The sequence below is a fragment of the Eschscholzia californica genome, unplaced genomic scaffold (genome assembly GCF_041429995.1).
Source record: "Eschscholzia californica isolate CP2 unplaced genomic scaffold, dmEscCali1.0.p SCAF_4, whole genome shotgun sequence".
In the NCBI taxonomy this organism is placed as follows: Eukaryota; Viridiplantae; Streptophyta; class Magnoliopsida; order Ranunculales; family Papaveraceae; genus Eschscholzia; species Eschscholzia californica.
Genome location: NW_028238461.1, coordinates 21,989,517 through 22,133,695, shown reverse-complemented (window position 1 = coordinate 22,133,695; position 144,179 = coordinate 21,989,517). Strand labels below are relative to the sequence as shown.

At 36.7% G+C, this 144,179-nt stretch overlaps 7 protein-coding genes, 1 long non-coding RNA gene, 1 other non-coding gene and 2 pseudogenes across 31 annotated transcripts; 8 read left to right on the top strand and 3 right to left on the bottom strand.

Moving 5' to 3' along the window:
* The first annotated feature begins 44,795 nt into the window (after positions 1-44,795).
* OEP80 (outer envelope protein of 80 kDa) lies at positions 44,796-52,185 on the top strand. Of its 3 annotated transcripts, none has more exons than XM_086635159.1 (18): positions 44,796-44,833; positions 44,936-45,068; positions 45,576-46,256; positions 47,253-47,346; positions 47,489-47,571; positions 47,698-47,795; positions 47,896-47,965; positions 48,620-48,713; positions 49,249-49,330; positions 49,479-49,514; positions 49,703-49,856; positions 49,937-50,077; positions 50,678-50,748; positions 50,861-50,939; positions 51,029-51,144; positions 51,307-51,454; positions 51,618-51,687; positions 51,837-52,185. In XM_086635159.1, the coding sequence occupies exons 3-18, from the start codon at positions 45,678-45,680 to the stop codon at positions 51,986-51,988; spliced, it is 2,067 nt and encodes a 688-aa protein (XP_086491285.1). In that variant the 5' UTR covers positions 44,796-44,833; positions 44,936-45,068; positions 45,576-45,677; the 3' UTR covers positions 51,989-52,185. The 3 variants fall into 3 exon arrangements, with proteins under 3 accessions (XP_086491285.1, XP_086491284.1, XP_086491283.1); XM_086635158.1 differs by having other exon boundaries at positions 49,243-49,330; XM_086635157.1 differs by having other exon boundaries at positions 44,797-45,068; positions 47,462-47,571.
* Positions 52,186-52,442: 257 nt separating this feature from the next.
* On the top strand, positions 52,443-73,113 carry LOC147543662 (tRNA (5-methylaminomethyl-2-thiouridylate)-methyltransferase). The gene is made up of 12 exons (XM_086635160.1): positions 52,443-53,075; positions 60,309-60,390; positions 66,070-66,557; positions 67,305-67,379; positions 67,889-67,942; positions 68,098-68,176; positions 68,294-68,418; positions 68,807-68,890; positions 70,141-70,224; positions 71,336-71,487; positions 71,727-71,877; positions 72,597-73,113. The coding sequence occupies exons 3-12, from the start codon at positions 66,213-66,215 to the stop codon at positions 73,056-73,058; spliced, it is 1,611 nt and encodes a 536-aa protein (XP_086491286.1). The 5' UTR covers positions 52,443-53,075; positions 60,309-60,390; positions 66,070-66,212; the 3' UTR covers positions 73,059-73,113.
* LOC147543663 (uncharacterized) lies at positions 53,480-55,335 on the top strand. The gene is made up of 3 exons (XR_015223042.1): positions 53,480-53,823; positions 53,908-54,023; positions 55,216-55,335. It is a non-coding gene; the product is annotated as an uncharacterized LOC147543663 (long non-coding RNA).
* Positions 73,114-74,955: 1,842 nt separating the features above from the next.
* LOC147543661 (uncharacterized) lies at positions 74,956-76,432 on the top strand. The gene is made up of 3 exons (XM_086635028.1): positions 74,956-75,113; positions 75,364-76,131; positions 76,358-76,432. The coding sequence occupies exons 1-2, from the start codon at positions 74,961-74,963 to the stop codon at positions 76,087-76,089; spliced, it is 879 nt and encodes a 292-aa protein (XP_086491154.1). The 5' UTR covers positions 74,956-74,960; the 3' UTR covers positions 76,090-76,131; positions 76,358-76,432.
* A 392-nt stretch (positions 76,433-76,824) lies between these two features.
* On the top strand, positions 76,825-79,748 carry LOC147543660 (uncharacterized). Its single transcript, XM_086636560.1, has 4 exons — positions 76,825-78,313; positions 78,471-78,642; positions 78,725-79,088; positions 79,325-79,748. Exons 1-3 carry the CDS (start codon positions 78,036-78,038, stop codon positions 78,881-78,883), a joined length of 609 nt encoding a protein of 202 aa, XP_086492686.1. The 5' UTR covers positions 76,825-78,035; the 3' UTR covers positions 78,884-79,088; positions 79,325-79,748.
* A 10,872-nt stretch (positions 79,749-90,620) lies between these two features.
* Positions 90,621-115,926, bottom strand: LOC147543657 (SEC12-like protein 2). 18 transcript variants are annotated; one of them, XR_015223475.1, is made up of 14 exons: positions 102,210-102,427; positions 101,192-101,243; positions 100,687-100,811; positions 100,065-100,473; positions 99,366-99,460; positions 98,873-99,023; positions 98,440-98,531; positions 98,253-98,352; positions 97,737-97,812; positions 97,537-97,657; positions 97,298-97,414; positions 97,112-97,179; positions 96,412-96,651; positions 90,621-90,712 (listed from the first exon to the last, which is right to left on the bottom strand). XR_015223475.1 is itself a non-coding variant. In XM_086635015.1 (13 exons), exons 4-13 carry the CDS (start codon positions 100,365-100,367, stop codon positions 96,551-96,553), a joined length of 1,224 nt encoding a protein of 407 aa, XP_086491141.1. In that variant the 5' UTR covers positions 100,368-100,485; positions 100,691-100,811; positions 101,212-101,354; positions 115,715-115,781; the 3' UTR covers positions 96,388-96,550. The 18 variants fall into 18 exon arrangements, 15 of the variants coding, with proteins under 15 accessions (XP_086491141.1, XP_086491147.1, XP_086491150.1 ...); XR_015223473.1 differs by having other exon boundaries at positions 100,065-100,485; positions 100,691-100,811; XR_015223474.1 differs by having other exon boundaries at positions 100,691-100,811.
* LOC147543659 (putative serine/threonine-protein kinase SIS8) lies at positions 102,992-112,286 on the top strand (annotated as a pseudogene). The gene is made up of 11 exons (XR_015223539.1): positions 102,992-103,034; positions 103,280-103,737; positions 105,028-105,131; positions 105,560-106,925; positions 107,059-107,084; positions 109,692-109,760; positions 109,914-110,014; positions 111,057-111,127; positions 111,221-111,399; positions 111,953-112,002; positions 112,106-112,286. The product of XR_015223539.1 is annotated as a putative serine/threonine-protein kinase SIS8 (transcript).
* LOC147543658 (peptidyl-prolyl cis-trans isomerase FKBP17-2, chloroplastic-like) lies at positions 113,184-114,937 on the top strand (annotated as a pseudogene). Its single transcript, XR_015223476.1, has 3 exons — positions 113,184-114,218; positions 114,331-114,375; positions 114,480-114,937. The product of XR_015223476.1 is annotated as a peptidyl-prolyl cis-trans isomerase FKBP17-2, chloroplastic-like (transcript).
* A 5,158-nt stretch (positions 115,927-121,084) lies between the features above and the next one.
* LOC147543656 (protein FAR1-RELATED SEQUENCE 5-like) lies at positions 121,085-123,134 on the bottom strand. The gene is made up of 3 exons (XM_086635487.1): positions 121,611-123,134; positions 121,224-121,514; positions 121,085-121,126 (listed from the first exon to the last, which is right to left on the bottom strand). Exons 1-3 carry the CDS (start codon positions 122,589-122,591, stop codon positions 121,085-121,087), a joined length of 1,314 nt encoding a protein of 437 aa, XP_086491613.1. The 5' UTR covers positions 122,592-123,134.
* An 8,930-nt stretch (positions 123,135-132,064) lies between these two features.
* Positions 132,065-138,500, top strand: LOC147543655 (putative phospholipid-transporting ATPase 4). 2 transcript variants are annotated; one of them, XM_086635010.1, is made up of 11 exons: positions 132,065-132,565; positions 133,132-134,985; positions 135,078-135,188; positions 135,456-135,732; positions 135,827-135,915; positions 136,004-136,091; positions 136,238-136,447; positions 136,546-136,671; positions 136,942-137,040; positions 137,137-137,328; positions 137,576-138,500. In XM_086635010.1, the coding sequence occupies exons 2-11, from the start codon at positions 133,184-133,186 to the stop codon at positions 138,224-138,226; spliced, it is 3,645 nt and encodes a 1,214-aa protein (XP_086491136.1). In that variant the 5' UTR covers positions 132,065-132,565; positions 133,132-133,183; the 3' UTR covers positions 138,227-138,500. The 2 variants fall into 2 exon arrangements, with proteins under 2 accessions (XP_086491136.1, XP_086491137.1); XM_086635011.1 differs by having other exon boundaries at positions 132,090-132,565; positions 132,840-134,985.
* A 3,937-nt stretch (positions 138,501-142,437) lies between these two features.
* Positions 142,438-142,550, bottom strand: LOC147543654 (small nucleolar RNA Z103). Its single transcript, XR_015224484.1, has one exon. It is a non-coding gene; the product is annotated as a small nucleolar RNA Z103 (small nucleolar RNA).
* Positions 142,551-144,179: the final 1,629 nt, after the last annotated feature.

The following is a 144,179-nucleotide window of genomic DNA, read 5'->3' as shown; positions in this document are numbered from 1 at the left end:
ATGTGCTTGCTTGTAGAGAACGTCACCCTGTGTGCCTTCCCGAACACACAATGCTCACAAAACTCCATGCAAGGCTTCTTCATGTCCTTCAACAAGCCTTTCCCGCACATCAGAGATAGACCCTTTTCTGACATATGCCCAAGGCGCATATGCCAAAGCCTCTTACTAGCCGTTGGATCACTTCCACTGATTCCTACTGCTACATCTCCAGTAATTGTTGTCCCCAAAAGTTTGTATAAATTACCGTAACGAGTACCTATCATTACCACCAAAGAACCCTTAACGACTTTTATGGAGCCATTCTCTATAATTATCTTACAGCCGTTCCGCTCCAACACACCAAGGGAAATTAGATTTTTCCGCAAATCGGGTATGTGTCTTACGTTTGTCAATGTTCTCACCACTCCATCGTGCATCTTGATACGTATTGTTCCGAGTCCCACAGTTTTACATATACTATCATCACCCAGTATAACTGTACCACCATCTATACTCCTATAGGTAGTAAACCACTCCCTATTTGGACACATATGGTGTGACGCCCCTGAATCAAGCATCCACTTATCGGAGATCTTCTCAGACACCTCTGTTACCGAGAAACATTCGTCAGGGTCTTCTGACACATATCCCGCCTCTTGCATCTCTTGTTTTCCCTTGTAGTCTTCGTTCTTTTGCTTCAACTTTCTCTTTGGACAAGCCGCTTTAAAGTGGTCAAGCTCACCACAACTAAAGCACGTTTTCTTGAAAGAGCCTCTAGATTTGGATCTAGATTTCCCGCCCTTTCCCTTTCCCCTTTCATTACTCCTCCCCCTCGTTACAAACAACCCTTGTGCTTGATCCTTGTCTACTCCACCCGACGCCATACTGCTAGTAGCAACCTTACGAAGGTCATCCGCTAATAGCGAAATTCTCGTCTCTTCCATGCTTAGACTATCACCAACAAGCATCAAAGTTTGAACAAGGTTCTCATAGGATTTAGGTAATGAAAGTAACAATATGAGGGCTTGGTCCTCATCCTCAACCTTAACATCAATATCCTTCAAATCTGAGATAATCCTGTCAAACCTATTCACATATTCCTGAATAGAAGAACCCTCTTCCATTCTACATGTGAATAATTTGGATTTTAAGTAGACCCGATTCGTTAAAGTTTTCGTCATGAATTTTCTTTCTAGCTTTAACCACACACCCGCCGCCGTTGTTTCTTCGTCTACTAGGAACGCCACGTCCCTCTCAAGACACAACATAATGGTAGCCCGTGCTTCGAGATCTAACTCTTCCCAATCCTCATCTGACATATCTCCTGGTTTCTTTCCCGTCAACGTCTTGTGTAATTTCTGCGAGATTAGCAGATTCTTCATCTGCATCCGCCAATAAGAAAAATCGTTTTTCCCATTGAACTTCTCTATCTCATATTTCCCTGCTTTGACCGTACCACTTCTCGATCCCATCTTCTTCTTCGTTCAATCTCAACAAGGCTCTGATACCAATTGTTATAATTAAAAGTCGCGGAAGCTATCGAACCTATCCTAGAAATTGATCCGATTATGAAGATTAATTGAAAAGCTAAGCCAAAATCAAATATGCGAGCAGAATTTAACGAGGTTCGGCTTTAAAGCCTACGTCCTCGGGCGAACAAGAAATCTTTATTGAAGGATAGATGAAGACGACTGACACAACCCGCAAGTTCGCCCCAAGATGGTACCGTATAGAAATTAACCTCTATACTAAATCTTCGACGACCGAGAAATTTAACACCGCTCAAAACTACGAACAAAAATTTCTCTCTCACTTGCTCTCTCTCTTTAGCTCTCTCTAAAGAAGAGTTGTTGTTGCTTGTGTTGGTTGTGATGTTGATATGGCACTTAACCCCCCTATATATAGTTTATTCACCAACTTACTTTTGGAAACTCACAACCGACTATAATAGGGGAATTGGTTTCTAAAAAAATTTGGAAACCAAATTGCAAACCGCCTACAACCATTCAAAACCGCCTCTCACAGTTTTTTCTAATGATTATCACAATTGAAAATTTTATATATTTGTTTCGGGCATTACTGATGAGGCAAATTTAATTATGTTGTGATCAACAAACAACGAAGAATATGCATCACTTTAATATTATTATCTTATTTGTTTTATTTTTCTCTTCTTGTGTACTTCATTGTTTGTTGAAGACGTTTGTGAAAAATAGTCATTTATTATTCTTTTCTTATAACATTGTCCTTGGGATAAATTATACTTGAACCGAGGAGAATTGCCAACTTGTTAGACTTTGTGTGGCTCTCTAGAGATAAAGGAGTACGCAAGTTGAGAAATTATAGTTTGATTGTGTGCTTTAACAACATTGTAACTGGGTTTTCTCATAAGTTTGGAATTTGCGGTCTTCCCTTATCTATGTTACTCATTGAACTCTTTGAAACAGTATCAGTTGTTACTTAATTTCTTGGGTATTTTCTTATCTGTTATCCACATGATTGTTCAACGTAACTACTAAATTTAAGTTTTTTCGCTAGAAGAGAGATGAACAATTAAGGGTGATGCTCCACTGCATGAAGGATTATATGTTTTGAGTGCAAAAATTACATATATTGTGTATAGTGGAAATTTTTTTAACTTGTAACATAGAAAAAAAAGTTTAAGATATGTTTTTTTGCCAATAACACGTGTTTGTTGTTATTGAGTTTTGTGGTACTTGATGGTGACAGTGGATCATAAATTGTACATTAACGGGTTATAAAGCAGTACGAAACATATTACTAAGTGAGAAATTTCAATTTCTGCACAAACAAAAATGATGTTCGGAGTTAATTCATATTTGTTGTATGATATTTATATTTACACGAATATTTAGACAGTCTTTGGCTCCCTTTATTTGTTGTACTTGGATAAATTCTCTTTTTTTCCTTTTTGTTTATAACAACTTAGATGCATTTCTATAGTCTCTTACTTTAATCAACATATTTTTGTCAAAGTTCTTTGATTTTGACAAAGTTAATTAGACGACACATGCACTTTTTTAAAAGAAGTATCTATTCGCTCATACTTAATAAAGTTTATTTACCAATTAGTATTCATGAAGAATACTATCAAAATATATTCTACCCGCACGGAAATTCATGTAGGTTACATGTTCAATGGATTTCGTCGTGCCGAAGGCACGGGCTATACCTAGTACTTACATAAAACCAAACATTTGAGGGATTGTTTATAACACATCTCAATGTGTTCCGGAAAAGATGACTTAAAGTTTTATCTTCCTTCAATTTTGATGATCCATCTTTTTTTGGAGGGTTGTTAACTGGTGTTTTTCCCATCTTTGTTAAGCTTCTGCATAAAACCAAATGTTAAAAACACTCAAGAAAACAACATGCACAAACCCATATATCCAAATAAATCTCAAATTGTTTATAACACATCTCAATGTGCTCTAGAAAAGATGACTTTTCTACATATAAATAACTTAAATGTTTACACATATAAACTTGTTTACATATGTATTGTGGTTTTGAAAAACAAACCCTCAAGTTTTGAAAACAAAGAATAGGAAATAAATCTCACATAAAGTTACACAAAAACTAAAAATATTTACAACACATGAATATTTTATGTAGATCTGAAGAACAAACCATACAAAATAAACAAAATTTGTTAAAACATATCAAAATGTGTTCTAGGAAGACCTAAATGTTTCTATATATAAATTTTCGATGAAGAACAAAATCGTAATTTTTGAAAACAACGAATACAAATCAAAGATACATCTCTGATAAGTTTACTATAAAACACATCCAAAAAGAAAGAACACAAAATCTAAGATACCTCTTTGATATGTTAACAAAAAAAAAACAGAAATGTTTTCAATAGACACATCAAAACAAAGAACACAAAATCAAAGACACATCAAAACGTGGTGAAGATCTAAAAAACCACCCAACAATGTATTCAACAACAAAACTATTTTTTTCTCCTAAAAATCGACTAACAAAACCCTAACTATTTAATTACTTACATGAATCGAAACATTTGGGGATTTAAAAGCAAACAAAAATCTCTTTATTTTGAACATAAACAACTCTTTTATACCTTTCACAGGTGTGTTTCTCAATCAGTGGCAATAAAATAGGTGTTTCTCACTGAGCCGACACAACCTTAGGTTTTCAAGATTCAACCGATGAATCGAAGCAGAACCCTAACACAAGATCTTAGATGCACTACTTATTCTTTCGATTTCACTAGCAATTTTGAGATAGAAGAAGGAGATTTAACCTAGCAGAGAGAGAAAAGGAAGGGTTATTTTTAGAGAGAGAAAATGACGATATGAAGTAAAGAGAGAATGAGATTTATTTTTATAATGGTTTATTAGGCTATCTGACTTGATGGGATGGGAAAAGTAAGGGGCAGAAAAATTTGGGCGGGAAATTTGGGAGGAAAAATTTGCCCAGGACTCTATAGTCTTTTCTTTTTATAAATGAGAGTAGTGAGGTAATTTGACTATGTGGGTTTTTTTCTCATTATTATTTCAGACTGGGCTCGATTCTCTCTCGAGTCCCACATTTTAGGCCTTACAATTACCGCCCCTTTTTTTTACTGCAGATTACTGATGTAATGTGATAAACACCACAAGTTTCTAGGGTTATTCTTTGGAGAGAGAACTATAAAATATGGAAAAATATGGGGATCTATACTTGGCCAAAATTCATAGAGAGGATTAATAGTTTACACACCTGTGTAGGGGAAGCTAGCTAGTGAGGGTTCAGGAGAAGAGACCGTGTTATCAAGGTGATGAACCCAATGTTGACTTTTCAATAAAGGTTAACCCTGGGGACGTCATAACAAAAAAAATCTGCATCAAGTTTCAAGTTGATTATAGCGCTAAGGTGCGGTTAGCATATTATAGTTGGTGTTGAAAGAGATAAAGTAACACTTGAAATGGAAGAAACCAGTGAAAATATCCATAGCATACCAACACAATAATAAACCTCAATGTTAAATCGGATAAAGAAAGAGCTCCAAACACCCAAAAAAGAAAACCTCAGTGAAGATAAACTGGCATGGGCAAAGTAGTAATGAACTCTGTTAGAGTATAGCACCAGGCCCACTCGATAATCCCGACCGACCATAAGCAAGGGGCAAACCGACTAGGATTAATATTATAGGAAGTTGTTATATTATGTAATATTTTATGTATAAGTAAGTTTCCAATATTCCTAGATTACTTCTATATGTAAATCACTTGTAAACCTATAAATACCCATGTAAACCAATGAATACAACACACAGAGAATTCTTTCTCACATCTCTCTCTCTCTCACGATTTCTCTCCCTTTCTCTCTCTGTGTTCAGTTAACTGTTATCTCAATTATTCGAGAGGTGATTTACCTCTTCACATGGTATAAGAGCCAATTCAATTTTTTTTAATAATCAATTTTCTCTATCATGACTACTACTGAAGTCGATTCTGGAGATTATACTCCTAATTCTCCACCTAATCCGGTGTTTGATGTTCATCATTCTGATTCACCAACTACAATTCTCATCACTCCATTGTTAACCGGAGATAACTATGCCTCCTGGTCAAGAGCCATGAAGATGGCTCTTCGGGCAAAAGATAAATTCGGGTTTGTAGATGGTTCTATTCCCACTCACTTCTCCAACTCAATTACACTCATGGGGAAGGTGTAATGATCTTGTTAGTAGTTGGATTATCAACTCCATTGCTCCGGATATTCGGTCTTCCGTTTTATACGATGAAAGTGCCGCCGATATTTGGCGTAATCTTTATGAAAGGTTTTTTCAAACCAATGCCCCAAAAATTTATCAATTGAAACGGGCAATTTCTTCCTTCAAACAAGAAGGACATGATGTATCCTCCTATTTTACTCAACTCAAATCTCTACAAGATGAGTTACAATCCCTTATGGTAATCGATCCATGTATTTGTGGTCAAGGGAAATCGTTACTTGATCGTACTAATCAAGAACGTGCTATGGAATTTCTTCAAGGGCTTCATGACCGTTTTTCGGCAATTCAAAGTCAAGTTTTGTTAATGGACCCTTTTCCTTCGATCCTAAAGATTCATTCTCTTGTCAAACAAGAAGAAATCCAACAAAACATCATGGCCGCTACTTCCAATCCACCGGAAGCCGCCACCCTTGCAACATACAACAATGATCAACGACCTTTTCGAATGGAGAAACCAAACGCTCAACGTCCTAAACGAGCTCGTCCCTTTTGTGACTATTGTCAACAACATGGCCACGTCCGGGCTTCATGTTATCAACTACACGGTTATCCAAACCGATCCAACTCGGGTGCTCGGCCAAATCGCCCACCACGACCGACCGTTCCTATTGCCGCCACCATAACCGAATCGGTTACTCCTCCCACGGGAACACCTTTAGCCACCTCATTAACTCAAGAGGAATATCAAGGTCTTCTTTCACTATTTGATCACCAACGCTAGTCTAACGGCGCTTCCAACCCTACTCAAGGTTCTACCGACGCAGGTATTAACTTTACAGGTATTAAATTCCTCTCTTCTCCTTGGGTTATTGATTCCGGTGCCGCCAAACATATATGTAGTTCTTTATCTCGTTTTTCACATTATGTTGATGCTCCACTTCATTGTTTGGTCCGTTTACCATTCAAGTACGTCACATTGGAACGATTGTTTTCAATTCAAACTTAATTCTCAAAAACGTTTTACATGTTCCGGAATTTAAAATCAATTTAATTTCTGTCTCCCAACTCACCAATTCTCTTCGATGTTTAGTAACATTCTATTTTTGCTCATGTGTCTTTCAGGACCCATTGACGAAAGCGAGGATTGGACTTGGTGATCTCCATGAAGGACTATACTTTCTCCGCACGAATATTAGGATTTGCTCTTTTTCAATTTCTAGTAATAGTCTATATAATAAAGATGTTTCCGATATTTGGCATTGGCGCCTCGGACATCCTTCTTCTTCTATTTTTAAGTCTTTAATTTCAAAGAATCAATGTATGAAATTAGTTTCATTCAATAAAAATCCGTGCGAAATTTGTCCCTTGTCCAAATTTACACGATTATCTTTTTCGTTAAGTACTTCTACTTCTTCTCGTCCCTTTGAATTAATTCATGCGGATTTATGGGGACCTTTCTCCGTTCCCTCAAACTCTGGTTGTCGTTACTTCTTAACCTTAGTGGACGATTTTACTCGTTGCACTTGGATTTTTTTAATGTAACATAAATCCGACACTACTCAATTTCTCAAAAATTTTTCTAATTATATATCAACTCAATTTGATTCTTCAATCTCAAATTTACAATCCGGACAAGGAACGATTCCTATTCCGAAAATTCAATCAATCCGATCCGATAATGGTACGGAATTTATGAACCATGAACTTCAATCATGGTTCCGTAAGAAGGGCATTATTCATCAAACTTGTTGCCCTCATACTCCTCAACAGAATGACATCGTCGAAAGAAAACATCGACACATTCTAGAAGTAGCACGCTCCTTACGACTTCAAGCTCATCTCCCGATTTCCTTTTGGGGTGAATGTGTTCTAACGGCAGTATATCTCATCAACAAATTGCCAACACCAACATTACAAGGCCTTTCTCCTCATGAAAAACTCTTGGTTCTCCTCCCAAATTTGACCATCTTCGGGTCTTTGGATGTCTATGTTATACTAGACGCCCTTTGGTACAAACAAAGTTAGATTCCCGAGCATCTCCGGGTATTTTCGTCGGCTATCCCCACAATCAAAAAGGATATCGCGTATTCGACTTGAATTCTCGTAAAATAATCACATCTCGTGATGTTCTTTTTTACGAAGATAAATTTCCGATGTTATCTAAACATCCGATCCCTTCTCCTCCTCCCTACCGACCGATGGTCTCCATCCACGATGATGGCACTTTTACTTTTCCGAGGACATCACATCCACAATCGGCTACTCGACAAGCCTCTCATACCGCCATTGATGTGCCTATAGGCACTCCCTCACGGCCTTTCAGCTATGTCCCTTCCGCTTCGGATCAACCCGACAGTGACTTCCCTTCGGGCACCCCTGAGCACCTCACGGATCAAAGCTGGAGCCCAGCTCCCTCCTCTATCGATCACGCGCCCACTTCACTAGAGGCGCCTCCTCCCGTTGATCCGATTCATCCTCCACGGCCATCACGCAACCGCCGCCCGCCCACTCATCTCAATGACTACGTCTGTCACTCTTACCCGGATTCTAACGTGGTATACCCTCTTACTCAATATCTGAATTTTGAACAATTCTCGGGTTCTCATCAAGTCTTTCTCAATTCGGTAATCACAACCGTTGAACCCACTTCTTTTTCTCAAGCCGTCAAATCACCTCATTGGCGTGAGGCAATGTCTAAAGAAATTGCCGCTTTAGAATCAAATAACACATGGACCATTACAGACCTCCCTTCTGGAAAAAGGGCAATTGGATGTAAATGGGTCTACAAAATCAAATTCAAGGCCGATGGTTCCATTGAACGCTACAAAGCCCGTCTAGTAGCGAAAGGATACACACAAATCGAGGGTCTCGATTTTCATGACACCTTTGCCCCCGTCGCAAAATTAGTTACTGTACGCGTTCTTCTATCAATCGCGTCTATTAAAGGTTGGTCTCTACACCAACTAGATGTAAATAATGCCTTTCTCCAAGGCGACCTCGATGAAGAGGTCTTCATGAAATTACCCCCTGGTTTCTCCAAACAGGGGGAGTCCAAAGTCTGTCGACTTCGGAAATCTCTCTATGGCCTCAAACAGGCATCTCGTCAATGGTTTTCCAAATTTTCTTCCGTCCTTATCAAAAAGGGTTTCACACAGTCCCTTTCTGATTATTCGTTATTTTATCTCTGCACATCTTCCGTGCAACTTTACGTTCTAGTTTATGTAGATGATATTGTCATCACTGGAAATGATGAATCCACCATTTCCAAACTCAAATCCTTTCTCCACACCACTTTCTATCTCAAGGATTTGGGTCGTCTTCAATATTTTTTAGGGATCGAAGTCTCCCGATCCTCCAAAGGCATCTTCCTTTGCCAACGCAAATATGCCCTTGACATCATTAAAGACTCTGGTCTTTCGGCATGCCGTCCTTCTCCCTTCCCAATGGAACAAAAGCTTCGTCTCAGTCCTTTCGATGGTGATCCTCTTCCAGATCCCACCGTTTACAGACGGCTGATTGGTCGTCTTCTCTATCTTACCGTAACACGTCCTGATATCTGTTACGCGGTCAATAATCTTAGTCAATTTCTACAAAAACCCAGCACTACTCACCTTGATGCTGCTCATCGGGTCCTTCGTTATCTCAAAGGATCCATTGGCCATGGCCTTCTTCTCTCTTCTTCCAGTTCTCTTTACATTACTGGATATTGTGACTCTGACTGGGCTGGATGCCCTTCCACTCGTCGTTCTACCACAGGTTACTTCACTATGTTGGGTTCTAGCCCTCTCTCTTGGAAATCCAAGAAACAACCAACGATTGCTAAATCTTCTGCTGAAGCAGAATACCGTGCGCTAGCACATCTCACTAGTGAGCTTCAATGGCTGAAGTATCTTCTCAAAGATCTTGGCATAACACATTCTTCACCCATGACGGTTCACTGTGATAACAAAGCTGCTCTCCATATCGCCGATAATCCAGTTTTCCATTAACGAACAAAGCATATTGAGATTGATTGTCACTTCGTTCAGGAAAAGATCAAAGCAAATGTCATCGATCCTCGTTTCACACCAACTTCTGAACAACTTGCGGATATCTATGCCAAACCACTAGGAGCTGATGCATTCAAGACGATTATTGGCAAGTTGGGCCTCACGTCCCTTTCTGCTCCAACTTGAGGGGGAGTGTTAGAGTATAGCACCAGGCCCACTCGACAAGCCCGACCGACCATAAGCAAGGGGCAAACCGACTAGGGTTAATATTATAGGATGTTGCTATATTATGTAATATTTTATGTATAAGTAAGTTTCCAATATTCCTAGATTACTTCTATATGTAAATCACTTGTAAACCTATAAATACCCCAGGAAATTGGGCAGGAGGCCCAATTTCTTGTATTTTTTTGTTAAAAAGACAACCCATCTTTTTAACTAGCTAGACCCCAAGTAAGTTATAAAAATAGGTTTGAAGGACATTTTTAAAGGCACCAACTTTTTAAGAGTCAAAAATACCCTTCATTCCATTAGAAATACCTAGTAATAATCTAACTAATAAATCAGGAACTTGAGTTTTTTTCATGAACGAACCGAGTTGGATTGTCGACGCCGATTAAAATTTCTGGGGTTTGAATCGATTTTGGCTATAAGATAGGTTAATGTTTTTAGGTTTTGGTGATTTAATCTATTTGCTTGTTGTTTGAAGAGGCTTTTAAGGGGTTTGATTTAGTTTTTGGTTCTAAATTCTAGAGAGATAAAGTTTTATATACTTTGAATGGAAGGAGAATTTAATAGTGTTTCAAGGTATAATCCAACTTCTTCATTGCTTTATTTTCATTGAGTTATGAATGATGGATGACAATTTGTTAGTTTTGATGTTTATGTTCAAACTTATTTGTTGGATTTATATGGAAGTTGTGAAAGTATAGTTAATGCAAGCAATGTGTTTGATAAAATGCTTGAAAGAGATGGTGTTGCTTGGAATGCAACGTTAGTTGGTTATAGAAGACGTAGGTTGGTTGAAATAGCTATAAAGTTGTTAGATGAAATGCTTGTGAGAAATATTTTTTTCTTGGACAATCATGATTGGTATTTATGTTCAAATTGAGAATTTCATGAAAGCTTTGGAAGTTTTTCGAAGAAAAGTAAAATGATGGTGCTAGAGCTTATAAAATGACTATTATGAATTTGTAGGGGTTTTAGCTAGTTTTTCGATACAACATTCTATTAGACAAAATATAATAATTTGTAACAAATTTCATGTTAAATCAATTCAAAACTAATTTGCAAACTATTTGCATGGCATTGCAAGGTGTTTGCAAGGCTCTGCAAGGTGTTTGCAAAGCTTTGCAAGGTGTTCGCAAGGTTGTGCAAGGTGTTCGCAAGGTTGTGGAAGGTATTTGCAAAAGTCATGCAAGGTGTTCGCAAGGCTCTGCAAAGTTTTTGCTAGGCTGTGTAAGGTGTTCGCAAGGCTCTGCAATTTGTTTGCAAGACTATCCAAGGTGTTTGCAAAAACCATGCAAGGTGTTTGCAAGGCACTGCAAAGTGTTTGCAAGGCAGTGCAAGGTGTTTGCAAGGTATTTTCTTAGACTAGGGTTAGGTTGGTCTTTTTACTGAAATTGAAAATTACATAATTGCCATCAGGGAGGTGAAGCCTAAAAAACTTTGATGAATCCTTTTTAACCAAAATCATAATTTCTTAGGGAGTTTTGGCCAAATTCCCCTAAATACCCATGTAAAACCAATGAATACAACACACAGAGAATTCTTTCTCACATCTCTCTCTCTCTCTCACGATTTCTCTCCCTCTCTCTCTCTGTGTTCAGTTAACTGTTATCTCAATTATTCAAGAGGTGATTTACCTCTTCACAGACCGGTGACAGTAAAAAAATCAGCAAGGATCGAACTCGTTAGAGAACTGTTGTGGATACTGTAAGAGATTAAATAGGTTTTGTGCATGAGGAAGCCCATGAACCTCCCTTATATATTTAAATACGTACTATTTGAAATAGATAGATATTCATAAGAGATGAAGGAAAATATACAAAGTATGAAAGAAGATATAGTATATATACAATATCACGTGAAAATACCAAATTGAATCTTATTACAATCCTTCGCCACTATTTTCCTGAAATTAACCGTTATTACTAGATAACGTGTCTTTCTATTTGCAATAGATGACAATAATAAAGTATACATTCGTCTCTGCTAGAAAACCAGAAGATCAGAGTAATTGTATATCGCAACCCCCAAACATTCTTAAAGTAAAATTTTCATTGCAGAAGGATGAACTTCCTTCTATTAACTCAAGTCTCAATCTTCCATCACTAGATAAAACTCAACTCATATAAGAATACAAACCCTACTTCCCTGGACAAGTTTCCCTTTTCGTGATTTATATCAAGTTGTCAAAAAACAAAATCATCACCAATTTCTCAAATCTACACCTAAATCAGTGGTGAAAGCATTGGTAAAAAAAAACATTCCGAACCCAACCACCATTAGTCACAAACATGTTTTACTAATTCGGCAACGATATTCGAGTAACGACCGTTGCTAATAAAATCAGGAATATCTGAAACCGTAATGGAAAGTTGTAAATTAATTTGGTTATAAGTCACTTAATTATGAATTTTAATTGTTTGAATAGTGAAGGAGAGAGAAGATTAGGTTTTCTCTAGTGGGTATGTAAACTTGTTTCACGTGAGTTCTTGGGAATGTTGTCGTTTGAGACAAAAGATTGATTTTTTGTCTATTATATTTGTTTGTTTACCATTATGAATCTTTTCACGTGAAACTCGTGTTGTTGTATAGGCGCCCATTTTTTTCTTGGCTCTTGGCCCCTATTACCTCAAACTCTCAAAGTAACACATTTGTACTGTGTTTTATATATACTTGTAAAATTTCTCTCAAATTTGGTGTATACTTGTGAAAGTGGGTTAAGTATAAATCTCTATTGGTTGATTTATTATAAGAAATTAGTAGCTAGCCTAGTAGCACTTGTTTGTGAGAATTTAAGAAAGTCTACTTTAGTTGGGGACCAAGTAAAAAACCAAATACCATCTGGATAATGAGAATATAAATCTGTGCAGAACACAAATGAATTATAGGTCTACAAGTCGGTTTCCTAACAGTAAACAAATAGAAGTTACAACTGTGAGTGTATTTTACGTGATTTTTTTCTTTCTCGAAACTAGAATATTTTCTCTCTAAAATAATTTTCTGATTTTTTTTCTCTCCTGTTCTTACTTTCTCTCCAAATCCGGTTTTTCTTTCTAAGTTTACTCTTTTTTCTTTCACACATATTTTCTCTCTCCAATCTCAACAAATTTCTTTTTCTCATTTAATTTTTTCTCTTCAAATTTTGTGTTTTTTTAATTTATACTTTCTTTCTCTAAATATTCTCATTTCATACACTTTTCAAATTGGGGCCATGGGTTGGAAGTCGAAAAATTATGTCCAAGGTCCACCCATAAAAATCTATAGGTTTTTGGTCCTCTGTCAAAAATGTCCAAACTACCCTCGGTCAAAAGATTTTATACATCTGGTAGTTTCTATAAATGCATCTGGTAGTTTGTATATTGCATCTGGTAGTTTGTACAATACATTTTCAAATGTATAAATCATTTTAGTCAGTTAATTAAAGTTCTTAGCATCTGAAAAATTAGGTTACAAACTATGCATAAATGACTTTGTATTAAATCTCAGATGTAATACATTTCTAATTCAATGTTTGTATGTTGTATTTGGTAGTTTGTGTTGTGTATTTTTAAGTGTGTAATTCATACTACAATTATTGGGCTCATGACCCAAAAATCTACCCCTAATAACACATTTAATCCACTCTAATCTTCAAATGGTTTTATAAACCAAAATATTAAAACAAATAGATATCTAGTGTTACATAAATGACAGAAATATAAGGGTGGCCAAAAAGGCTACTTCGCTTTCGGGACGATATAATAAGAGTGTATCCTAACTATGAATCAACCATCTATCAGGAGTGAAAAAATCTATCAACAGAAAAAGAGGTGACTCTAAAATGAAGATTATTGATTTTGTGGACGTCTGGAGTAAGCTTTGACTTGTAGTCTCTTCTAACATGACTCAAATAAATATGGAAGATGTCAATCTAAGTACATTCAGATGCTACAACACCATCCTCTACCTTTTGAAAGTTGATGTTTGTTTAGGCCCCATGAGCCTATTATTCAATAAAAATAGAATTAATTCTATGTTGGACTTCAATTTGTGACTAACTGGCCATTTTTGCCCCCGTAAGGGTGTGGTGTTCAATTTGGTTCCCAAGCCCAAACTATTTCATCTCTTTCCTAAATACCATTACGGGCACAAGTGAAATGAATCTCAAAAATGTTAAAACAGTAACAAGTATTGGTCGTACAACCAATTCTACAAATAGAAAAACAATGTATCGAGTTTGGAACCATTTTGAAGAGTGTCTTGCTAATGGAGAAATTGGTAATGTACTCCATACCATTCCAATTCAAAAATAATAATTCTGCTATATTCAGAGAAATCATTTCTCTTGGACTTTTACAATAACAATGTTGGTGGTATTTTATGTTTTGATGTTTTTGTCCCTAATTATTCTCCAACCTAAATGACATAAAACTTCATCCACATTTAAAGTGAGATGCTTTATATAAAAATTGTGTTAGATTTTGCTGTTTTTTTACAAATAAATATTTTAATTAGCTAATAAATAAATTAGTATAATGGTAAACACCAATACAAAAATATAATTGGAAAATGTAAGAGTTTAATGATAAAAAAGAATGAGATTTTTAATTTGAGACCCACCGAAAAAAAGGATATTGGACTCTTAACGTGGGAGAGGAAGAATATTTAAAATATGTAAAGATTATAAAAATGACATTTATACAATCATTACAACCCTAGAACCTGTAAATAGATTTACATAAGATAAAAAAGAAGGAAAAGACATTTCTTTATTGTAAGTAGATCAAGTTCACGTTTTTCAGTATTTTGAGACTAGCCTTTTTGGTTAGCCTTTTTAGCTAGTCAATTTGAACCCATATTAGGCGTCATGTTTAAAAAGAATGAAATATAATGTTACAACTGTTCAAAAAACTAACACTCCACGACTTATTGTGATTTGAGAATTTCATATCCAAGTGATAGTCATGCAACGAAGTTGGAGACTCAATTTGTGACTAACTGGTTGTTTTAGTTTTCAACTAGGTTTTTAATACCCAAATATTACTCAAAACTTTTAAACAATTTCTTTTAAATTTCCCCGTATAGTATTTATATAAATAATGTTTTTTTGTCTTCTTTTTACCTTTCCTTCTACTTGAGAGTTCTTTTCTCTTTCTTTTTATTTCTACCAAGTCTTTTTCTCCCTCCATCTTTAAATCCACAGGTGGAAGATGGAGTTATGCATAGAAAATACTGATCCTAAATTATTTTATTTATATATAAGTGGTCAAATTTAACAAATTCCAGATCTTTTACTTCTGTGAGATCGAACTCGAGACTTATGTGTTGCGGAATGCATGTCCAATCACTAAACAAAAAAATGGTGGGCGCATTATTGGGTGATTAAAAAGAGATCACTCAAAATTCGTATTTCCATTTAAAACATGAAGATTGTGTATATCTAAGGTTTGTCCTCATCTATCAACTACTAGTCTATTATTGAATCTCACTGTACTCTCATCAACCAAACTATAGCGACCCTTTAAGTCATAATTTAGTGACAGTAATCTATATTATGGCTCCTCCTTCAAGTCACTTATATTTTCTATCTTTAGTAATGTCAACTAGTAGAAAAAATCAAGACACAATCTCTTTCTCTATCTAGATATTTTCAAAAGTATTGGATTCCACCAAAGTGTATTTATTTCCATGAATTTCACGAGAGTAAGAGACTAATTGGGGAGGCGAAAAAAGGTTTTTTTTGAATTATTTTAACAACCACCGCCATCTTGAAATAGTGAGTCTACTCTCCTAATAATGAAATGAAACCAAACGATGGAAACGAGCTCATTTCTTAGAATCCACCTACCTTGTGGAATAAAAGGAGGCCCTAGTGCTTTGGACTTCCATTCTATGATTGGCATACATAACCACCAATTTGTATTATATATTAATTAAAGGTGGATTAGGATGTATGTCACCAAATAAACAAGCAAGAGATCTAAACAGATGAGATCTAAACAAACATTGATTGACAAAAATGGAGTAACGTATATTCAATGTCAGGGACGGATTCCAGGCCGCACCCCTGCCTCTGGATCTCCCAAAAAATTTAAGTACATAAGTGAAGGGTGTTTGTTACGGCCATATTTGTAGCAAATGAACACAAATGAACTTTAGCTATGGCAAATAGCCCATAACTAATGAAGACGTCGCAAATAGCTTTAGCTGCAAATTTTCAGCTATGGGGTAGTTCGTAACTGAAAAAGAACTCTTTGATAAAGGCTTTGATCGTAGCAAAAGGTCATAATCGATTTCACTAAAATTATCAAAATAACTATGTTAGATATACAACTTCGCCGATTGCAACTACCTCAGTTGAAAGAGTCTTTCCAGCTATTAGATTAGTCAAGACACACTTAAGAAACAAGATGATTGATTCGTCGTTGAATCATAGTTTAGTAGTCTTTATTGAAAAAAAAATATGTTTTTAGTGAAATTGATAATAAGTCGATTATGCGAACATTTCGAAACATGAACTCTCATAAAGGTCAATTGCGTTTGTAATCCTATTCTTTTTTTGTTGAGCAGCGTTTGTAATCCTTGATTATTATATAGTTAATGAATATAAATTGTTTGTTAATTTTTGTGTTTGAAAAAAGAAATCAATCTAAGTATATAAATTCTCCGTAAGACGAAATCTTGGATCCTTCCCTATTAACTGTGCTATAATTTCTCCCCTAATTAACAACCAGGGTTTGTCCCATAAATTATGTAGTATTTATATTACAACTTACATTCTAAACTTGGGTTTGTTACCAATCATTATAGGTACGTGCAATAGTGTGGACGGATGGCGCAAGAAAAAATCCTAGAAAATATGGATGTAACCATGTAGGATCGAAAGTTAACATAAAATTTTGTAACAGAGTCTTCCAAGTTAATATATTAGTCGGCAAAATGGCATTTGTATTCAAAGCTAGTAATGCTTTCTAGAGGTTGTTTCCATGAACAAAAGAATGAATTTTGACATAATAATGCTCTTTAAAAAGGAGGTTGCTTTTCCCGAAAACTCGAACCAAACAAGTTTGCTTCGCCACAAGAGAAGCCTAATCTTCTCTCTCTTACCTTCAAGATTTAGACAAGGTCCATAATTTAGTAACTTCGGGTTATGGTTCAGGATATCCCTTAATTTATTAGCAACGGCGGGTGAACAAGTAGAACATGTCTCTAAGTATTTATTGGGGGCAAAGGTTTTGGAGCATAAAGAAAAATCTCCAAGACTTTGGTGAACAAGTAGAACATGTTTCTAAGTAGTTATTGGGGGGCCAACGTTTCGGGGGAGACAAATCATTGACAAAAACATCATCAGTTAGGAACTTTCCCACTATTTCAAAACCAAACGAGGTGCAATAAGCTATTTTGGGCTCAAGCTTGACATGTCCAAAGCTTTTGACCGAGTTGAATGACCCTTCTTGGAGAAAATTATGTCCAATCTGGGCTTTGCGGATCACTAGATAAATCTGATCCATACTTGTATTTCCACCTCCTCTATGGTTGTCCTGATTAACGGACGACCGGGCCCTTCCTTCATTGTTTCCAGAGGCATCATGCAAGGGGATCCTCTTTCCCCCTTACTTTTTACCTTAGCGATGGAAGGTCTGAGCAGGTTGCTCGACTCCTATAACAGCCCCCACCACTTCATCGGTTATGTTGTTCTTAACTCTAATTTTTCCATCAATCATCTCCTCTTTGCAGATGACTGTATCATCTTTGATCAAAACTCTTTTGATAGCATTAGCAACCTTAAGAAGATCCTCACCACTTTCAGTGCAGCCTCAGGGAAAATAATTAACTACACCAAATCTACCATCTTCTTCTCCAAGAACACCCATCCTAAATTCAAGCGTATGATCATTCGAAATCTCAACAAAGTTCACCAATCCTCCTCCCTCGATAAATATCTCGGTACTCATCTCTTCATCGAGGCCAACAAAAAACAGGCGTTCTCCACCCTCCTTGATCAAATCCAAAACAAACTCTCAAAATGGCACATGAATATTCTCTCCCAAGCTGACCGCTCTATCGTTATCTCTACGATTACAGCGGCTGTTCCCCGATACCAAATGCAATGCTTTGTCATTCCCAAAGGCATGAGTAATCGCATTGAGACCATCCAGCGGTCTTTCTGGTGGGGAAAATCGATGTCCATCCACACCATTAACTGGTCCACCATTTGTCGCCCTCGTAAACTTGGAGGCCTTGGTTTCAGACTACCAGCCATCGACAACGAAGCTCTACTCAGCAAACTTATTTGGCGCATTCTTAAGAACCCAGATGCTCCTTGGGCCAAGATTCTCAAAGCCTAATATTATCCAAAGGCTAACAAACCCACTCCTGCTAAAGCAACTCACTCTTGGCTTTGGAAGTCCTTAGCAAAACGCTATGAGCAGGTAAACGATCTGATTTTTTGGGACGTGAACAAAGGTACGAACATCAACATTTGGCACGATTATTGGATTCCTAACCATAAAGCTCCCATCGCCAATGTTAACAATTGCCCCTGGATAGGGTGACTCAATTAATTTTGAATAATGAATGGAATATGGCCTTGATAACTCTTTATTTTAATAATGATATATGCAGGGCTATCAGCAGTATTCATCTGCAAGCACAAAAGGACGATTCCATGAAATGGACTCTGACAAAATCAGGTAACTTCACTACCAAATCCATGTATAATCATTTGAGGACCAATAACTTTGGTTACGAAACTACGGAATGGAACTTTATATGGCTAATCCCAACGATCCCGAGAATTAAACTATTCCTAGGGAAATGTTGTACAAACAGCCTACCGGTGCGTGAAAAAATCGGTAAATATATTGGTAATTTCTACAATTGTTCTTATAGTGATAATGTTGAAACCATTACTCACGTTTTACTTAATTGTTGCTTCACTCGACCTATATGGTTCCATTTTAATATCATCACAGAGAATATCACCAACATTTAGGACTGGATCCTGAAATGGAAAAACTTCGATACGGATCAGGTAACTTTATATGCCAAAATCCTATGGTTCATATGGAAAGCTAAATGTGATCAATGTTTCTCTTCGAAAGACCAATCTCCCATGCAGATCATCACCAATATCCAGGGAGCAGTTACCAGTCCAACTTGTAAACAAAGCAAGATTATCAACGACACTCCGACCCGATGGACTCCACCTGAAACGCCATTTCTCAAAATTAATGTGGGCGCCTCGTTCTCATCTCTCTCAGATCCGGCCGGCTTTGGATGCCTCATTCACGATGAGAATGCAGACTTTATTGTAGCTATGGCCGACACTATCAGAGATCAAACGGCAGAAGAATGTGAATGTCAAGCCATTTTACAAGCAATTCAATTGGCGGTAAACCTAAAGATCACTCACCTACATATTGAAAGCGACAACCAAAACCTCATCCGCTACTTGAGCAACCACAGTTCGACAATTGACTGGCAATCGGAGAAATTCATGGATGACATCGGTAATCTCAAATGCCTATTTGAGGCCATTAAATTCTCCCATATCCTGAGGACTCGTAACAAGTTGGCAGACAATCTCGCGAAGTGGGGCAAGAAAAATCTCTATAGGCGTTCGTGGCACTCCCTTCATGAGTTTCAAGAGATTTCGGCTTTTAGTGTCTTTCCTGTATGTTCTTTTCAACAAAAAAAAAAGTAGTTATTGGGGGGCAAAGGCTTTGGAGCATAAAGAAAAATCTCCAAGACTTTGGTCAATAAGATTTGACCTAGGGAGCATCTCCATTTTGGGTCCAAAAATTGATTTTTTATTTATTGCCCCCAATCTTCGTGTCATCATCTTTATCTATCCTGCTCTCGTTTTCTCTCTATCTCTCTCTCCCTGATGGGCCTAAAAGGTTACCCTAAAAGGTCTATACCGCCAGCAAGTATACGGGCGTCAAGTAGTAATAACCCGGTAAGACCGGGGTCTATCCGCAGAGACTAGTCAACACATGTTCCTAAACTCAAAATTAGTACGGTTTTTGGTTTTGATTTGGTTTTGGTGATAAAATATTAAAATAAAATAACAGAAAATCAAAATGAACTCAAATGGGGGAGAAAGCTTAGGGTTTTGGAATCCACCGTATAACTCACTTTCAAACACACTAAATTAACTGACTAACTCTCTCTTTTTATAATTCAGAATTTCAGATAATGAACTATCCTGATTCCGAGAGATGTTTTCGATAAAATCGGTTTTTTTACTCATGCAATTGTAATTGTCTCATTTTGAAAAATAAATCTCTAAACTACAATCTATCAATTAATAAGTATGCACCGTCAAATGATTTAACCTAAGCACGATGCATCAAATCTAAAAGCATAGATGGTGAAAAGAAAATCGATTTAACAAAAGAACTTAAGTATTGAAGCACAGTGAGAGAATTAAACAATTCAAAATATGTTCTAAAAGATCGAATATTTGGTTTCATCATCAACCCTAGATAGAATATTAGCTAATCATAATCAAGATTAAGAAAACAAACATGACAAATAAGAGAGGAGAAGGGAAGAATAACTAAACTTTTTGTTCTGGAAATTGTTTCTTGCTGATTTTCCCGTCTGGCAACCAAACAGGGCCTTAGGGAAGTATTTTCCTCCTGTTTTTACTGTTTTCCAGACAAACAGACCAAACAGACCCTAAAAGAACACGATTTTCTCATCTTCTCGAAAATTATTTCTCTGTGGGAAAGTAATTTTCCAACCAGTTTTCTCGTCTTCCTCAACTGACTTTTCTCTCTCCACTGTTTGTTTTTCTCTCTTTCTAACTCTCAGTTTCTTTATTTCTCTCACAAAAATAAACAGAATCAGAAGAAAACAAAAAAGATGAATAAATCAATGAGATAATTTTGTTTTGATTTCTGTTCAACCTGAAAACTTATAGCTCTCTGTTTTTACTCTTCCTCTCACTACAAGTCACTCTTTCTCTCTACTCTATTTGTTAACTTTCTCTCACAAAAATAACAACATAGAAAATACAAAAAAGAAGATGAAAAACAGACTCTCTCTCTCTTTCTCTTTCTAAATGTTTAATGAAGCTCTGAGAGGAAGAAAATGATTTAAGGAGAAAGCTCCCTGTTTTACTGCCCAAAGATGAGATACCTCCTGTCAGTTCATGAAGCTCTGTCTTATACCCCATGGCCGACCCTCTCTCTGAAAAATCACTTAAAATATCTTTGTTCCAAATCTTCTCTGTTTAGAGAAACAGTAGAAGATAAATCCCAATCGAATCCTCTGTGAATCTCCAGCTTATCTTTAGTGTAACATTCCCATTAAAAGAGAGAGAGAACATCTCTGTTTCCATCTTTATTTTAAAACTTCCTCAATCAATCTTTCTCTTTAAACCTTCAGCCGAATCTCTCTTGCAATACTCTCTTGGAATATTTGTTTCTCTCTTCTTTTGATTTAAGAGAAAGAAAATCTCTCTCTAAAAATCTTCTAATACTTCTCTTTTCTTCAAACTAGAATCATTCTTCTTCTCTGTTTATAGCTCAACAGAATCCAAACAAATATCTGTCTCTCTCGGTCTCATCTCCTTCTCTATCTATTTTTATTAAGTTATCCTTAATTTGGGAGCTAATCAAGTGGGAGCCAATCACGGTTTTGGTTTACTGGATAAAGGTTTGGTGAATGCTAATCCTTTGATGTGGTACAACTTTGCTGTAGCTAGGTGCATCAAATAAAGTTGAGGAGGCCATCTAATCCTTGTTGATCCGCACGCCCGAAATTGTGTCTGTTACATCGACTCGGGAGCATTGAAGCTTCAATAAGTCTATAAAGACCGTCCAAATCAAACCGTATAGAAACCGTCTTCCACCTTGTACAAAAGGACAAAAATTTATAAAGGGTCCCACACTTTTCAAATGCTTATTAAACTAATGAGTGGTTGTTTTAATTTAACGGAAGTAGGAGCATGCCGTTATTGAAAATCAATCTTGACCATTGGTTTTCAATGGTTAAGATTTAAATTTCAAAAAGCACTTTTATCTCTCTACAGCCTAAACACACCCCTTCCTTTTAACTTTACTCATTCACTCTCATTCAGTAAGAAATTTTTCTTCTCCAAAGTTAGTAACAAACCCTAGTGGAGAGATTAACCAACTATTCTGGGAGTAACACTTACTTGCATCAATTTCTCAAAGTTAGTAACAGTACTTGAAATTATTGAAGTATATTTTTAGATTTAATGTCTGAAATAATTTAGGGTTCCTTAAATTACAAAATCATATATCTTTCTAGATTCAGGGTTTGAAATCATTTTGAGTTTATGAAATTACTAAGAATTATGTATCTTTTAGCTTTAGGTCTGAAATAATTTTGGGTTATGAAATTACTAATAATGATGTATCTTTCCAGATCTAGGTTTGAAATAATTTTGGGTTTATGAAATTACTAAGAATTATGTATCTTTCTAGATTTAGTTTTGAAATAATTTTGGGTTTATGAAAATACTAATTGAAGTTTGCACCAAAGGTAATTTATGTTATAAAAAATTTAGACTAATTTCATTTCTGCTTAACAAATTATAAAGTGGAAGATACAACTGATTAATATAGAGTGGAAGATGAGTATAGAATTCTAAACCTTTTATTTTGTTATGACCATAGCCCCTTAAATTACCAAGAATTATAGTTTTCTTCAAGTTTATAGGCATGGAGATTAAGACTCATATATAACTAATGTATCTAAATATTTGCAGGTTGCACAAAAAAGTGGAACATGAGTGGATTCAATCATGGTTTATGCTATAGTTGTAGAGATCCCGGACATGATTTGGTTTCGTGTCCGAGAAAGAAAATGAGTCCGCAATGTGGAAAAGGTATAGTTCAATGGTTTAAGGTGAATAAACATTCTAAAAATCATGGTAGGTATTTCTTCAATTGCTCACGACATTGCAAATATTTCGAGTGGGATGAGAGCGAGGCATCTGGAACTAAAAACAATGATGAAAAGATATCAGTTGAAACAGAAGCGAAAGATGACGAAACTACTCAGCTGGAGCGTATGTTTGAAAATCTAGCTCAAATAGCTGAAAAGAAAGATTTGAAGATAACAACAACCGTCACAAAGATTGTTGTGTCAATGAAAAAATAGTAACTCGTAAAGCTTGAATGTGTATTAGTTACCTCTAATGTGTTTGAAAGTAGTTTCAATGTAGTCTGAATGGTGGTGTGACATCAATTTAAATGTAATCTCTGTATTTTTTGTTATTAAATTCATGAAATCTCATTGCATTTTGTTTGTTATTAAATTCATGAAATCTCTGTAGTTTTTCTCTACTAACAAAACCCATGAAACAAAGTTCATGAAGTCACTGTATTCATGAAGTTCATGGAACAAAAGCTCATGAAATTTTGAAAGTTCATGAAGCCAATGTATTTTGTTTGTTAACAATTATTCATGAAGTCACTGTATTCATGAAGTTCATGGAACAAAAGTCTTAAACGAAGTTTATGGAAAGAGCGGAAAAATTCATGAAACAAAATTCATGCTAAAACGTCTTACAACAAAATTCATAAACAATTCTTAAAACAAAATTCATGAAATCTTGAAAGTTCACTGGTCATTGTCATGAATTAAAATATAAATGTTTCAAAATATGCCAAACACATAGATTTGGAATTCTCTACCACCAATCTCTTCCTTCCTGGGACACTACCATAATCATAGATTTTGGAATTCTGTACCACCTGAAATTAAAAAAACAAAGTTCGGATTAAAACCAAGACCATGGCATATATTTTACATGAGTATATCTCTAAAACTGCTTTTATTTCAAACATATCACCAAGACAAAGCTCAATTATCGATTAAATGCACGACAAAAGATCGTGGCGCGAAATAATTTTCCCACCTTGAGTAATTTGAATAACACTTGTAATGATCTATAAGCAGAGAACCATTCTCCTAGTATTAGGGTTTTGGGTGCATAGCAACATAAGTAAAGCTTTCCTCTCCTATCTGGTGGATTAAATAACATTAAAATTAAAAATTCTTTCTACTCCAATTGATAAAAATAAGAGTATGAAACTTGGTCATCATTAAATAAAATCATTACATAGTTGGTTTAAGAGGATAATGAAGACTCAAGAGAAGCTTAAGAAAAAAGAGAGAAGCTGACTCAACTTCAACTCTAACACAACATCCAAATTAAAACCCTAAAAAATAAAATTCAAATTGTTGAACAGTAAGAACTTTTCTCAACTGACACTATTTCAAACATATGTTTGCATAGCAACATATGTTTGAAATAGATTTTGGAATTCTGTACCACCTGAAATTAAAGTGATGTGTTTAGGCTGTAGAAAAAGAAAAGTTATTTTTGGAATTTAAATCTTAACCATTGAAAACCAATGGTTGAGATTGATTTTCAATAACGACATGCTCATTGTTCCGTTAAATTGAAACAACAACTTATTAATTTAATAAGCATTTGAAAAGTGTGGGACCCTTTTTAAATTTTTGTCTTTTTGTACAAGGTGGAAAGACGGTTGCAATGCGGTTTGATTTGGACGGTCTTTATAGACTTATTGTTGAAGCTTTAACGTGTGAAGTACCAAATCAAGTGTCAAAACAAATCCCGAGCGCCATCTAATGCGTCTCAACAGTGTACCACACGTTCATCCGTACCATTGATCTACTTACATCTTGCGCGCCACGTGTCACTAATAATATATGTTGACTTTTAGTCAACTGATTTGACTCGGACTTTGATCCGCTCTAGCTTCCTCATCTGGACTCCGATTTGACTTCCATTTTCACCCACGAATTCATCTTGGGCTCTACTTTTCAACCGAGAACCAATGTTGACAAAAATTCCCAGAATCACAAATGACCAAAATACCCCTAACACGTCTTACTCTTGATTTTATCCGTTTTACGCATTGAACTCCATAAAATACACCTGGAAAAGAGAAACACACAATTCATCATAATAACTGCTCGAACCGGACTAACTATCCTGAGTTAAGAGATTCAGATGAGACATTTTCATGTCTCATCACTCCCTCCTAATCTCTCTAGCACTGTTTCTTTTTCTCTCGTCTCTCTAGCTAATAGATGTCGTGGATCCAATTTTTTGACCCAAAATAGACTCCCCTCGGGCAAAGTTTGTTAACCAAATTCTTTTTGCCCCAAAGACTTTTTTATATGCCCCAAGGTTGTGGCCTTATAAAGGTTGCAAATGTTGTAAAGGAATCCCACATTGGTGGTCAGACGGAGTGTGGTGCTGCTCTTAAGAGGTTAAGCAACCTTTTCTAGTCAGGCCTTTTAAAACCGTGAGGCCCATGTGTGCCAAAGCGGACAATATCACTAGCATCCCAGAAGGTTGGTCCGCACCATCCTATAACAACAAATGGTTTTAGTATTTTTAGTCTTAGGTTTCAAAAAAAAAAAAGTATTTTTAGTGTTATGGTCTGTTTGGTTCGTATGATAATATTCGGTGTGAAAATCATCATCTTTTAACGAAAACGATCATTTTGACATTTAAAAGACAAATTTAAACTGTTTGGTAAGTGGTAAGAAAATTTTGGGTGTTTTAAAAAACAAATTGACTTATTGAACTTTGTGGGTGGTCTTTAGAGAATTCAGATATGTTCTTCAAATCGATTTAGGGGAGTGAGGATAGCTCTCTGTAAATGGAGGGGACGAAGTCCATCTGGATTTCAGTATTGATGAAAGTAATGAAGATCCACTGAATGTTGATGAACCAGAAAAGTAAGAGAGGTTTCAGTGCTTTTATAGATGGAATTTCTTAGATTTCATCTTAGGTGTTTTTTTTAATGGAGTCTGAATATGAAAATCTGAATCTGAAAGGCTGGATCTGAAAATACTGAAATAACGTGTTTCTTTTTTCCATCTGAATTCATAGGTCTGAGTTTCAAATTTGAGTTTTATACCCTTACCCATAATACTAAAGATTATATATGCCCTTACCCTAGACAACCATTAGTTGTCTTCTCTCAAACCAAACCCTAGCATCCTCTCTCCCAAACTCAAACCCTAACAGCCATATCATTTCTTTCTGAAACCCTAGCAGCCAACATTTTTATGTAACCCCAACAGAAGAGCCAAGCACAAAATACACTTTCTCAAACCCTAACAACACTCATTCCGTTCTCAAAACCCTTGCAGGAGATCTCAAACTTGCAGCTGCCCCTTCATCAGAATAGAGTTGCCAAAGCAGAGAGAGTGAAGAACCGAGACGGAGGAGCTTCGGAAGTCACCATCCCAACCTTCTCGATCTGATCTTGAAAATGAGATTATTCTTTCATTTCATTAAAGATCGTATTTGTTTTCCCCTCTTTGTGCACTACACTGAAATTTTCGAGTTGAAGAGAGTGGTCGTTGGTGGTCGTTGGTGGTAGTGATGGTTGGTGGTGGTCGTTGGTGGTTGTTGGTGGTTGTGGTGGTGATGAGGTAACAGAGACGAACACATGATAGGGAAGTATTTTCCTAAAATTCGTAAGGGCGTATATTTCATTCGGATGTTTTCAGATGGTGGGAGTCCATTTCAGACTTGTTTTGAAGTCTGAAATGTGTGGGTTCTTTTTCAGTCAATTCAGACCTTGGCTCAACTCAGCCAAATTCTCAGCTTTTTTAAAATTCAAAACAAACATCTGAAAAAACAAACAGCACCTTACAGTTTCCACGAACCGTAAATTAGACCCAAATTCTTTGACTTCCATTGAAATTGAAATTTAGAGACTTTATTATTCAAGAAAATAAAAAAGCACTTATGAAATTGATGAGTTTTTTTTCCTGAAATCAGTCATTATATATTTAAACTCATCTTAATAATCTTCATCAACAACTTGAATTAATCTTCCTTGCTTCAAAACAAATCATTATCATCTAAAACTAAACATAATAGGGAAATAAATACTCGTACGAGTCTCCTAGATTTGCATATCTCCTCAATAATTAATTTCCCTTCTTTACCACCTATAACTAATTATACAAAGAAGAATAATACAGTAAGAAACCTAACTCTTCTTACTTTTCTCTCCTAAGACTCTTTTTCTCTCTCTAAAATATTTATGGAGAGGTGCAGATTATAGGTGGGGTTTAATGGAAGCAAAAGGAAATAGTGAGAGAAAGATTTGCTTGAGATTGTTTTGATTGAGTCCAAATTGAGATCGTGAGAGAATTTAGGTAGAAATTTAGGAAAACATGTGTGGGAGAGAAGTTGAGTATTGTTGAGAGAGAGAGAGAAAACATTACGGAGAGTTCTCCCGAGAGTGAGTGCGAAAATGTCTTTCCCACCTTTTGGGTGGTAAAATTTATCAAGCCTTTTTCCCACGTTTTTTTTACTATGCCAAATTGGTTCTCATATTTTTGGTGCAACCAAACAATAGAAAATCAATTTCTGGTAATGGATTGATGGCGAGATGTTGTCTGGTTGTCGCCAGCAACCCTTCTCTGATGACAGTGGAAAAAAAAGACAAATAGGATGTGATATTTGAAAGGAGGGATAAACAGAAAAGAAATTAGTCAAATGCTAAAGTTGACTAACAGAAAAACTCAACAAGGGGGCTATACTAAAAGCTGGTCACCTTTAGGAGGCCATTTTTGTGAGTTGGTCATCTTTATAAATAGTGAATCACAATTCAAGTTATAATATGAATGGGATCATTTATAATGATAGAGAAATGAACAATCCCACATGATTTTGAGCTTATAGTCTTTATTGGTTTATGAGTGGATATATGGTCAATTACTCCACTATTTTTGGATCTTAGATCCAAAATTCAATTTATAGTACGTTATTATTTCAGAATGGCATTTCGTAATCTGGCGAGGGTCAATTGTCGACCTTTAATTGAATTAATTTTTTGCGTGGCTCATCCTCCCATTTCGTAAGCCGAAATTGATTTTTGGCCCATGCTTCGCTGTAAACAATAACTATATGATACATGCTGTAAAAGTTACAAGTTGTTGTTTGTATAACAACTATTACGCACTAACAGACTACTGCAGTCTATAAATGGCATAACTTATTGTGCAACAAGTCTCAGGGAACAAAGGTTCTCGTCCCAAACTACTTAGTTGTACGTTAGAGTGAGATCTTGGGTACCCGATGTGGTCATCAACTACTTAGGTCTAAATTGAAATTGGAAGACTATATTAAACTGTCTCTTGTAATACTTCATAAAGATGAAACACATTATGCCTTTGTTATGTAGCAATAGAACACCATTAGCAGAGATAACATTTCAATTGTTTTTGTATTTTTTTTGTTATGTAGCAATAGAATACGATTACCATAAATAACTTTTCAAATTTCTTTTTTAGTGTATTAGGATGTGCCCTGAATTGCATTCGTAATACCAACAAACTAATCTCTGCACACGGTAAGAATTACATCAACCTTTCAATTTATACTAAAACTTTCAACATATATATTTTGCTTATTGTATAGTATACAAAAATTTGATAGTGAAAGAGATAACAGAATGGCAAAGTATAAACACTTTATAACCAAAGTAGCATATAAGATTTATATTTCCTCTCTAACCTTCAAACACAAATACAAGGGGTGAGAACCTATTCATAATAAACTGAGGGGAGATGCCTTATAAAGGAAGGAAAAGAAATTTAGGAAGTGCCTTCAGGGGTAAGAAATTTTACGCCAAAACAACCCACAATCTTAAATTTCTATTGGACCCTTTTGTGGTCAAGTAGTAAAGGGGCATCTCATGTAGTTTGATAATTAATATAGACACACATATAATCTTGTGGGCAACCACTATATTATATCATTCTCTCTTGGACGACCATTACCTGAAATAATTGTCTCATTAAAATCTTGTCAGAAAAACTATGTGGGAAAAAGTCTGATGGAAAAAAAGTACAATAGTAGATATCCTGAGTGGCGATGGATACGCAAAATGTTGTCTTGTTAAAACCTTTCCAGAAAAACTCATTAAGTAAAAAAGAACTGAACGAAGAAAAAAGAGTACAGAGCGTAGATATCCAATACTAGTGACGTGGAAATCTTCGCATGATAATGTTCTCCTGATGGATATCATATAGTGGACCGATGTAGTCGTACAACATCAAATTATTCAAACTTCGCATTCTGATGTCATGTACTAGTTTTCTGAACGTTGTAGTAAACAAATACTTGGTAAACAAGTTAGCACATTACTCATATGATTGTATCTTCTGAATCAATTTCACCATTCTTATGTAGATAGTGCAAGAAAAATAACTTAGGCGAAATGTGTTTCGTTTTGTCACCTTTAATATATTCTTCCTTCATTTGAGCAATACAAGCCGCATTGTCTTCATAAATAACGGTAGGTGATTTTGTAATTCAAGGAAGATCACATGAAATTTTAATACGACTGATAATAGACCTAAGCCATACACAATCTCTAGTAGCTTCGTGAAGCAATATCTAAGTGATTATAAGATGTAGCGGTCATACTTTCCTTACTTGATCACCAAGAGAAAGCTATACCGCCACTAGTAAAAACATAACATGTTTGTGAAACTTCTTTATGTGGGTCAGAGAAATATTGTGACGCCCTGTGTCCCAAAATAGACACGCATGCACCGGCAATTCACAGACGAGACAAAAATTCGACAGAGTCTCCTCTGTAAATCGAACCGGTCGCACCTATAAACCTTTAAGTGTTACATATATACATATTCGAGTTTGGTTCTGCAATACTACATTACTTTGAAATAACAAAAAGCCAATAAGCAAAAAAACCAAAGAAAATGACTTAACAACTCTAGCCTCGTCAGACAAGGTCACCGGCTGGAATACACACTCCGCCTCGAGGCTACGACAAAGCACCTACACACTAACATCTGGTAAGGGGTCAGAATACTCACCCACACGAGTTATTCTGTTAGAAGACCAATCCAAAATCCATCACATTTTCAAAAGTTCACTTAATAAGTTCTAAACATCATGACAAAACGATTTATCAAACCAGTTACTATATATACTATTTACAAAACTATTTTCCTTACATCTAGCAAGCAATAGCAATGATTAGCTGCCCACCCATGGTGCGCTCCCAATTAAGAGAGAGTTCCTCAGGTGAATCTATAGTACGTTAGATACTACCGTCCCATTTCGGCATTAGCATCTCCTCGAGAAAGAGACTTACCCCTAGCCAATAAGTCCCTCTCCCTCCAAGGGACTCAACAATCTTTGAAAGAGTTTAGCTCATGATACATATATAGCTTAAGTACCTAAATACGTTTTTGATCACCGAGTTTGAATAATAGAGTCGTCCCCCCAATACCCATGGAAGGACTTGAACCTTATTTTATTCGGTACCCTGTCAGTCATCTAATGCGATCTTTCAAAATCGGTTACATTCACATATCAAAACCAGTATTCTTATTCAATTCATTATCTTATCAAACACGGAAAGATTATGTGTCTGATGCCCCTAAATCTCAGCACCAACAACTATAGTCAGTAAAAGATAAGAATCTCACTAAGATGACTCTCTCTCAACCAAATCATACCTTATCTATAATCGAACTGAAAAATATAGGCTCAAAACAAACCGATCAATGTCAACCTCAACCCTCTCTATGATCTGATCGAAACTCATAAATGAAGGAATATATATACAACTATCACGAGGTCCACCATACAAGGTCTGACTCATCTTCTCATCTAGTGAATCCTTCGTAGGGTTGTGGTCGCACCATTATGATCACAATACTCTTAAGTGGTTCAATTTGTAGCTTCTTCATTACTCGATGGCATTTCTCATATTACCGATTCGCCTAGGTTAGCTACTCCTGACAATGTCTTCATATGAGAATCATCTTCTCAAGTGACTTAGGCTCACAAAATTGTACCACAAGTCCATCCATATTGAACAAGTGGACCACGCATATCAATCCTTGATTTTGCTGCCTTAAGTTATTATCGATGTACACATAGTCGTTAGCACCATTTGTTGCTTCGCTCTGAGTCGTTGTCTGACTTGTCTTTCTATGGAGATTAGGTTACTAGTTTCACTATCTTTGTCCTTAATGGACCTATACATCCATATCTATCTTGTAAATTGCTTAACATTTCCCAGTTATCGATCTTTGCAAACTTGTATACTGTCAAAGGTCAACTACACTTAACCTCCACATACACTTTTGTCTTCGGTACTTTCACAACATCAATATGTCATCCTAGCCAAAATTTTGTACTAAAACCTCTTATCAATCCTTGACCGCCCTCGTATACCATCTTGCTCAACAATCAAGGAAAGAAACAACCAACGTCAATCGGTCACCAAGTGTTCCCTTTTCCTAGTAACTCGAAGTCACAAAGTCCATCCACAACCAACGAATGATATGAATCTAAGCCTAATATGGATGCAATTCGTACCTTAATAATGCTCGGTTGATCGGCATCACTATCTTCTGCAAGCAATGTGCTCGCATAGCAAAATCACAATGTAAGTGACCTACCGGTAAAGGAACCATACTCACATTTTGATATTTGAGTGGTCCTTCACACAAGCCTGACTCAGATGTGCTGAGCACATAAAATTCGGCAAAGATAAAATCAAAATCTTAAAATCGCAAACAAGATAAAAGAAAATCAACAAAGTTATTATCTTTCATATTTGGTCTTGAAGCTTTTACGAATTTAACAAGCCTTGGTATTTTTAGTTACCACCCCCATTATTGCACAGAAGTATATTTTGATGCCAGCCAGCCCAATGCACGTACTCATGCTCTGATACCAATTGTGACGCCCCGTGTTCTGAATCACGGTTTGCCAGGCAGTTTATAAAAGAAACTCGGTCTAATACTAACTCAAACTAGTATCAAATATAAACCTAAGCCAAAACTCTCATCACGGGTTACAAATCAAGAACAAACGCAGCGGAAAATCAAATATAGTATAAACCTTTTGAAAACATGCTCGGAAAACGTGTAACCCAAAATGGTTTTCATAAAGTGAAATATAGGAAATTTTAACGGAGTCTCCTCTGTAAATTGAACCCATCAAACCTGAAAAACCTGTCAAACATTCATATATGTTTTCATAAACTCCAACATATCGATCACATCAAATTCAAAGTGAAAGTGTGCATACTACTTACATGTGTACAATCATAAACAAGTGAGAGAACGATCCTAACTATTCTAAATGATACATATATAATATTAACGTCGTGATAAAATTGTAAATTGAAAATATAATAGAAATTATATTCTTACATAATGTGAGCCATCGAAGTAAATTGTGTCACTCCGGGTCACCAATACCTGCAACTGAACAAAAACAAATAGGAATGAGATAACCCGAAGGTCAGCTCAGTAGGATACTTAGACATCCTACCCGCACCACACACATCAACAGTGTAATATGTCAATAGTTATAAGTGTTACATATATATAGAGATATCAATATGCAAACCAACCAAGACAATATAGCAAGATAATTTTCTAGCTTACCAAGATCATGACTGAATACACCCTCAGTCAGACTAACCTACTATTCGGCTAGGAAGAATTGTTCGGCCTTTGTCAGTATGTAGGCAGGCGGTGCCTTATCGAACGTTTGACTACTGTAGTGTACACATGGATCCACGTAATACTCTGGTAAGAGCTTCCGTAACTCTTCCTTCGTCATCATCGCCCATCGGATTAGCTTGTGATCTCAATAGCATCGAATAGTAAATCTCACACAAACAATGATACGCTTAGAATATGTCATGACTTACCCAGACGACTATAAGAGCAACGTCGTGTAGCAGAGTCATATACCTATGGCGATACAACTATCTCATCTTGAGACGCGTCTTACCTCGGGCCAGATCTGACGCTTTCTCGCAAGGTAATTCATTAACCATTCGAAGAATACCGAAACATATGCATGAACCTATAATAATATTAAATGATCTGATAGGCTCCCAAAGCTACAAAAATAGAGCCCTCCTAAAGATCCCATCCACCCAAAGGAGAAGAGCGTTATTGTGTCTCAAGGTAGGGTAAACCCTCTTTAAAGCCAAGCTTTTACAAGTTTCCACTTTCAGGGATTAAGTATTTTCTTATTAAGAAAACTCGGGTAAACACCCTCTTTCAGTTCGGTGAAAACATTGTAACTATCAATTACAACAGAATTTAAACCACACACACTAGTAGCTTAGCAGAATAAATAACCGAGCATGGCATTGGGTCGATCCCCTAATCACTTCAAGAGTCGGAATACCCCAACTTCCATATACTGCGGATCCCATTCTGGGTAAACTGGAATGGTCGTTACCAAATGGCTGGTCATGCACTAGTGTAACCCTTGACATAATTCATGGCTAATCCATAACATAAAAATAAACAAGGGGACCAACCAATTCCCGTCGGAAAACAATCATTACACGTAACACAGATCAAGAGCGATTCCGCCTCCATGTTATACAGGCAGCTCAAGCGATTCCGCCACCACGTGTTTACGAATCACACAAAACGATCACACAGCTCAAGCGATTCCGCCACCATGTGATTATTTTTCAGAAAAACCAATTTGTCACTACAAAAAATATGCCTATTTGGGACAGCCAAAAACCGTCCCCTATGAACAATAATCTGTCCTCAATAGTAATTTGGGACAGTTTCATATCCGTCCCTGTTACTGGCGTCCCAAATACTATTAGGGACAGATATAACGACGGATGGAGCCTGTCACAAGTTGTTTTTGGCGACAACTATTATCCGTCCCTAATAATTTCTTGGGACATTTTTTAACCGTCCCAATTTGTTATTTTTTGTCAAAAAAAAATTACTAAATTCTATTTTCGAGTTTATCTGCAATCATACAAATTTCACATTCCCAATGCACATGGATTATCAATAGTAGAATTTTATTACATAATAATATAACCAATTAAGTTTCAAGTCGAGATTCTCTTTGTACATTGAACAATGTCAGCTGAATATAGTTTATAACACAAGAAAAAAATATTAACAATCATGTAAATTTCTTCAACATCTCTTGCAAACATCATCCATAGTTTTAGCATAGCAAGGTTCTACACTCACTGAAAAAATAAAATGAACCTCATCATATCACAAATATATATAAAATGAATTCATCTAGATGAATTTCGAAAATAAAGGGACTCAAAAAACTTAACAATATGTAGGTGTAATTCAAATGGAAACAAGAAAAGGACCTCACCATACGCTAGTTGTTTTAACAAAAAGTATCACGAGTCCTCATCTGTGACCGCTACTAAACAATTTTACACAAAAACATTAATGAACAAACAAAGTTATGATGATTTAAAGAAAAGTTTAAAATTTGGATCTCAAATAAAAACAGGCAAAGACTAACAGAATCACATGAAGAGATTACAAAGTGCATTTATTGGGCATTTTGGATGGTCAGACCACTGACTTTTGTTATCGAACTCGAATCAATTGTTACTGCCTGCAGACATTATGAATGATAAATTTTTCACCATCGTATAACAAGATTGTGACAAAATATCTTGCTACTAAACAAGTCTAATTATGCTTACCGTTGGTGCTTGTCTTTATTGTTGTCAAAAGAAGTGAAAGAGACCAGGTTGAACAATCAGTATATGAATGGGAAGGTCATTTGAAGAATTTTTGGTTAGAGTTAGAAAAGAATCAGTGAAGAAGATTTACATTTCATATTTTTGTTTTGCAAAAATATCATAAAAGCTGGAAAAGGCAATAAGCAAAACACACAAGAAAAATAGTTTTTTTTTCAGGAAATAAACTTCACCTTGCCATTTTCTCCAAAAGAACAGTCCCTAAATAATACTTGTTCAACAATTTTCTGGAGTAGACGTAAGCCTGCAAATTTCCAGCATCGTAGTGGTTTTATGAACTCATAAAAACAAAACAAAATGAGGTACTTACACAAATACACCAGTTGAAGTCGGCTCAAGATCATCTTCCTCCTGAATCTAAATTATGAACAAGTCAAGAAACAAAAATAGAGTAAATATATGATTCCAACAACAAAATACTCTCCAAGAGAATAAATAAACACAATCTTACCCTTGTAAAAGTCTACTAATGTCTTCATGTCATACTCACATTTTCTTTTCTCCAAATACTACATAATTAATCAGAAATGGGTATCATTATAGAATGAATACAATTTAGTTTGAACTTAGAAAAGAGAAACGATATAAATTATACCGGCTTTAAGTAAAAATGTACAAAATGAGTACCTATGTTGCCAATCATTCCTTTTCGGGACCTTCTCTTAACTACTACGCTGAATTAACCTCTTAAGATAAATCATTTGGCGTTTTTGAACAAGACCGAGAACTGGAGCATTAAAAGTGTGCATATTTAAATGCCAAAATCCTACAGTTCGTTGCTTCTTCACTCTAAAGTTATCTGAGGGGATCCATAAAGGCCCAATGAAATGAATTTTGTTCAAGAAACCACCATGTATATATGGAGAAGAACCCCAACAAACTCATGAAATCAGTTTATCAGTGATGGTAAGAGTACCTAAAGTCTGTTAAATACTATAAGACACTTATTCTTTTCGCCAACGTTTGTGTAACTATCCATCATAGTATGATATATCTCAATGGGAGCATCAATCTCTTCTTCTTCTTCCATCTCTCTGACTAAATCTCCAGCTCGGGTCGTTTTAGATGTTTGTTTCGCTACATTTTAACATTTTTAAGAAGATAGGCTAACTATTATGTTTCAGTTATGCAAGTATTGTAGGATAAGATCAATAAAAATATAAGTTCAAGTTTAAGGATTGTAAAGGAATTCTTTTCCAAGCCTTTTTTTAAAGCTTAAAAGTTCAGGTTGTGCAAGGCATATTGTTAAGAAGGCATGGAGGCAGCAAGACCTTTGCAAAGATGAACTTGTCAAAGAGCTAAAGAGCAGCTCTGGGACATACACCAATACATAGATAAGAACTATGAGAAGCTATATGACATAAACTAATATATTGATGATAGTCTTAACCCTCTTATAATTTCTATAATTTCTTACCTTCCTCATCTCTACGGGGCTTGCAAAGGTACTACACCAGATTTAGGACAACAACAAATAGTTAAACATAAGTAGACCTCAACAAATATAACACACAGGAAAAAAAATCTTTCAGTCAAATTAACGAACATGTCAAGATCAAAAATTATAACTAGAGATAATGTAACAAAACCATCTGTTTCTTCATGGTAGAGGATTAAGAAAGTGCAAAATAGAAAAGTAATAATGGAATTGATTGAAACTAACTTGTTACCGTTCGATTGAATAGAAAAAATCCGAAATGTAATTGATGGAGCTTCAATTTGGATGGAAAAAAAACGATTTCTTGTAGCCGGTAGTAGTGGCCCCTTTGGTTTTGTAGTAGTAGAAGAAGTCAACCCTAATCTCTGATTGATCTAGTAGAAGAAGAAGAAGAAGAAGCAAACCGTAGTGGTGAAACCGAAAAGAGAAAAGATTTGGCTAGATGGAGAAGAAAGAAACTAGAGAGAGAAAAAATGGGAGTTCTTTTAGGGTTTTTTTAGTTACTGAGCTACACGTCCTTAGCAAGTTTATTAGGGACAAACATTAATTAATTGTCCCTATTCTAAATGTGTTGGGGACTGACGAAAAATGTGTGTCCCTATTGGACCTTTTTTTTGTAGTGTGTTTTGAAAAGATAAACATCCATAACAGAGAACACGCCACATACATTCACATCATATCATATCATGCCATAATTTGAACTAGAGAACAATAAAAAAGAATATAATAAATATATATATATATAAAGTGGCGAAATGGAGAATACCCGTTCTCAAAGTAAGATTCATAGGATCCTACCTCTTCTTGCGCCTCCAATAGTGCTCTTGACTAAGCTCCATCTCTCCTCGAACTCCTTATTGCAGTGCATTAGTCCTACTGAAATATAAAAGGGCAAAACAGTCATTTGACAGTTACATAACTGTCAAGAGTCCTCTTGCAGAGCAAAAATGCATAAAATGAATGAAACTATACTAGGAATGACCTATTGACACTATAAAGTTCATTGATCCACTAAATACCTGAAAGGCGTACAAACTAATCAACCAACTTCTCACAAACTCTATTTTACATTTCAGAGTCTTCATAAGCTGACAAATCATGTAATAAATCCGATAATATGAATCTATAACTCAAACTGTACATTCATATGAAATATGACAAAGTTCGGGTAACTATCTCTATTTCAATTCATTCCCAAAACTAGTCAAAATATGAAATTCGAACTATAAAATAATTCGGCAACAACCCGTGTATATATGGACACCCCAAAATAGTCCATAACATCCTAAACATGATCTTGAACATAAATTATTCGAAGAAACTAAAGAATAACTACTCCAAATTATGAGTCTAAAAGAGATTAAACCCAACTATACGGTTATCGATATAACTATCAAATAACCATCAAATTCGAACGAAATAGAAATTTCTGAACTGCTAGATATGTAGAAAAAATCGAATGGGATTACGTGAAACAAGTTTCATTAAATACCGACGAAAACTCGCGAAGAAATCGACGACGAAATTTTTGGAACCCTTCACGGCTAAAAACTCATTTTATTCTCTTCGTATTGTTGCTTAGGATTTAGGTTTGAATACAAAAGGGAAAGTGGGATTTAGGGTGGCAACGTGTGTAGGGGAGGTGGGTTTGCGTTTTGAGTTTAAAAGAAAGGTTTGATTGTCATTTGTCTTCATCTAAAGTGGCCACATTATATAATTATTTAAGTCCTTCACTTATATACACTTCATAAACAAATCCCACCATATATATAACCCACTATTTTAGCCTCCATTAATTGCATTATGACCCCCAATTTAACCTCCTGACCCTTGGTCTAACCATTTCTTTTCTTTTTCATCCCACAGTCCTTATTAATTCGATAAAGAAGAAAATTACTGAATACGAAACGATAGCCAAACCATGTACGATCTTTCCACGTGACCAATCAAAATTCATAATTTCTCAAGATTTATCCAATGAGCTGTCTGTATCAACCAAAATAAGTGTTCAACCCCAAAACCCAAAATAAAATACTAACTCGGTTCGACGCTCCAACTCGTCCGATTTTTCGACTCAAAGGTCTGGGCGCTTTAAACATGATAATATTACATTATTTAAAGAAAAAAATAATGTTTACAAATATAACACTATTCTGAAAAACGTTAGATTTGGCCAAACACTTTATCAGATTCTTCATCAAGTAGTATATCAAATTCAGCGGAAGATATGTGAGCAAATCGACCGTCGTATATATCTCACTCACCTTCCAAGACACAATCCTTTGGAATGTCAATTTCAGGATTATTGTCGTAATCAATGGGAAATAATTCGGTCTCTGATTCAGTATGATGTATTTACACTTCCTTAACTAGATAATCAGACACATCCAATCTAGTGTTATTGGAGGGGTCAACTATCTCCTGGTTCATTTCTATATTGGTCGTTGATTTCTTTAACGAGGTTTGGTAAATGTCTACAACATGTTTTGCAGTTTCACAAGTCCTTTGCCAATGACATGTTGTGGGGATAAGAAATCGTGGGCCAAGAAGTCAGCTGGACCGGGTCGTTGACCGGACGTCGAACCTCCACCTGTTAATATTTTTGCGGGCACCGACGACGTCTTTGGGCTTAACCTGTGACAAATAAGACAAGAACACACGTGACCGTGAGGTCTTAGGGGACACCGGGATGGTGCTGGCCTAAGGGGACTCCGACGGTCAAGTCAGTAAGCTTGCAAGAGAAGTGAAGGGTACGTGAAAGATTAAGCTTGGAATGTTACCGTTGGTTGGTGTCGGAGTTTAGGCACGGCTCGTAGAGTGGCCGGAGCTCGCTCTCTACGGATTGATTGACTTATTGGAGAGAGGGTGTTCACAATACTCGTGGATGAGACAACCCTGTTGAGATAAAGTGGTTCGCTTACCTTGTCAGGAGAGAGAAAGACGGGTCGTACTCCGATGAGTAGTCGTAGGAGAGATAACGATAGGTCGTCCTCCTTTGATTGTAAGTCGACCTCCTTTGATGAGCAACCGTGAGGAGTGAGAAATATGTGTCGACTTCCTTTTGATCACTCGTATGCGGTTCAATGGATATTAGATTAGTCGATCACAGAGAAAGGACAAGACAATAGTAATAGTGGGGGTGTCGTAGACGACTGATTGGTCCCTCTGTATGAGAGAGAAAATGATGGGTGTACTCGATGATCGGTGATCGAGTGTGAAGTTGGATGATAATATTGAGTTACTCGATGAGTTTGCCTCAGATCAGATGATCTTGGAGTGCTTGAGAGCGATGTCAAGTGGAATATGGGGTATCTTCAGCGATGACCAGATGGTCGAGTGTATTTGTCGAGAATTGGATGATAATGTTAAGTACTACATGATGTGTTTGGCGATAACCAGATGATCTGTATCATCTTCTTCTTGGTCCTTTTATAGAGTCTTCGATCGACTGCTACTCGGTGATGAGTTGTCATCTTTAATGGTGGTAACGCATGAGTTGTCACCATTAATATGGATTCCGTAACCCCCTGACGGATATATCCGGGATATTGTCATCTTGAATGACTGTAACGTCTCTCCAACGGATATACGGTAGGAAGTCCGTTGAGGATTTGAGGCGGACCTCTTTATCCAGAGCTGGATGTGCTTTCGTACTTAGGTTGATGAGGAGGCGAGGGTGGACCTCTTACTCCAGGGCTGAAGTGTTTCAATATTTCAGCCTGGTAAGGGGGCGAGGGCAGACCTCTTCCTCCAGGGCTGGAATTGCTTCTTTACATTGGCGTTGCTTAGGAGCACCCGAAGGTAAATGGGTCGGGCCCATTAGCCCTTAGTTCATGGGCTTGATCACCAAGTAAGCCCATTAATCATGAATTTCTCGGGGCACTCCTGGTGACGTATTTTGGTCCATACACCTGTCATATCACATCTATAACATGACTATAGTTTGCATTTCACGTGGTTCATTTAATGCCCTTTCTCCTTTATCTTGTCGATTAGATGGATGAGGTCTAGTACTCGATTTATTATAACGTCCACGTCGACCACGAGCACACCCACCAGAGTGGTAGCCACCACTTCCATTATTCCAATTTTGATTGTTACCACGACCACGTTCTCCAAAATGGTAACCACCACATGTAGTAATTTGTAATTGTTACCACGACTGTGTCGTTTAGAGTGGTGCCCACCACCTCTATCACTTCTGTTGTGATCGTGATTGCCACAGCCACCTCGCCCATTTCTTATATTAGAGAAAGATGCTACATAAATTTTTAGATATCCCTGAATAACCATTGGACGAGTCTCTTAATTTTTCATTATAACCTCATGATTTTGTTCAGCAACAAGAAGACATGAAATTAAATCAGAATGACATTTAAATTTCATACTACTATATTGTTCCTGCAAGTTCCAATTAGAAGCATTCAAAGTAGAAAACGTTTTCTCCAACATCTGTTGTTAACTAACAGATAAACCACAATGTGTCAATTTTGTGGGTTTCATAACATAATAGTACTATATTCTGAAGCAGTTCCATAATCATGTGGTCTGAGGTGTGGCGAGTCATTTAGAGACTTAGAAAGAATAACCCTTTTTAAATGGTCAAAACGTTTCTTTAGACCGATCCACCACAAATATAGGGTCTCTCGTATTTAAATATTCTGACTTTAGATCTTCGCGTAGATGGTGTCTAATAAAATTCAGTGCAACTGTACGATTTTGAGAAGTTTCATTATTACCTTCTACTGTGGTCCTCTTTAGATTTTTTCCTCCAAATATGATTCAATATTAAGTGTCCAATTAATATATTTCTTTTTTTTTTTGAAAAATAATTAATATAGTTCTTTTTTTCTTGAAAAATAATTAATATAGTTCTTTCCTCCTAAATCGGGAGCTGCAAAATTGATATTAGTTTTTTTTTTGTTGAAGGCAAAATTGATATTAGTTAGATTCGACATTTGAAAGACAATAACGAAACTTACCTTGATCTTCGGATAACCTTCAAGACAATTCATCATCTATAACTAAATCTCTTTACACGCTTGTGGAAACTATCGTGTTGATAACGTATTGTATAGTAAACTAAAATTTGATAGTGAAAGAGATAAAATGATGTCAAAGTATAAAAACTTTATAACTAAAGTAGCATATAACCTTTATATGTCCTCTCTGACCATCAAGTACTAAAGGGACATCTCATATAGCTTGTGTATTAATATAGGCATACATATAATTTTGTCAGCAACCACTAGATTAATCATTGCTCAATTTTTTAAGATTCCTCCTACGTAGATTTTTCTAGTAACGTTATTAAGTTTTGTAAGGTTAATTTTGTGCTTAATTTCTGGCCAGACCCATGGGCAGGGATGGGATTTTGGCTAGTGGCCTGGTACCTGCCAAAATGCGCCACATCCGAAGGATCCGTGGACGCTCGGTGACCGAGTCGGTCAAAACTCGCCCAACCGATATATGTTTAGTAAATGTACGCGGACAAGGGGGCCTAATCGGGATAGCGCCCGAGTCTGCCTGTTTAGGTTGTCCGCTTACCCGTCTGTGATACTCGCTCACAATAAATATGAACCATTAAATATTTAAAGTAAGATGGTAGTTGTGTTTACCAAAAACTACACCAGGGCCCTCGGCGATAAAGTGTCCATTGAGACGACCCGACGTAACACACTTGTTCCCGTTGGCCCCAACTCAGAAGTCTCTCAATGGGCTCTTGTCGACTGAACCCCTTAAACTCGTGTCAAAGCCCAACACGTGCAAAGAGTTCTCACATGCACAAAACTCCACGTGTTTGAATCTCTACACATCCAGAGCTCGAGACGTCTAAATGTCCACGCACCACGTGGAGTAGGTCACTTAATGAAGAGATCCTCTACGTGTCCAATACACTCGAGATGACAGAGATCTCAAACTTGGTCAACAAGCCTCCAAAGGCAAACATTTCCCTCATTGATGACACTTATAGCGTGGCAACATCTCACCCGTTGGTGAGATCGTATACACGCACACTCAGATCAGTTATCAGATGACATCACCCCCATCCCAGGTATCATGCTATGCATTCACTCCGTAACAGTCAGCCATTACTCCATCTAACGGATCACTAGTCATGCCTATATAAAGAGGATCATCTCCATTTCTCAAATCATCAAAAGCAGATAAAGCAACTCTTACTTTTTCTTCTCCACTCGCTCACTGTTGTTTGATTGTTCTTGAGACGTTTGCATACGAGTTCGCCTGGTTCTGGTTGTTGACACTACTAGACGTCCTCAAAGGTATTAAAGTTTTCTCCTTGCTCGACGCTTCCTGAGATCTTTAAGGAGACCAGAGCTTTCTCGACCCTGTGGTAACATCTAAAGCTCACACCTCTGATCATCTTCTCCCGTAGACTTTAGCTCCGACCATTCTACCAGCCTAGTCATTCTCCGACTACACGTCAACGGTGACATCTCTAGCATTTCATTTATTATCTCTTATTACAGTTTGCTAACTTGACCGTCGGAGGCCCCTGGGCAGGCACCATCTTGGTGTCTTCCAAGCCTTCACAGGTTTGTTCGTGTTTGTTCACCTTCTTTTGCAGGTTTTTTCTAGACGTTGCTGGTGCCCATCAATCAAGATCTTGACGTTTGGAATTCCAGAAGACGTTCACGCTTCCAACCTTCTGACTTCCGACCTGTAGACTTCCTACCGTCTACAGTAGTGTTGAATTAGATTAAGCTAGCTATGGCATATAACCTTCGAAATCAGAAGAAGTCCAACCGTTTTATTTTCTCTTCTATGCGGCTCTCTTTTAGTCATGTCTCTTTTAGGTGGCGAAATCCTACCCTTAATTATAATCGATGTTCCACTCTTTTTTGATTTATCTCTGAGAACTCTGAGAAGCTTATTACTAATTGACGATCCTTTTATCTCGGTTTTTTTAATTTTGTTATTATTGTAAACTAAATTAATGAATTTGGTGACTTTTTTTTCGACAAATTACGGTGTATACCTGGTGCCCACCAGATCGGTGTCCGGCTAAAAAAACGTACACAGACAGACATTTTTACAGAGAAAAACTGAAATGGCCGCCTGTATTGTCCGGTTGCCAGAGTGGACAAGTTTGAGTTGCTTCTGTGCCCGAACCTGATGGGTAGTTGTTCATGGACTACCCCCCGTCCGGACCGTTTCCCATCCCTAGGGGTGTACTCTAGTCGAGCCGAGCCGAGTAATAAGATGTTCAAGCTCGGTTCGTGTATGTGACGCCCCAAGCCCAGCAGTTCCGATATTGTCCTCCCTTTCGCCATTACCCTCGCACGGATGGTAGGAGGTTTTGTTCGTGGCGAAAGCACTCCCAGCTCCCCCAAAAGGCCTCGGCACTTACCAAGCTTGAGCATACACCTATAGCCCAGACTCCGAACACTCTCGTGAGCGATGTGGGACTATCACAATCTTGTGACGCCCCAAGCCCAGCAGTTACCGATATTGTCCTCCTTTTCACCACCACCCTCGCACGGATGGTAGGAGGTTTTATTCGTGGCTAGAGCACTCCCAGCTCCCCCAAAAGGCCTCGGCACTTACCAAGCTTGAGCATACACCTATAGCCCAGGCTCCGGACACTCTCGTGAGCGATGTGGGACTATCACAATTCCCCACCCTCAGCGAAGATCCGTCCTCGGCTCTGATACCACTTGTGACGCCCCAAGCCTAGCAGTTACCGATATTGTCCTCCCTTTCGCCACCACCCTCGCACGGATGGTAGGAGGTTTTGTTCGTGGCGAGAGCACTCCCAACTCCCCCAAAAGGCCTCGGCACTTACCAAGCTTGAGCATACACCTATAGCCCAGGCTCCGGACACTCTCGTGAGCGATGTGGGACTATCACAGGCACTTACCAAGCTTGAGCATACACCTATAGCCCAGGCTCCGGACACTCTCGTGAGCGATGTGGGACTATCACAATATAGTAGGCTGGGAGTGCTCTCGCCACGAACAAAACCTCCTACCATCCGTGCGAGGGTGGTGGCGAAAGGGAGGACAATATCGGTAACTGCTGGGCTTGGGGCGTCACAAGTGGTATCACAGCCGAGGACGGCTCTTCGTTGAGGGTGGGGAATTGTGATAATCCCACATCGCTCACGAGAGTGTCCGGAGCCTGGGCTATAGGTGTATGCTCAAGCTTGGTAAGTGCCGAGGCCTTTTGGGGAAGCTGGGAGTGCTCTCGCCACGAACAAAACCTCCTACCATCCGTGCGAGGGTGGTGGCGAAAGGGAGGACAATATCGGTAACTGCTGGGCTTGGGGCGTCACAGTGTATTTGACTGTTTGCTCGAGCTCGTTCGAGTAATTGTCCACTTGTTCAAGCTCGACTCGTATAAGTTTGAAAGAGCTCGAGCTCTCATTGTTTTAAGCTGTTTATCAAAATACTTCAAATTAAAAGAACTTCCTAAATTATGAAAATACTTCAATGATCATTTGTCACATACAATAATAATGATTAATGAATCATATTCCAATAATCTTTTAATGGTTGATATTTCATGTACAAGTTTCAATACCAATGCGTAATTATGTACTACACTATTATAATAGTATATTAAACGAGTTGTTCACGTGTAGCTCGGGATACATTAAAGAATGATCAAGTTCAGCTCGTTTACATAACTGAGTATGATTTTGGGCTCGTGTTAAGATCGTACTCATTAATCTCCGAGTCGAGCACGAGCAATAGTCGAGCCAAGCTTGAGCAACTCGTTAAAAGCTCGGTTTGTTTACACCTCCCTCGCGGAGCCGTGTGAAGCAACCTTGGTAATTCTCTTTTAAGAGTAGGGGCAATTTTGGTATTGCATCTGCTGTATTCTTTTTTTTTTTTCCTTTAATCGAAGCCACACCAGCAAGGAGGAGCTGAGAGCAACTGTTCTGGTAGGGTTTATCTTTAATCTTCACTTTATCTCTCTCAAGGATTTCCGGTGATTTCTGGTGAGGGTTTCAAGTTGCATTTTCTCTCAAATCTTTCTCAAACAGAAAAGTAGACGACAACAAGGAGCCCAGCTGCCGAGCAACTAGGGTTTTATCTTAAATCTTCACTTTCTCTCTCAAGGATTCGGTTGAACTTTCAATTTTGGAATCCTCCAACGTTGGGATACTCACATTTCTGGTGAGTACTCAGATACTTGATTTGATTCTGACCACTTTGATGTGTAAAATTGATGAGTCTCTCTGAGAATTGTGGAGATGATTTAAATTGTTTCGTAGCCCAACTGTTTGATGAAATTCCTCTTTTAAGTTCTTGTTTGCAGACACTTGAAGGTTTGAAATTTCAAATTGATGAGTCTCCTCTTAAGAATCATGATTCCTACTTTCTTTTAAGCGTATATAAGTTCAAATTTTGTAAATAGTCAAAATGTTCATTCGTTGATTGATGGTTATGATTTATGAATCATGATTCTTACTTTCTTATAAGTTATAAATCTTAGATAGGTTCAATATTTGTTAATTAGTCGAATGTTGGTTTGTCAATTGATGGTTATGATTTATGATTCTTAATTTCTTATAAGTTATGAATCTTAGATATGTTCGAGTTTACGAGTTGATGTTCATTTGTCGATCGATGGTTATGATTTATGAATTATGATTCTTAAGTTGTTTCCTCTCACTACCCCAGGTCTTCACTAATCGGAAATGGCAGAAAACTAGGGTTTTAGCTCGACTTTAAACCTTCCAAAACCTTGAAATTGGTTTTGACCGAGAAATCAATTACTCAAAAATGGGAAAAGATGAGGATATTCGATTCATCTCTTCTTCGATCAAGCTACAATCTATGCTCCTACAAAATTCCCGTCCAATCATCTCCAACTTACCATTTTGCTCCCAGACTCTATCCACAAATCTCAGTAAAACCAAAGAAATTATCGATGATTTCTTCACATCGATACGAACTCGTAAAAAACCTCAAAGATTCCTTTCCAAATCTTCTCTCCTTTGTTCATCTTCTTTAGCTTTAACCCAACCAGAAGAATCATCGAATCAAAGGGGTGTACCATCGGAAGTTAAAGAGCAACCCCAATTGAAGGGAAGTAATGTAGCTCAAAGTCGACATGGAAGAGAAGCTGAAGAGAGGGTTTTGATTAGTGAGGTTTTGATTAGAAATAAAGATGGTGAGGAGCTTGAAAGGAAGGATCTTGAAGCTGAGGCAGCAGATGCTTTGAAGGCTTGTCGACCGAATTCTGCCCTAACTGTGCGTGAGGTCCAAGAGGATGTTCATAGGATAATGGAACGTGGGTATTTCAGCTCTTGTATGCCTGTTGCCGTTGACACCCGAGATGGAATACGATTGATTTTTCAGGTACATTTCGTTCAATTTAATGGATTTTTCTTGTTTCTTAATACTTTTGACAGTGAATTAGACAATTAGTCGAACAAAGTAGTATTACGGGGTTGTTCTAAACTATGTCATGAAACTACCTACAGATCACGGTTGTTGTGCCCTTCTTACAATTTTTTTTTTTGCATCCACATGGTTATTTGACATGATTATGAACATATGGATGAATAGTTCCAAACTTATGTCATTAAAAGCTATGTCTATGCTAGGCGATCAGGGTTGCAAAGGCATTGAATTGCTTGAAAATTCCCCAGATATACAATTGCATCCATGCCATGGTTGCCTAGGCAATTACCTAGTTTCAACCCTGAGAAGGTCCTATGCGAGTCCGACTTAGGATCTGGGCTGATAGGTGAAGAATTTCTTTAGGGTTTGTGTAATATACTAATCTATGTGATGCGTTGAATGATTTTAAAATATGCATAGTAGTTAAAAAGGAATATTTCATACAAGGAAAACATGTGATACTGATCGCACATGTGGAAAAGTTAGAGAAGGTCTATTTCCTAGACAATTTTGGTGAGGTACCTGCAATCCCTGAATCAACATGTTTAAACTTTTTCCGTAGTATCTTATGTAAAATCTAATGTGATACCATATATTTTTATGTTGATGATGCAAAAAGTTTGCTTACTTTTAAGTTTGTTAAGACTTGATTAGTTTTCTCCTCCTTTAGCCGACTACAGTTGGGTTTCGTTCTTTCACGCTTGTGTTTTTGGAATTCAAATTCGTCTGGAGAACCCAATATATCAGGGATATTTATTTAGTACTTTAACTGTATTTAGAGATTGTACAATTTTTCTAGGTCGGCTGAAAGTACTCGATGTTACTTTACATTTCTTAGATGGTTAAATTATTTTGTATTCCTTTCTATTCATTTGAAAATGGAAACAGAGAAAAGTCTTAAAACTTTGCTGTTTAATGAGTTTGTTATGGTATGGATTCCATGCTCGTAAGGTAGAAACAAATCAAGAATTCCAAGGGCTGATATGTGAAGGAGCAAATGTTCTTCCAGCAAAGTTTTTAGAGGATGCATTCCATGACGGATATGGTAAGCTTCTCAAGGAGTTTACAAGTTTCACCAAATTGATAGAAATGATGTTTCTGCTATTCTTTTTCTTCTTTAGCTCGAAAATAAAAAGAATGGTTGGAAGTTCCTCAGTTAGTTAAACTTTCGGTATCAAGTTGTGCAGGAAAAGTTGTGAATATTCGGCGTCTGAACGAAGTGATAAACTCCATTGACGGGTGGTATAGGGAGCGTGGCCTATTTGGTTTGGTTTGTTCCTCATTTTTCGCACAATAAGTTCCGGAAATTTGTATTGGTTTCTCATATCGTTAGCACCACTCTCGACTGCCTTTGTTAATGAATGTTTTTTTTTTCTGTTATTTGTAATCTTTGCAGGTTTCAGATCTTGAAATTCTTTCAGGTGGGGTTATTAGGCTTCAAGTATCAGAAGCAGAGGTGAATAATATCTCTATACGCTTTCTTGATAGGAAGACGTAAGAAACTGCCTCCAGATCTCCCTCATTTTTGATGATTACTGCAATCTAATTTAGTTAGAGTGCGTAAGTAATTTGATACACGTTTGTTGCTTTTCAGAGGTGAGCCAACTACTGGGAAAACAAGGCCAGAGACTATTCTTCGGCAGCTTACAACAAAGAAAGGGCAGGTATATATAGGGGTCAAATAGGCAAAGTGATGAAGTGACCATTAGTATTTGTATTGAGTCTTACTAATGGCATCAATGCATGTGCCCAAAATAAGGAAACCACCCTGCCCTGCTTCCTTAACTATATGCATGTCCTTGTGGTCCAAATCACCGACAGGTTAATGTTTCCCATCTTAAAGGCAACCAAAAGATGGGTGTTGGATGGACTCTCGTAGTTGCGTATAAAAACATGATTTTATGTACCATTCCGATGAACAGTCTAATTTGTTAACATTTAATTTAAAAAATAAAAGAGTAAAAGTTCTCGTTCTTTTATTATACTTGCTGTCCAATTATATGAGTTATATTGTAAAAGACATGCTTACTTGCTACTTGATTTGCTTATATTTCTATATCCATATTAGTGGTAGACTTTATGTACCTTTTACTTTGTATTACAATGTTATTAGATTCTCTCAAATCAAGGTTATGCCTCTACTATATGTGGTGATGCCACACCTTGCCTCGTCAAAAAAACGCTGCTTGACGCTGAAAAAAGTTTCTTAGACATTAGTTATATCCCAAAGGGCAGTTACTTTGTAAATAGATTAATGTATATTTGTGGTAAACTTAGGCTAATTTATAGTTATCTCCCCTATTGTGGTTCTCCTTTAGGTATACAGTATGCTTCAAGGTAAAAGAGATGTGGAGACCGTATTGGCTATGGGAATTATGGAAGATGTTAGCATTATCCCGCAGCCAGCTGGAGGTAAACTTCCATTCACCTGAAATAACATGAGTCTGAGTCTTTGCCTCAAATAACATATGAGTCATGCATTGCGTTTGTAAGTGAAAACATGCATTGTGTTGAATGTGTTAATCTCCTTGGTTCTGGAGAAGAATTTTCTAGTTGTGAGTCTGTGACACTTAAGTTTTAGGTGTTGCATGGAACTGAAGCTGCACCAAACAGCGGAAACTACCTTATTTCTCCAAAACTCATCCAGTTTGAGGGAAATGAACCAATGACGAGCTACCATAGAGTTCTGTTTTAAATGAACAGTCCTGTGATTTTGTTCTTCGTTGAACTAGCTTGTATGCATTGGCTTCATAATTAGAATCTTACTTATGTTCCATGTATTCGTCATTGGTTATGAGCGGCATACGAGAACTTCAACTACTAATCCCATTTTGCTGGCTTTCACATTAAAAATCATGACATGCATCTTTTCTAAAGCTGCACAGATCCGGGCAGATATTATGCATATCTTTTCTTTGGAACTCATATTTCTTCTGGAAAGTTGTAGATACTGGCAAAGTTGATTTGACAATGAATGTTGTCGAGCGTGTTAGTGGAGGTTTCTCTGCTGGTGGCGGAATTTCTAGTGGGTGAGTGGTGTTATCAAGGTGCAATAAGTAATAACTTATAAGTTGAATGTACAGCTTTACTATTAAGTTTCACTCTTACCTTGAAACCAGATTGGTGTCTTCTATGTGCGGTGGTGATATGATACTTATTCTGTATGTTTTGATGCAGGATAACTAGTGGCCCTCTGTCCGGATTAGTTGGAAGGTAACATTTATCATGTTATTCGCTACATAACTATACCTCAATGTATCTCGTTCAGTCGTTCTGTATGTGCTGTGATTATTAAGTTATTAATTTAACTCAGTTTTATCATATGAGTGTTTCTCTTTGAAATTGGTTTGCAGCATTGCTCATCTTTTAATAATGGTGTCTCTTTGAAAATTGGTTTGCAGCTTTGCTTATTCTCATAGGAATGTTTTTGGGAGAAACCAAAAGCTTAATGTTTCATGGGAAAGGGGGCAAATTGACTCCATTTTCCGCATAAATTACACTGACCCATGGATTGAAGGGGATGACAAGCGTACATCAAGATCGATCATGATTCAGGTAATCCAAGGTTTGTCAATCTATGTTAAGTACCAGTATTGATAGATCACTGACATGCAGAGTTGTTTGTTCACATGTAGAACTCAAGAACGCCAGGAACACTAGTTCATGGAAATCAACCTAATAATAGTAATGTGACAATTGGCCGCGTTACAGCAGGTATCGAATTCAATCGACCTTTCAGGCCGAAGTGGACAGGAACAGCTGGAATTATTTTTCAGGTACTGTGTGGAACCATTGTGAATGCTGAGAAGTTAAAAGTCAGATTCTATTAATAAAATATATGAATTAATAGAAACTCGCTCCGTCGACATTTGTGTTCCCTATTTTGAAAACTCAACTTTGTAAGGGAACATCATTAACTTGTTTAATCACATTAAAGAACTGTTTTTTCAGTTTTATCCTTATAAACATTTATACAACACAATTAATGAAAGAGTAAAAGATTTGTCATTGAACTTTTAGTAATGGGTATTGTTGGAAAGAGTGAAAATTCTTATACTCTTCTCTACTTTTAGAAATAGTACTCTTAAAATTGGACAAACCAAGAAGGAAATTAGGACACACAAATGTGGATGGAGGGAGTAATTTGTTTACGTTCCTTAAATGGACTTGGCTACATATATATACATGTAACTGGAGTACTAGATTCCACTTACATCATGTGTAGTTATTCACTTATTTTCTATAGCTTCACAAAAATATTATCTTTTCTTTTACAAAGATTTTGTATCACTTCGTTATTTGAGGGAATGGGCACCTGAATGGGCTTCTTTTTATTTGTTGTTATAAACTCCATTTAATCGTCTAAATCTTATCAGCGTGCTGGGGCTCGCGATGAGCAAGGAAATCCTCTTATCAAGGATTACTACAGCAGCCCACTTACTGCTAGGTATGGATATGACTTATCAGTCTTTTGCAAAAATGTAGTTACACTTGAGATAATATTTATTTTAGACATTGAACCTAATATCTGTTATATGTTCTACTTCCTGATCTTCTAGTGGCAATTCACATGACGACATGCTGCTTGCCAAACTTGAGGGCGTTTACACTGATTCTGGTGACCGTGGGTCTTCGCTGGTCGGTTTTTGTTCTTAACTTTCTAGTTCGACACTTCTTAATATTTCATATTTGGGTTTCATGTGATTCTCCTCTCTATCTCTTTACAGTTTGTATTGACCATGGAGCAAGGACTCCCTGTTTTGCCTGAGTGGTTGTGTTTCAACAGAGTGAATGCTCGTGCTAGGAAGGGTGTTGATGTCGGTCTTGCTCGGTTTCTTTTGAGGTATCTCTATTTTCTTCATTCTGTAGGATGCAAGAAGATGTACAAACAGAACGGGATAGCGGAACAACATTTCAGTTCTGGTTAATGCTTATTCATGGAAAGGTAAACTGAGTAATATGCCTAGAAGACCTGATTCTACTGTTGGTTTCATTGCCCATGTAGTTTGTCTGGTGGTCATGTGGTGGGCAATTTTTCTCCTCACGAAGCCTTTGCTATTGGTGGAACCAACAGTGTCAGAGGCTATGACGAAGGTGCTGTGGGATCTGGTAGATCTTATGTTGTCGGAAGCGGAGAAATCTCCTTCCCTATGGTATGTTAAGCAGATAATTTCATCTTTAAAAACATGTTTCCACTTCTTACCATGCCCCGTAAGGCTCGCCGCTTTTTCTAAGCATGAAAACTGTCATGGACATTTGATCTTCACAGTTTTAGCTATATATTTACCATACCTTTCCTGGTTCTGTCTTTTGCAGTACGGGCCAGTGGAAGGGGCACTTTTTGCTGACTATGGTAGTGATCTTGGATCAGGCCCAATGGTCCCTGGTACGTCATTTCGAATATAATCATTACAGTTTCTAAGCATTAACTAGCTTTGGTAGTGTGATGGTTGAAAAGAAAAATTCATACTATCTGCCAATATAGAAAATTTAAGTTCCTGATTTCCTTTGGTTTATACACATAATATATATCAGGTGATCCTGCTGGAGCAAGGTTCAAACCTGGTAGTGGTTATGGATACGGGTTTGGGATCCGGGTTGACTCTCCCTTGGGCCCTCTTAGATTGGAGTATGCATTCAGTGAGAGGGCAAAAAGATTTCATTTTGGAGTCGGGCACCGTAACTAGGCCTTTTCGTTTCGAACTTCATCCACATTCTTTTGTTCATTCTCCGTGTTTCTTGGAATGAACTAGCTCTGGTGGTTGTAGTGTTAAAGAAAGAATCATAATTTAGTGCAATTGTGTTGGGGCTGTCTCTTATCCAACTGAAGTGCAGCAAACTGAGATTTTGAATATGAAATGATTATTTAAGTGTTTTTTTTTTTGTAATGCCTTAATCTAAATTTCAGCTGAATGCAACCAAAAGAGCTTATGGAAGCTGGAGGGCTACCCCTAGAGTACGGCTATTCGTTTGGGAACTCAGTTGAAGCATTTTACCTTTTTATGAAGTTTCAAGTCTTTATCAGTGACCAACTCACCATTTGGCCTTCATAAGTGTTCGGCATTTTGTTTTGGCCCTCAAGGGCCAAAAGTATTTCTACTCTTGCCACTCTATCATATCTCACCTTGTTCTCATCTCCCTCTCCACCTTACTAACTTTTTTGTCCAAGGCCGTCACTCGGCTAAAGTTTTCCAGCAACCATTAAATTAGTTTTTTTTTTCTTCCTCTTTTTTCATCTCTCTTCTACTTCTCGCTACCCTCTCTATCTTGTCTTTCTCCTAGGAAGGAGAAGAGTCCTTGTTGGAAAAGTAGTCTGATTCCTGAAGAGAATTCTGTGTTTGGAAAAGTCTTCTTCTTGATTTGAAACCAGACGAGATCTGGTTTTGTCTAACCTCCAGCAAAGGGACACCCCTTTATGTCGCAGAAGAGAGTGTAGAGAGCGAAGAAGAACAAATCTAAATTTTTTTGAAATCCTTTGTCTAATTCTAGTTCGTTATGATTTCGCTCAAACATATGATTTTATTTTAACATTAGTTTTAGTTCGACTGATTCCTTTACCCTTCGGTTTTTCTCTTGGAGGGACTTGAAAGTGAAAAGCCATCAAATAGCTTGACATTATGGATGGAAATCCCTACTTAAATATTGCTTTAAGAAAGTTGATACTCAAGAGATTACTAATCAAATGCCTTGAAAGTGAAAAGCCAGCAACTAATTTGATGTTACATGAATTCTCTAGAAAATTTATTCTTCGAAGATTTTTCTTCATTCCTTAAAGTGCGGCTTTTTAGTCTTTTAGAAAGTGACTTTTTGGAAATCATCCTTGTTTTTTTTTTTTTTTTTTTTTTTGAGTAAGATCAAAATGCCATTAATAATCATTGTTCCAATTACAGGGGGTAAAAGTAAATGAAGGAACAAAAAAATTAACCACAGGGTGCAAGACAGCAATAACCCATTAAGCAGGGACTGAAGTGAGAGCTGCCAAGTCGTGTGCTGCTTTATTGGCACTTCCTCTGCAGCACGTGTAGGTGATGATAAATCCAAAAGCGTAGCCACGTAATTCGTGAAACAGTTGGATCAAATGCCAGGGAACCGTTGAATTTGGATCAACCAAAATCTCCCATAAAACCCTACAATCCATTTCCAATATAAACTCCCTAAATCCTAAAAGCTCAGCCGTTTCTAAACCTAAAACTACTCCTTTTAGTTCGCTGTGTAGAGGAGATGAAGGCACGAAGGTGGATGTTGACGAGAAGATGGTATTTCCTGACGAATCTCTCACCACCGCCGCTGCCGAAGCTTTATCATCCCTAAAAGATCCATCGATATTTATTTTTATTTCCCCCTGAGGAGGAGGAGACCACTCTTCTACCTGAAAATGATAAGAAGTGTTAGAAGGAGATAAATCAGTAAATTTAAGTAAAGAATTGAGAGAGATTTTTGTGTTGATCCAACATCGAATCAAATCGATGGGTTTATTTTCAAAGATGACCGAGTTTCTACTCTTCCACCATTCCCAAAGAAGGTAACAGTATATGTATAATAGCTCGTCCTCATGTTGATTTTTTCTCAGCAAAGATTTAATGATTTCAATCGGACCTCCTTGTAGGTTTTGAAGGTCAGTAATCCCTGTTGTGTTTACTAGATCTCTGAATTTTTGACAAGTCCCAAAAAGATGCCTAATGTCTTCCAGATCACCCGATCCGCATATGATACAATCTTGAGGTAAGTCTGTTCTTCGTTTACCAATATTATATCTAGTACCGAACCCATCATGTAGTAATGTCCAAATGAATAGCATGATGTTTGGGTTCACGAAAGATCTTTTCCATAATAACTTCCAGGGAATAGTATCAGTAGCATCTGAATAAGGTGGTAATTTCTTGATTTCTTTATATTATGACTTCAGATTAAATTTACCACTTTCTGTTTGAGTCCATATGAGTTTATCTACTGAGAAACTGTCATTTATATGTATGTTGAGGATTGCTTCGACTGTAGTGGTTTCAAAATATTCCAATATCAACTGTTGATTCCATCTTTTGGGGTTATTTAGTAGTAGATCAGACACCCAAAAAATATTAGATGATAGTGGGTTTCTGATAATCGGTTTAATATCTTCTAGATTTGGAATCCATGGATCAAAGCATATTTTAATAGAAGACCCATCTCCAACCAGCAAAATACAATTTTTTCTCATTATATTTCTTGTGGTTGTTATTGCTGACCATAGTGGAGATGATGAATATTTTCTTGGAGAAGTCCAGAAATCATCCTCTCTGAAGTATTTTGCCTTAATGATTTTAACCCACATTGCTTGCGGATTAGTAAGTAATCTCCATGTTAATTTTCCAATAAGGGCTTCATTAACCTCTCTTAATGATCGAATACCAAGTCCCCCATTCTCTTTTGGAGAAGAAATCAAGCCCTATTTCAAAAAATGCATTTTATGTTCAGACTCAATTTGTCCCCACCAAAAATTACGTTGTTGCCTCTCTAACTGTTGAATTATGCCTTGTGGTATGATTTGGTAGCTGAAAGGATACGTACAGTAAGAGTTTAAGACTGACTTGATAAGAACTGTTCTCCAAATGAAAACTGTACTTCATGTGGCCGAATAGGGCATACTATTAAGTTCTGCCCGGTTCTTATGCCTTACCGTGACCTTTTGAAACTTAATATCTCTGATATTCATATAGAAATGGTTCTGCAAGTGTTAGAACCTAAATATTAAGAGACTTTTAAAGTCCCTTTTTCTCTTCGTGGACAATCGAGGGAAATGGAATCACTGGTTATAGAATCAAGAACAAAAGTCAAAGATATACAGACTGACAACGTGTTTGTCAACCCAGAATTCGACCATTTAAAACATTCCTTGACTACTAACTTTGGTGATCTTCTATCTACATTAACTCAGGTGAAAAGATCAAAAGTAACAAAAGGCACAGAAGCGGCTTCTCACAACACCACTTTGGGAAACAATTGTTTTGAGGAACGCAATTACGTCCACAAAAGAGATCTTGCATCCACATCCCAGATAGATACACCAGAAAACAGAACAAGAAAAAGTTTCAAACGGACAGAACGTGGTAGTACAACAAGCAATACAAGTATGGAGGCAACGGCAGCCCAAATGCCGATAGAACTATGAGTTGTTTCGCCTGGAATTGTCGAGGACTAGGGAACACCCCGACAAAAGTAACACTGTCTCAGTTCCTGGCTTCAATTCATCCGGATATTATTTTCCTCTCAGAAATTCGTTTAAATTCTTTTGAATCTGAATTTTTGACAAGTCCCAAAAAGATGCCTAATGTCTTCCAGATCACCCGATCCGCATATGATACAATCTTGAGGTATGTCTGTTCTTCGTTTACCAATATTATATCTAGTAGCTAACCCATCATGTAGTAATTTCCAAATGAATAGCATGATGTTTGGGTTCACGAAAGATCTTTTTCCATAATAACTTCCAAGGAATAGTATCAGTAGCATCTGAATAAGGTGGTAATTTCTTGATTTCTTTATAGTATGACTTCAGATTAAATTTACCACTTTCTGTTTGAGTCCATATGAGTTTATCTACTGAGAAACTGTCATTTATATGTATGTTGAGGATTGCTTCGACTGTAGTGGTTTCAATATATTCCAATATCAACTGTTGATTCCATCTTTTAGGGTTATTTAGTAGTAGATCAGACACCCAAAAAATATTAGATGATAGTGGGTTTCTGATAATCGGTTTATTATCTTCTAGATTTGGAATCCATGGATCAAAGCATATTTTAATAGAAGACCCATCTCCAACCAGCCAAATACTATTTTTTTCTCATCATATTTCTTGTGGTTGTTATTGCTGACCATAGTGGAGATGATGAATATTTTCTTGGAGAAGTCCAGAAATCATCCTCTCTGAAGTATTTTGCCTTAATGATTTTGACCCACATTGCTTGCGGATTAGTAAGTAATCTCCATGTTAATTTTCCAATAAGGGCTTCATTAACCTTTCTTAATGATCGAATACCAAGTCCCCCATTCTCTTTTGGAGAAGAAATCAAGTCCCATTTCAAAAAATGCATTTTATGTTCAGACTCAATTTGTCCCCACCAAAAATTACGTTGTTGCCTCTCTAACTGTTGAATTATGCCTTGTGGTATGATTTGGTAGCTGAAAGGATACGTACAGTAAGAGTTTAAGACTAACTTGATAAGAACTGTTCTCCCTGCTTGTGATGTGAACCTTTGTTTCCAACCCGATAATGCTGATTTGAATTTATCTAATAGCCATTTATGACTTTTTATTCTATTTCGTGGTTTGAGTAACATTGCCCCCAGGTATTTTGCTTCATCCGTCATTTTTGGTGCTTGAAGAAGGGATTGAAAGAGATCTTGCATTGGATACGGAACACCTGTGCTGAAAAACAAGGAGGATTTAGTGTAATTCACTGATTGACCAGAAAATTGTTCATATTTTAACATTATATCTTTTACTGCCTCTAGATTATTCTTTGTACAATCGCCGAAAAATATTAAATCGTCGGCGAATAGGAGGTGAAAAATGCTAGGGCTGGCAGTATTAACTCTGTAACCTGTAAACTGGTTTTGAGATTCATAATGAGAAATGAAGAGGGAGAGTTCTTGTGAGGTTAGGATGAAAAGGTAAGGGGATAAAGGACACCCCTGCCTTAGGCCTCTAGTGGTCTGAAAGTTACCAACTAATTGACCATTAATTTTAATGTTAAAGGTCGGAGTTTGAACACAGGAAAGAATCAAATTCAAAAAGTGGTCTCGAAAACCCGTGGCCTTCAGGACTTTTTCAAGGAAAGTCCAATCCACTCTATCGTACGCCTTCGCCATATCCATCTTAAGGCAGAAGGCGCCTTCCTTAGATTTCGATTTTTTCATAGAGTGTAGTAACTCTTAGGTAATAACAATGTTGTCTAGGATTTGACGCTCTGGTACAAAAGCATTTTGAGTCCAAGAAATGTTATTTTCTAAATGAGGTCGGATTCTATTCGCCACTAGTTTAGTGATGAATTTGTATAAAGTGTCACACAAGGAAATTGGTCTATAATCTGAGGCGAAACTCGGATTCCTACATTTGGGAATTAAAGCAATTGTTGTAAGATATAGAGAAGGAGGGATACAACCTGATTGGAAAATTTGCTTGATGAAATCGACCAGATCCTGACCGATGGTGTCCAAATTATGTTGGAAGAAAAAACAGGGTAACCCATTAGGTCCCGGACTTTTAATTGCGCCCATATTCATTACAACCTCTTCAATCTCATCATATGTCGGAATTCTTGAGATGTCGTCGAGAGTATCTTCCGATAAAACCTTGAATGCATTAATAACCTCAGTTGGTGGTGGGCTCACATTGCACGAGGTGAACAAATTCTAAAAATAGTTAATTAATTGAATTGGCAATAGAATCCTGATCTACTAATTGATCTCCTGAAGGAGTGTTGATATTTTGAATTCTGTTTTTGAATCTTCTCTGGGTCATTGCCGAATGAAAGGCTTTTGTATTTTTGTCCCCGTTATGAGTCCAATTTGATTTTGCTATTTGCTCCGCTTTAGATCTCTGTAATTCCTCAAGATTAATTATTTCCTCTTGTATCTCACTCTCCACCCTTAGTAATGAGTCAGTCGACTGAAGTTTTTGGAGATCTAGGAGTCTTTTTCGAAGTATTTTGAGTCTGTTTTTTAATAAGTGAAAAGTGGTTTTACTCCATCCGTGAATCTTCTCCATTACTTCTGTGATTTTATTAAAAAAAGATCTTTCGCTATTTGTCCAAGAATATTTGAAGACTTCCTCATATTAACTGTTTTTCGTCCAAAATACTTCAAATTTAGATGATGTTGTAATTTTCGGTCCTTGAGTTTTGAATTTTAGTAGATTCGGAGCGTGAACGCTGTTGTAACGAGGAAGATGAAAAAAGCCCGCTTCTGGGAATTCTAATAGCCAGGAAGTGGTACAAAGGACTCTGTCCAGACGTTGTTAGATGATGATGCGCCTGGCTATTCGTCCAAGTAAATCCTGGACCATTAAATCCGATGTCAATTAGCCCCGCGTTGTTGATGAAGGATTGGAACTGAGATAAAAAGGGAATATTATTAGTACCTCCCCATTTTTCACTAGGGGAGTTTAAGGCATTTAAGTCCCCATTACAGCAGATTGGGTCGCACTAGAATTAATAAGTAAAATAATAGAATTCCAAAAAGAATTTCTATCTTGAATTCTGGGGGGACCATAGATACATAATAGGTCCCAACTATGGCTAGTATGAACCATTGTAATTGTTGTGTGAATTAGATTTGCCGAACTAGAAATTATATTTATATTAATATTATTGGACCATCCTAACAATAGTCCTCCACTACGACCTATTGGAGGGACAACATAAGAGTTAACTAAACCATAAATATGAAGACAAGAAGCGAAACAGTAGAATTTAAACGAGTTTCTGAGAGGAAAATAATATCCGGATGAATTGAAGCCAGGAGCTGAGACAGTGTTACTTTTGTCGGGGTGTTCCCTAGTCCCCGACAATTCCAGGCGAAACAACTCATAGTTCCATCGGCATTTGGGCTGCCGTTGCCTCCATACTTGTATTGCTTGTTAAACTACCACGTTCTGTCCGTTTGAAACTTTTTCTTGTTCTGTTTTCTGGTGTATCTATCTGGGATGTGGATGCAAGATCTCTTTTGTGGACGTAATTGCGTTCCTCAAAACAATTGTTTCCCAAAGTGGTGTTGTGAGTTGCCGCTTCTGTGCCTTTTGTTACTTTTGATCTTTTCACCTGAGTTAATGTAGATAGAAGATCCCCAAAGTTAGTAGTCAAGGAATGTTTTAAATGGTCGAATTCTGGGTTGACAAACACGTTGTCAGTCTGTATATCCTTGACTTTTGTTCTTGATTCTATAACCAGTGATTCCATTTCCCTCGATTGTCCATGAAGAGAAAAAGGGACTTTAAAAGTCTCTTTATATTTAGGTTCTAACACTTGCAGAACCATTTCTATATGAATATCAGAGATATTAAGTTTCAAAAGGTCACGGTAAGGCATATGAACCGGGCAGAACTTAATAGTATGCCCTATTGGGCCACATGAAGTAAAAAATCGTGGAAGTTTTTCTATACGCAGTTCCACTAAAATAAGTTTATTATTAGACAATTTCAAGTAAACATGTGGGCGAAGAGGTTTTGTTATGTCGTATTCCACTTTTACTCTTCCGTATGCACTCCATTTGAGGGCATCTTCCCTTGTACTTGGATCATAAGTCCCCAACATTCCCGCCAGACGGTTGACTGCTGTTGAATTAAGGTGTCCTAGAGGAATCCCATGAAATTGGGTCCAGAACCAAGCCTTATCAAAAACGTGATCTTTTGGAGCAAGATCGTTACAACATCTCTGTATCAATACTAGTTCTTCATTCAAGACCCATGGAGAACTCTCCATTGCAATGTCCAGTTCCCACGCAGTCGCAAACTTTATTACAAAGACGTTGTCAGAAACATCCGTTAAAGCAAATTTATTTGGTCCATGTAATACTTTTGATGTTCGTTGGAGAGCTTGACCAATGTCAATGTGTTTTGAACTTTGAAACCAAAGAACCCCACATTTTATTATTTCATCAATTGTCGGGCAAAGATCTTCGCCATCCATCATCATCGGAGGAATTTCCTCCGTAGTTAGGGCTGCGAATTGTTCGATGAAATGCTGATCTGCTGTTACCATTGTGAAATTTGTAGTTTTTGAGAGATTAAATGATTACTAGGATGATCGAAATTGATGAGAAGACACTGAATCTCGTTAATGAAGACCCCTAAAGGGAACCAAAAGAGTATATAAAACAAAACGAAAAGATGAAACAAAGTGACTTTTCACCCTGAAACCGCCAGAAATCGCTATAACCAACTGAAAATAACCGTTTAGCCACCAAAAGTGGTGGTGCTGATGATAAGATAACTGTCACCGCTCCAGAGCCCTTTTTTCAGAATTTGTAGTTTTTCAGAAATCATCCTTGTTGTTAGTTAGTTACCTTCTGGTAGATGTTCCTCAAGTTAGTTCAGTTGTTGTGGGTTGAAAGTAGGGGTGGGAATTTTGCCCATGAGCCCGAACCCGCCCACGGGCACCCGAGCCCAACGATGACCATGGACGCCCGCGCCCGTCTCGGGCACAACCCGCCCAGCCCGCCAAATTTTAGTGGTCGGGCATGGGTTAAAACCTCTACCCGCGCACCCGCCCATGCCCGCACCCACTTAACCTCACCCAATGATAACCAACCAAATTACAGCAACTTTATGGGTTGATGAAGCCCCAACTGTCTATGTTGCTAGGCTTAGTTGAGATGGTAAACAATATGCTTAAGGGAAATCACACGAACCTAATATATTGCTTTGCAATGGCCCAAGAGAATTCTTAGTAGAATACTGAAGTAGTCTTTGGCTTTGAGGAACAAAGAGTGGGGTAAGTTTATATTATATCTCATGAGAATTCTTCATTAGTTTTCAATGTGAGATTAAATTCCTAAAAGGAACAACACAAATAACGTCTAGTTTTAATCTCACATTGTCTCTTTAGAATCAGGAAAGGTGTTTCCAGATTCTATAAAAAAGAAAAAGAAAAAGTGATTTTTTTTTTCAAGTCATGATATTACCCGCTACCCGCCCACCCATACCGGAATTACCCGAACTTCTTAATGGGCTTGGGCGGGTAATGAGCAAGGCGAATTTCAAAATTACCCGCCCAATTAACCCGCTTACCCTAATAGCCATTGAAATTTTGTGCCCGCCCCGCCCAGCCTGATGCTTCAAGTGCCCATGTGTCACGGCCTTTTTGTCCCGTTAGGTCGACCCGGCATATTATGCTCAAAGACACGGGTCGATAGTGCGGAATATCATATCCTAACGTGCCGTGCGGCGTCATGTACTCCCTCCTAGTACATAACCAGCCTTCCCGAACATATTCGGAGCATCTTGACTATCAAGTCATCTTGGTTCCCAACCAATAATGCGGCATGACACCAACGTGTCCCAACCTACGAGCATAGCTCGAGCCGTCCCGTATAACGCTTCCTTGAGTCATAGACTCTCGCCCACTATAAAGGATACCAACAAATGTGCGGAGCACACCAAGCCGCATATGCGGATCTTGCCATCTAGTCTCAAGCATCCGACACCTTATCATCTCGGCTTACCATCCGGACATTGGGCATAGGAGCATCCATCTCTAATAAGCTACCTCATGCCCAACATAGCACATCAAGGCTTGACCCCTTGAATAGCTCAATCCTCCTTATGGAATATGCTAGCACGACGCACGCCTCGCCATGGCATGAGAACATGCAACACACCTTCCTAAGGAACCCGCAGTAACCTATCTCCAGGTACTGTCCCGAGCCATTTCCTATGACAAGGGAACCCGTGCAATATGCTTCTCTCGCATACGCTAGGCCGGCCTCATGGGTTGCGCCACGAGGATGCTCACTTTCGTGCATACCATGCTAAGATGGGCGAGCTCCCATCCACGAGGTCTTGACATATGCTGGATGCATATGAGGAAGGGAGACCACCCCCTCCTAAGGTGAAAACTTCTTGTTTTGCCTATTTCCACAAGAAAACATCAATCCTTTTAACCAGGCATACTCTCGTCCAAATGACCCTTCGTATCCTTGACAAAGTCTTGAATGCCACGGATGTCCCCGTGCATGGCCTAAGGAAGCTTGCTGGCACTCTTGCCCTACTTCGACCTCGTATTCGGCCCTACGGCCTATATGCTCGTACGTGCTCTCCTAGCACTCGTCACGTCATATGCATGCTCAACAATATGCACATGACATACTCCCATACTTGTAATGTCGACGTCCTCGTCGACTAAGTTTGGAGTACTTCAATCTTCTGCCTCCACTCCGATGCTACCACTGCACCTTCATGCCTTCGGCAGACCGCACCTCCGTGCGAACTCAATTACGCAGTCTCGTCGCGCAGGTTCCCCCTCCTGGTTAACTCAATCTTCTGCAATGCATCCTCCGATGCTTTAGGATAATGGTCTTCTCTACCATTCATCCATGCTCAATGTCGCCCTCTGGCCTCAAGTGTCGGCTCCCCCTCTGGTTCGCCTCTCCGTTGCAGCCTCCGCCGCTCCTCGAACTCAGGTACCTCACCTCCTCGGCTTCACCTCGAGTTAGCATCTCGATTGTCACCTTACGCCTCTGCTTTCGTGACCAATCTTGCCATGCGTATCGCAGTAAACTGCGACACAACTCATCACCCTGGTACCTCAGCAACCGTTGCCTTCACCCGAGTTAGCATCTCGACGCCACTGCGTCTTGCCATGTGCCTGCAATGTTGCCATCGCAAAGCAACTCGTCTTCAATGTCACTCACCTCTAGATCAGACCCTATGTACCCATGTACTCCACGTTCTGACTCCTTGGTTTGCTTGTTCATTGAGACCCTCGTTTCGACCTCTGTCCCCAACATCAAGTGCACTCTAGTACCTAAGTATCACTACTTGCACCCTTGAGTGTATGTCACTTGAACTCTTCGCAATGTCGCCCTTTCTCTTGACGACCCTTGCCTCGATTGTGCCTCTGCACCTGCACCTCCGTGCAACTCAAACAAGCCTCTGCTTGTGCGCCTCCGCGCTTGCGCCCCGTGCGCTCGGCATCCTCCATGCCATCCCTTCCTCGGGAAATTATCGTGTTGCCTTCGATGTCCACTAAACGAGCACGGTAGTTTCTCTCCGCGAGAACTACATGGTACCAAACCATCCACCATTGGCATACTCTTGGGAACGTCCTCTTGACTACATCCAGACACACACTTGCCATTTAATCATTGGCGATGCTCTTTAACCCGAGCATCTTGGTAGGCTCGTGTCCCTCTTGAACACATCCGAACGTACCACCGCATAAGTTCCAACACATCTCATGCAGTACCATACGGCTTACAACTCGAACTCAAACTCGACGTTGCCATATATCTCTGACGATCTGAACTTGGTTCCAACTATCACCAGAATTGGACGATGCTTAATGTCACCACGACACACCATCCTGAAATCCCAAACGTGAGCTGATCTCTTCTCAGTCACCACGTACTCATTGCACACTGTAGGCTTGAACTCGGTTCCAACTTACCTCCAATGCATAACTCAAACATGGGCCGATCCACTTCAGATACAACGACCCTCATATTACTTGACGGCTTGAACTCGGTTCCAACTACCATCAGTACTTCACTTGGTCTCGTGAATCTGTCTCCATAGACTTCACACCAATATGTCCATAAGCTTCAATGTTGGTTTCGGCTTATAGCACTCATGCGACATACCTCACACAACTGTGCTAGCATATCCATGTCTCATCTCAAGTGAGTCCATTCTCTTTGGAACTCAAATGCGCTTACAATGCTCCGTGCCGAACTCTATCGTGCACCATACCACATAAGCACAACTTGATCTAGCACCAACTTGCCCAACGATGTACTCTGTCCATCTATCTTACTCTTGACCCCTGTCTTCTGTAAGTAGCTTGAACTCGCAACATCACAAGTCACTCGATGCTACCTTCGGCTTAAGCATAAGAGAGTATCCTTCAACACCTTGTTGCCATACCCTGCTCTAACGCTCAAGTATCACTTGGATCAACATAGCTTCACTCTTGGATGTTAATCCAACAAGCTTACTCAGACTAGCTTACCACAAGCTCTCAGCCTGACTCTACTTGCCATCTTGGTAAGCTTCTATACTAAGCATGTTGTCCACTCCAAGGACTCTAACATATGATGTACCCAATGCGCACCAAATCGTACTGAGCATTACTACACTAAGCTCGCACACGACTCACCGTGCCATTCTCGGTTCATCCCATCTCTGCACTTGTCCTTACCTCTAAAGGACTCAACATATATGGTACCTTCTTGCGCACCAAGTCACACTGAACTCCTGCCACTGAGCTTGCACATGACTTCTTGTGTCAATACGGTTCCATCTCATATCTCGCATATGTCCTTCCTGCTCAAAGGAACATAGACCCAAGTATAGCTACCACCGTAGCATCCGGGCACACGGCCTATTCCTTCCGTCGGAACTCTCGTCGCCTTATGCACCATGCATCCCTCGACAAGGTCCCCTTCTAGCATCATAGCTTCAGAGACCATATCATCTTGAATGCATCTCACTCTGAAAGCCTTCTCTTGGAATCATGCTCTCAACGCAGCTCTTCATACACACTCCAGTATACCATATACCATAGTGGGAGAATCACTAAGCTCTTCGTCACACTCGTCGAGCATAGATACCAACTCTTGCACCTGCCGTCCAGGCTCTAGAAGTATGCTTCCAAACATACCACATGTTCTTAGGCATATCTTCGTGCTTGTCTCCTCAAGCTCCCAAAACACATCCATTTGCCACTATCACTAGGCTCTTGGAACATATCTCGTAAGCTATTGAGCTCTAAGTCCATCCATCACAAGGACCAGAGCAACATACACCTTTGCCTATCCCATAGGCTACAATATCAATTGTCGAATGGGATCAAAGCATAATATTCTTCTTGCCTATCCCGAGGCTCTGATCACAATTCTCATATGGGATCAGAGCACCATAATCTATAGCCTGATATCCAGGCTCTGATACCAATTGTCAAATAGGTATCAGAGGGTAATATATCTTTAGCCTTTCGTCTAGGCTCTGATACCAATTGTCACGGCCTTTTTGTCCCGTTAGGTCGACCCGACATATTATGCTCAAAGACACGGGTCGATAGTGCGGAATATCATATCCTAACGTGCCGTGCGGCGTCATGTACTCCCTCCTAGTACATAACCAGCCTTCCCGAACATATTCGGAGCATCTCGACTATCAAGTCATCTTGGTTCCCAACCAATAATGCGGCATGACACCAACGTGTCCCAACCTACGAGCATAGCTCGAGCCGTCCCGTATAACGCTTCCTTGAGTCATAGACTCTCGCCCACTATAAAGGATACCAACATATGTGCGGAGCACACCAAGCCGCATATGCGGATCTTGCCATCTAGTCTCAAGCATCCGGCACCTTATCATCTCGGCTTACCATCCGGACATTGGGCATAGGAGCATCCATCTCTAATAAGCTACCTCATGCCCAACATAGCACATCAAGGCTTGGCCCCTTGAATAGCTCAATCCTCCTTATGGAATATGCTAGCACGACGCACGCCTCGCCATGGCATGAGAACATGCAACACACCTTCCTAAGGAACCCGCAGTAACCTATCTCCAGGTACTGTCCCGAGCCATTTCCTATGACAAGGGAACCCGTGCAATATGCTTCTCTCGCATACGCTAGGCCGGCCTCATGGGTTGCGCCACGAGGATGCTCACTTTCGTGCATACCATGCTAAGATGGGCGAGCTCCCATCCACGAGGTCTTGACATATGCTGGATGCATATGAGGAAGGGAGACCACCCCCTCCTAAGGTGAAAACTTCTTGTTTTGCCTATTTCCACAAGAAAACATCAATCCTTTTAACCAGGCATACTCTCGTCCAAATGACCCTTCGTATCCTTGACAAAGTCTTGAATGCCACGGATGTCCCCGTGCATGGCCTAAGGAAGCTTGCTGGCACTCTTGCCCTACTTCGACCTCGTATTCGGCCCTACGGCCTATATGCTCGTACGTGCTCTCCTAGCACTCGTCACGTCATATGCATGCTCAACAATATGCACGTGACACATGGACGTCCATACCCGCTTAATTCCCACCCTTAGTTGAAAGTCTAAGTAGTAGGAAATTGGGGGGTTGGGGCGGAAAGAAGAATTTATTCAAGAAATCTCGTTAACATATTATGACATCATTCGTTCGTCCTCCTTATCTTTCGCTCATCCCGTCAGTAACAAGCATCAAAACCTCTTACTACAATGGCAGCTCTGCCTCGTCTAAACCTATTCTTTCTCCAAAACCCTAATAATCTCAGATACTATTGTAGTTCCTTTTCACTTTTCTCTCTCAAGAAATCTCACTTATCCTTAAACCCTAGAAAATTCGTCAGGTCTTACTCGATTTCATCCGCAGAGTCACAAATTTCTCTTACTTCCAGCTTCAGCAATGACGAATTGGAACCCTATATTTCATGTTCAATGCCCGGAAAAAGATTCAAAATTGCAGTTCTTCTCAGCGGAGGTGTTGATAGTAGCGTTGCTCTTCGTCTTCTCCATCATGCCGGCCATTCCTGCACAGCTTTTTACCTCAAAATCTGGTTTCAAGTACTTATCTTTATTTTCAGTTATTAAACATTTATCATGAAAATTGAAGTAGGGTTTAGATTGTAGCCAATTTGAATGTCATTTAGGAACTTGTATTAATGAATAAGTGTTTTATTCTGGATTAGGTTCAAGAAAGAAATGATTTTTATGAAAAAAGTTGAAATTTGTAGGAAACATAATGTCCTTATTCGCGGGTATTCAGGTTATATGATCAACAACAATTGGATTGCACAAAAAAAAGAAAAATTTAGGAAGTTCACTTTTTCTTGTTGTTTGGATATGAAATATGCCGCCTATGTGAAGCTAGACTAACCATATTGATTCCGCGTTATAGCTTGTAGAGGTCTAGATAGAATCTGAAATGAGATGGTTCAGATTGGCAATGGATGAACATTTTGAAGCTAGTTGTAGCCAATTGGATGGTTTATTGGATATATTTATTATGTGCGATTAACCAAGCGTCATTTTGCTTTAGTATTTATTGCGGCTACATGGTTTTTAATCTCATCACTTTGACTTGTAATGCAAGTTATTTGAGTTACATATCTGAACTAAAAGATTACCGACTTCAATTACTACCAAATGACAATGTAAACAAGAAGTTTGATAGTGAAATAGACAATGTAGAGGGCGCAAGTTGAAATGAAGAAGAACCCAAATCATATTAAACATCATGTTTGTTTGCTTACTTTATTTGCTTCTTTGCACTTTTAATAGTAAACTAACTGATGATACTTGACCATGAAGGAAGATTATGAAAACTTTTGGTCAGCATGCCCTTGGGATGAAGATTTGAAGTACGCGGAAGCTGTTTGTAAGCAGGTCATATTTTTTCACTGATGCTGTTTCAGAATGTTACTACTTCTATATTTCTACTTCTTTCTATTTAGATCTTTATTTGTAAAATTTTCTGCCTACATCATACGTGGTAGTTTAATTCATACTTGGTAAACGATTTTTTATTTTTTTAGTGGAGCTTCAAATTTATTCTTGTAATACAATAAGTAAGAAAGTAGAAGGACTAAAGTTAATAATCTTGAATGTTCTGGTTTGTGTCAGTTCTAGAAAAGATTGTATACTGATCAGATTTGAGATTCAAAAGATGGTCATGATTTATTGACGAAATCCATTCAGATCTGCATGTTTTGTTTTTCTGCTGACTCGATATTTTCATATCTACATTTCATTAGGAATTTCAGCAAATTATATTTCTTCGAATAAAAATAAAATGAAAAAGAATTCTTGAGAGGTACTGAAATCAGATTGTCTTCCTTGGTATCTTCATGGGCATCAGAGAAATTATAGTTGAATTTCTCCTATTTGTTTTATAGGTTGGTGTACCTCTAGAAGTCGTGCATTTAACAGATGAATACTGGAAGGATGTGGTAATATACTTCTTCAATTCTACTTCCTGTAGATGCTAAAGTTTGAACACGAATCTCTTCATTGGTTCTTTTTGTTCTTCAATATGAATACCAGTGACACACCCAGGATTCGTTCTGTTGCCATTTGATGGAATATTATCATTTTAATGTTGCAGGTCTCCTTCATAATTGAGGAGTACCGATGTGGTCGAACTCCAAATCCAGATGTCCTTTGCAATACAAGGATCAAGTTCGGTATGTAGCTCAAATTTATGTTCAACGAGTATGAAATTCATATGTTTTTTTTTTTTTTTTTGTTGAGAAAGTATGAAGTTCATATGTTGTATCTGAGTTTTATTCTCAATGTTTCAGGTGCTTTCATGGATGCTATCAGCAATCTCGGATTCGATTATGTTGCTTCTGGACATTATGCACGAGTAGTTCACTCATCATATGAAGCAGATGAACCTTCTTTCCTAGAGTTATCGCAGGACATGGTACCTAAGCAATATGTTCACTTCTATACCAGCTTGCTTTCATATATGTGGTTTATACTTTATACGGTATTCAAATAATCCTCACGGCAGTAGTCTGTCGCTACTCGCTACTTCCTACTTCTCAGTCCAAGCTCATTTTATCCCTACCAATTGGAGTGGATCCACTCCTTGATTGTTTGCTACCGGAAGTTTGGCAAGCTGTTGATTAATTGGTGAAAAGTCGCAAATCCTCATTTCAAATTTTCTATCATAATGTTGCGTTAGAACTTAGAAGCTAAAGTTCTTTCCGAAAGCATTGATTTCTTGTTTTTTTTTTACATTTTATCGGTATGTTTATATATTTTAATCTTGAAAACTTCTATTAAGTTTAAGCAGCTTAAGTTTTCAGGTCAAGGATCAAACGTACTTTCTTTCTCATCTCTCACAGAACCAGCTTAAACAACTTCTTTTCCCTCTTGGATGTATCTCAAAGGTTAGATCAAGGGAGCTCCAGCATACTTATTTGACTATTTCATTTATTATTGATAAGTCCACTTTTATGGTCATGGAATAACTACTAAGTCATGTTTATAGTATGTTCGCTTGATAAGAAAAGAAGGTACATCATACATGACAGATATAAACAATGAAGTAAATTAGAAGAAAAGGAAGGAAAAATGATGTCAATACCTACTTTTACATATATTTAATTGGGTTTTACATGTAGTTGAAAAAAAAAATGTCTATTACATGGAATTCTATTGCTGATTTGGTAGGATGAAGTTTTTCCGAAGATGGAATTGCTCATTTTAAATATATTTCTCAAATGAATGTTTCAGCTGATGGAGTAAAAATTCCTAAGCTTGTAAATGATTGAAGATAGATTTAGGATTAACACCTGTTTTCTTTGAAAACCAACAAGAACGGTTTAAAATGTGAAATAAAAAGTAAAAGTAGATATATTTCAACTCTTTCCTTGCATCCGTGTAGGCGACCATGTTCTTGTGTGTAACTTTTAGACGAATAATTTTCTTCTTAGTCAAGCCAGACAATGGATCTAAATTTTTGGTTTTTGTTTGTCAAAATAGTCGATGAAAGTTTGATTTTGACAATTCATGAAACGGTCTTGAAGCTGAGTGCTTGGGGAAGTACTACGTTGTTTGACATACTTGTGTACTGCAGAGTCATCCTCACATTATTTCATTGTAACAAAAGGAATAAGATTGAAATCAAATTCTTTTAGCAGTTAGGTATTTGACCAAATCTACAATTTACTGGTAATTTTCTTTTCGACTTGGACTGTATTCCATTCTTAGAATCCCCTAGGGTATGATTGTCGCTTCAACTTATTACAGAATTGCTCGTTAACAACAATATTATATTCAGATGATTGCCAGTCTTGTAGCTCTTTCTTTATGCTGTTTTCACTCGTTGAAGAATTTGCGCCGTGCTTCTAATTTCTTATTGCCCATTTTCCCCAGGATTTCTAGAGTCTATGCAGTTGTTTAGGCCTTTAGGGTAACATATTTACAACTAGGCCATGATAATTCTTTCGGAATTTTTAGTTACCAGTAACGTTTGAAAACAAATAAATTTTAAGACATTTAACTCTATTTTACCTTTTTAGATAAATCGTTAACCTGTAATGTTTAAGTTTTTCTTTGTACTAAGTACTGAATATACTACTACCTTTTCTCATCCTAATATGCCAAGTTACATATCATTTCGTGCAATCTTTTGTAGGATGAAGTTCGCCGTCTGGCTGCGAAAATGGATCTTCGCAACCAAGATAGGAAGGACTCACAAGGAATTTGTTTTCTAGGAAAGGTAAAATTCCATTGCAATTTATTTAAATAGAGATTTCCCATTTTAAATAGTTCCTTGTGATGTTAAAAAAAATTATTCACCTGAAGATATAATTCTTGATCGAAACGTGATGTTATTTTAATAATGTTATTTTACTAACTTACTAATGTTATTTTAACATCATTTAAAGGTGATTTGATATCTTATTTAGTTACTTCATTAAATGTCCTAAACTTAAGTTGCCTAGGAAAAGCCTTTGTTTGCATTTGTAATAGATGAAAGAAGAATACATAAACAAGCTTTTGAGTAGTCTTTTCTTTTCTGCTGGGTTCCAATTATATATATGTTTTAAGGTTCACGCTTGTTATCTGTTAGTTCTAGTTGATTCCTGAGTTATTTTTACCCATTATCGCAATTGTACTTCTTATCTATGCATTTGTTGCGTAATTTCTAAACAAAGCAGTAGTTCTGTAGTTAACCCAAAACTTCCAGGTTCTATGGAGTATGGAATGCTCATAGGTTTCATCTTTAGTGATTGAAAGTTTAAGTAAGCAATCTTCATCTGTTTCCCTTTCCTTTTTACGTTGAAGCGCAAAGTATTATTAGTTTGGCGTCTTCATTTGCTTTTATCCCTTCAGAATACGATACACCATTTTCCACTTTTCTCATAGCGTTCACTTGCCTCTTTCTTTCCTTCATCCTTGTGTGTAGATACTTTGATTTCATTGTTATTAATTTAACTTCTGTGTTCTGGCTCAGTTTTTGAACAGTTTATATTTATATGTTCGTTTTGTATATGATTCCATGTTTGTAGTCTTTCTAGTTAAAACATTTTGCTTGTGGAATTGGTTCCATAGTTGCAGTTTGCTAGGTATCATATACTATTTAGTATTTACAACTTCATATGTGTTTCTTCTTATGATTTCTTTTTGGGTTTGTCTTTATCTCTATGTTTATCTCTATTTTCAAGTAGTTTCCTCTTTGAGAAAGAATGTCCCATCCGTTCTTCTATCATTTTGTATTAGTTAATTCCTCTTCTTTTTTGCATTGTTGGTTGTTATTACTCGTCTATTTCTGTTGGTTCAATTTTATTTGGTAGCTAAATGATATATCATTGTAAATATGGACATAGATAAAGTTCAGCGAGTTTGTAGCTAGACATATTGGAGAGTTGGAAGGAGTCTTACTTGAAGCCGAGACTGGTCATTTCCTTGGGAAACACCGTGGGTTTTGGTTCTACACAATTGGTCAGCGGCAAGGTCTACGCCTTCCTGGAGGGCCCTGGTATGTAGATCTCTCCTGGAAATACAATTATAATTCGGGTTTTTCCTATTCATGGATTTAGTGTTCACCAAAAGGGCGATATGGTTTAGATGGGTAGTTAGTAACTTTACGCACTAATATCAAATATTTCTTTTGTTTCGACTGAACACTATATTTTCTTGATTTTTTTTGTTTATTTTACCTTATTCTGTTGACTAACCAGGAAATATATCTCCATGGCAACACTTACTATTGTCCAGGTATGTAGTTGAAAAGGATGTAAAAAACAATGTAGTCTTTGTATCAAGAAACTATTTCTCATTCGACAAAAGAAGACGAAGATTTCGTGTTGGATCCCTGAAATGGCTCAATGGGTCACCTCCAGACCAGATTGACCAATTCCTATGCAAGGTAAGCTAATCTGAGTTCAACAGTCTGTTCGGCTTGTAATTAGGCATTATTGATCTGGACAATGTTTGAAGAAAGTAGAAACAAGACAAAATTAAAAATAAAAATAAAAAAAGTAAAAAATAAATAAGCTCCTTGGTTAGAAGTTAGAACTATACAACAGGCCACACCGATAGTCTGTTGATATACAGTGAAAATATGTACCCTAAACACTAAGTTTGTTAATATATGAATAGAATCTCTATCGATGTGATATGTTGCAACGACAAGTCTTCTGGGCTGCTAGCGACACTGTCAGCTTTGACCCTTCTGGACTTAAAAGCTTTAGAATGTATCATTCAGAGAGGTGCCTAATCCCTTATAAGAGGCACTGCACTTGGCTCCCACCAATATGGGATTGGTTTACAACAAACCCTCCCAAGAAGAGACTCTCGTGTTAATAACCTGTTATAAGATTGTGCGGACAAGCCTTCCGGGTTTCTAGCGGTATTATCCACTTCGGAACTTCAGGAACCGCTTTGGCACTTGAGTGCCTCACAACTTCAAATGTGTGACTAGGGAAAGATGTTTAATCCCTTGTAACTTGTAAGGGGCTTTACACTTTGTCGACCACCAACGTGGGATTGGTTTACAACGATTATGTTTAATAGGCAACTTGTTGTTATCTTTGGTTTTGAGAATCGTAAAATATTCATGTCAACTAATACATGAAAAATTATCAGGTACGACATGGTCCCAGCTTTTACAGTTGCAGTTTAACAATGGAACCGAGTGAAGATGGCAAAGGAGATGCTGCTATTGTCCAGTTATCAGAAGATGATCAAGGCTTGGCTGCTGGCCAATTTGCCGCATTCTACAGAGGAAAAACCTGCTTAGGTTCTGGCATAATTTTAGAATCATGGGATGATGAAGGGTTTCCTGTTTGTGCTAAAGCTCTAGAAATTGCAAAAATGGAAGACAAATCAAAACTAGGAAAACCCATTACAATAAAAACGAAACCAGAGTCTTCCTCGAAGAATTCTAAACTAGAGAACAGCGTTAGACTTCCTAAAGAATCTGCAAACCCTGAAACCCTTGTTAGAAATGGAATTGATTTATCTGAACAGAAATCTCAAAGTGTGTTATCTGGTTTCCCTCTAAATTGGTTGCACAAGGTTAGAGAGAAGATAATGGACATCTTCTAATTTTTTTCACTTGTAATTAAAAGTTATTAGAGAATGTAGCTTCATATTTTTGGCATACATTTGGATTGATTGTGCTCTGAGAGAGAGAGAGAGAGAGAGACATGGAAGTCCCTTATTCGATTTTCCATGAGGGTATGAGTCAAGATTAAAGAATAAGTAGCAACATCTGCCTTTGGCAGAGGAATAGAGAGAGACGGGTGGTCGAGATTATCATCAATAAGGGTATGAGTCAAGATTAATATTATTTCATCATCATCTTCTTCTTAGGTTAATGCCAGTTTCAATAAGGGATCCCTACTTTTCCTCTCAACTCACACACGCTTCTTCATCTCTCTCTCTCTCTCTCTTGATAAATCTGTGTGTCTGTCTGGATTAATTATCTTTCTCTCTCTATTTTTTTTTCTTTTCTATACAACAAGGAGGAGGTGGAGAAGGAACAAAGGGTGGTGGTGGGTCGATGTGGTTTGTATCGGGGACTGTGTCGTCTCCTCCTCGACCAAGGATAGATAGAGAGATAAACTGACGACGTCCTCTACTTTTTATGTATGCACACCCATATTTCCACCGAGAGGATAAATCTAAGGCCCAAAAAAGGAGCCCAAATAGGAAATCCAACCCAATAGGGAATTATATTTCAAAAAAAACCCAAAATGTTAGATTACCTCTCTATCCCTCCAAAAGAAATTGTTCCCTATCTTATCCCTCACTCATTTCCCGCCCAAACAGCTTGCCCTCTTCCCCTCCCTGACTTGATTTGACCCGAGACTGACCAGCCTCTCTCTTTCTCTCTCGGTCACCGCGCTCTCTCTCTTCATTCACAACCTTCTTGATTAGACACAAACCCACTCCATCTCTCTCTCTTCATTCAAACGATTTCTCTCTATCTCTCCTCTCTATCTCGATCAAACGATTCCTATCTTCTAACATTCAAAGCTGCCTCTCCGTCTCTCTCTCTCTATCTCTTTTTCAAGCGAAACGATTTCGGCCATTAACCCCTAAAATCGAAACGTTACCGGCGATTCTCTCACTAGAAAAGCTATTTAAGCAACTTGATCTACTAATTTATCTCTCTATTTCGCTCTCTTTCAACGAATCTTGTGCTTCTCTCTCTATTTCGCTTTCTTTCAAACACAGGTACGTCTCTGTTCTTCTTTTAACTCTTGATCCTCTCTCTGTTGTTGGTAAATTATTAGGATTGTTAGAACATTTTTGGGGTATTTTGTTTCAGATCTTTGTTTGTTGGTACAGTTTTAGGCCTTTGGGAAAATTTGGGGGTGTTTTCAAACAATTAGGGTTTATTATTTCAAGTTCAGTAGTCTGATCTTGTGTTTTTGAGAAAACATTTTGGGTTGTTTTCAAAAAAGATTTAGGGTTAAGTTGCTCTACAGTTTGTGATAAAACATTTTGGTTTTTGTTTTGTGATTTCGGAAGCATTTGAGAGTTTATGGTTCTTCATCAAGCTTGTAGGTTAGGTTTGTTTTAACATTTAGGGTTGTGACCTGAAAGTTAGGTTTCTGTGGAGACATTTAGTACTTTGTCTTTGATTTTTAGGGGTCTGTCTTTGTTGATGAAGTGAATGATTTGTTTAATCATTCTGGGTTGTGTTGAAGAAATGTTAGATTATGTTTAGACATTTTGATAGTTGTTTGTGATTTCGGAAGCATGCATCTTCACAGAAAGGTCATTTGGGTGTTTATGAATCTTCATCAAGTTTGTAGGTTAGGGTTGTTTTAACATTTAGGTTTCTGTGCTGACATTTATTGGTGTTTGTTTTAACATTCATGGTTGTGTATAAGAAATTAGTATATGTTAAGACATTTTGATTGTGTACATACATTCTGTGTTTGTTTGAAACATGTGGGTGTGTAATACAAAACATAACAAATTTTGCAGATTAAAAAGATGGTGAAAACAAACACAAAGAAAGGAGATGCTCCTGAAAAAATACAACAGACGCCAGTGAGGGCTAGCCCTAGGAAGAGGGCTGCGGAAGAGTCATCCTCTGCTGGGCCTAGCAAAAAAGGCAAAAAAGTTGCTAGTCCTCAACAAGCAAAGGTATGTTATTGTATACACATCTTTGACAATGTCCTGTAATTAATGTTTGTGCTCTGACATTCCATATAATGGTTTGGCATATTTGTTTGTGTGTTGTCATTCTGTAAAATGTTACTCCAAATAGTTATCTTTCATTATTGTGTAGACACATTCCAAAATGATCTGCCATTGTTTAAAGTGATGTAGCATTCAGTTTAGTGTTGAACATTTTGTTGAATGTCCTGACATATCTGTTTCTGATTGTGTGAAGCATCGAGGGTTTACTTCAAAGACGAGAGTGGCCAAGGTGGAGCCTCAACCAAAACCAACAGAGGCTAAAGAGCAGAAGAAGAAAGCTGCTTTTAATTACAAATGTAATTTAAAAGCAGTTTTTAAGGTGGCTCGGGAATCAATGATGGATATTACGGACGAGCAAAAGACGATGTTGCTTGCTTCACCCTTCGGGGCCTTCTTTAAAGCATTGACCAGTAATACTTTCCGAAAAGAGAATGTGATGGAGAAGCCTAACAAAGCCATCTATGATCTGCTATACTGCTACGACAAACAGAGGCAAGCCTTCAACATCGGAGGGAAGATGATTGAGTTCACTCCCGGAGATGTTGCTTTGCTGTTGGGAGTCCCCATGGAAGGACAGGTTTACGAAGCATTCCCCACAAATGTCACCATAGATGTGGCTAAGGACCAGTTTCTTAGCAAGTATTTCAAAGACTGTATTGTAGAGGGGAAGTCTGCATCGTTTGGGGGCCCGAGCATCGAAAGGGCACTGAGTGTGGCTGCCAGAACAAAGGCTCCTGCCATTGAGTTCTTGAAACTCTGGATCATGTACATGGCAGCAACCTTCCTCTTTGCTTCAGCGGCCGGCTCCTCGGTGGTCGGGACTTTTTATCACAATCTCCAAACGGAGAGAATGATAAATAGAGTTTCATGGCCGAGAGCTATTCACTCCTACATGATGGAGAGAATCAACAAGCACTAGGAAGACCCGACCAAAGCTTCAGGCTGCCTGACTCTTCTGCCCGTAAGTATTCCTGATCATGCACTGAAATGCTTTATAATTACTTATAATGATAAAAGTCAAATTAGTTTGCTCTGACATTCTCTAATATGTTTCATCATTAACTTGGGGTAGATATCTAATGCTAAAACATTTTGCAGAATGTTTGGGAATTTCATAAAATGTTTTAGCATCCTTGTTATGCTACAGAAAAACACTTCTGACCTAAGAGTGTTTAATTTATTTGCAGTACTGGTATTGCATGCACACCAGGATCCATGAGGACCTGGTAGGAGAAGTAGGTGTAAGTCCTAGAATAGCTCGATGGATGATCGAGCCATTCTTCCTTAAGGGACTGGAAGAAGAGCTGGAAAGCATTTCTGAGGAGCAGGTAATTTGTTTTAACATTTCTTATAATGTCTCTGTGATTTGAATAAATGTTCTAACATAACTGATGTCTGAGTGACAGTGTGTGTAATGTTGGAGCATTTGCATGAATGTTTACACATTTAATTAAATGCATGCATTTTTTTAAGAGGTGTTGAGATAATAACCATATGTATCCCTCCTTGTAGGTGAAGGTGGAGTTGGTGGCGGAGTCTGTGGAAGAGGAAGAGTTGTTAAAGTTCACGGAGAGGGTGGTGGTGGAGATGAATGACGAGGAAGTAGAAAAGTTGAAGGAGGAAGTGGAGAGGTTGAGAGAAGAGAATTTGTTGGTTAAGAGAGAGTGTGAGATGGTTAAGAGAGAGAGAGAAGTATTAAAAGAGGAGTTGGAGAGGATGAAGAGAGAGAGAGGAGAGAAAAATGATGTATTGGAATTTGATTTTGGTGTCGGAGGGGAGGTGGATGTTCGAGACGAGGTGATTGGTAGAGATGAGGTGACTGTTGGAGAGGAGGTGGAGGGTGGGGAGGTTAGAGAAGAGGTGGAGAGTGGAGATGGTGGAGAGAAGATAGTGGAGCAGGAAGTAGCCCCAAAAAATCCGGAACAAGTAAACGTAGAACCCCGCAACGAAAAAGAAAGTGATGCCGAAGCCCAAACAGGACCAGCAGAAATAGACAACAAGGGTAAGAAGGCAATTTCTGATGAGTTGGTAAAGGGTCAATCTTCCGGGGAGGGGCAAAACCAGGAGCAGACAGATAGCCAAGTTGCTGGGTCAAGTGAGTAAATGCTCACGCAATTCTTTACTTCTGTTGACATTCCTGTCTTTGATTGAGAAGAAGTTTCAAATGTTGAAGCAAATACCAGCATGCTTCAACATTTAACATTATGTTTTTTCATCAGTTTACGTTTATAAAAGAAATGAATATTGTTTTTTTAGATTTAAGTTGGTTTTATTTCTAGTTTATTTAATTTTAACCAACGTATTAACTTGTGTGGAATCGTTATATCTTCTCTGAAATTCTTACTTACTTGTCAGATGATTGGTATGAACATAAATTGTTCGGCCATCGTTACAAGTTTTTTGATAAACGGTAAGTAAAAGAGTTCTATCGTACTCCCACGATGTCTTTTACCACGACAATTGAAGACTGTCTTTTACCACGAACGACAGTAGAGTGGTCGGCTAAGTAATAAATAAGAAACAAACAAGTAAGTGTTCTTCTCCGCATAAATACGTAAAATGTTGGAACATCCGTGATAACGTTTATATATATTGATCAAGAATTGGAGAATGATTTTTGTTAAGATTTGGTTTTCTATCGAATGTTGACTAGTTAAACGTGTGGTGGTGGGGACAGGTGAAAAGCAATTTGCAAGTGTTTTGAATGTAGGTGAAAAAGAGACGGAAGAACAAGACTTTCAGCTGACTTGGCCTTCAGCTTTCTTTTCAGAGGTTTGTGAAGTGGCCAAAGTATATGAAAACTACGAGATCGTGGAGAATGAAAGTTCTTCGGAAGACGATTTTGTAAATAAGCCACAGGTTGAAATGGCTGAAGTTGTTCAAACGAAAGAGAAAAACAAACAAAACTCTCTGGTTAAGAGGGTAAAAACTCAGCCAAGAACCCGAACTTTGACCGAGAAAGCAAAGCAACTCGAGAAAAAGAAAACAATCAATGTAGAGGACATTATAGAGTTAGGAGCCGGAAAGTCAGAAGAGGAGAAAGTTAAGAAGCTTGGAAACTGGAGAAGAAGCCCAGTCTGGAAGAATGTCAAGGAACAAGAAAAGGGTCTGATGGAAGAATTCCTCAGGAAAAGTGACAAAAGGTACGAGTAGGTTACTGTAATTTTCATGCACTGACAATAATGTTTGGACATTCTTGTTTGTGTTGTAACATTTATTTTCGCTTACTGTAATGTCCTAGCATTGCCTGATATGTCCTATCATTAGAAAAGGTGACACTGTTTTTTCCAAATTTTCCAGTACTAAAGTCTGGTTTAGTGACGGGATAAACGACATATGTGGAAAGCAGCTCGATATGTTGATGATGAATCTCGAGTGCGATTCACAAATAATCAACTGGGCCAGTTCCTTCGTCACTAATCACAAGGAATTGAAAGAAAAGTGTGTGCTATGCCTCCCATCAGAGATCTATGTAAGTTAAGTGATTAGAATGTTTTCCTATCGTCATCTTTTATATGAGTGAACATTTTGATAACTTTGTATTTGTTCGACAGACAATGATAAAGTCCGAGGTCAACCAAGCTTCAATCGAACAAATGCTCAATCGTACGTTGAGTAATAATGTTGGGAAACCGGAGATATTGTTTGTGTGTGCACCAATCTGCCAACCAACAACGGGGGACACAGCAAGGGAGGGCACTGGACACTATTGATATATAATGTATTTCTCCATCGGTGGACCCATTATGATTCAATGTCATTTGATAAGAAGATGGCCAAGGAGTGTTACGAAAATGCCAGGGAGTACGCGGCATATGTCGAGGATGTAATGGAAGAGGTGGGATTCACAATGTTTGGAACCCAACAAAAATATGCAGATGTCGTTGGGGAGCCAGAATTCCCTACTCAGGGAGAAAAGTAAGTGTTCTCACTCTTTATTTGTTCCAACATTATGATGCATGTTTTAATTAGTTTGAACATGTTCCAACATTCCGGGAAATGTTGGAACAAAAACTTATATGTTTTTAGACAATTGATAAAAACACACGTAATTATTAATAATGTAGTCTCATTTAATATTATGTTTCAGAATTGTCTGTGACTGTGGAAACATTATTGGTTATGCTTTAACATTTCGTTTGTGTCTTGAACAGCCCGGATTGCGGTCTGTTTGTCATTTTGAAAATTGAAGAGCTCGTGCACGACAACAGGACCCAAACAGCGTACACAAAACCCAGATTGGGTTTCCCTGGCACAAAGGAAGAGGGCCAAGCTAACCCACAACATTTTGAAAGAGAATACGATATCTTGGAGGATGGCCCGAGCTTGAAGTAGTTGCCCCTGTGTATGTTTTTTTTTGTAAAGGATCTTTTTTAATCAAAAATGAAGTAGTTGTTCAGGTAACGGGTTATGTTCATATCACTAAACCCGAAACGACTTCATTCTTGATTAGATTACAAACAAATATGGTTTGTAAATTATTTTGGGATGTTAACAACATACAATGATTTTGGATGGGATGTTTATGTTAAAACAATATGAAGTAAATTTGAATATATTATTATTTTTCTTCAACAACATGTGTGACATGCATTGTCCCCTTAGAGTTTGTTTCAGGGAAGAACATACACAGATATGTTAGAACATTCCTTTCAATGCTGGGACAAATTGACAAATGTTTGAGAAATATGTAATAATGTTCCTTCATTAATACGAATGTATTCAAAAAAATTCATAATGTTGACACATTGTAAATAATAGTAAGACATGTAAGGATTCATTCACTGAACATTTTGTAGAATGTTATAACATTTTCACAAGAGAACAAAATATGTACTAAATACCAAAAGATTTTACTAAAACATTCAACACAATGTACAGACAGTCTGTTACATGTTGAGACATATCGTTGATGTTGAAGCATTTAGAAAAATGAGAACTACAGTTGGGCCCGACATGTTGCACTGTTGTGATAAGCGGGTTGGTTGCACCTGCGACATATTCTTTTCCTCCTGGTAACATCTCCGGAACTCTGCAACCGTGTTGTACGTGGTCTCCCTGGTGCCCTTTTAACTAGTGGAGGAAGAGTCTTGGTTAATGGATCAAAAGTATAGGGTTCGTCAAAATTTGGAACGGGGTAAACACAATGTTGGTATGTGTTTCTGTAAGCCTCCACCCCCAGACCGGATCGTAAAAACATGTACTATCACCCCGAGTCTTGTTGATGCATAACATTGCATGTTGACACGGAAGCGAATCTACTTGCCAACGCCGGCAAGAGCATGTGAGAGTACCAAGATTTACGGAATGGCGTGGAGTCGAATATACTTCATAAATAAGTGGGGCTGCCTCGACGTATCTCCAAGTCTCCGCAACTTTGTATTTCGCTTGTTGCTCCAAGTTAATGGATGGGCAAAGAAATGTATTCCATCCAATAGCGGCGTCTCTATGCTTTGTCATCTTGTTCATAATCTTCTGTCTTATGGCATCCAACAATGCTGTAATAGGGAGAACGCGGGCTTTCTTTACCATGTTGTTGAAGCTCTCAGACAATTGGGAAGTGATGGCGCCATACCTGTAAGACAACATTATAACGTCTGTCACAACATTTTACGGAATGCTTATAATACATCATGTTGTGTTAGAACCGTGCACTAAATGTATCAACATTTATCCGAATGACGGAACACTAGAAAGAATGCCCTTTCATAACAGAAGCTATGATTAAATGTGAAAAAATAACTTGGTAAACTTAAAGTGTGCCGGTAACAAGGTTCATGGTGTTTCAACATTTCAACTGAAAAAGAGTAAACAAAATACCTATCTCCGGGGAAAAAGGAATCTGCCCATGATTCCGGATTAAGGGATTGGAAAAACCTCTCCACATTGGTTCCACCCATCTCAACCATTTGTTCAATGGTTGCGTGATACTCGCTCTCGGGTAATGCACGTGCCGCCGTAAACATAAGACTCTGAAAATAACGTGACTGGCGCGCCCCGTTACGTATTCTCAAGTTTAGATTACATCGTAAGTGCCAAGCACAGAATGAGTGGTGAGCGGTGGGAAAAACATTCTTCACGCCTTTTAGAATTCCAGCATGTCTATCCGAAATAAAGGTGTAACGTTTGATCGGATCCACCACTAATTTCAAATTTTGCAGAAACCAATCCCAATTATGATCATTCTCAATGTCCACAACTGCGTAAGCAATGGGGAAAAGACCTAACAAAAAAATAATAATACAAAATTAGTGCTGTTGATTCATAAAGCAATAGTGCATTAGCAATTGATCAAATGTCTAAACATACGTGGTAATGTTGAGTGACATCAATAAATGACGCAGCATCTCACTGGATGCAGCGTCAGTGTAGATCATGTTCTTAAAATTTTGTCAAGTGTTAGCAGGAACATTAGAATGTTAACGTACGATGTGAAAATGAAAACATACCGTCGTTTCCGTCCTTGGTAACCGCAGCTAAAATGCAGCCATTAAAACGAGTTTTGGCGAATGTTCCATCAATATAGATCACAGGACGATAGTGTTGAAACCCAAGGATAGATGCGTGAAGCGCAATAAAAACTCGGACAAATCTATTGGTAGTGGGTTCGATTTGCAAATCAATTATGCTATTGGGATTAGTAGTCGCCAAAGCATCTACGTACCACTTCAACTTTGCATAGGAATCACCCTCCTGCCCAAATACTTTGTCCATGGCTACCTTCTTACCACCGTAAGAAAAGTAATAGCTCAACTCAACACCGTAATCGTCTTGAAATTTTTCTTTAACTTCAGCAGTACTCCAATTTGGGTGTTTTCTGATGTCTTCATCCATTAGGCTGCCAACAAGTTTACTAGAGAGTTTGGGATCCGCAGGTTTGAGAACAACATCGAGACAATCATGTTTCGGTTCGTATTCTTTCAACAGAAACACGGATTTACATCCCAATGGTGCAACCCCGTGGACTCTCCAATTACATCCGGGTTTGGAACAAACGGCAGTCACACGACATGGTTCATTCTTGATATATTTATAGTTGTTCTTGGTTGCAATGGTATATCGACCAAGAGCGTGTCGAAAAGCTTTGACACCACCAGGGAATATTTGCCCAATCTCCGTAACTACGTCGCCCCATGAGTCACATACTAACTTCTTGTCATTATTTTGAGATGTAGAAAGTGACCTTTCAGTTTCCATACTGCAAAATTGAATAAAATGTTATGAAAGTATCATTAATTGCCTTAACAGGTTAACAAATGTATGAACATCTAGTGTAATGTCGCGGCACCATAGAGAATGTCTGGACATGCGTATGAATGTTCAGTTATCAATGAGAATGTCGTATAATTATATGAAATGTGTGAAATTATGTGAAAATGATGGATAACATTCTACTGAATGCTTCGAATATGTGGTATAATCAGGTGGTCCAAGAAGCAATGTCTGATCATTCTATCAAATGTTGGTCAAACTGATAATTCAATAGCTATGAAACAAATGTGTTAACACATGATAAAGTACTTGTAACATGTAACCAAATGTTTAGAAATTTTAGTAAATGTTAACACAAACGTTAAAGTTATACCAGAAACAAAAAGAATGTACGGACAGCGAAATAACTGTACGGACACTTCAGAAACTAAGCTTTAGACGAGAAGGATGAACAAGAGCATAAAATCTCATAAAAAAGAGTTTCATCATCAACAGTTACCTGGATTTATAGGAGAAGAAGATGGTGATTCGAACAAGTTGATGGCTGGAGAAGATGAATCGATATGATGAATGAAGAAGAGGGTTTGTATCTCGGTTTGTGTCTGTAGGTGATGACTGAACGAAGATGATGAAAATATTAGAGAGAGAAAGGTGAAAACGAAGATGATGATCGAAGAGATGATGACTGTAGAGAGAAGAAGGTGGAAAATAGGGTTTGTGTTTCGGTTTAGGTAGAGAGATAAAGTGAAACAGATTTTGGAGAGAGAAAGTAAATCAGATTTTTGAGAGAGAAAGATATGATTTGTTAGAGTTGTTGGATATATATAGGAGGGCAAAAGAGGGTTTAGAAGAAAATATGAAATCTTAGAGATAAGAGTTGGGCCCGGATTGCACATTAGGATGTGTATTTGGGTTTGATATGAGTTATTATTTGATTATTGGGTTTTGGGTGAGATAATAAACCTTGTTGGGTTTTTTTTTGTATTTGGGCCCAAAATTTGGGCCTTTCATCAAAATTTTCTATTTCCACCCATTTTCTTCTTTCCCTATCTCCCATCTCCTTCCTTCCATATACAGATATACTCCACCACTTTTTATGCGCTATTGCCTTACCACCTTTGACTATAATAACTATGCCACCTCTTCAACAAAAAAAAACTATGCCACCTATGTTACAACGGTTCTACCTTGAAGAAGGTATCTCAACTTATTACGAATGGAATGTGGGATTTAAACGTCGTTAATACATGTTTTAATAATGATATATGCAGTGCAATTCTCAGCATCAACATTAATCCTGACCTAGAGGATAAAGCCATCTGGACTCTGACTAAATCTGGTAATTTCTCACTCAAATCTATGTATAACTATTTAAGAACTAATATAGTGTACACTGTACAAGACCAGATAAACTGGTTCTTTATATGGAATATGAATACACTTCCTCGCATCAAACTATTTCTATGGAAATGTTGCACTAATAGCTTACCGGGTAAAGCAAAAATTGGTAGATTTATTGGGCATAATTACTCATGTGTTAATTGTAATGAGGATGAGACTCTTGACCATGTGATGCTCCATTGCACATTCGCTAAAGCCATTTGGTTTCACTACCAAGTTAGAACGGATCACATCACTACTACCACACAGTGGATTCAACAATGGAAACCTCTTGAGGAAGAAACAATAAACCTTTATGCTAAAATTCTATGATTTATTTGGAAAGCACGATGTGAGAATTGCTTTACGACGAATAAGCAAAATCCCTTACAAATGATCGAGAGAATTAAAAATACCACGACCACACCACTCAAGAATGAGTCCAGTATTACAACTAAATGCAGGGAAAAAACGAAGATTCAAACATGGAGCCCTCCATCGACACCATTTTTAAAGATCAACGTCAACGCCTCATTTGTCAGTCTTAATGAACCGGCTGGGATTGGATACATTATCCGAGATGCGAAGGCAAATTTCATTATAGCGGCAGCGGATACCATACGAGGACAAGACGCAGAAGAATGTGAAAGCTTGGCTATATTATCTAGTCTTTTATGGGCGATTCAACTACAAATCTTTCATGTGCACTTAGAAAGAGATAATCAAGCATTAATTCTATCTCTCAATGACAACGGAGGAGGGTTTCACTGGCAGTCACAAAGAATCATCCACCAGATTAAAGACATCAAGGACAAATTCACAAGAATAATCTTTTCTCATGTGTCTAGAAATTGCAATACTCATGCAGATGCTTTAGCTAAATGGGGTCGTACATATTGTCAAAAAAGAATTTGGAATGATGTTCCCTCTTTTATTTCTGATGTTTAGTTGACCTGTAATTAACGTTTTTTTAATGGAATTTCTCTTCATCAAAAAAAAATGTTACAAAAAAATATATGCAGTTCAACAATAAAAATATGCTACAAGGCCCCAAAATTAATTAAGCTTCAAATAGGTTTAATGATTGAGATAACATGTTCAGTTTCTACTCTGCATTATGTTTGGGCCATGATTTTTCATTTTCTAGTCAAATATCGTATTTTATGACTATATATTTGTATTTCTAGTGATGGAATCAATTAATTGGCTACCTTGTCGTTAAAGACTAAAAAGTGATGGATTGCATTTTTGGGCAGTAGTTTAGCCTTTCCGAGCTATATTGTTTATACTATGGAATAACTAAAGTAAAGATAGTTTAGATTGTCTTTAAGACCTTTATATGTGATGACCTATTATAGGATTATTAAATGACAATATATAGGCGTATTCAATTCATGTTGTATTCTCATGATGTGTCAATGTATTATGTAAAATGACTCTATGAATTTTTCGTAAAAATACAAAACTTTATGTTATTACATTACGGATATTTAATCATGTTGATAATCCCCTTCTTTTAGATTTTAAAGGTTGTCAATTCCGTCTCCTAAACTGCAGTTTAGTGTTCGCAATTTTTTGATATTACTTAGTGGGTGTTCATGTAATAATTGAAGTAAATGATGTTTCTTTAAGGGTCCATGGGTTTTAAGTCCAAAATAAAGTTCAAAAAGGGTTTAAGATCCAATCTTCTCAGAAAATAGGTTTTTAGTCCTTTTCCGTTTTGAAGAAATATTGTTGATACATAACGTGTTATGTATAACACATATAAAAAAAAATGGAATAAAGTATGAAAAAAATGAAATAAAGTATGAAACTTTAACAATAAATAACAGGTAATTTATGAAACAAAACAAGAATCAATAAACAGAAAAACACTTTAATCTTGACATATAAACATACTTTAACTAAGTTGGACTAAATATCCATTATAATTATTATTTTGGCTTAAAATCTTATATTAATATTAGGGTGGACTAAATGTGTGTTTAGGGGTAGATTTTTGGACTAGAAACCCAAAATTTGTTTCTTTAAGGTGTGTGTAGAGGAATACAATATTAGTTGACTTTGGTGATTGAGATTTGATCCTAGTTGATGTAAAAGACAATTAATTTTGAGTTAAAAACTTCACAATCTTCGTATTCACCATCCCTACCTCCCACCACCACCACTCATTCTAATCACAATTATCAATTTCGAGCACAACCAACCCGATCACCAACACTTCTCTCTATCTCTTTGTCCACTCTCTTCTTTTTCCTCATCTCTATCTCGGTATGTCTTGCGGAGGGATTGACTCCCCTTCTCTAAACAAGAGGGACTTTGCTCACGTTATCTTTCAACCGTCAACAGAGAGGAAGTTTGAGGAGAGAGATGGAGGGAGAGAAATTTGGTAGTAGTGGCGGTCGGGGGTGTTTGAAAGCGGTAGTGGTGAAGATAAGAATATGGAGTAAAACACAAGTATTTGAATTTTTACACAACAATGATTTAAATTTGAATGATCTTAACTTGTATTGTTACTTTACGGGGATGGATACTTTTGAATGGAATTGCTCTAATTTGTAGGGGTGAACATCGGTTGGATAACCGACTTTTTGAGCCTATCCATAGTCCAATCCAAAGGGTTCGGTTATTCTAAATTTCAATCCTAACCAATCCGTTCATGGTTTGGTTCGGTTACCGAACCAAACTATGCATGAACGGTTTGGTTCAAGAACAAACTTTCGAATTTTCAACTTTAAAACTAGCTATAATTATACTTCGAACGTGCTAAAAAATAGTATTATCTCACAAACTCTTAAGTCTACATGTACTTGATTAATTCGACATAGTTTATCAACATTCGAGGAAGAAAAAAAATGATAAACAATTGAATCATATATTCTCACATATATAATATATAGAAAGTAATAATAAATGGTTTGGTTCGGTTTCTTCGGTTATCCGTCAAACAAATCCATAAACCGAACCAAACCACTCGGTTTTCATATTTTAGTATCCAAACCAATCCGGATAACCATTGGATCGGTGTCCAAACCGCCCAAATCTGTTTGGATCGGATTGGTTTGGTCGGTTCGGATACTAAATGAACACCCTTGCTAATTTGAATGGTTTCCACCCCCTCACGAAAAACCCTAGCTCATCTCTATTGTAGAATAACATATCATATACTATATCTTATGTGGTCTTGGTTGGTCACTTTTTTCTTTGTTGGCGACAAAACATAACAAGTTATAACTTTTTAAAGATTTGGCCACAAGTCCACACTCCACGTTCCACAACAACTACGAAAAAAAAGAAAATTGAAAGAACCTAAACTCTAGTCATGACCAAGTAAATAAAGTCACTTTTTTTTGGTTGAAAGAAGTAAATAAAGTCACTTATTAATGGGAGATTTGCTGTTTGGACCCCCTTTCGTATAATTGATTTGCTGTTTAGACTCCCTTTTTCCAGAGTTGCACTTTGGACTCCCTTTTGACGGAATCACTCGAGAATATTCCGTCTCTAAAGTTATATTTATAAATATTCCCACTTTATCCTTAAATAATCAATTTTGCAGTTTGGGCTCCCAAGCTTCATTTCTTTCTCTGAATTGAATGATGATCAAGCATCATCTCTTTCTCCCTAAAAGATGACAAGATGATGATAATATCCCGAATGACTCTCAGGACTAAGAATCAATAGACCACCAAGGTAGCAAGAAGTCACAGCTAACAACTCAGTATAATAAACATTACATTGTACAAATACAAATCAAGTCTGATAGCCATAACCAAATAGCCATAACCAAATACAGAGAAGATGAAAAGCAAGGTTAAATCTTCATGTTTCTGACAATCTCACTCACAATTTTGCTCTTTAGATCAAATCCCATCACTTTAAAGATGAAGAAACCTAGGAATCAGAAAAATCTGAGAAGAAAAAGATAATCAACAAATTCTAAGAATGTCTTTTATTCATGATTCCTCTTTGAAAGCAAAAATGATTTCTACTATTCTTCTCAATCTTATTTATACAACATGAATCAAGTCTAGAGAGAGAAAGTAATGAAAACAGAAAAGATTAGTTAGTTAGTTCTTAGTTGATCATCCGTTATAGCAAAAGTGTTTTCTTCTTTATATCTTCCACTGGTTCCAATTTGCCGCAAATTGTTAATTAGATCAGGTTAATCTCGATCTAGGGTTTTCAGATGCCGATCATGGTTTTCCGAGATAGTTAACTTCCTAATCTCGTTTATATAGTAACCTCACGTTGATTAATGGTTGGCTTTCTCTTTACCCCTTAATTTCTCTCTCTGCTCTTTCATTCTCTATTATTTCTCTCTCTCTCTGGAAGAGAATAACACATGTCTAAATTAAACATTAGTTCTAGTCTTCTAGAGAAGGGAGGTTAAAATCAGAGTTTTAATGGCATAAAGGAATTATGGTTTGAAATAGAATTAAATTAAATAAGAGTTGATCCACCTTGGAACTTGTTGTAGTTGATAATGGAGTTGGGTAATAACACCAATAAGAAGGGTAAAATAGTCTAGAGTATTTTGCAACTGTTATACTTCACATTTTTTTCAAAAAAGGGAGTCCAAAGTGCAACTCTGGAAAAAGGGAGTCCAAACAACAAGTCAATTATACGAAAGGGGGTCCAAACAACAAGGTGGCCAATACGCGGACAACCGTTTTTCTTATATGGACAACTATTTTCGGGCCCGATGCGAGTCAACTATACTTGACTTAGTTGACTTTGATTTAATAAGGGGACAACTCCATAAAGTCTTAAATACTAATAATTAGTAACTTGTGGACTACTAACAAAAATAATAGTTAAAGATTGAAAACCTAAACTGTCTTCTTCTTCATCTTCATCCTTCTTCTTAGTCTTATTCTTCTTTCTTCACTTCTACTAAAAGTAAACTGCAGTTTCTACCATTTTTTTATCAAACCCTAGATGGATGAAGAAGACATAATCTCTTCTTTGTCTTATTCTTCTTTCTTCACTTCTACTAAAAGTAAATTGTAGTTTCTACCATTTTTTTTTTATCAAACCTTAGATGGATGAAGAAGACAAAATCCCCCAATCTGCACGCACCTAAAGAAGTTTTTCCGGACGTTTCTATAATAGGCATTAATGAAACTGATGAGGTAAAACAGAATTTAACTTGCGACGAAAATCTGGCAAAATCGGGCAATTTTCCAGATTTTCGTCGCAACTTGGCTTCTGTTATGCCATATTTTCGCAGAAAATCTGCGAAAATATGGCATAACAGAAGCCAAGTTGCGACGAAAATCTGGCAAGTTTTTTTATTATGCCAGATTTTCGTCGCAAGTAATGTTCTATTATCCCATATATTTGCACAACCCCAATTACCAGATTCATCTTCCTCTTCACCATCGTTTTCAGAGTCGAAACCAACAGATCCATCTTCGTCTTCCACATCTTCTCTGTTTTTCTTTCCCATCAGTACCATCTTCTTCTTCATGGTTGGTTTTAGAGTTTTAGGGTTCTAACCTTTATCTTTGGGAAGATTCTACAACAACTCCCTTGCCTTTGTTTGATGCCATAACCACCAATATTGCTTCTCCAAGGAATTTCTCTCTCTAGAAATTTGGGTGATGATGAAGAACAAGTAATAGAAGAGATGAAGACTAACTAACCTAGGGTTTATGGAGAAAGAGGGAGATCATCAAATAATACATCTGATTCTAAGATGACTTGGGTGAAAATAATAGAGAGTTGTCCCCTTAGAAACTGATGTCCATATAAAAATTTATTTTTTTTGCGTTGTCCACATAAGATAGTTGTCCATATAAGAAAAACGGTTGTCCGCGTATTGGCCACCAACAACAAATCTCCCATTATTAATCCATTAGAAAAAACAAATCCCTATTAAATAGGCTGGCCAACCATGTGGAAGCGTCCACAAAATTTGGGCCAACGATAGTATCCAACTGTTACAAACAAGTCATAATCAACTTTTTATACATTTTTAGGATGTGTGATCTACAACACACAATTCATTTTTAACCTGAAAATGTCCATATTGATTTTTGTTTTATACATTCAAATCAAATATATATTTTTGTTCAAGTCAAAGGAGATATGACTTCATATAGTTAAAACGTAAGCCTGTTTCAAGCTTCATCTGTCCCATGGGATGCCTTTGCGTCGAACTTCAAGTTCCAACGGGCTGCCTTGTCCTCGGGCCAGATAGACGAGAGTCATTGGGGGTGTCCCAGGGTGACTTTGGGCTCTGACAGGTAGGCAGGTTATTGGGTTATAGGATTATCTCCTGCAGATAATTTTTAGTTCCCTATCATATTTTCGTTTATATAAATGAATCCTTCCTTTGATTCATCATATGATCTAAAAGCTTAGTTCTGGGTTATGGACAAATTAGTCAAGACGTGGTATTTATCTTATTATTATAAATCATACGACAAACAATACCCTCTGAAATTTATTGGATCGGTAAACTCTTTTCACAAAATAAGTTTTCGACTTTCCAACTAGATCCTAATTACTAACCTTCTCACACCCTGGCTCCTGAAATTTACGCATAATTGAAAATGACTTAAGTCAAAACTTTATAATGTAACTTTTGTTGTTAATATACACTAGTATAGATTTTTTTTTTTGGAATTTGACTTCGATGAACGAAAGTCATTACAATAGCGTAGATAAATCAAAGACGTGATAAGCATGATATCTGCGAGATTAAACAAGAACAGACCTAAAGTCCAACTAAACTATGGCCTAAAGTCCATCTACATTATTAATGCCCTAATAATCCAAATTCAATAATCCAGAGATTTTGGAGTATATGTCAACACTTTAACTACTTGGGCAAAGTGTTGACACTGGTATAGATTTACATCATAACTCCTTTCAACAAAAAAATAGATTTACATCATAACTAAATGTCAATTTAGTTCTTAAGTCAACTTTAATTGAGTGATACACTGAGTATGGTAAAAAGAACAGAATTTTAATCTACTTCAAATAAGATCATCTAGTTGCCCCGCTCAATACAAAAGGCAGTTAGAGGAGAGAGAAAGAGTGGAGCGGAGATTTTCGTTTTGGGTGGCACTACTTATTAATTAGGATAAGTAACTTTTTTTCAGCAGTTACCGGCACGATCTTCAAATTTTAGTGGCGTAGGGATGGATCTCTACGCCGGATTTTCCTCTTTGTTTGTATAAATTTTTCAGATTTAATATTATTCATGTTGGAGTAAACACAAAGATACACGGGCAAAGATGGTGGTGGTTCGGGTAACGGTTTCTTCATCATCAATTTCCATAACAGTAAAAAGGTTCTTCTCGGATTAAAGATGATGGATCCGTCATAACAATTTCTTGATCACCATGGTTGAGTGTCTACTTAGTTCAATCTTCTTCATTAGTATAATTATGTTCACGGCCTTTAGAGTCTCTTTCGTGATCTTTAGGATCTTTAATTTGTGACCTTTAGGGTCTTTTTTATTTTTGCCATTTTGTACTCTTTTCCTTTCATGTTGTTCTTTACTTTAGTAAATCCATGTAGTACTCAAATGAGTCAAAACAATCAAAACCATGTAACTTGTTGGGTCGTATTCCTTCTTGGAATGAAATTCTGGTTTCTCTCAAAAAAATAAAAAACAGAATTTTAATTTTGCTGTTTCAAAAATATTAAAAGTCAAGTTAGCTAAGGCCTCTTTCTCAAAAAAAAAAAGAAAAAAAAAAAGTTTGCCAAGGCCTATATAATGTTGAATTCCCACCAGAATTTTATATGTGTATTACTTTCCTTGTTCAATTTTTTTAATAAATTAGTGCCTTGTTAATATAGACTTTCGCAAGATGATCCATTTGTTACGTTGGAGAAGTTATAGGGTTTATTTCCCCTCTTTATTGCCCTATTTTGATTTTGTAGTAGATGTTAGGAAGTGATGAATCTAACTAAAACTTAAAAAAATCAAAATAAAGACTTATCACTTTTAGAATTTTTCAAATTTCTGGTGAGATTTAGTAGCTCAGTATCAAACTATATAAGTTAATGTTTGGATAAAAAGTTTATTAATAGCTGAGATTTGGTCCGATATTGAGACTGATACACAAGACTAGACGATCTTTTGATTTAAATGGGTCTCGAATGATCGGTAGTAAAATCTAACATGTGTAATATTTGATCATGGGTATTAGTATTTGTTAGTAAAATCTATTCAAGAACTTCGAGAAAAGAAAGTTGGACTTGTGACAGTTGGCATTGGTGGTCCAAGTGGGTCTGGTAAAACACAAGGTACATTAAATTCTGGTACATTATTAATGTCCTAATAATCCAAATTCAATAATCCAGAGATTTTGGAGTATATGTCAACACTTTAACTACTTGGGCAACCAAGTGTTGGCACTGGTATAGATTTACATCATAACTCCTTTCAACAAAAAAATAGATTTACATCATAACTAAATGTCAATTTAGTTCTTAAGTCCACTTTAATTGAGTGATACACTGAGTATGGTAAAAAGAACAGAATTTTAATCTACTTCAAATAAGATCATCTAGTTGCCCCGCTCAATACAAAAGGCAGTTAGAGGAGAGAGAAAGAGTGGACCGGAGATTTTCGTTTTGGGTGGCGCTACTTATTAATTAGGATAAGTAACTTTTTTTCAACAGTTACCGGCACGATCTTCAAATTTTAGTGGCGTAGGGATGGATCTCTACGCCGGATTTTCCTCTTTGTTTGTATAAATTTTTCAAATTTAATATTGTTCATGTTGGAGTAAACACAAAGATACACAGGCAAAGATGGTGGTGGTTCGGGTAACGGTTTCTTCATCATCAATCGCCATAACAGTAAAAAGGTTCTTCTCGGATTAAAGATGATGGATCCGTCATAACAATTTCTTGATCACCAACTTCTTGATCACCATGGTTGAGTGTCTACTTAGTTCAATCTTCTTCATTAGTATAATTATGTTCACGGCCTTTAAAGTTTCTTTCGTGATCTTTAGGATCTTTAATTTGTGACCTTTAGGGTCTTTTTTATTTTATTTTTGCCATTTTGTACTCTTTTCCTTTCATGTTGTTCTTTACTTTAGTAAATCCATGTAGTACTCAAAGGAGTCAAAACAATCAAAACCATGTAACTTGTTGGATCGTATTCCTTCTTGAATGAAATTCTGGTTTCTCTCAAAAAAATAAAAAATAGAATTTTAATTTTGCTGTTTCAAAAATATTAAAAGTCAAGTTAGCTAAGGCCTCTTTCAAAAAAAAAAAAAAAGTTTGCCAAGGCCTATATAATGTTGAATTCCCACCACCATTCTTGCTTAGATAATTTTAAAGGCGTAGCCCTTAAGTGTTATTGGTGTCCATTTCCTTCACAACCACTCTAAAATTGGTGTTGAGAGGAGTGCGAATAAACTATAGAGATGCCTTTAAAACCACCCCCCTTCTTGCTTTCCCACACGTTAAGTAGATGTCTATCTATGGAAAGGTAACTGTCATATGTGTGCATGATGAAGGCTTATTGCTATTTATCTCTTCTTCAGTGCACTTTTCATCAACTTGTGCAAAAAAGTATACATCAACATTAGTTTACAAACTTCAAAAAAAGTATGATCATTATGGATATAGACCTTGATCTATGGTTGTAGATTACACCACCCACATCTTAAAACTCTCTTACAATTTAGGTTACATATTCAAACCTTATATGTTCGGCCTAAAAACCAATCCATTAGTTTGCCCTATATTAATTTTGCAACAAAAAGTACGGGTGAAATCAATTAAGATGCCAACAAATAAAATGTAAAGTTTGACTGGAAGGCTGAATTGACTCTAGTCAGATCTCAGATCTTCATTCGTAAAGTCTTCATTTATTCATTTTCAGTTTGGATAACTTGAAATCATGGTTATCTGTGTATTACTTTCCTTGTTCAATTTTTTTAATAAATTAGTGCCTTGTTAATATAGACTTTCGCAAGATGATCCATTTGTTATGTTGGAGAAGTTATAGGGGTTTATTTCCCCTCTTTATTGCCCTATTTTGATTTTGTAGTAGATGTTAGGAAGCGATGAATCTAACTAAAACTTAAAAAAATCAAAATAAAGACTATCACTTTTAGAATTTTTCAAATTTCTGGTGAGATTTAGGTGCTGTTTGTTTTTTTATTTATGTCTGAATCTGAATTGGCTGAAGCTGAATTGGCTGAACTGAATGGGCTGAATCTGAATTGACTTAATTATTTTACAACTAAGATGTTTGTTTTTCTAATCTGAACTATTAAGTCTGAATCAATGTTTTGTCAATTATACCCCTAAATATGATATTTATACCACAAAAAACCTATTTCACAAAACCCTAAACTCTCCTAAATCTAGAACTCCTGCCGCCCCCTTCCCTTTCTCAACCCATTACCCAATCTCAACTTTCTATTATTTCCCCCCTTCCCTTTCTCTTTGTAACACCATTAACCAAAACCTCAAACTGAGTTTTCTTTTCTTTCTCCCTCTAAACCTGACAATGGCGAATACTAGTAGCTTCTAGGTAGTTGTGTTCCGTTACTTGTTACTTCTAATGGATTTTTTTCGACAGATCTACGAAGTAGCAGCTTCAGTTTATCTCTCTCTCTCTCTCTCTATTTCCCTTTAACAGATCGGCAACGTTAAACCCTCGCCAGATCCGGCGAGGGTTCGTCTCCCTCTCTTCCTCAGTCTCTCTAACCAAAGCTCGGTTTGTGGTGGTGCGATTTGGTGTCGTTTGTCGTGTGGTGATGCGATTTGGTTTTCGGTGGTGGTGCGGTCTGTCATGTGGTGGTGCTGGTGTGGTTTTTGGTGGTGGTGCTGGTGAGGTTTTTGGTGGTGGTGCGGTCTGTCATGTGGTGGTGCTGGTGGAGAAGGAGGACAAGGAAGAAGAAGGATATAATTATGTATTTTAGATTTAAACAGGGGTACATATGTCTTTCGTAACTTTTCAGATGTTGGGTTTCATTTTCAGACTTGTTTTTATGTCTGAAAAGAATGGACCATTATTCAGCCCATTCAGACATATAATCCACTCAGACGAAATTTCAGATTTACCTAAATGTAAAAAACAAACATCTGAAATCTGAATTGGAGTTCAATTCAGATTTCAGATCTGAAATTTCAAAAAAACAAACAGCACCTTAGTAGCTCAGTATCAAACTATATAAGTTAATGTTTGTAGTCAGTCAGTTATAAACGTGCATCTACCTCAATTAGTAATGGATGTGTATCACTATCACTTGAAACCATTGACACACTTGGTGAAACATTCATGGTGTTGAGGGGGGCACAGATAGAAAAGTAACAATTCTTTGCTAGAAACTATTTTAGCAAACTTCATAGTTGTCCGTTAGCTATACTTTGTCTTGACATTGTACTTCTTCTATTTGCCATTTTCAAGTTAAATCAATCTACATACTTGTAACATGCATAATATACCCATACCTATTTTCTTTTTTTTTGGAAAGCTCTTTCGGGAGTACGTCTTTCTAATGTTGTATGGCAAAGATACCCTAGTCGTTGTACTGTGGTTTATAATAGACCCAGGCAGGCCCAGTATGATCATATCATGGACTTGAATGGGTCTAATGGTGAGCCCCCACACCTCACCACCCATGCATGTATAACTATCCCCTGTTAACTCTTCCTTCACTCCTTCCTATTTGATCTCCTTTCTTTACTGGATGTTGCCCGTCGTTCCTTACTTGAACTCCCCTTGAAAAGCAAAGCGAGCACTATCAGAGCAAAAGTGATAGTTGTGGTGCACTAGTCAGCTCACACTTCCCATTTTTCGATCCTAGTGGAGGAGAAAAAACTTGGCTATACTGCAGTTCTTGAATTATAAATTAGTGGCATACTCATATTTACTCCCGGAGTCTCGTCTCTCAGGTTAAGAACTATAAAGCATAGGCCACTTAAACAAGATGTTACTTATTGTTTTCAGTCGAGAATTGTTTAGTATCAAGTTGACGAAGTGGTTACCAAAATGACCAAGACAAACTTAGTTTCATTTAATGTTGTTGTACTTTGAATGAGAGAGAGAATTTACTAAGACTTCCATGGTTCGCTAGTAAACTTTACTTTTTGGGGGTAATTAGCTTATGCAGTTATTGTATAATATTGACGAAGTGGTTACCCAAATGACCAAAACAAACTTATTTTCATTTAATGTGGTTGTACTATAAATGAGAGAGAATTCATTCACTAAGACTTCCATGGTTCGCTAGTAAACTTTACTTTGGGGGTAATTAGCTTATGCAGTTATGGAACAGGATAGTCTAAGTCGCTGAAGCAGGATGATTAAGAGGCTTTGGCAGTCGGCAAAACCTGTGTGAGTGGAAATGGTATCTAGGGTCATAGTAACCTGATACCAGAGATGCATATTTCTTGGTTTGTGGTATTATATATCTTACAGCAGCCAGGTTCATGAACTCTTGGGGTGGAATGTTTTTTACCTGGATTATGCACCACAATCAACTTATACCTTATGACAGATGCCAATGAATGGGATTGGGCTCGCAATATCCTTGGGACATAGAACAGAGGCTTAACGGAATAAATTGTGTGCATTCGTAGTTATGAAAACTAGAGGATTATAGGTACAGGATTTAGCAAACAAAGGAGATGGTCGTAGAGATATGCTGGTTTGTAGTACTATAGAATAACTATCATTCGTGTGAAACTTGAATAGTGAGATAACTGAATTAATTCTTCTAACACTGTTTCGTAATCAAAGACTTGGTAAATTAAATGGTCTTTTCAAAGAAACCTCAAATAGAGCTCGCCTTACTTCATCAATGGAGAGGAAACCGAGTCCGAATAGGAAGTGCTTCTTTGCCGAGGTAATATGCCAGAAGAAGAACAATGAAAATAATCACCCACATCATCAATCCTCCTGTACCAATAAAATCGTTATCAGTACAGAAGCAAACCAATCAAACAACTATATCGGTATTACTATTATCAATATTATGCAGTGGATACCAGTCTCCTTCACTTGTCGTATAATATGTAAAATAGATAAATACGACATCATAGAATAATATTAAAAAAAAAAAAAAAAAAAAAAAATTTATTTCGCATTAATAGATAGCATCAAAACATAGTATTTCGGATGCCCATAATGCAAAATGTCGTAAATTGGCTCTTTCAGAAGTGAGACAAACCTTCAAGAATTTAGTATATAGAAGTTTATGTTTACTCTTTCGGAAATGAGCAAAATGGTCGAACCGAGTTACGTATCTAAAGTGTGTCAAATACAAAATATACTATTCATTAGAGAAGTAATCTGCTAATTCAACCCAATATTCCAGTTTTATATAAGGAGTAGAAATGGAAAGATAATGCATACATACCATTCTGTTTCTTCTCATTAATCAGTGTTACCCTCACACTTGAGTCCAAGGATGCAGAAATCAAGGATCTGCATTAGAAAACCAAAATGCTTCACTTTTAATATCTTTTGCAAATTTTCGATTCATACTTGAATAGCTTAAGTAATGATTAGGAGGATATAAAGTGAGGACGAGTTGGATCCTGACCTGGAATCATCAGAGAACCTCAATGCAGTAACTAAACCGAGGTGTGCTTTTCTAACCACTGAAGCAACCCTCATGTTATTGGAGTAAATTACATATACATGACCTTGAACTGTTCCGCTGCACATTTGAATAATCAGAAAGAACTATCAGTTCCACACTTTGACAGAACAAGGCGTCAAATATCTGAGATACTTCTCAGACAAATGAAAAAAATGCAGCGGCGGTTGCAAAACTTTTACATGGAAAGGAGTCGTCCGTCAGGTGAGACATTGAATGCAGAGATAGTGTCTCGCACTATTTGCTTTGAAGCAACTCTCTTCCACGAGGTGGTGTCCCAGGACACAATACTTCCTCCTCGATCTATAGAAAACGATATGGTTCAGTAGTAGGAACAAAACCAGAAAAAACATAGAATTTTCAATCGGTCGTTTCTAATTACCTCTATTTGCAGTAATATAAAGTATCTGAGTACCGCCGACGGTTTGAGAAAATCTGCAGGAGGTGAAAACCTCATCCTATAAATGAACGAGAAAAATTCCATTCAATTCCAAGACATGGAGATAAATTAGGCATCTAAAGAGTGCAAAGAATTTATTCCACGGGAAGAAAGTAACTTATGTTCTTAACAATGAAGGATAAGGCCATAATCTAATTTCAATCAGGAAAAGTGAAGAGGGAGAAATGTATACATCTTAAATTCAAGCGTGCAAAAGAAAGAAAGGAAGGAGTAGGTGGCCAGAGCTCTTACTCCTTCAACCCTTCTCCCTATGGTGTAGGCCCGCTTTTGATGTCCCAAAGGACCCTCAGCCCCAAACCATAATCTCCATAATTTTTTGTATGAGTAGAGTTACGGTCCCCAATCTATGCATATGAAAAGCCGCCGGATTTTGTAATACTTCAAAATCTTTCCTTTCTAAGAAATATTTTGTTTTAAACAAAATTGCTACATACTCACATTTTGCTTTGCCAAAGAAGCTATGGCCGTTGATGATGTTACATCCCAAATCCTACAAGGACCCCTACCACCCAGAGAAACAAGGAACTTCCCGTCTGAGCTGCATGAGAAAAATGAAATTTATGAACCTTCGAGCTCCTACAAAGCTTATAGTAGTCCAATTCAGTTAAACACTAAATTCATTAACCTGAAATCCAAATCATTCACAGATGGGTGAGCACCGGCTTTATCAAGAATGACTTTCATACTCGGCCAGTTGAAGACTCTTAAGTGCCCATCCTGCACAAACCCAAAATTTCAACATTAAGCGATTTATCATCTTGTTCAGCACTTATAATTTCTCAACTAACCTTCTATAAGAGATAGAGATTGTTATTGAGAATAAAAAGATAATAATTCCACCCAGGTGAACATAGCTTCATACACAAGAAGTATCAGGATATTTCAGTTAACTATAGAAGCAATTTGCTCCACGTATAGATTGTGGATCTGCCTCTACATGGATGAAGTGCAATCCACCTCTTGTAAACCTTGTATTTTATCACAAGTTTATAAAATAACTGTTTTTTCTTAGGTGATGCCTCTTCAAATTTCAATCATAAATAAATTCTTTAGGTTACCTCACTTCCAACAGCAAGTACAGAACCCTCTCTGTTAAAAGTCAAGGCTAATTGTTGCCCAACATTTTCCAACTGAGAGAGCACCTTCTCTGAAGATTTTAGTCCCAAATTGCAGGTGTTGTTGCTCGTTGACACCTCCCACTCAAACCATCTATATTACAATATTACCATAAGAAGTAACACATGATTCTCTTTACCAAGTAACTATTATTTACTCTAGCAACTACGCGAAAGCATGAATCATGGGCCAACAACTAAGTAAAGTAATAAAGAAATGAAGTTATTGATAACAAAGCGAAATAACTAATAGTGATATGAAGTTGAGAAATTTGAAACAGGGTTCCATCAAGTTGGGTGTGAGTTGTGACTCTAACAAATAATAGATAGACATGGTCGGATGCCCATCGTGTTAGCTACAGAAACTTCAGTTTTATACTGTTAATGCCTAAACCTAGTTAGTTACACAATAAAAAGAAAAGAAGAAGAAAAGTACCTACAACTCTCGGGGAAGGAACAAATAAGGCCTTCTCCCTGTGGGTGAACTGCCATTCTGTAAGGTAAATCAGTACCTGTCCGAAGCTTAGCTACCTAAGAACATATAGTACAAGACAATCCATTAGAACTTAAAATACATTTTCAGATTATAACAACTAGAACAATTCAACCCGAATAAATATTGAACTAACAACTGAACAGAACTGCCTAAACCTAGTTGGTTCATGTGTTCACCAATACAAAACACACATGAACCAACTTAGCTCGACGAAATCTACCCACATTGTTTCCCACCTGATGAGGCAGTTTCTAATGTGCTACTTCGAGGTGCTGTCGCATCAATGAAAAAAATGGGGCACTGAGCAGATCACTGATGAGCTACTTTGGTGCTTTATGTAGTAACTATTTCCCATAAATCCGACTTTACCATGAATATGACCTAATTAATCATATTACCCACACTGGTTTTCTTCTTTGTTGGATAACAGCTCCCACACATACAAATTCAGAGCAAAATTTAATCACCCAATTTCCCAAATCAAATTTTTATCTTTTGTGTGATGCTATAATCTAAAGACCCCTAATATTTCCATTTTATGATATAACTCCAAATCCAAATGGGACACCAAACCCTAATTCAAAATTTAGATCGGGTAGAAATTGCAAAGAACAATAAATTATCATATAAGAAATTTACCGGCTCTGGGGAGAGAGAATTAGAAGACGAATCGAATTGAGTAAGAAGGATAGAATTAGGGATCCCACTTCTGCCTTCACCACCACCACCACAAAGAACCAACGATAAATTCTGCTGAGTTGACGCCGATTCAGTCTCGTCTTGGGGTTGACCATCGTGTTCTTTTTCTTCTTCTTCTTCTTCTTCTTCTTCGTTGGGTTTCTTCTGGGTAGAGAAATTAATGGAAGGAACCCATGAAGCTCCGTAAATAGGTACTCCATATTTCTGGCAACATTGAGAATCTTCATTCATCTCCTTCACCATCTTACTTCTGTTTTCTCTACTGCTTCTCTCTCTTGATCGATCCCGCGCTCGATTTGGTCTTTCCACCGTTTGTTTCGTACTAAACTCTCAAAAGCCTTAGATCTTCCTGCAACCGAAACTAAGGTTGTGTTTGATAATAAAGCTACAACATTTGTCATCATTTGGTTTAAAAAATAAATCAGACATGTTGCTGAACTCAACTTGACCAAGAAATAGCCAGAATCAGAGTTAACCTTCATTATTCTGATTTAACTCTAACCATCAGACTCTACTGACCATCACACAGATATCATATAAACTGCAAGAAATATAAACATACTTACAGAGCTTGCAATTCTTAGATGAAAGATAAAGCAGAACTAAGCCAAGAAAGACTGAAACCAAGTGGATAATATGGTTGTCTCTTAGACTCTTTACTATGAAATAGTGGGTTCACCGCTTCACCTGCAAAATATGAAATTAGTTAGAAACTTAACACAAAACAACACAACAGAAATCAGAGAAACCAGAAAAATTAGTTAGGAGCTGAAGTTGGATTTTACAACTCATTCATCATTTATCTTACTAATAACTAAGTGTAAAAATACAAAGAATGAAGAGCCCAAACACTATGAGGGCATTTTTTTTATATATTTTTGTCACACCAAAGACTGTCGAGAGAGTACATAATTGACATGATAATGGAGTCCCAATAAATTCATTTAACAATCAAAGGCAATAAATCTAAGAGCATTTGAGAGTAGTGGCAGAGCCACCTCAAACAACCAAGGTTAATTATAAAACTTTGGCACATAATAAAATAATTATCTAGCTAGGGTACACACCTGTCTAGAACACCAAGAACCTTAGGAGCTGTTGTTTCTGATGTGTCCTTAGCTGCAAAAACAAGTTAGAAATTGAAGTTAAACATTTTATAGAAACAAGTCAAGAACAGTATAGCCAAATGACATGATAAATATGAAAATACAACTTTATTTCAATGTTGTTCTGTTTTTAGGGTTGGGAAGAATTCGAATATAACTTCAATACCTAAAACCCTCCCTTTTGGTTCTTCTCTCCACCACCCATTAATCTTAGAATGGTTAGACATCTATAAGTGTTTGATACCAGAAACCTAATTTTGACTATTACCACATCAAATATTCCAAACCTATTACCACATTACCGAACTGAGCTAATTTATGTATTAGTTCACAATTGATTGGAAACTACACAATATTTCAATTCATCAAATATTCCAAACCTATCTTTTCTCTCCCTATTTATTACTACTGAAACTCAAAATTGAGCAAATCACCAAAAGATAATCATCCCAACCTAAGGCTAACATCTACTAAAACTCATTCTCAACCAAACATCACCAAAATGGATGATTATCTTTTGTTGATGTTAGCCTTAGGTTGGGATGTTTTCTAGGGACTTATCCTGGCAGGACACTCACACCTTCTCAAATCTTCCAAACCTATCATTTATCTCCCTATTTATTACTACTCCTAAATCAAATCAAGAAACAAATATTGAATCATATTAAAGATTTTGTTATTAGAAAACTGTGAGCAAAGAAAGAAGAAGAAATAATAACTCAAAAGTTACAAGTAAATTGCATTTGAAGACAAATCGGTGCATAAACAACTATAATACAAAAGTTACAGCAAAAAAAAAAAACTATTAATGGAGCTTCTCACATAGTAGCAATCTGACCTAATCACTAGTGATTATTTCGAACCAGCAAAACCCTAACCCTAATTCGAGTTACCAACTTTACTATGGAGTACAAGAGAGAAAACCTAAAAACAGAAACCCTAGTTCGTTCGAAAGGAGAGAGAGTGAATGAAGGCATACCTTTTAGTCGAAAACGCGAGCTGCTCGGCTTCGTGCTTGATTCCTGGTGGTTGATTTCAACAAAAGAGCATTATCATCGAGTTGGTTTCATTGAGGGTTTAGAAGAAAATCAGGCAGTTGAGCACAATTATTCAGTATAAGCAGATCAAAAGAGTGAACAAGAATGCAAAAGCCTCTGTAATGAACCAGCTCCAACGATTGCCTTATAGGCCTTCTCTTGTCAAAAACTCATATCTTTGGCAATGGCAATGGCAACAGATAGACGCAACTAGGTCCCATCCTTCGTAGTTGGGCCCCATAAATATTGGAACTGTAGTCCTTAAATTCTCCACGTGGAGAAAACATCAGTTCGTTGATGCTCTAAGTTTCCATGCCAAAAACATACCTGGAGATTGATCACTTGTCTTGGCTTAACCAATTTGTTGACAATATCGAACTCGCGAAATTAGAACCTCCTTTTCTTTTTCTCCATTTCATCTATATATTTAAGATGTCGAACGACCTTTCTTAAGTTGTTTTTTCTTCCTCAGATTATAAGTTTATGAGTTATGACATTATAGTTCTTTTTATACTGGATAAATATGCATCGTATGCATAGTCTTAAATCTTCCAAAGTCTTAAGACCGTGTTTCACCAAACTGCCGTTGCTCTCAGCTTCAAAGTCCAAAATTAATAGTTTGTATATTATAAGAATCTTGATTATATTACTATCTAGTATTTGGGAAAACCATGTGACAATGTTCTCCTAAATGTATAATTCTCCCACCCATTTTTGAGATATCATGTCAAGTTGTTCCATAATAACAGCAAATTCAGCACCGCCTTGTGAGTTGGGGCCAATGAGGTGCAAAATATTGGATGATTGGTGATTTTGTGCACAATGTTATCCTTTGTCCTTCAAGAAAGTGTACAAGAGCAAAATAAATCTGACAGACTATCAAAAAATATTTTTAAGTTTTGAATCTATCAGGTCCTCATTCCTTGGTTGGCAAGTTAATAATGTTTTATATGATTCATTATTTCCTAAAGTTCTCTTCCATTATATCTTTTTAGTTGGCTTAATATTGTAGATTTATATGTTTTTCCACAGAATTACAATGCTCTTGGTTATGATGACAAGATCTTAGATGGTTTCTATGATTTATATGGGATACTGGCTGAGTCCACATCTGAGAAGATGCCTTCACTTGTTGATCTGCAAGGAACACCAATATCAGATAATATCAGTTGGGAAGCAGTGCTGGTCAATAGAGCTGCTGATGCTAACCTCTTAAAACTTGAACAAAGGGCTCTGGTGATGGCTATGGAGTCAAGGTCGGACTCTTTAGGTTTTGTTGGCAGTGATTTGGTTCAAAAAACGGCTTCTTTGGTTGCTGACTTCATGGGTGGACCAGTAGGGGATCCAGATAGCATGTTGAAAGCATGGAGAGATCTTAGTAACCGACTAAAAGCAACTATAGGGAGCATGGTGCTGCCTCTTGGTTCTTTGACAACAGGTTTGGCTCGGCATCGTGCACTTCTCTTTAAGGTAGGTACTCCTCTTTTAAGCATCGGTTCTTAACCTACTTAATTTGTGATACCACAAAACTTTTGTTATTTTACTTGTAAATAATCTTTGTTTAATATGGTTCCAAGATATTGGCAATTTGGCATCGGTAAACAGATGAATCAAGTGGTACTGGTATATGGTATTTGTTTCTTCTTGGTTTATGTTTTGCTTCTTCTATTTGGATAATGCATTCTGCATGCATTAGTTTTTTACCTTACTATTACATTTTGAAAATTTACTTGTGGTCGCGAAGGCAAACCTTCGGAAGCCCCCAATACACCATCGCCCAGATCTCTGTCGCGATACCTCATATTCAACCCAAATTTTATAGACGATTAAAAGTAAGTAGGGAACATATTTAAGAAGTGCAAAACCTTCCCAAAAGCATAGTTATAGCAAATCATAAACATAAGAAGACGTATAATGTGGAAAAGTGATTCTTGTTTCTAACATTTCATGAAATAATCCATGGAGGATGGAGGAGCAAACCAAGTTCTTTTAAGAAATTTTAATCAATTGTTAGGCTGTGTTTGTGCTTGCTATGGACAAAAGTACATTTATTACTTTATTTACCGAACGGTAAAAATTAAGAAGGTATATTTTTAATATTATATGCAATTGATTTTCAAGCAAATTATGAGAAGCAGCTCAAGGGATTCTTCAGAAAGTTGTTTCCAAAACTTGATTGTTGGAAAACAAAGCTATAACTAGCAGCAGTTAAAAGCCAATGCTAGAACTTAGAACGTAGATGTACTACGAAAAAATTTCATCTAGACGAAGCATAAGTTGAACGTACATACAGGGAATATTAGGAAGTCCATATACATGGTGGCTAATCTTCTTACATAAATGAATATTAATGGTTTTTATCGTCTCATCTTCGTGATTGTTAGCGTTTTACTGCTCAAGTGAAGGGCTTCCCTAGCTTTAATAAGAAAACTATAGAGCATCAGTTACATATCTAACCTGATATAGCTGCCTTCGGAGTTGTTTGATTTTGCAATTGAACTATATAGTCTTCTTACCTGACTTTTTTGTCAGCTTTATTGTAAAATTACATGAATTGTTTAATATTATTACCTGATTTTTTCACGACATTGACATTCTTTGGAACATGGCGCTTGTCTTTTCAATTCGAAAGATCCTAACTTTCTAAGTGTTTGTTTTCTTTTCCTGTTTTAAGTTATTCTTGATGTTGGCATAAATAGTCAATATACTGCTAACGCTAAAAGTGCAAAATTAACCTTTTGGTTTTAAATTGAGTTGTAGGTTTTGGCGGATAGTGTGGGCATCCCATGCTGGTTAGTTAAAGGACAGCAGTTAACTGGTTCTCATGATGCGGCGATGAATATCATACGGCTCGATGATGGAAGGTAATCCCTTTTCCCTCCTCACTTGGTTGGTTTTGTTATTTTAACTTCTCTTAGAATAAAATCATGCCTGCGGTCAGTATTTTTTAATGGGGGTGTGGTTTTTTTATTTTTGATGTATTATGGTTTGTGCATCAAATTGAAACGTCCTAAATTCTAAGAACCCATATTTTGTCCGCAGTAAACTTTTCCGATTCATGTATATATATTATATATTCAATTTTTTGTATTCTAGTTATATCTTAGTTCCTATACCGTGAGATAATTGAACCCTTTTAAAGACGAATTCATCATAATATTTAACATGATATCTATATTTATTCATTTTAAGTTTAATTTATTTTATGTTTTGTGGACGAAAGTTTATAATCTTAAACGTGTGAATTGAGGACAATAATGTGAATGATACCATGTTATTGAACAAATAACAGGAAGAAAGAGGCAGCAATCTGATAAATAAGCTGGTGATCTAATGGCAGCGCCAGGAACGCTTATCCCGGCTGATGCAACAGGACCCTAAATAGCATGTGAAGAACCTTACGTTCCTGTCTCTCCGTTTCTTAGAGATATTGACAATTCTCATATACCCTCTTCCAGTGGCGAAGTTACAACTTCAATAGAGGGAGTTCAGAGATTGAAGATACAAATAAGATATCAAGGTCCACGAATCAAGGCTCTACTGGAAATCAGTTGGATAGCACAGATAGTTCAAGTGAGGTTAGAGGTCTCGAAAATTTAGAAGTTGGGTCTTCACAAGAATCTTTCAAATCCAACTTGGAAGTTAAGTTGTCTAATGATTTAGCAAATCAAAGAAAGCTTGAGAAGCCTATGGCTCGGGAGCTTTCAAACAGACACACTCATCCTTTCATTTACGCAAGATCTCCTTCCTGGACTGAAGGTTTGAGTTCCCCAGCAGCACGTAAAATGAAAGTGAAGGATGTTTCACAATACATGATTAATGCTGCAAAAGAGAACCCACAGTTAGCTCAAAAGCTTCATGATGTATTTCTTGAAAGTGGTGTTGTTGCACCTCCTGACTTGTTCACTGAAGTTTATAACGAACATGCAAATGCATTGGTGGTCGAAGAAAGGAACCAGAGAGAAAAAGATGAAGAGAGAAGACGAAGGGATGGTATTCGGCGTAAGGGCGAAAGAAATATTCCACCCCTTCCTCACCAAGGTGTGAGATCTAAAGCTGGTCCGCTCAAACCAGAATTGGATCATCTAAAGCCCGTGGAGGGGTTGGGCTTTAGCAGCTCATTAGACGCCTTGGAAGGAACTGGATTGCCTCGTTTATCAGATTCTGAAGTGTCCGTTGCTTTAGGGCAGGAAACTCCGCCGGTGAAGTTCGCAAAACAAGTGCCTGTTGCTGCCGCTGCTGCTGCAGCAACAGCAGCAGTCGTTGCATCTTCAATGGTTGTTGCTGCAGCTAAATCAAACATGGATTCAAGCCTTGAAGTTCCTGTAGCAGCTGCAGCAACTCTACTGCTGCAGCATGTGTTGCAACAACTGCAGTTCGTAGACGATATGAGCAATTCGAAATTCCCGGTCAAGTGCCTACTAGTCCTTCGGGCTTTGATGATATGGAAAGTGTACGAGTTGATGAAACTGCAGATGGTGGAAAGATTGAGCCACGAGGAAGTGAGGAACAAGATCATGATGTGGTTCCCGAAGCTGATAGAGGCTCGGATAAATCAACGGGAAATGAAAGCGCAAGATCTGATACAACACTTGATGATGTTGCAGAGTGGGAAATACCGTGGGAAGAGATCAGTTTGGGTGAACGTATTGGCCTTGGTATGGAACTATGCATTTCCTTAATTCAAATTTATGTTCGAAATGATGACATCAGGTTAACAAGTTGTATTTACTTTTATAATGGTTTATGTGCATCACCTTGTTTCTTTATCCACTGGATCATATGGAGAAGTGTACCATGGGGATTGGCATGGAACAGTGAGTTCCTAAACGATGATTCTGATTTTTCTTTTCTTTTTAGTGGTATCTTCTGTTACTAAATAAGAATTAAAAATTTGTGCTCACTAGATAGAATTGTAATATCATTCTGAGAAGGATAAAGGAGCATGTCATGATGTAGCTGTGTCATGGAATGTCTTAGCAAACAAGTCCCATTTCGGGACTTTGTATTTGAAATTGTTAAATAATGTACTCATCAGATCTGCCCTTAAAATACCTCATTCCTGAGCACTTATTTGGACCACTTACAGTATAAAATAAACAAGGCTGAGCTTTCAATCTCCGCTAAAATTATTTATATCCTCATAACCTATGGAGAAACACCTTGTTTCTTAATACTAAAAAGGGTAACTGAGTTTACAATGTAGAATGAGTCAAAGATCCATAAAACCATCCCTTAATTGGCCAACCATCCAAGCCAGGAAGAAAATAAGGTGCAGGTCCAAATTACCCAGATTTGTTGGGCCCAAGAAAAAAATGACAGGCCATTTCTTCTAATACCCTAAACACCCTTTAAGCTTATTCATTGACTCTCTTCTCTGTTTTAATTTTTGTTTCTCTCTCTACGCCTTTATCTCTCCTGGATTATCTCTCCACTCTAACTTTCCAAATGAGTAACCAAATCTTTAGATCTAGATTTTTTGATGTTTGATTTTTCTTCAAGAAAGCTTCAAGAAAGCAGCTGCTCCCATCAAAGTTTCTTCACGACATAAAGTTTAGATTTAATTTTTTTTTTTTATGCAGATTGATAACCAACAAGTTTAGATTATGATTCTGGAGAGAGATTCGTTAGATTTAGAGAGAGAAATTCATCACCAAGTTTAGATTTGTTTTTTTAATCTCTCTTGCAGTATAACAAGCTGAAAATCAACAAAAAGTTCAAACCAAATTTTTTCTGTAGCCTGGAGATCAAAGAGGCTTAGATCTGAAATCAAGACTCAAATTTTGTTGGATACTTTAGTGACACTGACTTGGTAAGGAAGACATCTGGAGCGATGTATGATGCTTTTAAGAATAATTCTAGTTTGGATGTTGGTTAAAAAAAATTAAGAACAATATGATTTTTGGATTTAAAACAAATTGGGTCAGATGGTTGAAGAGTCGGATGTAGAAGATTTTGGTATTTTTGTATCTTTGAAGACTTTTTGGTGAAATTGTATTATGTAATTTACACAACCAAATTTCGTATAAATTTTCATTAACAAAAATACATTTTGAAAGAAATGTATAGGACATTTCATTATGTACTGTACATAATAACATTTCCCATAAATTTTCATTTAAAAAATTTCTGTTATGGAAGGAATGTATATGACATTTTTGTATGTATTGGGATGATGATAATGATGATATTGGGAGAGATTGTGTATTTTTCCAGTTTTTAGTATCGTATATATTCCCGCAATTAGATGATTATTTGAAAGAAAAAATATTTTATTTATAGTACATTCGAAAATGTCCCGTACATTTCAAAATTTTCTATATATGTTAAGAAGGCAAAACATAGGAAAAAAAGTTACATTACAATATGCACCGTAAATTCGTAAATGTCTAGTAAATATCATATATATTCCCGTATTTAGATGATTATGCGAAAGAAAAATTATTTTAGTTATAGTACATTCGAAAATGTCCCGTACATTTTAAAATTTTCTATTTATGTTAAGAAGGCAAAGTATAGGAAAAAAAATTTATATTAAGCGTCGTACTAAATGCCCGGTAAATATTACTATATATGTTCCCGTATTTAGATAATTATGTGAAATAAAAATTATGCTATTTATAGTACATTCCCAGATGTCCCGTACATTTCAATATTTTGTGTGCGTATTAAGAAGGCAAGGTATAGAAAAAAAAAAGTTATATTATCCACTTTCGCGCTTGAAAAATTATATTATGCAAAGCACATTTGTAAATGTCTTGTACACTATGAGAATATCATAAAATTAATCAAGGGATTATATTATATGTAGTCAAAAATTAATTAAGGGATTATATTATGTGTAGTACATTTTCAAATGTACTCTAAATTTCATAATGTCATGTGCAATTTCTTATAATTTTTATTTTTAAGAGATTTAAAATTTTAGAATTTTTTCTGGGAACAAACATGTGTATGGAAAACAAAATCTAGTAAAAAGAAACAAAATCTGCAAAAAAAGAAAAAAAGGTAGAGAGAAAATGTAAAAGAGTAAAGAGAGAAAGCTGTTAAAAGCACGAAAAAATTGGTGAAAAAATTACTCTCAGATTACGAGAGAGAGAGAGAGAGAGAGAGAGAAAAAATAGGAGTAGAGAGAGGGAAGTTACGTGAGGAGAGAAAAGTACGGTGAAATATTTAGGGAAGTTGTTGATGGCATTGCTGTAATTTTCGAGTGGCAAATTTTGTAAATAACTGAAAATGTTTCCTTATTTTTGTAAACTCACTTTCTGCCCTGACACATAAGACCTGAATCTCTTTTTTCTTCTGCAAAGAACCTCTTCCCTATTTCAAACAATGAATTGGATGTTTTGCTCAACCCCTCAATGTATTTTTCTTTTTAGATATCTTATTGATCTTACACAACTATGGGTCTTCAATCTTATCAGGAAGTAGCTGTGAAGAAGTTTTTGGACCAAGGCATTTCTGGCGATGCACTTGAAGAATTCAGAAGTGAGGTACCTGTTTGTCTCTCCGTCTCTCTCTCTGCCTCTGTCTGGCTGTCTCTCTTTCTCTCACACACAAACGCGAACAAAAAAATGATGCGCGAATTATGCACTTGGTGCTTGGTAAAAGATTTAGAACATTCATACAATTTTGTGTTTCTCAAGGTCCGGATAATGAAAAGATTGCGACATCCAAATGTTGTGCTCTTCATGGGAGCTGTCACCCGCTCTCCAAATCTTTCAATTGTCACAGAATTTCTTCCCAGGTATGTTGGTTTATAAGTCATATATATTTGTACTGATTTCTGTATTCTCAATGAGTGTTTCCACACAATTCTTGGTTAATTCATGCACGGGATGTCGTTGAGACCTATACAAAAAGGACATAGGTACATGTATCCGCCCCTAATGCCGGTGCGATGTTGCAGATATGGGGACAAAAAGATCATTATGGGATATTGGTGTTCTTGTATTTTCTTGGTTTAGCATTTTCTACTTTAATACTTTTAGGTCAATCCTGCCGCTTGAAGAATACAAAAGATGCTAAGTTAGTCTGGTGTTTAATATTTGTACAGTCTTAGCACCAATTTACACAAGTCACAGAAAATGCACATAAAATCTGAAATCGTACCGCCAATATTATTAAAATTTAAAAGTATTGGGCATGAGTATGCAAGTGGACCGAGTGTCAAATACGAGATTTCTTTTTTTTTTTTTTTAAATTTGAATTAATACGAGAATTCAATTTCCGACATGTCAATATCCGAAAGAGTAATCTTCCTGTTACACAGGTTGAAACTATAGGAATTTGAATGGTTTCCGATGTGTTTACTATGAGTCAACTGATAACTTTATGTTGTTGATTCGTAATCTAAGATTGGTTTCTTTATTGGCTTAAAATGCAAATATTGCTTTTCTTGATCGTGCAAGAGTTCCGTTCTCCTCGTGCTTTTTTAAAGTATATTCTTGTGATAGGTTAATAATATTGTTCATACTTTGTGTGTGATTGCCTGGTCTAAATTGATAAAATGTTAAAGTTATGCTGCAAATATTCCATCTATTGTGTATAATGAAATTAACAAGTGAAGGTGCCTTAAATCTGTTCATCCTTTTATATGAGTGACTAAAACGATATTTGATTTGAAGGAAGAGGAACTAGGTTATCATTTTTGTAGTTTAATTCGCTTTTACTTAGTTTTTTCCTTTGCATGGATGTACTTATGTATCACTATTTATTTAGGGCATGGTTTTGTTAATATTTTAGAATCTGTTATTGGAATTGAATTGTTAATATTTTTTCTCTTGCAGAGGTAGTTTGTACAGGTTAATTCACCGCCCGAGCACTCAATTGGATGAGAGGAGGCGTATTTGTATGATCCATCATAATCACCCCTCTTTTAAAATACTTTTTAATAATAAACTTGATGAGTGGGTGGTTCCTGGTTATTTGAGTAACTTTTATCATTTATAACTGGATATTCAGGCCCGGGGTATGAACTATTTGCACACTTGCACACCAGTAATAGTTCATCGTGATTTGAAGTCGCCAAATTTACTTGTTGATAAAAATTGGGTTGTCAAGGTCTGTGATTTCGGATTATCAAGAATGAAGCATAGTACATTTTTATCTTCAAGGTCAACTGCTGGAACGGTAAGCCATATAGAATTCTCTTATGTCTGTTATTGTAGTAGTCATTGAGGCATACGAATGAGGCACTTCATTTTCATTGATGTTCGGGAAACTGCTGGAACATATTCTGTTCCAGGTTGTTTCATTAACTATAGCGGTACTTGTTAAGTTGTTGGACGTCCAACTCAGGACCAATTAGCGATGGCCAATGAGCGGAGAGGCCCTATATTATATTGTTGATCATGAGACTGTTCTTTATCCATGTGGGACTATTCACATTCCCCCTCACGTGTAGCTTTCTTCGAACCCCACATGTCTTTTTTGTTGGGTGACATGGAGCACATTGATGTGTAGGTGGGCCTATTATATGTAGGCCTAGATCTGACTCCATCTTAAATTTGTGGACATCCAGGTCAAAACAAATTGACAATGAGTGGGAGATCCTCGATAATATATCATGATTATGACAGTACCCTTTGTTGATGCGGGACTATTTCTAACTGACAATCGATATCCCCTTCTTATTAAATTAGGTTCTCGTTAGCATGAATTTTTTTTTTCGTTCTCTTCACAGGCTGAATGGATGGCTCCTGAAGTTTTACGCAATGAGCCTTCAGACGAAAAGTACGTCTGCTTCTTTTTGCTGTGAAAGTTTGAGCTTCAGTTGTAGTTTGAAATATTTTTAGTATTTCAACTCATTTACAGAAACCGGTACGGAACTTTGCAGGTGTGATGTTTATAGCTTTGGAGTGATATTATGGGAGCTCACAACTATGCAACAACCATGGGGAGGGATGAACCCCATGCAAGTTGTTGGAGCTGTGGGATTTCAGCATCGTCGTCTTGATGTTCCAAATGACATGGATCCTGTTGTTGCAGACATTATAAGGAAATGCTGGCAAACGTAAGCATAATATCTCCAACTCTTTCAACCTTAATAAACTGATATCCACGTCTTCGTGAAATACCCAAAGATTGTTTTTTTTTTTTTTGAGAAATCGACTACGATCTACGTTAGTTGTTACGAGGCATTGATACATTATTAAGATGTGATGAGCACGATAACCGCCTAAGTTAAACCATTAATTAAATAGGCCTAAAGCCCGACAACAAAGAGCCAAAAGCCCGACAACATCTACTTTATTTAGTGCTTAAATTACATGGGATAAATCTTGGTGATAAACTGCTTCCACCGAGACTCGATCCCAAGACCTCATGGGCTTAAGAGGGATGTCCTACCACTACAACGAAGGGTGGTCGACCCCAAAGATTGTTAATCACTGCTTAGTTCTCATTTTGGTCTTCGAGACTATTCGTTCATGGGGTCTTCTCGATCCTAATTAATGAGAGTGATAAAAAATATATAGAACTCGCCTCTCGGCAGACTTACCCAAGATTAATTGCCATAGCCTCGAGTGGGTATTCTCTGGTTAGTTTCCACTCTCAATTATGAAATCCTGTTAAGTCGAAATAACTCTTTGTTTGAACTAAACACTTCCTTTGAAAAATTTATGATTTTATCTGATATCCATTGATCAAGGTTGGATTCAGATAATGTTAACATAAGTATTATTTTTATTAAGCTTTCCTGAATAGTACAGGAGTTATACATGTAATTAAACATATTTAACAGGTTTTAAAACGTCGTTCTTGGTGGAAAATTGTAGAGATCCAAAATTACGACCTTCATTTACGGAGATAATGGCAGCTTTGAAGCCATTACAGAAGCCAATAACAAGCTCCCAAGTTCCTAGACCGAGAAACAGTGGGCAGGAGAAGGTGAGCTCATTGAAGGACACAGAAGGTTGATCGTGATGAAGGGTAACCATTGGGAAAAATTCCATCGTCCCGAGTACCCGACAGTTAACCTTGACAGAATCACAAGAATGTGGGTCTGTCTTGAATCATTTGAGCTAAATGTAAGAACAAAAGAAAGAGATTGATCGAAGATCATGACCAACTTATTCTTCAGTTTGAAACGATATGATTCTATTCTTTGATTTTCTGTCTAGTATTTTTGGCTTGTTGATGAAAGGGCAATTGTGTATATTATTTGCTTGTAATGAATGATGTACATTTAAATTTGGCCATCTGAAAATTGGTTTGTCAGATCTTAATTGGTTCAGTTGATTTTGAACCCAGGAACTAGTTTTACATTTCCCTGTTCTATTCTGTTCGTCGTCAGCGAACCAGAACCACTGTTTGTTATTTGGTTCTGGTTCTCAGTTCATTTACACAAGAAATTCTTAGAGTTAGCTAAAAACCGATGGCAAAAGGATGAAGTTTGGTAAACCAGTTATGAACTGTAACGGGTTGGTTCCGGTTCTGTGAGATTAACCATGGATAACCCTAGATAGAAAGAGAGCAGGAAGACCACATGAGAAGGATAAGGTACTAAAGTAGTACTTGTTCTCTCTTTTATTCACATTACCGAAATTTCATAGCTACCTGCAATAATGGCTACCTTCTTTGGTTCTCCACCTGCACTTTCTCAATCTGTCAACCGAATTCACCACCTCTCATCGTCTGCACAACCACCGCCACCACCACCAAATCCTGCAACACCGCAACCCCCCACAACCTCCACCATCACAACAACTTCAATCTCAAACTTCGTCACCCCTCAGTGTAACTTCGTCGGACCAGCAACCTCCAACATCTATCAACTCACAAAAACAAAGAAAACCCAAAGTTGAGTCCACAGATTGGATAGCTTCTTCATTAACGAGACGGTTTGGACTTGGTGCTGGTCTTGCATGGGCTGCTTTTCTCGTTTTTGGTGTAGTTTCTGAACAAATCAAAACTCGTCTCGAAGTCTCACAAGAGGAAGCAAACACTAGGCCAGTAGTAGCACTTACATATATATATATATATATATATATATATATATATATATATCATCTTTGTTACATTGTTATTCATCTCTGTTAACTGTTTGATCTCTGTTTGCAGGGATGTAGAGAAAGAAGAAGAGGTCTTACTGCCTAATGGGATAAGGTAAAACTTGAAAACAAGCTATTTCTTCACTAGTTTACATATTAAACAGTCTAAATTAGCTTACTAATTTGTTCTTTTTTCTCATCTTTCGTAAAATGAAATAGGTACTATGAAATTAGAGTAGGCGGTGGAGCTACGCCGAGGAAAGGAGACTTAGTAGTGATCGATCTTAAAGGAAAAATTGAAGGCAAAAATGAAGTATTCGTTGACACATTCGAAAAAGATGTGAAGCCATTAGCACTTGTAATGGGTTCAAGGCCTTATAGTAAAGGAATGTGTGAAGGGATAGAATATGTTTTGAAGTCAATGAAAAATGGAGGTAAAAGGAGAGTTATAGTCCCTCCTAGTTTAGGATTTGGAGAGAATGGTGCAGAGTTGAGTTTAGGAATTCAAATACCTCCATCGGCAACACTCGAATATATCGTTGAAGTTGATAAAGTTTCAATTGCTCCCGCTTAATGTCCTAGTTTTGTAAGAGAGTCTAACGATGATGATCGGTGATACGAAGAAAAATAATGTAGCTTACTTGTTTTATATAATAAACTCGGCTTTTTTTTTCCAATTAGAATTTCTTTATATTTATGATTGAGGGAATAAAAAAAGATGAATGCAGCTTGTTCAATTGCTATATAAATGTCAACGGTTGGCAGCCCAAGTGGTTTCAAGGTGTTGACATAAACTCCAGAAATCCCTGGAGGTCTCAGGTTCAAATCCCAGAGAAGGTGGAATCTTTGGTTATGATTTGGGATTATAAGGGTGTAAATAATGTAGTTGGGCTTTAGGCCATTATCTTGTTGGGCTATAGGCCCGGTCCTGTTTCCGTTTGTGTGGGCAGTTATTGAGCGTATCACATCTTTGATGTATCAATGCCAAATGTAACGACATACGTTGATCGTAGTCGACTTCCAAAAAAAAAAAAAAATTGCTATATAATGTGTTAGAAGAAGTGGGGTTGAGGTGGGGGCATCTTCTAGTCCAAGAAAGACATAAAAAAGAAGTGGTTTTCAATGTTCCACGCAATCCAAGATTTTGGATAACTCTGCCTTTTCCTTTTCTTCGGGCCAATGCTATTCACAATGCCCTTTTGTTAGACTCATAGTGTACTAATATATTTCTAAGTTTGAACAAATGTTAAGGAGGGTAGTGAATGGGATATTTGGAGATTTGAAGAGTCTACCCATTGTAAACATTGGATTGAGTATATAAATGTCTCTTACATTGAATTGACTCATCTTGAGAAACATTTGTCTTTAAACTGGATGCTTGTATTCTTAGCCTATGCATCAAGAGGCTTAAGCTTTTTTCTTTATGAAGTTGTAAATTTAGAAAGGGATATAACCAGAGAGAGGAGAGACAAATTTTAATTCTGTAAAATTTTTTTTAAAAAAAAAATATATTATTTTGGTGGAAATACTAGACAGGGAAATTAAAATATATTGTTTATTTCGATCGAAGTATTTTGAAATTTAATTTCTTGATCAAAACACGTAGTAGAAAGACCTTTTTGTGAAGAAATATCTGTGAAATTTCCGTAATATTTTTTTTAACAAATCAAGTAACAAAATATTATTTTAATATTATTAACAATGATAGTTGTTAAACTAGTATATACTAACAATAATAATTATAACAGTAAGTCTACTTATCTTCATAAGGACCGTTGACCAATATTCAATTGTATTATGTATAATTGCTACTTGGGTTCAAAATAATATCGAAATTATAAATTAAGTCATTTTTTTTTTATACTGGAGACATCTAGCAATAAAATTATCTTCTCTCTCGAAAAAAAGATTCTGGGGTTTTTGGTTTCTCTTGTTGTTTATCTTCTTCTTGTAGTCTATATAGCCGACTTTCCCTCCAGTTCTTTCTCCTGCTTCATATTTCTCTCCAGATCTCTGTTTGCTCGAAAAAAAAATCAAGGTTTGGTTCTGAAAAATATTAAGATTTTCGTTTTGAGAACATCCAAATCAGGATATAAAACGATTTTGAAGCATCTTGACCTGAATGTATATTCAACAAAAAATTGTATGCATGCACACACACAGGCAAATAAGTTTCAAAATAGAGTAAGCAAAATATCTTGACATTGACCGACTCCATTCTAATGCTTCTTACTCACGGCTAGATTGCATTCATTTTATCCATTTTTTTATCGTTCCGTGTAGTTGTTGAGCCAAATACTAGTCATCCTTGACCAGTAAGAAATCAATCAATTGTCTTCGGTAGCACCTGCTGGAACCCTGAACACGCTCAGTACCAACCTTGATTTTTGGAGGGCTCTAGGCGTATTAGTCTTTGTCTTTGTTATGATATTTAAGAAATGATATATCTTACAGGAGTCGAACATTAGACCTTACATTTTCTGACCAACTACTCTACCAACTATACTATCCAAACAAACTTAAATTGATATATGTGTGAATAAGAAAATACATATAATAACACTATCTATTTATAATGTTATATAGATTGGGGGCCCTTAAATTTGGGGGGTCTAAGCGGCCCCTAGGTTCAGGGTCGGCCTTGAATACTCTTAAGCTAGACTTAGGTAAAACGAATAGCAGGGTAGACCTGAAAGAGCTTTGTCACTCAAAATGGGAGGTCTGCAGAAGTAAGCTCGACACCCTGATCTCTCTGCATTGCCTAACAGAAATGTCGATTACGTGGTGTCAAATAGCGACAAATATACACTTGCCATATCGAGAAGATACGATCACACAACCATGATCGGAAGGATCCCATTAACGACCCTGCCATGTGGCCTTCATTAAACAAGTGATTTACCACCACCATGCAAACCTAGATAACACCACATGTTTGTCTTGAAAATGGATCTGAGCTTTGATATGTCTTTAACTTTCAAACTGCAACATTAAACTGACGTGAGCGTCAGGGTGTCTTTGCAGGTAACCCAATCTAGTCACTAACCACAATGAGGAACAACTCAATTGAAGGTAACAAGACATTTTTCGACATCATCACTTTAGCGCTAAAGGAAGGGGTTGTCACTCCAGCAACTCCACACATTCGTTGTCACGAATCTGAAAACATTCAGAACTTTCGAACACACTCGAATCTTCCGTCACAATGTTTGGAGATGGAACACTAGCAAAAAAAAGTAATTCAGTCTGAGAGATGAGGAGAGAAGAGAAATAATTCAACACTTCAACTTCAATGCATAAAATTGAAGAATGCCAACAAAGCCTACAAAAAGGCCATCCGCAGAGCTCCGTCCTTGGGAACCGCAGGGAAGCTAGTTTATATGACTGGGGCCAATGTAGTGTTGGTCCTGAAGAAGGACAGTACCTGGAGAATGTGGGTCGACTACAAAAATTTGAACAGAGTTTGTCCCAAAGACAACCTCCCTTTGTCGTAGATAAATCATCTGGTAGACTCAACAAAAGGACATGCTCTACTGACTTTCGTAAATGCCTTTACCGGGAACCATCAGATAGCCACATTCCACAGACCAAGAGCACACAACATTCATAACATACAGAAGACTATACTGTTGTGAACGGATATCGTTTGGTTTGAAGAACGCCATAGATACCTTGAAGAGGCTGATTAACGAGATTTTCAAAGAAGAAATTTGGAAAACCGTGAAATGCCATCTGAATGACATGACTGACAAGAGTAGGGTCCGAGTGAAGGGGATTGTACTAGGGTATCTCATACACCGAATTGTCTAGTGTTGGTAGCGGAATCTCAAACATCATATGTTTAACACTAGTTTCCAGGATCTATATATGAACATACCAATGAACTAGATTGGAAAGATGATTACCCCTTAATCGCTTTCCCACGAACTAAATCCCGACCAGTATTCGGAAGATAAGAGCTCCAAGTGTAGCTCCTCTACTTGAGACACCGAGTAATGACTTGAACTCCCTTCTTTCAGTCAGCTAGGACCTTCTTGAAGGTTGAGATGAAGAACTCCTTCTTCTTGACTAGATACTTGAGAAAACTCCTTTTCTCTCTCTCTCTGAGATGTATATTCTGAAACTCTTTCAGACACTCAGAAAAGATCACACAAACTTTTCTCTCTCTTTAGGTTGTATAATTAGGTATATATAGAAATCCCTAGAAGAGGTATTAGACTCAAACTAGGATTCCATAAACCTAATTATTAGGCAACACCCAAAATACCCTCCATTGGGTCACTTAAGGTGGCCGGCCAACATAGCCCTTTATGGGCTTCCTTGGCCGGCCCACTTAGGGCCTAGCCGGCCATCACATGGCCGGCCTTCCTAAAGCCATTCCGGGCCTCCCTTTTGGGCCCGGACATGTTTATCTTTTCGGACTTCTCCGAATCTTTCAGGACTTACCAATAATGGATCCAGTCCACTTATTTGCCATTATCCATCTAGTCAATTCTCTCCGTTCAAATCACTACTCTGATGTGTAACCCTTGTAGGATCCGGTCTATGTTAGCTGCGAATCAACTCTTGATTCGACGATCGTAGTTGGCTTCTAGCTAAGCATTACGACCCCTAATTGGACCGGACTAATGATCTTCTGAGTAAGGTCATTAAGATCCTATTAGCCAAATTGTACGCATTGCATCCTTGGTCGAAGGACACTCCTTCGGAAGGATACCATTCCTTCAGACTTTAGGCATTATATCCTTCACCGAGAATACCTAATCCCAAACCTGACGATGGTGTTCGATAGGCTTCAAGCATATAAAGTGAAACTAAACACAGAGAAGTGAGCCTTCAGAATAACATCCAACATGTTTTTAGGTTTCATGGTCAACCACAAATACATCGAGGTCAACCCATCAAAGATAAACGCTTTGCTAGAAATGTCGAGCCGAACCACAAAGAGAGAGGTACAAAGGCCGACCTACTGACTTGCCTCCTTGTCTCGATTCCTGTGTAAAATAGGGGACAAGGCGTTTTCATTCTTCAAGATCACGAGGAAGTTACACAGACTCGAGTGGGCAGAGAATGCGAAACGGTGTCTTTCAAGATTTGAAGTTACATCTGAAGGCTCTACCTCTGATGGCGATTTCGATCCATGGGTAATGCAAATCTTGTCTTATCAAATGATATTGAATTAACCAAATCTTAATAGTATCACCCTAATCAAAAGGAAGATAGCTCAATTTTCCCAAGCAAAATCGAACTTTAGGATTGAGCACAGACATCGAAATTGTATATTTTAAACAACATTAGGATTAAAAAAGAAACATTTAAAATTGACATTTAAAGGTTGAATTCGTTTGCTTTAGTTACAAACTTAGTTTTTTATTTTAGACATAAATATTTATATTGTTGACTTAATACTTCACAGTATTTTAATTTCAAATTTCAACAATGCGCACGTTTGAGCAAGTATTACGACGATACATGGAAAATTCTTTATCAAGTAATTTTCAATCCTTTCAAAAAAAAAAAAAAAGAAGTAATTTTCAATCCTACCACAGGAAAACAAGTCTAGATAGTAAGACAAGTCTTGTGGCGTACATAATCTATAATCAATAAGTCTATAAAGACCGTCCAAATCAAACCGTATAGAAACCGTCTTCCACCTTGTACAAAAGGACAAAAATTTATAAAGGGTCCCACACTTTTCAAATGCTTATTAAACTAATGAGTGGTTGTTTTAATTTAACGGAAGTAGGAGCATGCCGTTATTGAAAATCAATCTCGACCATTGGTTTTCAATGGTTAAGATTTAAATTTCAAAAAGCACTTTTATCTCTCTACAGCCTAAACACACCCCTTCCTTTTAACTTTACTCATTCACTCTCATTCAGTAAGAAATTTTTCTTCTCCAAAGTTAGTAACAAACCCTAGTGGAGAGATTAACCAACTATTCTGGGAGTAACACTTACTTGCATCAATTTCTCAAAGTTAGTAACAGTACTTGAAATTATTGAAGTATATTTTTAGATTTAATGTCTGAAATAATTTAGGGTTCCTTAAATTACAAAATCATATATCTTTCTAGATTCAGGGTTTGAAATCATTTTGAGTTTATGAAATTACTAAGAATTATGTATCTTTTAGCTTTAGGTCTGAAATAATTTTGGGTTATGAAATTACTAATAATGATGTATCTTTCCAGATCTAGGTTTGAAATAATTTTGGGTTTATGAAATTACTAAGAATTATGTATCTTTCTAGATTTAGTTTTGAAATAATTTTGGGTTTATGAAAATACTAATTGAAGTTTGCACCAAAGGTAATTTATGTTATAAAAAATTTAGACTAATTTCATTTCTGCTTAACAAATTATAAAGTGGAAGATACAACTGATTAATATAGAGTGGAAGATGAGTATAGAATTCTAAACCTTTTATTTTGTTATGACCATAGCCCCTTAAATTACCAAGAATTATAGTTTTCTTCAAGTTTATAGGCATGGAGATTAAGACTCATATATAACTAATGTATCTAAATATTTGCAGGTTGCACAAAAAAGTGGAACATGAGTGGATTCAATCATGGTTTATGCTATAGTTGTAGAGATCCCGGACATGATTTGGTTTCGTGTCCGAGAAAGAAAATGTGTCCGCAATGTGGAAAAGGTATAGTTCAATGGTTTAAGGTGAATAAACATTCTAAAAATCATGGTAGGTATTTCTTCAATTGCTCACGACATTGCAAATATTTCGAGTGGGATGAGAGCGAGGCATCTGGAACTAAAAACAATGATGAAAAGATATCAGTTGAAACAGAAGCGAAAGATGACGAAACTACTCAGCTGGAGCGTATGTTTGAAAATCTAGCTCAAATAGCTGAAAAGAAAGATTTGAAGATAACAACAACCGTCACAAAGATTGTTGTGTCAATGAAAAAATAGTAACTCGTAAAGCTTGAATGTGTATTAGTTACCTCTAATGTGTTTGAAAGTAGTTTCAATGTAGTCTGAACACCCTCTTTAAACAGAGGTATAGATTTTTTCTCATTCTCAACCCACCCAATATATCGTTTGCAACGCCGATCATCATCACATGATAAGTCGGCGAGTTCAGTAAATGCACGACATAGTCGATCATAAGTACGAAGATTTTCACTTAAATCCCAATCATCATATCCAATTGGGATCTTCGTATGTGCTCTTGTAACATCATTTCTCCATCTACGAAGAATATATTGCTCTGGAATGAAGTCAACACCAAGATCCTACAACACCAATATAGAATGCCTACACAACATACCAGAACACTCGAACATAAAACAACTACAGTGTATACTACCATTTGTCTGATTGTAGTAAACCTTATACACCATTCTTTTCTTTTTACCATCTCCAATGACAATATCAGACCGTATGTCATGTACGGTAAACGCACCATCTTGATAACTATGTATGTCTTTGTAGTATAATAATTCAATCAACTCTTGCTGAAATACTTTGAATTTTTCAGTGGTGTACACTTGTTGGGCTTGTTTCTCAATGTTAAATCTAGTCACACATGGTATCTTGTGTGCGTATGACCTAAAGTCTGCCTCTGCTTCTTTTTGAGCTTTATCTCTCAGTGCACGACCATATTGTTCAACAAATTGTGATAGACTTGTTTTAGCATGAACATAACCATCAAAAAAGGCATTCACACTTTCACTTCGTTGTGTAGTTGACATGCCTGCCCAGAAATTAGTTTTAAGATAAATTGGAACCCAAAGGTGTCTTTCCCCGTATAATTTATTCAACCATTTATGTTCATGTAAACCATACTTGTCAAGCATTTTTATCCACCCTTCTTCAAACTCTCTGAGGTCTTGTGAATCATACACCAAACACTGCAATGTAGAACTAATTTGATCTTTTTGTTTATTGCTACCAAATTTTATAGGCAACTTCTTCAGAATATGCCACAAACACCATCTATGTCTAGTGTTAGGAAAGACTTCCACAATGGCATTTTGCATTGCCTTACATTGATCTGTGATTATTCCTTGAGGGTGACAACCATCCATGCAAGCGAGCCAAGTCTGAAACAACCAAACAAATGTGTTTGTGTCCTCATTTGAAATGAGACCACATCCGAATAAGATCGTATGACCATGATGATTTACACCGACAAATGGAGCGAAGGGCATTTCATACTTGTTAGTCAGGTAAGTCGTGTCAAATGCTACCACATCCCCAAATTCTTTATAAGCCTTTCTACTCTTCCCATCTGCCCAAAACACATTTTTCAACCTACCCTCTTCATCATGGTCCATACAATAGAAAAAATCTGCACTTTGCGATTGCATTTTCAAGAAATACCGTTGAACTGCAACTACATCACCTTTACCAAGGCGTAGTCGTCTAACTTGAGCTAGATAATTTTGGCAATCTTTCCTTGTTGCAGTTAGGTTTTCATATCCATGAGCATCTTCAACAATCGTGCCAAAATTCTTACATGGTCGAATTCCCGCTCTATCTCCTAATTCTAAAGCTCTTTTTACGGATGGTTTGATGTTTCTATTGCATTTATAAAATATAGATTTACTAGGACTGAGAGGGTGGTTGTGGTCAAGAAAAGACGACGTTACTTTCCATTTATCATCTCTTTCAAGCGTTATTCTAATCTTGACTTTACAACCTGTCTTGGATGAGGGTCTTGGTTTTAAGCAATTGGAAGAAGTACTTTTAGGTGTTCCTTCTCTACCACATGAAAATGTAACCCATCGTTGAACACCATTACAATCCTTTTTACTAGTTCTTTTCTTTGCCGGAAATCCTAATAAAAAAGCATATCTCTTAAAGAGTTCAAACACAATAGCAAGATTATTGTGTATTGTTCCTACCTTTAGTAGTTCTAATAATTCCAATTTGTTATATTTCAAAAAATTGACATCCATTTCACTTTCTACACATTCTTCTTCTATTTCACAATCATCTTCTTCACAATCATTTTCAGAATCAATATATTCCATAGAATCTAAACTATAGTGTATAGGAATTCCTTCCACATATTCCTCAAACAAAACAATAAAAAATGATTCACCAACCTTCGAATATGGAGAGAAGTGTGTTTTTCCAATAATTTGGGTGGGGATTGTTGAAGAAAAATCGATTTGTTAATGAATATATTCTTGAGGAAGCCAACGACAAGAATGAACCTCTCCACTAGGGTTTTACTTTCCTGGTGAATGAGTAAAGTTAAAGTGATGTGTTTAGGCTGTAGAGAAAGAAAAGTTATTTTTGGAATTTAAATCTTAACCATTGAAAACCAATGGTTGAGATTGATTTTCAATAACGGCATGCTCATTGTTCCATTAAATTGAAACAGCAACTTATTAATTTAATAAGCATTTGAAAAGTGTGGGATCCTTTTTAAATTTTTGTCTTTTTGTACAAGGTGGAAAGACGGTTGCAATGCGGTTTGATTTGGACGGTCTTTATAGACTTATTGATCTATAATTTACTACTAATCACTGACAGTAGCTGACCACAATTTGGCCAAGCTGCATCATTGGCGCCTAAATCCATAAAGCTTGCCAAGGCCGAGTTAGTCCTTTAACCCTATTTGAAGCACACTTCCAAATAAAGATTCTTATCGGATTAGAAATTGTAGTTGCCATTCTTGAGCCACTAAACTCAAAAAGGACTAGATTTTCCGATTACAGGAAATTAAGTCGAATATTCAGTTTTAAGTATTTTTTAAGTTAATAAAGAGACAAGTTTGGTGGTGTAGTTAAAAACCCAACATTTATGTTTTGTTTGATAAAAAATCTAAATATTTGTATCTTGTTTAATTAAAAACTCAATACTTTTGGCAATATTATTGCAAGTTTTCGCAATCCTTTTGCAAGTGAATGCAATCCTTTCGCAAACTGTCACAACCTTTTTGTACGTTATCTATTGCAACCCTTTTGTAAAGTCGTCGCTACTCTTTTATAACTTGTTGCAATTCTTTTGCAAGTTGTTGCAATCCTTTTTCAATTTGTCGCAACCCTTTTGCAAGCTCTTGCAAATTATGAATATACCAAAAAACTGAAAATTATAAAAAATTAGTTAATCACTTTTTACCAAAATAAAATATTCATAATTAATTTTAATAAAAATTTATTGGATTAAAGCATCAACAACGAAGTCTAGCTCGACATGACCGTCAAATACCAGCTTCGTCAACATGCCAAGTATCATGTTCGGCAATAGAGAGACATGGAAGTATTTTAATTTTATGAGTAGCAATGTTTTTTATTTAACATTATTATCGTGGAGCCTAATAAATACCAATGTTTTTTATTTAACATTGGTATGATAATTATGATTAGTTGGTCAAATTCTTAGAGTGCAAGACGTGGGGTGCACCTTATGCTCTCTATAAGACCAAGATTTCAACGTTTTGCAATTATATCATCTCCACATTATAAATAAATTATGAATGTGTTAGAAATCATATTTATATTCTTAGTCAAACTAAAGACTAAAATAAAGTAATCTTACTAGTCAAAGTGACATTACTAAATTAATTATCCTTGTAAGCCTATTTTAATCCCACTTAATAAACGTGTTCTTAAAAGGTACATACCAATATCTTCCACGAGAGTGTTCTGATGGTATTGTCCTTAAAAGGTATATATCAATATCGTCCACGAGAGTGTCCGAAGCATGAACTATAGGTTTACGTTCAAATTCAATAAGTGTCGAAGTCTTTTGGGGGGGAAGGGAAGGCTGGGAAGGGGGGGGGGGGGGGGGGGTCGTGGAGCCTTTGTCAAGAACAAAATTGCGTACTTGTATGAAGTGTCTAAAGCGGAGATAATATTGACAACTGCTAGACTTGTATGAAGTGTCTAAAGCGGAGATAATATCGACAACTGCTAAGGTTGGGGACGTCACAGAAAAGCTAACAAGCCAACTTAAAAGTGAAACAAACAAAAATGATTGAAGAGGGAAAAACGTACCTTTAAGAAGATAATGAAAAATGAAATGTAAGCCTGAGTCCGAAACTTTTTATGCTAGGTGGAGGAATCCGGTTGTAAGAGAGAGAGAGAGGAGAGAAGAGAGATTTTTAAAACTGAAATCCAAACTCTAAGGAACCTAAAAGTTTTAAAAGATTGCATTTCTCTATATCGTGAGCCAAAATGTGGAGGAAGAAAGAAGGCTACAATATTGGGGAAATGAAAGTATACTTCTTAACTTGCTTCTAGTTAGAAATTTTGTTTTGGAGTTCGGCTCAAATGGTGCTCGTACCTTTTGGACCTGGACCTATTTTTGGTTCCCCCTGCATCTTTGTCCTATTCTTTTTCTTTTTTGATCTAGAACCCAAACATCTCTAAACAAATTATATTGTCTGTGTAAAGATTTAGTGATATTTTATAATGATATCTAACCTAATGTTACAATAATTGTTTTTAGTATTGTTATTCTTAATTGTTGTAGTGTTTATACGGTGATAAAATTCAGTTTTATGTATTTAATATCGGGGCAGAACTATGTCATGACAACACCAACATTCACCTAACACTACTTGTAAAAGTTTCTTTTGGTAGAGTGTCTCCAGTGAGACATTTAAACTCTAAACCTAGAGTACCATAGAATTTTAATACAGAGATTCTTTAAAGTGACACTCCAATATTAGAGTGTCTTTTTGCTACTCTAAACTTTACCAATAAAAAATTTTATTTTTTGGTTATTTTTTTCTTTTAGAGTGACATAATTATTAAGTAAAGTTATTTTAGAGATCTCTAGCACTACTGGTAAAAGTTTTTTTATAGTGTCCAGTGGAGATGCTTTTATAGTGTCTCTATGTTAACACTTAAGAAAGAGAATCTCAATTCACACTTGACAAGTAGGACTTTTAGAGATTTTTTATGGTGTCCGGTGGAGATGCTTTTATGACCGAAGATTGAACCTCAAGACTCCTATTTCTTGTTTTATTTGTTTCCAAGGATTTATAGAAAAATTCCAAAGAAAAACTATTATGTTGCTCGGTTACACTCTTCAAAATAAATTATCTTTCAAATTTTTTGCGAACGACCAAAATAATGAGGAAATCTGCTAAATAAAATATTAGTTTTTTAGAGAATGACCCCCATTTATTTAGCTATATTAGGGGGACACCCCTAAAAACATTTTCGTTTAGGCGTTAACCCCAAAGCTCATTTTCCGTTCAAATAGCCGTGAAGTAGTGGTCGTGTGAATCACATGCTCGATCTCTGACCAAACTATCCCCGTCCTAATTTTTAGTATATGACCCCCATTTATTTAGCTATATTAGGCCTACACCCCCAACCAAAATACTATGTCTATTCGAATAGTTTATCCCTAGCCAATACCTTCCCATCTCACGATCGCTTAAATCACCCTAGCTACATATCGAACCACTAACTCCGAGGTTCGCCCATAGACTGGGTCATGTTCACCCCTAGCCAGAGGCCAGAGCTAGATCCAATCCACGAGTGACTCTAGTTGGTTCACCATTGTTACGTTCTCTGTCTGATAAGTCTGAGGTTCGGTTATAGATTGGGTCATAATCTTCCCGAGCTAGAGCCAATCAGCGAGTGACTCTGGCCGAGGCGTCACTTGTACTACGATGATAGGGTGGATCGTGTCTTTACCAATCCGAGGTAGTTGTACCCAAAAATTACTTGTATGGGTCAAGTTCAAGTTATAATATCCACCAAACAGAACCCAAAAAAGAATAGAAAAACAACTAGTAGTAGTTGTACAGAAAAATGGTGTAATTGGTTTCAAAAGTCTCTATTTTATAATTGTTTCTCACAAAAATCTGATCTTGAATCTTTTAGTCATGTTTAGACATGGGTTTCGAAGAAAAGATAAAATCTTAGAAGATTTTGCTAGAGAAGAATTGAAATCTAGAAAAGAAGTAGAAGAAATTGAAGAAGAAGGAGAAGCAATCAAAGAAAAAGAAACCGAGGAAGAAATTTATCCATGTTAAATCGATTTTCAAATTGTCCTATAACAGCTAACCAAGATTCAGAGCAAAAAACAGAACCCAAGTTGACAATAAAGAATAGCAAAAAGAAGAAATTGGTGAACTCCAGATTGAAACCAGAATCCATTTGCTTGATTCAGCAAAATCCACAACTGAAGAAAAATCTGGATTTTATACTGAAAATTTTAATATTGGAAGCATCATTTATTCCAAAAGAAGAAGAAGATACTACAGGTTGTGAAGCTCCAAGTGGTATTTTGGTTTGGGGTGTAGTCCTAATATAGCTAAATAAATGGGGGCATATACTAAAAATTAGAACGGCGGTATTTTGGCCAGTAGCCGAGCATGTGATTCGCTCGACCACTACTTCACCGCTATTTAAATGGAAAATAGACTTTGGGGGTTAACGCCTAAACGAAAATGTTTTTAGGGGTGTCTCCCTAATATAGTTAAATAAATGGGGTCTTGGCCTAAAAAACCCATAAAATATCCTCTTTATTAGTTCTACTTTTAACCACATAATGCTTTCTTCTTTTTTCTAGTTTAAGTGTTCCCAAGCAATTCAATTTTAAAAATTTTAGAAAAATTGACAAAGATATATTTTTTTCTTCGAACATATATAATTTACACAAAATCTATTGTCATACTTGTAGCCATATTTCTTAATGCCTCATTCTTTTACCTTTGTGAAGTTAATTAGAAAACAAAGATAAACGAGTGATAATCACAAAGCACAAACTAATATATTTCCTTGGAAATTCTCTTTCATTGTATCTCGATACACCATAGATATTATAAATAAAAGTTTATTCATAAGTGACTTTAAGTTAGTATCGTCGAATTCTGATTCTGCCCATGGTCAAATAGATTGCTAGTGCACGCAGACACCTTTTCCTCTCATACAGTCTCATAGAAGTAGTGGGACGTAATTAACTTATTAGCAAAAGACTAGTGTTAGCCGGTGGATGAAACTTTCAACTCTTTAAACATAGATTTACAAAACAGATATTGAAGTATGCAAGAGGAACTTGTTTAACAGTTAATAATCAATTTAGGACTTGGGAAACCCATTTACAGATACCATTTCACTACTAGTAGTTTGCCAACTCTCACTATGTAGGACCCATAAAGACTAGGTTTTCTCTGTCAATTTGGTGTGTCATGTACTGACTTGTCGAATCCTACTTGAAAACTTAAGAAAAAAAGAGAATTCAAATAACTTTTTTATCTATTTAATATCGGGGCAGAACTATGTCATGACCAATACCAACACTCACGTAACTCTACTGGTAAAAGTTTATTTTGTTAGAGCGTCTCCAGTGAGACATTCAAACTCTAAACTTAGAGTGCCACTTATAATTTTGTGCGATTTTAATATAGAAACACTTAAGAGAGACACTCCAAAATTAGAGTGTCTTCTTGAGACACTCTAATGCCAATCTAAAATTTTAACCAATAGAAAATTTTGTTTTTGAGTACCTTTTGCTCTGTTGAATTTAAGAGTGACATGTGTATTAAGTAGAGTAATTTTGGAGATCTCCATTAGAGACAAAAAAAAGTTTAGAGTGACTCTATTTAATACTTAGGAAAGAGAATTTCAATTCACACTTGACAACTCGGATATTTAGAGATTTTTTTACAGTGTCCAGTGGAGATCCTTTCCTAATAAATTATCTTTTAATTTTCTTGCGAACTCCCACGAGAATGAAGAAATCTGCTAAAAAAGATTACCTTCTTTCTTGTTAGTTCTACTTTTAACCATATATTTTTTTTTTCTAGCTGTTCCCAAACAATTCAATTTTAAAGATTTCGAAAAAATTGACAAATATTTATAAAAACATGCAATTTCTTCCTTCGTACTTATATAATTTACAAAAAGTCTATCGTCATTATTGTAGCCAAATTGTTTAAATGACTCATTCTTTTACCTTGTGAAGTTAATTGGAAAACAAAGATAAACGTGTGATAATCACAAAGACAAACTTATATTTTTTCCTTGAAAATTGTCTTGCATTATATATTCATACACTATAGACATTACAAATGAAAGTTTAATCATAACTAACTCTAAGTAGTCTCGTCGAATTCTGATTGTGCCCCTGATGAGAGATTGCTAGTATACGCAAACACTTTTCGCTCTCATACAGTCTCATAGAAGTGGTTGGGAGGTAATTAACTTATTAGCAAAAGACTAGTGTTAGTCAGTGGATGAAACTTTCAACTCTTTAAACATAGATTTACAAAACAGATATTGAAGTATGCCAGAGGAACTTGTTTAACAGTTAATAATCAATCTAGGGCTTGGGAAACCCATGTATAGATACCATATCACGACTAGTCGTTTGCCAACTCAGACCATGTAGGACCCATAAAGACTAGGTATTCTCTGTCATTCCGGTGTGTCGTGTGCTGACTTATCAACTCCTACTTGAAAACTTTTTTGAAAAAGAATTAAAATCACTTTTTTATTTATTTAATACTGGAGCAGAACTATGTCATGACCAATACCAACACTCATTTGACTCTACTGGTAAAAGCTTATTTTGTTTAAATGACTCTTTCAAACTCTAAACTTATGATGCAACTTAAGATTGCAGAGATTTTAACATAGAAACACTTAAGAGAAACACTTAAGAGAAATACTCCAAAATTATAGTGTCTTCTTGAGACTCTTTAAATGTCACTTTAAAATTTTAACCAATAGAAAATTTCGTTTTTGAGTACCTTTTTTTCTGTTGAATTTAAGAGTGACATGTGCATTAAGTAGAGTTATTTTAGAGGTCTTCATAGGAGACAAAAAAACATTTTAAAATGTCGCTATTTTTACACTTAGGAAAGAGAATCTTGATTCACACTTGACAACTAGGACTTTAAAAAAAAAATTATATTGTCCAATGGATATGCTTTTATGACCTACGATTGAACCTCAAGAATCCTATTTTCTTGTTATACAGTATTTGTTTCCAAAGATTTATAGAGAATTTTCTAAGAAAAATAATTATGTTGCTCGGTCACACTCTCCAAAATAGATTATCTTTTAATTTTCTTGCGAACTCCCACGATAATGAGAAAATCTGCTTAAAATAGATTACCTTCTTTGTTGTTAGTTCCTTCTAACCACATAATACTTTTTTATTTTTTTTGTAGTTCAAGTCTTCCCAAACAATTAGTTCAACAAAAAGAAAAAGTCTTCCCAAACAATTTAATTTTAAAGATTTCGGAAAAATTGACAAAGATTTATAAAAACATGTAATTTCTTCCTTCGTACTTATATAATTTACAAAAAGTTTGTTGTCATTATTGTAGCCAAATTGTTTAAATGACTCATTCTTTTGCCTTGTGGAGTTAATTGGAAAACAAAGATGAAGTTTTATAATCACAAAGCACAAACTTATATTTTCCCTTAAAAATTGTCCGGCATTGTATCTTCATACACCATAGACATTACAATAAATCATAAGTGACTTTTTGTAGTCTCGTCGAATTTTGATTGTGCCCCTGATGAAATAGATTGCTAATACACACAAACACCTTTTGTTCTCATACAGTCTCATAGAAGTGGTGGGGACGTAATTAACTTATTAGAAAAAGACTAGTGTTAGTCATTGGATGGAACTTTCAACTCTTTAAATATAGATTTAAAAAGAAGATATTGAAGTAGGTCAGAGGAACTTGTTTAACAGTTAATTATCAATTTAGGACTTGAAAACCCATTTACTGATACCATTTCACGACTAGCCGTTTGCCAATTCAGACTATGTAGGACCCATAAAGACTAGGTTTTCTTTGTGAATTTGGTGTGTTGTGTGTTGACTTGTCAACTCCTACTTGAAAATTAAAAAAAAAAAAAAAATTAAAATCACTTTTTTGTCTATTTAATACCGGGGCAGAATTATGTCCTGATCAACACTCACCTAACTCGACTGGTAAAACTTTCTTTTGTTGGAGCGTCTCCAGTGAGACATTTAAACTCTAAACTTAGAGTGCCACTTAAGATTTGTAGAGATTTTAATATAGAAACTCTTAAGAGAGATACTCCAAAATTAGACTGTCTTCTTGAGACTCTCTAAGTGCCAATCTAAAATTTGAACCAATAAAAAATTTTGTTTTTTAGTATTTTTTTTCTGTGGAATTTAAGAGTGTTGTGTGTATTAAGTAGAGTTATTTTAGAGATCTCCATTGGAGACAAATTTTTTTTAGAACGTCTCGATTTTAACTCTTAGGAAAGAGAATCTCAATTCACACTTGACAACTAGGACTTTTAGAGATTTTTTTATAATGTCCAGTGAGATGATTTTATGGCCTAAGATTGAACCTCATGAATCCTACTTTCTTGTTTTAATAGTTTCCAAAGATTTATAGAGAATTTCCTAAGAAAAACCATTATGTCGCTCGGTTACACTCTTCAAAATAAATTATCTTACAAAAAGTCCATTGTCATTATTGTAGCTAAATTATTTAAGTGACTCATTCTTTTACCTTGTAAAGTTAATTGGAAAACAAATATAAATATGTGATAATCACAAATTACAAACTTATATTTTTCCTTGAAAATTGTCTTGCATTGTATCTTCATACACCATAGATATTACAAATGAAAGTTCAATCATAACTGACTCTAAGTAGTTTCGTCGAATTCTGAGTCTGTCCTTGGTCAGATAGATAATTTGTACACGCAAACCCCTTTTACTCTCGTACAATCTCATAGAAGTGGTGGGGACGTAATTAACTCAATAACAAAAGACTAGTGTTAGTGGTTGGATGAAACTTTCAGCTCTTTAAATATAAATTTGAACAAAGACATTGAAGTAGGCCAGAGGAACTTACTTAACGGTCAATAATCAATTTAGGACTTGGAAAATCCATTTACAAATCACATTTCATGACTAGCCATTTGCCAACTCAGACTATGTAAGACCCACAAAGACTAGGTTTTCTCTTGTCAATTCAGTGTGCCGTGTGCTGACTTGTCAACTCTTGTCATGACTTGAAAACTTTCAAAAAGAAAGAAGAGGAAATTACAACTAAAATCAAAATAAAAAACAAATAAAGAAAAGTAAAAGAAAACTAAAATGAGTTCTTTACAAGAGTGAAACGGCAAGGAAAATCCTGTTAGAAAGAGAGAGAGAAAGAGTTTAGAGAGAGAGAGAGAGTTTAGAGAGAGAGAGAAATAAAGACCGCCCAGAATCCCAATTTAATCTAATTGGGTATCAAAACTAAATGATCTGACAAGAAAAGCTTCTGGTGATTTTGATTCTTGAAATATATCTCAAAAATTGAAGAAGAAGAAGAAGAAGTTGATTACTCCTTTTATGGAGTATTTGTTGTGTCTGATTCCAGGTAACACACACTCTTCACTCATCTTTAAGCATTTTAATGTCTTACTCAGCTGATTTATGCTGTTATTTTAGATTTGTTTGGTAAAAAGAATCAAAATTTTATTGTTTTGGGTATATCTATTTAGAATCTTTGTTTGATTCTTTATGAAGTTAAGTCAATTTCTTTTTCTTTTTAGGTTTTGATTCTTGATAAGAGACATGGGTTTTGTTCTTTGATTGAAAATTTGATTACCCTTTTTAAATCTTTGTCTACTTCTGTTTGGAACTTTTCTTAGATCTGGATAGAAAGTTGACAAAGTCCAAAATTTGAAGCATTTTAAATGCTAGAGCTAGGGATAAGTCAAATTGGTATAAACCACTTAAAATCTTGATCAGATACTGAAAGTTTCATGGTGATTGATGGATGAAGTTTGATAAATTTTGAGGGTTTGAAAAATTTTGAGATTTTCTTTTGCAAGAAACAAGGTATTGTTCAATGGGAATTGGGCATTCAGAGTTGTTTGGAGGAATAATTCATCCATAACTCCTTGTGTTTCTACAGTAGTTAATATAAGTCTTGATTTGCAGCTGGATGCTTGTTGATGATTAGATGATCATTTGAGCTGAATTACGCTAAAAGATGGCGCGCAGAAGCAGGATGAAGGGGAAACTCCGGTTTAGCAAACTCTATACGTTCTCTTGTTTTAGGCCCGATGTTATAGAAACTGATGGTCTTAATACCCTCCAGGGCCCAGGTTTCTCGCGACTGGTTTATTGTAATCAACCACGCCTCCACCAGAAAAAGCCTTTGAAGTACCCAAGAAATGGGATATCTACAACGAAATATAATGCTATTACATTTCTACCGAAAGCAATTTTTGAGCAGTTCCGTCGTGTTGCTAACATATACTTCCTTATGGCTGCAATTTTGTCATTAACACCTGTTAGTCCGTTCAGTGCTGTCAGTATGATTGCACCTCTAGCCTTTGTTGTGGGATTGAGTATGGCTAAAGAAGCTTTGGAAGATTGGCGTAGATTTATGCAGGATGTGAAGGTTAATGGACGAAAAATTAGTACCCATAAAGGAGATGGTGAGTTCAGTTACAAACCATGGCAAAAAATTCGGGTGGGTGATGTGGTGAAAGTGGAAAAAGATCAATTTTTTCCTGCAGATTTACTTTTACTATCTTCAAGCTATGATGACGGGATTTGCTATGTGGAGACAATGAATTTGGATGGTGAAACAAACTTGAAGGTAAAGAGATCTTTGGAGGTAACCTTGTCGTTAGATGACGATGATGCTTTCAAGGATTTTACTGGAACAATCAGATGTGAAGACCCGAATCCTAATCTCTACACTTTTGTAGGTAATTTCGAGTATGAACGTCAACTGTATGCTCTTGATCCAAATCAGATCCTTCTCAGAGATTCTAAGCTTAGAAACACTGCTTATGTATATGGAGTGGCGATTTATACTGGCCATGATAGCAAAGTCATGCAAAACTCGACCAAATCACCCTCTAAAAGGAGTACAATTGAAAAGAAAATGGACAAAGTCATTTACTTTCTTTTCGCTGTTCTTGTTTTAATATCCGTGATTAGCTCGATAGGTTTTGCTGTGAAGATAAAATACGGGTCAGAGTCATGGTACTTGCAACCAAAAAATGGCACGAGTCTGTATAATCCATCAAAACCCAATACATCTGGATTTTATCATCTGGTCACAGCTCTCATCCTGTATGGGTATTTGATACCCATCTCACTCTATGTTTCTATTGAGGTTGTCAAAGTCTTGCAAGCTTCATTCATTAATAAAGATCGGCACATGTATGATGAAGAGTCTGGGCATACTGCAGATGCACGGACATCAAACTTGAATGAAGAGCTAGGCCAGGTTGATACAATCCTCTCAGATAAGACGGGCACTCTGACATGTAATCAGATGGACTTTCTGAAGTGTTCCATTGCCGGAGTTTCCTATGGTTTGCGTTCTAGTGAAGTTGAAATTGCTGCACAAAAGCAGATGGCTAACGATCAGAATTCAGAAACTCCAACACCTACAAGGAGGGCAAGTGATTCATGGGAAATCCGACGAAGTGATATCCAAGCTTCAGAAATTGAACTTCACAGAATAATTACTTCTAAAGATCAACGTAAACCTATAAAAGGTTTCAGCTTCGAGGACCACCGTCTCATGGATGGGAATTGGTTAAATGAACCAAATGCAAACACCATTATGTTGTTCTTTCGGATACTGGCACTTTGTCAAACAGCAGTTCCTGAGCTAAATGAGGAAACTGGCAGTTTCAACTATGAAGCGGAGTCACCAGATGAAGGAGCTTTTCTGATTGCTGCTAGAGAATTTGGATTTGAATTCTGTAAAAGAACGCAAAGTAGCGTTGTTATTAGAGAAAGATATTCTTCCTCTCACCCAGTGGAAAGGTTTGGATTTTGAAAAGCATCATTATGATTAGGTTGTACTTTATTTGTTGTTTTGATTCTTGACATATTTGTATTTGCTTAAACAATTCCAGGGAATTCAAGATTCTTAATTTATTGGAGTTCAGTAGCAAAAGGAAGCGAATGTCTGTGATTGTACAAGACGAAGATGGACAAATTCTTCTTTTGTGCAAAGGTGCAGACAGGTCTGATTCTTGTCTAACTACTATTCTACCTATGATCATGTGGTTTTGGTTATTCAACGAACATTCTTCGCTCCAATTAGTGTTACTTGCCTAGTAATAAGGTTTACATACATGATTCTTTCTCCGTGAGGACGGGATTTTCTTCATCTTAAACCTTTAACTTATCTTAATTACTCATCTGATTGATTATTTTGATTCGATTAGCTAAATCTATGTTGATGTTGTTTTCGTTCAAGAACTCATGACAAATTCTATTTAAAAATTCAGCATCATATTTGAGCGGTTAGCCAAAAATGGGAAAATGTACGAGGAGGATACAAATAAGCATCTTAATGAATATGGAGAATCAGGGTTGCGAACATTGGCACTTGCATATAAAAAACTTGAGGAGTCCGAATATGTTGCTTGGAACACTGAATTTCAAAAGGCAAAGACTACAATTGGTGCCGAAAGAGAGGCTATGCTTGAACGGGTCGCAGATTTAATGGAAAAGGATTTGATTCTTGTAGGTGCCACTGCCGTAGAGGACAAATTGCAAGCAGGAGTAAGTATTTATTTTATATTTATGCAAATATGAGTGGTGGGCTCAGTTGTAGGTGCCAGTGCATAGATAAATATTTTTATTTTTCTCCTTGTAGGTGCCTCAGTGCATAGATAAATTAGCACAAGCTGGTCTTAAGATCTGGGTTCTGACAGGGGATAAGATGGAAACTGCAATCAACATTGGGTTCGTTCTTCTTTTCTAAATTGCAAAATCATTTCATAGACTTATTAATGACTATCGTTAATAGGAAATGTTGGTTTATGTAATGCAGATTTGCATGCAGTTTACTTCGACAAGGCATGAAACAGATATGCATAACAACAATGAATACAGATTTAATAGCCCAAGATGTTAAGAAGGTACCTAATCTTTTCATTGCTTTTATAGAGAGTCTATTTCCTGAAAGGCTATCTCATCATAACGATAGAAAGAGAATAAAGAGAAACAAAATGAAAGTTGGAATTGATTTTGTGATTGGCCTTGTTGCTGTCTTTTGTTTGAGCAGGCCATCAGAGAAAACATTCTGATGCAAATTACTAATGGATCTCAAATGGTCAAACTAGAAAAGGACCCTCATGCTGCTTTTGCCTTAATTATTGACGGGAAAACTCTAACTTATGCTTTAGAGGATGAAATAAAAAATCAATTCTTGAACTTAGCAGTTGATTGTGCATCGGTCATATGTTGTCGAGTATCTCCAAAGCAGAAAGCAATGGTAGGACTTGTTTAACCTTTATTAGATTGTGATTATAATAACTAATATTTGTCAAAATAATAGCTTAATCTGTGTTTTTCAATTCGGGTGTCAATTAGGTAACGAGATTGGTGAAAGAAGGAACTAAGAAAACTACTTTAGCAGTTGGTGATGGAGCAAATGATGTTGGTATGATACAGGAGGCAGACATTGGTGTTGGCATTAGCGGGGTAGAAGGAATGCAGGTTTGAAATTCTTCGCTGACTCAAGTATCTTGTAAATCAGGATAGAAGGAAGAATGATCTCATGATTTTTTTGTAGTGTGAAACAATATCTGTCATTCACTTTAAATCACTACAGTTCCTTATTACGTCTGAAAAGCTATACTCTAAAGACTACATGATCGACCTAATCAGACTTTATCTCTGGCATAAAGAGTAAAAATCCATCATTATCCTGCTGATGCAAATCTATGCTCTTGATATGGAGGTCACTAATTTTTCTACATCCTGCAGGCAGTAATGGCTAGTGACTTCTCGATATCTCAGTTTCGGTTCTTGGAAAGACTTCTAGTTGTCCATGGGCACTGGTGTTATAAGAGGATTGCACAGATGGTGAGAATAGAATTTCATATTTTCCTCTTATTCTTGTTAATAAAATTTCACTTAGGTAAAAACTAATATTCATTAAGCTGTATCAATTTCAATCAGGTATGTTATTTCTTCTACAAGAATATAGCTTTCGGCCTCACCCTCTTCTACTTCGAAGCATACGCTGGTTTCTCGGGGCAGGCAGTATATGACGATTGGTACATGCTACTGTTCAATGTTATTCTTACCTCATTACCCGTCATTTCACTTGGAGTTTTTGAGCAGGATGTTTCTTCTGAAATATGCCTAGAGGTTAGTTAAAGAAATAGCTCAGGGAATTAATTTTTGTCCCTCTCTAAAGCTTAATTTAGTTGAACCTTATTGAACATGAGTCAAGAAGATCCACCCATGTCATTAGTTGGAGTCCTAACGGTCTTAAACCGACACACAGATAGGTCATCCATTTAGTGGTTCCTCAACTATGACATGGTGGAACTAAACTCTCTCTCTCTCTCTTCCATAGTCAAGCTTATCTATTTCTATTTTCGTTTTTTTGCAGTTCCCAGCACTTTATCAGCAAGGACCAAAAAACTTGTTCTTCGACTGGTATAGAATACTTGGGTGGATGGGCAATGGTCTTTATTCATCTCTAGTCATATTCTTCCTCAACATAAACATCTTCTATGATCAAGCTTTCCATAGTGGAGGTCAAACCGCTGACATGGCTGCTGTTGGGACGACGATGTTCACGTGCATCATCTGGGCTGTTAACTGCCAAATTGCACTTACCATGAGCCATTTCACGTGGATCCAGCACGTAATTGTATGGGGCAGTATCTGCACTTGGTACGTGTTTCTCCTACTTTACGGTATGACTTCACCTCTCATCTCTGGGAATGCTTACAAAATCCTCGTCGAAGCTTTAGCTCCAGCACCCATTTACTGGGTAGTCACTCTCCTAGTAACGACCGCTTGTAATCTTCCTTACCTGTTTCACATTTCTTTTCAACGAGCATTCAATCCCATGGATCACCATATTATTCAAGAGATCAAATTTTACAAGAAAGATGTAGAAGATCAACGTATGTGGAGAAGGGAACGATCAAAAGCACGACAAGAAACAAAGATCGGGTTCTCTGCAAGAGTAGACGCGAAGATCAGACAGTTGAGAGGGAGGTTGCACAAGAAGCAGCCAGCCATAGTTGTTTAAAATATTACATCTGCTTCGTTATCCAGCTCGTTCTATCCCACACTAGTTAGGTTTAATGACGATGTCTGCATTCCGTAGCCAATTTTGTTTCTTCTTCACTTGTTTGTATCTTCCATTTTTTTTTGTACCGAGTTTTACATGGGGGTTTGGTGTTATGTGATCTCCATTTTACAGAGTAGAGTGTCAAAATTTGTTGTTTGTACAATATATTTACAGAAAGCTTGATGACTTGCATATTGTGGAAAAAGATAGAATAATTTACACTTTTCTTTAATTTCTCTTCCTCGTCGCTTTTGCATACTGATTTATCTGAAGCTTAGGTTTGACAATGTGTTCATCTGTTTTGTCGAGGAACCCGTCTGAAGATGTTAATGAATCAAAGTAAATTTGATAATTTTATGAATTTATTTCTATTAGAACGACCCTGATTACTAGTCACTACGTACTTTGTAGTCATCGACTCTGATTATATGGTGACCCGAAGCGAAGTCCGAAAATGTAATAACCCTATTTAAATATTTCGCTATATTTACATACCAAAAATATATTGATAAGTAATCACAGAACTTTTATTCTTTTTCCGTTTTTAGATGCAAAATCACTAGTAATTGTTGAGTAATTAAGATTTTCGGTCATTTACTTCTCAATTGAGAAGATTACTAACTCATTTAACCTTTCTTGTGACGTAGATCGAATATAACACTCTAGTTCAACAAAAAAAAAGATCGAATATAACACTCAATCAACTTTGACTTTGCAGAACTTTTTGTATTGTTAACACAATTCTATAAGCAATCAATTTCTTTCAAAAAAATTTAATACTTAGGATTGGTTTTTTACCTCTTGGAACGAAGGCGTTTTATTACTTTCAATTCTTAAAATAAGTCAAGTCCATTTATATCATATGGCTCGTTAAACTCTAGAAAAATCACAAGAGGAGCGCATGAATCTCTCAAAACCGTCATCATCTATGGAGTGAAAAATCAAATATTTATTTTACTTCCAAAAGTGTTAGAATTTACTTTTAAGTGAAGAAAGGGACATGATCCAATATGTATACGATGTAATTCATTTTCAACAGATAATGGTGCATCTTCATTTTCATTCTCGTCAACTTGTTATCTTCTTCAAATATACGTTTTTTTTTTTCAAAATATAGCTTCAACCCCATTATAGTTGCAATATCTTTAGATCTATCGTGCCTTCTTCAAATCTAACTTTTGCATAACTTTCAAAATAACAAATGAATCATTTCGATTTATCAAATGCATCATTAAAATTCATATCTTCGGTTTGAATTGCGTTGCTAATAGAATTTACCGCAAAACAAAATATTCTGCCAGATAACAATGCTAACCAAGAACTCAAAATTTTTAAAGTCTTGCACTATTATATTTTTAGCATCATGGCCGTTTTTGAATCATCACTTATTTCTACCAATTTTATAAAGCTTCTCTTATTTGTGGAGTTTTATACTTTGTTGCTTTCACACTTTCAACTCGACTCTTCCATCGAGTTTGTGAAAGATATCTCAGTGTGTGATGCCGTCAAAATCATGCATTTTTTCTATCAATATTTGTCAACGATTTAGTGAAGATGAAAATAATACATGATTACTTTACACTACTCGAAAAGAAGAAATCCCTTAGCTAGGACACGAATTATCCATATGACAAGTAAAAGATTAAGACTGAAAACCAAATGACGTATAGATCACTCTTGGATTTATTTTCAAACAATCTTTTCTCACACCTTTATCTTTACTTTTCATATTAGATCTTTTGTCATATCTTTGTCGTTTAACATTATTGGATACTCAAATGAAGATTATTTAGTTCATTCTGAAGGGCAACAAAAATACAAGGTTCAGATGTATCTTCCGCCTTTAAGAATTCAGATAAAAATATTCAACAGTGATTTCCAATAAGGCATGATCCTGTTTTGTTTTGAGCACGTTGAGAAATGATCATTTATGCTCATGGATGGACTCCTTTGGAGATGACAAAAAGACAATTGAGATGGAAGAAGACTAGCTAATTATAAAAAATTATAAAGGAGAGGGTCAAATTTGAAAATTATAATGCTTCCACCAAGAAATGGAACTGTCAACAAAAAAAAAAGCCATTCTCAAAGTTTAATGTTGAGCATCCTTTGCTGCTATATCTGAACCTGCTGGAGTAGGTTGTATTATTCATGATGCAGAGGCAAAATTTATCCTAGTGGTTGCCGACGTAGTCCAAGGTCAAAACGCTGAAAAATGTGAAGGATTGGCTATTTATACTAGCATGCTATTGGCACAACAGTTAGGATCCAACCATGTTGATATAAAAAGTGATAATCTAGCAGTAATTCAGTGCATCAATGGTAATAGTATGGGACTTCAATGGCAAACACAGAAGATAGTGAAACAGGTGGTCGCCCTCAAGGACAAATTCGCAGCAATTATATTCACCTTCACTCCGAGAGAAGGCAACATCCAGGCGGACGCGCTTGCAAAATGGGGAAGAAAATTCAGGAAAAAAGAACTTTGGAATGTGTTACCTTCTTTTGTTCCTAAACTACTATAAACTCTATGTTTTCTTTTAATTTTTTTAATGCAATTATCCTTCATTAAAAAAAAACAAAAAAAAAACAGAAAAACAACAAAAAAAAAAATCAAGAAATGGAAATGCCATTTATAAACAATGCCAATGCAAAAGTAAGGTCACACAAAAATTTAAAAACACCCAACTATACCTCATATAAAAGTAAAAAGATGATAGTCTATTTAAAAAAGTAGGTCGCAATCCGATCAAAATGTAGATGGCCAAATTGTGCCCCCTACTTCTGATTGGTTGGTTAGATAACACTGGATCTTGAATTTTAGTAACTTATCTTTGGGCAGATTATCACAATTTTGTAAGAAACTAATATCCGGAGACGGAGTCACTAAGAACGCAGCCGGGCCGCCACTCGCGTACATAAATAAGTAGTATTTTAACTCATGAGATGACATTTAGCTAAGAGGTTAAAAACTTGGGAGAATATTGCTTGCACCAAGGGGCTTGTGTGTTCGAATCTGATTCCTTACAAGTTTTGCCCTTTTTTTCCAATTAAATTTCAAGGCAGTGTCATGTTTATTTTTATTATTTTTGAAAAATGTCACGTTTAGTTAGGCATAATTTTTCTATACCAACTTTATTTTGGAAAGTCTGTTTTGGTTTTCTACTTTGAGTTCTTTCCTTTTGGACTCCCTAGTTTGTGATCAGCTTCCTTTTTTGTCCTCTATTTTTCGTAAATTAAAAAATGATCATTTTTTATAAAATCGTTAGTTAACTTTAACTCCTGAATTTTTTGTTTCCCTTATTAACCTTCCTCTAAAATTAATTGTTTCTTCTTTTTTACACTAAATTTCTTCTTCTTCTCTCTACATTTCTTCATCTCTCTTCTCTCTAAAAAAATCTTCTTCTTCTCTAAAAAATCTTCTTCTTTGTTCCATATTTCTTCTTATTCTCTCTCTAACTGTATTCTTCTTGCTTCCCCTCTAAATTCGTTCTTGTGACAGCAAACACTCTCCAACTTCTTCTCTCCCTTTTTTTTTGAATACATGTTTTCAAATTGACTTCAATATATGACAGTCATTACAATGGTGTTGATACATCAAAGATGTGAGAAGCACTGCAACTACCAAAGCAAACATGAACTCGCCTAAAGCCTAACTTAACTATGGCCTTAAGCCCAACTAACTATGAACTAAAGCCCATCTACATTATTTATGCCCTAATAACCCCAAGTTCAATAATTTAGATATTCCAGCTTCTCTGGGGATCGAACTCGGGACCTCCAGGGTCCTTTAGAGTATATGTCAACACTTTAACCACTTGGGCAACCAAGTGTTGACACTAGTAGGATCCGACACTAGTAGGATCCGACACTATAATTTGGCTTAATAAATTCTTTCTTTCCAGAGAGAAGCTACAATAATCACACAGTTAATCACTGTTGATAGTTTGGGGGAAGAACCAACACCTCCATAATTAGTTTTAATCTTCAAACCAATCAATACAAAATTGTGAAAAACTGAAACATTTTTGTTCTTGAAATGAATCTCAGTAACTGAGAAAATACAACAAGTCGCAGTTGATTATTTCAGGAGAGAATCATCACCTCCATTTCTTTCTAAATAGATACCTAAAAAACAAATTTGAAAAGAGAAATAGAAGTTAAATTTGATGGATCAGAGTTTTTCACTTGATAGATTTTTTCTAGAGAGAGAAAATATAATAAACACACAGTACACGGTATACCAATGTCGATCATATGGGGAAAAAATCATCTCTTCCACCAACTTTGTTTCAAAACATCAACAATTCTCACTCCCAAATCCTCTCCAACTATCCCTTGAGATCTTGATCTGAACCCATAATTTTATTTCAAACCCACTACTACAAAACGTATAAAAATGACATCTTTTAAACTAACAATATATAAGGAATCAAAAGCCCTATACCAGTAACTGATTCTTTCAATTTCACAATGTCTTAAACATTGAATTCAACAATAACATCAATGAATCACTTCATGATCCCACTAACATATCCATTAACACCATTAACTTACCACTAATTACCTAAAGAAAATAAATATCCATTAAAATTGACACTCTACTCATTTAATTAATAAATAAATTAAATTTGAGTTTAGATAAAATTTAACACCCTCTCTTAAACTCAAATGAACGCCCATCATGGTCTTCAACTTAGAAAGATGAATGGACCTTCAATGGCTTCATAAAAATATAAGCCACTTATTCTTCAATTTAAAACTTCACATTAATCCGGTTTTTTAACGTACTCTTTCACAACTAATTTGTCTACTTGACCATCATCTGGTTTCTACTTGGATTTGAAAGACCATTTCAACCCAATTGACTTCTTTCCTGCAAGAAGAAAATTTAACTTCCAAGTATCACTTTTTTCAATTGAATGAATTTCATCATCCATAGCTGAATCCACCCCACATTTTTTTACTGCTTCTTTAAAAGTGATAGGATTGATGGGATTACAATATGCAAAAGATACAAAATTTGCAAAATCCTCGTCAGACCCACTATCATCATTGCTTACAACGTAGTCACTTAACCTTGACGATGTAACTTGAATACAAGTTGAACGGGCACATAATTCTAGATTTGAATTATCATGAGTATTCAGATAAATAGGTGTAATCTCAATTACTTGAGATTCTGAAGTTACTGCCTCATCATCAATATCAATTTTTATTTGATGATCTTCTTTAACATGACAGTCCCAAACTCCAGCTTCATCGCTTTCTACCGAATAATCATCTAAATCTTCATCCATTTTGCAAGCTAATGAAAGAGTTTCTCCCTCTTCTACATCATCTGCAGCAAAGTTAACATGCTCTAAATATTTCTTGGAAACTTTACATTCTGACTTATAATGACCTAATTTTTTACAACAAAAACATATAACTTTAGATTTGTCATACCTTCCAGTTTTTTTAGGTTCTTTACCATGTCTTTCTTCACCTTTGTCGGTAGTTTTTTCACCACTAGAACCACCTCTTCCAAACAGTCACTTTGCTTTGAAAAACTTGTCAATCCGCCTTGCAACAGCTCTCTGGTTCATCCTATGTTCATGAGAACATAATGAACTCATCAAACCTTCAACTGACATAGTTGAGAGGTCATTTTCTTCCTCAATTGCAGCGACGACATAGTCAAAACGAGCGGTCAATGATCTCATGATTTTCTCAATAACACGTAGATCAGTTAACTGTTCACCATTAACTCGCAATTGATTACACAATAGATTGAGCTTTAGAAAAATAATCAGAAATATTTTCAGAGTTAATTATATTAAGAGATTCAAATTCACTTTGTAAAGTCTGCAACCTTACATTTTTTTTACCTTCCCATCACCCTTGTAGGACCTTTGCAACAAATCCCACA

What these genes read in the sequence shown, in the direction of transcription:
- OEP80 (XM_086635157.1), top strand. Translation starts at nt 45,678, where the DNA reads ATGGGAAAAGATGAGGATATTCGATTCATCTCTTCTTCGATCAAGCTA. An exon ending in TGCATTCCATGACGGATATG is followed by an intron (nt 47,347 to 47,461) that starts GTAAGCTTCTCA and finishes TTCCTCAGTTAG; the next exon opens with TTAAACTTTCGGTATCAAGT. An exon ending in TATCCCGCAGCCAGCTGGAG is followed by an intron (nt 48,714 to 49,248) that starts GTAAACTTCCAT and finishes GGAAAGTTGTAG; the next exon opens with ATACTGGCAAAGTTGATTTG.
- LOC147543662 (XM_086635160.1), top strand. Translation starts at nt 66,213, where the DNA reads ATGGCAGCTCTGCCTCGTCTAAACCTATTCTTTCTCCAAAACCCTAAT. An exon ending in TAGAGTTATCGCAGGACATG is followed by an intron (nt 68,419 to 68,806) that starts GTACCTAAGCAA and finishes TTAAGTTTTCAG; the next exon opens with GTCAAGGATCAAACGTACTT. An exon ending in GAATTTGTTTTCTAGGAAAG is followed by an intron (nt 70,225 to 71,335) that starts GTAAAATTCCAT and finishes ATATGGACATAG; the next exon opens with ATAAAGTTCAGCGAGTTTGT.
- LOC147543661 (XM_086635028.1), top strand. Translation starts at nt 74,961, where the DNA reads ATGGTGAAAACAAACACAAAGAAAGGAGATGCTCCTGAAAAAATACAA. An exon ending in CTAGTCCTCAACAAGCAAAG is followed by an intron (nt 75,114 to 75,363) that starts GTATGTTATTGT and finishes GATTGTGTGAAG; the next exon opens with CATCGAGGGTTTACTTCAAA.
- LOC147543660 (XM_086636560.1), top strand. Translation starts at nt 78,036, where the DNA reads ATGGCTGAAGTTGTTCAAACGAAAGAGAAAAACAAACAAAACTCTCTG. An exon ending in CTCAGGAAAAGTGACAAAAG is followed by an intron (nt 78,314 to 78,470) that starts GTACGAGTAGGT and finishes CAAATTTTCCAG; the next exon opens with TACTAAAGTCTGGTTTAGTG. An exon ending in GCCTCCCATCAGAGATCTAT is followed by an intron (nt 78,643 to 78,724) that starts GTAAGTTAAGTG and finishes TTTGTTCGACAG; the next exon opens with ACAATGATAAAGTCCGAGGT.
- LOC147543657 (XM_086635012.1), bottom strand. Translation starts at nt 100,367, where the DNA reads ATGGTGAAGGAGATGAATGAAGATTCTCAATGTTGCCAGAAATATGGA. An exon ending in TCCTTCCCCGAGAGTTGTAG is followed by an intron (nt 99,024 to 99,365) that starts GTACTTTTCTTC and finishes ATTGTAATATAG; the next exon opens with ATGGTTTGAGTGGGAGGTGT. An exon ending in CTTCTTTGGCAAAGCAAAAT is followed by an intron (nt 97,813 to 98,252) that starts GTGAGTATGTAG and finishes GTTCATTTATAG; the next exon opens with GATGAGGTTTTCACCTCCTG.
- LOC147543656 (XM_086635487.1), bottom strand. Translation starts at nt 122,591, where the DNA reads ATGCAATCGCAAAGTGCAGATTTTTTCTATTGTATGGACCATGATGAA. An exon ending in AGAAAAGAATGGTGTATAAG is followed by an intron (nt 121,515 to 121,610) that starts GTTTACTACAAT and finishes TTGGTGTTGTAG; the next exon opens with GATCTTGGTGTTGACTTCAT. An exon ending in TACTTTCAAACACATTAGAG is followed by an intron (nt 121,127 to 121,223) that starts GTAACTAATACA and finishes CTTTCTTTTCAG; the next exon opens with CTATTTGAGCTAGATTTTCA.
- LOC147543655 (XM_086635010.1), top strand. Translation starts at nt 133,184, where the DNA reads ATGGCGCGCAGAAGCAGGATGAAGGGGAAACTCCGGTTTAGCAAACTC. An exon ending in TTGTGCAAAGGTGCAGACAG is followed by an intron (nt 135,189 to 135,455) that starts GTCTGATTCTTG and finishes TTAAAAATTCAG; the next exon opens with CATCATATTTGAGCGGTTAG. An exon ending in CTTCTGAAATATGCCTAGAG is followed by an intron (nt 137,329 to 137,575) that starts GTTAGTTAAAGA and finishes GTTTTTTTGCAG; the next exon opens with TTCCCAGCACTTTATCAGCA.